The sequence below is a fragment of the Rhododendron vialii genome, chromosome 2a (genome assembly GCF_030253575.1).
Source record: "Rhododendron vialii isolate Sample 1 chromosome 2a, ASM3025357v1".
Taxonomy (NCBI): domain Eukaryota; kingdom Viridiplantae; phylum Streptophyta; class Magnoliopsida; order Ericales; family Ericaceae; genus Rhododendron; species Rhododendron vialii.
Genome location: NC_080558.1, coordinates 22,294,435 through 22,438,613, shown reverse-complemented (window position 1 = coordinate 22,438,613; position 144,179 = coordinate 22,294,435). Strand labels below are relative to the sequence as shown.

The 144,179-nt window shown below is 39.6% G+C and overlaps 8 protein-coding genes and 1 long non-coding RNA gene across 16 annotated transcripts; 4 read left to right on the top strand and 5 right to left on the bottom strand.

The window, feature by feature from the left end:
• Positions 1-3,390: 3,390 nt before the first annotated feature.
• Positions 3,391-3,859, bottom strand: LOC131317313 (uncharacterized). Its single transcript, XM_058346871.1, has 2 exons — positions 3,590-3,859; positions 3,391-3,492 (listed from the first exon to the last, which is right to left on the bottom strand). The coding sequence occupies exons 1-2, from the start codon at positions 3,857-3,859 to the stop codon at positions 3,391-3,393; spliced, it is 372 nt and encodes a 123-aa protein (XP_058202854.1).
• A 21,082-nt stretch (positions 3,860-24,941) lies between these two features.
• LOC131315875 (transcription factor TCP4-like) lies at positions 24,942-27,482 on the top strand. 2 transcript variants are annotated; one of them, XM_058345095.1, is made up of 2 exons: positions 24,942-26,180; positions 27,330-27,482. In XM_058345095.1, exon 1 carries the CDS (start codon positions 25,284-25,286, stop codon positions 26,145-26,147), a length of 864 nt encoding a protein of 287 aa, XP_058201078.1. In that variant the 5' UTR covers positions 24,942-25,283; the 3' UTR covers positions 26,148-26,180; positions 27,330-27,482. The 2 variants fall into 2 exon arrangements, with proteins under 2 accessions (XP_058201078.1, XP_058201077.1); XM_058345094.1 differs by lacking the exon at positions 27,330-27,482 and adding an exon at positions 27,081-27,307 and having other exon boundaries at positions 24,944-26,180.
• Positions 27,483-36,734: 9,252 nt separating this feature from the next.
• On the bottom strand, positions 36,735-58,542 carry LOC131316584 (sodium/calcium exchanger NCL2-like). Its single transcript, XM_058346003.1, has 7 exons — positions 57,964-58,542; positions 53,828-54,013; positions 41,202-41,383; positions 40,558-40,676; positions 39,204-39,486; positions 37,549-37,866; positions 36,735-37,080 (listed from the first exon to the last, which is right to left on the bottom strand). Exons 1-7 carry the CDS (start codon positions 58,343-58,345, stop codon positions 36,832-36,834), a joined length of 1,719 nt encoding a protein of 572 aa, XP_058201986.1. The 5' UTR covers positions 58,346-58,542; the 3' UTR covers positions 36,735-36,831.
• A 5,422-nt stretch (positions 58,543-63,964) lies between these two features.
• Positions 63,965-84,026, bottom strand: LOC131316076 (probable pre-mRNA-splicing factor ATP-dependent RNA helicase DEAH9). The gene is made up of 23 exons (XM_058345352.1): positions 83,730-84,026; positions 83,439-83,583; positions 82,269-82,343; positions 81,803-81,892; positions 81,520-81,599; positions 79,913-79,982; positions 79,655-79,740; positions 78,404-78,473; positions 78,164-78,259; positions 76,747-76,852; positions 76,175-76,221; positions 76,003-76,086; positions 75,826-75,879; positions 75,016-75,116; positions 73,498-73,588; positions 71,194-71,358; positions 68,700-68,789; positions 68,387-68,458; positions 66,118-66,216; positions 65,396-65,482; positions 65,062-65,115; positions 64,878-64,957; positions 63,965-64,409 (listed from the first exon to the last, which is right to left on the bottom strand). Exons 1-23 carry the CDS (start codon positions 83,825-83,827, stop codon positions 64,262-64,264), a joined length of 2,088 nt encoding a protein of 695 aa, XP_058201335.1. The 5' UTR covers positions 83,828-84,026; the 3' UTR covers positions 63,965-64,261.
• Positions 84,027-88,725: 4,699 nt separating this feature from the next.
• LOC131316949 (glutamate receptor 2.7-like) lies at positions 88,726-94,984 on the top strand. The gene is made up of 5 exons (XM_058346521.1): positions 88,726-89,226; positions 90,215-91,509; positions 92,671-92,980; positions 93,773-94,164; positions 94,348-94,984. The coding sequence occupies exons 1-5, from the start codon at positions 88,908-88,910 to the stop codon at positions 94,852-94,854; spliced, it is 2,823 nt and encodes a 940-aa protein (XP_058202504.1). The 5' UTR covers positions 88,726-88,907; the 3' UTR covers positions 94,855-94,984.
• Positions 94,985-95,660: 676 nt separating this feature from the next.
• Positions 95,661-110,033, bottom strand: LOC131316950 (apoptosis inhibitor 5-like protein API5). 4 transcript variants are annotated; one of them, XM_058346523.1, is made up of 17 exons: positions 109,799-109,992; positions 109,173-109,337; positions 107,353-107,452; positions 107,202-107,267; positions 105,154-105,263; positions 104,999-105,073; positions 104,701-104,850; positions 102,852-102,917; positions 102,703-102,768; positions 101,340-101,450; positions 100,598-100,687; positions 100,401-100,507; positions 96,637-96,751; positions 96,483-96,548; positions 96,296-96,399; positions 95,860-96,078; positions 95,661-95,804 (listed from the first exon to the last, which is right to left on the bottom strand). In XM_058346523.1, the coding sequence occupies exons 1-16, from the start codon at positions 109,874-109,876 to the stop codon at positions 95,889-95,891; spliced, it is 1,659 nt and encodes a 552-aa protein (XP_058202506.1). In that variant the 5' UTR covers positions 109,877-109,992; the 3' UTR covers positions 95,661-95,804; positions 95,860-95,888. The 4 variants fall into 4 exon arrangements, with proteins under 4 accessions (XP_058202506.1, XP_058202505.1, XP_058202507.1 ...); XM_058346522.1 differs by having other exon boundaries at positions 95,661-96,078; positions 109,799-110,033; XM_058346524.1 differs by lacking the exon at positions 96,296-96,399 and having other exon boundaries at positions 95,661-96,078; positions 109,799-109,994.
• Positions 110,034-128,794: 18,761 nt separating this feature from the next.
• On the top strand, positions 128,795-131,845 carry LOC131316957 (uncharacterized). 2 transcript variants are annotated; one of them, XR_009197334.1, is made up of 2 exons: positions 128,795-129,200; positions 131,765-131,845. It is a non-coding gene; the product is annotated as an uncharacterized LOC131316957 (long non-coding RNA). The 2 variants fall into 2 exon arrangements; XR_009197333.1 differs by lacking the exon at positions 128,795-129,200 and adding an exon at positions 129,223-129,440.
• Positions 129,449-130,683, top strand: LOC131316953 (uncharacterized). Its single transcript, XM_058346532.1, has 2 exons — positions 129,449-129,968; positions 130,084-130,683. Exons 1-2 carry the CDS (start codon positions 129,707-129,709, stop codon positions 130,194-130,196), a joined length of 375 nt encoding a protein of 124 aa, XP_058202515.1. The 5' UTR covers positions 129,449-129,706; the 3' UTR covers positions 130,197-130,683.
• Positions 131,846-133,704: 1,859 nt separating the features above from the next.
• On the bottom strand, positions 133,705-139,795 carry LOC131316952 (uncharacterized). 3 transcript variants are annotated; one of them, XM_058346529.1, is made up of 5 exons: positions 139,703-139,795; positions 137,290-137,608; positions 134,742-134,821; positions 134,603-134,661; positions 133,705-134,258 (listed from the first exon to the last, which is right to left on the bottom strand). In XM_058346529.1, exons 2-5 carry the CDS (start codon positions 137,596-137,598, stop codon positions 133,957-133,959), a joined length of 750 nt encoding a protein of 249 aa, XP_058202512.1. In that variant the 5' UTR covers positions 137,599-137,608; positions 139,703-139,795; the 3' UTR covers positions 133,705-133,956. The 3 variants fall into 3 exon arrangements, with proteins under 3 accessions (XP_058202512.1, XP_058202513.1, XP_058202514.1); XM_058346530.1 differs by having other exon boundaries at positions 137,290-137,599; positions 139,703-139,738; XM_058346531.1 differs by having other exon boundaries at positions 134,114-134,253.
• Positions 139,796-144,179: the final 4,384 nt, after the last annotated feature.

Below are 144,179 nucleotides of genomic sequence, written 5' to 3'. Positions count from 1 at the left end.
GTCCATAAAAAAATTCTCATCAAAAAGTGATAAATCTGATTAATAATTCAATATTAATCCACCACATAAAATCATAATTTTACATAATTTTTCTAACGAACTCCTACTAAGACTCAAAACCATGTTGCCATGCATCTCACTCTCATTCCCTCTATGTGACTATCAAAAGTCTTAGTCGGTAAGTTCTTCGTAAAAGGATCTGCCAAGTTGTTTGCCGATGCAATCTTGGTTACAGCAACATCACCTCTCTGTATGATCTCTCGAATCATATGATACTTACGCTCGATGTGTTTGCCCTTCTTATGAGTCCTTGGCTCCTTCAAATTAGCAACTTCACCGCTATTGTCACAATATAGTGTAATGGCTGATTGCACTGAAAGGACCACTTCCAGATCCAACAAGAAGTTTTTGAGCCAAACGGTCTCCTTGGCTGCTTCAGAAACCACCACATACTTGGCCTCCATGGTAGAATTAGCAATGCAAGATTGCTTAATACTTCTCCAACTAATGGGTCCACCTCCTAGGGTAAATACATATCTTGAGGTAGACTTTATGTAATCCTTGTCTGACATAAGCCTAAGTATGTGTACCCACAAGGTACCAAAATATCTTACTGGAACACCAACATATGATCTCTAGTTCTTTTCAAATATTTGAGTATATGTTTCACTACAGTTCAATGCCCTTACCCTGGATTAGACTGAAATCTGCAAACCATGCCAACGTCAAAGCAAATATCACGTCTAGTACACAACATAGCATACATGAGGCTTCCTACTGCCGAGGCATAAGGAACTGCCTTCATTTTATTTAACTTCTTAGGTGTCTTAGGACACTGATCCTTGGATAGGTTGATTCCATGTCTAAAGGGGAGGAACTCTTTCGTGGAATCTTGCATGCCAAAACGGGCGAGAATGTCATCGATATAAGTAACTTGTGATAAGCCCAACATCCTATTCTTGCGATCCCGCATAAGCTTAATCCCTAGGATGTGACCAACTTCTCCCAAGTCCTCCATTTCAAATTGGCTGGATAACCACACTTTCATTGAAGACAACACTCCCACATCATTTTCGATGAGCAGGATATCATCAACATATAGCACTAGAAACACCACCACTTTTTCGTTGCATTTTCTATACACACATGACTCATTCGGACATTGATCAAAACCAAAAGACTTGATTGCTTGATCAAAACGGATGTTCCAAGATCTTGATGCCTGCTTAAGCCCATAAATAGACTTCTTAAGCTTGCACAACTTGTGCTCTTAACCTTTTGCTATGAATCCATCTAGTTGCACAATATAGATACACTCATCCGTATTTTCATTAAGGAATGCGGTCTTGACATCCATTTGCCATAATCGAGATGAGCCACAATGGATAAGAGAATTCGGATGGACTTAAGCATGGCTACTGACAAAAAAGTTTCCTCATAGTCGATCCCTTCTTTCTGAGTATACCCTTTTGCAACAAGCCTAGCTTCTAAGGTTTGCACCTTCCCATCCGCCCCTCTCTTCTTCTTGTAGATCCACTTGCATCCAATGAGTTTAATCCATTCTGGTGGTTCTACAAGATCCCAGACCTGATTAGAGTACATAGACTCCATCTCTGATTTCATAGCCTTTTGCCAAAGCTCCACATCTTCTTGAAGTGCCTCATTATAGTTACAGGGTTCGGCATGTTGATCATTAGGGATCATTTCAAAAGACTCTCCCAACAACGTATACCGATTGGGTGGAACAATAACCCTCCCATTACGACGAGGTACTGGTGTGTCAATAGGTGTCTCTACAGATGTCTCTTGTGCTGTTTCCTCTTACACTACTGGTGGTAAAAAAAAATTTGCCTGTCTCTCTCCTTTCAATTCCTCTAGAACAAACTTCTGGGCTTGTGGTTTATCACATAGTCATCTTCTAAGAACTGAGCATTAGTGCTAACAATGACCTTCTTATCCGTAGGACTATAAAATAGACCACCTTTCGTTCCTCTAGGGTACCCTAAAAACAAGCAAACTTTTGTTCTTGATTTCAATTTATCTGTGTTCCCATTCAACACAGGTGTTGGACTACCCCAAACCTGAACATGCCGGAGACTAGGTTTGCGCCCAGTCCACAGTTCTGAGGGTGTAGATGGTACTGACTTAGATGGTACCAAGTTAAGAATGTACACTGCTATTTCTAGTGCATGTCCCCAAAACAAAATTTGTAAATCTGAATAACTCATCATTGATCTTACCATATCCATAAGAGTCATATTCCTTCTCTCCGCTACACTATTTTGTTGTGACATACCTAGAGCTGACAACTGGGGTGTAATCCCTTTAGCTGATAAGTAGTCCCTAAACTCTCCCAAGAGGTATTCACCATCACGATCAGATCGCAGTGTCCTGAGACATTTACCTAGACGTTTTTGCGTTTCCGCCCTATACTCCCTAAATTTCTCAAAGCTTTCAGACTTACGGCGCATCAAATAAATGTATCCATGCCTCGAGTAATCGTTAATAAAAGTGACGAAGTACTCAAAACCACCTCTAGCTTGGACATTCATAGGCCCACACAAATCAGAGTGAACCAATTCCAACAGCTCTTTGGCTCTACATCTTTTTGCTATAAAAGGCCTCTTGGTCATCTTACCTTCCAAACAAGATTCACAGACTGGAAGTTCCTTTAACTTCTAATGAACCTAAAGGTCCATCTCTAACCAGTCTAGAAATCCTATTCAGATTAATATGACCAAGTCGTAAGTGCCAAAGATACGTTTGATTCAATTTAGAAGATTCTTTTCTCTTACATAGCAAATTATTAGCGTTATTCAATTCATGCAGTTGCACTGTAGAAAATATAGGATTAATAATATAGAGATCATTCCCCAATGAACCAAAATAGATAAAATGTTTATTTAACTTAATAACCTCAGAGTCACTACAATAAACTAAATATCCATCCTTAATCAACTTAGAAACTAAAACCAAGTTTATTCTAATAGAAGGAACATAAAGACAATCTCTCAAAATTAAACTCCTATTACTACTAAAATTTAAAATGACATTTCCTACTGCAACTGCTACCATTCTCGTAGCATTTTTCATATGTATATAAATCTCCCCATCACTGAGTGTTTTGGTTTCCTGGAACCCCTGCAACGAATTGCAAACATGATCAGTGGCTCTCGTATCTACACACAAGGTATTGGTAGATAACACCGCTAAACATGATTCAACAACTAGTGAAAAAGATTTACCTTGTATGTTCATTTTATTGAGAAAAATTGGACAATCCTTCTTCTAGTGTCCTTTCTACTTACAGTGAAAACACTTGCCCGTAGGCTTTTTCACTCCACCTTGAGGTGCATGAACTGCCTCCACAACCTTTTTTTGAGACTTGTTCTACTTCTTCTTGCCTTTCGACTTAGAAGTAGAAGCCTTCTCAGGCACTAACACTGATGGTGATTTCTTCACAACCACAAGACCCTCAGCTGCTTGGAGTTCCTTAAGAAGTCCCGCCAAAGATAAATGCATTTTGTTCATAGTATAGTTCAGGCGAGAATTCTTAAAACTCTCAGACTGCGCGCAGTTAGTTAAGGACGAAATCGATCTGGGTTTCTGTATCGATTTTAGCCCCAAAGATCTCTAGTTCATTCAGAAGAGCAATCATCTTCAGAATATGATCCCTAATTGGGGTCCCTTCAACATGGGTTATGCTCACCAATTCTTTCATAGTAACTAGCCCGGCTGCACGATTTTGATCCCCAAACATGTCTTTGAGGTTCAACATCATATCGTAAGTAGTTTCCATAGACTGATGTTGATGTTGCAATATATTCGACATAGAAGCCAGAATATAACACCGCGCCATCTGATCAGCGTTAATCTAATCCTTATAAGGCTTTACTTTCTGTTCTGTGGCATTCTCATCAAGTTTTAGAGGGCAGTCCTTAGATAGCACATATTTGTGCCCCTCAGCAGTTAACACAATATCCAAATTTCTTTTCCAATCAACATAGTTTGGTCCAATAAGTTATTTTTCTTTGAAAATAATGGCAAGTGGATTGAAAAAGCCCATTTTTTTAATTTGAGAATCACATAACATAACAACAAGGGAAAATTTCAAAATGACACCTGAATTTTGCGCCAAATGTCACAGAGACATCTGAACTTAAATTTATTTCAATTAAACACCTGTACTTACAAAATCTCCAAATTTAGACACCTGAACTTAAGTTTATTTCAATTAAACACATGTACTAACAAAATTCCCAAATTTAGATCCCCGCCGTTATACTCCATCCAAAAAATTGCTAACATGGCATCTCCAACCCGTTTAAGTCGCTCATTGTACATGTTTCTAACAAGGGACAATGCACCCAAGCGAAACCCAGAGGCAGACTTCAGGTCTAGGGTTGAAGTGAAGGAGATGGTGGAATAATAGGCAGACTTCTAGAGAGAGAAATGAAGGGAAATCAATTAGGTTAAGGTCATTATCCCACCAAACCATGTTTTTTTGCCCAAACCCAGTTCTTCTTTCTGCTCGACATACTTCTAATGATGGGTTTCGTTTGGGTGCATCGTCCCCTGTTGGAAACACGTGCAATGGGGCAACTTAAACAGGTTGGAGATGCCATATCAGCAATTTTTGGGTCGGAGTATAACAGCGGGGGTCTAAATTTAAGGATTTTGTTAGTACAGGTGTTTAATTGAAATAAATTTTAAGTTTAGGTGTCAAAATTTGAGGATTTTGTTAGTATAGGTGTTTAATTGAAATAAATTTAAGTTCAGGTGTCTCTGTGACATTTGGTACACAGTTCAGGTGCCATTTTGAAATTTTCCCTAACAACAATTATGAAGGGCAATAAAAAATTTGAATTTCATTTTAATATTGGTTCCCTCAACCACATGTTAAAAGAAAAAACATTGGCAACCCAACACACCGTGAAGAGCATGCCTCGATGGGAAGTCCTCTACTTTTCATCATTCGTGTAGATAGGCACAACCTTTTAATTTTATTATCTAGACACTAGATCATGCCAAGCAAAATTAAATAGCCAATATAGCTTCGGTTCTATAAATAATAGTGGTGACTCAGATGGAGGGGATACTATTATTTACAGCTAAGTGTAAATAATAGTTTACGGGAAACGAGATGCACAAATGGCGTCTAGGGTGACGTTTCGCATACGCCACCCCACAAACTGGGGGATTTGGGGGATTTTGTCCTCATTTAAAACCCCCAATCTTCTCTCTCTAAGTGTCTCTCTGCAGAAAGGAGAAAGAGCTTCTCGCCATTGGAGCATTGTTCTTCCCTTCCAAGGCCCATCTTTTCTACACCAGGCTTTCCCCATCTCTACTCCTTAAGTTTTCGCTCCCAATTATGCCCTTGTTCCTGTCGTTTCTCGTCGACTTAGGGCTTCTCTTTGTTTCTAGGGTTTCTGTCTTTGAACTTTACTGTAGAAAAATAGGGAGGTTCGTAGGCATTGTGATACTCCTCAAAATATGGCAAACTTTAGAACTCGTTACAATGTCCTTGATAATATCGCCACCACTCTCACCCCGAGGACGTTGTCTATGAGATTTTTGACAATGATTCTCTCCACATTCTTGTCGTCGCCGTTGTGGAGGGTGGTGTTAGATTTCCTTTGTGCCCCTTGTTGCGTCAGGTCCTAGCCCATTATAGGCTCTCCCCGATGCAAGTTTCTACAAATTTCTTTCGAGTTATTATGGGGATACACAATCTGAAAGAGATGCTGGGCACATATTCAGATTTGTACAATATCCATCATCTTTATAGCATCTCCAGAACCAAAGATTGCTTAACCTATTATCTCAAGAGTAGGGATTCTTGGAAAAAGTTGGTCACCGAGCTTCCAGACTCTGCTCGGGGGGATGACAATGATTTCTTAGTCGTCACAGGGAATTTTGAGCCCAGGGATGATGACGGTCAGGTGATAGGTTTCCATGCCCCTCACATATTTGGCACACCACGTTAGTTCCTTTTTCCCATTTCATTTCCTACTACTGGCATTCTGAGCTTCTGCATGCTTTGGCTAATTCTTCTGCTATGTGCTGCACACTTGCATTTAACGGAGAGGGGACCAACCAGCCTAGCAGGCCGAGCAAGTGCAACGCAGGTTTTGCTAGGCTACAGGGCTTCTTATGGTGGATTCATTGACCGTCGTACCTGTGCAGCAAATGACCAGGGACCTTCTGCACCTTCTACTTCTGACCCCGTTCAAGAGAGAGATAGCCGATCTCGGACCCCTCCAATTCCTGACGAGCCTATTCTTCTGGCCGAGGAAGCATCCACCTCATCTTCGAGAGGTTACTCTCCATCGCCCTCATTGCTTAATCAAGAAATGAGTCAACCAATTGACCTCAATAGCCTTCTCAACCTTCTCGGTTGTGGCCAAGGCACCTCTCAAGGCCACGGACCACTCAGAGCCGTGGTACCTCCCACGGTCGTCGGGCGGTTGTCCAATTTAATGTTCCCCTGGGTTTTTCTCCTGAAGAAGTCACTGCCGGTCATCATGATAAACGCCAACTGCCAGACCCCTCTGCTCCGAACACAGGAAACATCCCTTCTCAAGATTCCCCTATTTTTGCCCTCACCTGGGCTCCTCAACTCATTTGAGTTGACTGCCCTATGCGCGTTGGAGACAGCGTTGGCTCCGAAGAAACTGCATTGGCCCTATCTCAGACCCTGTTATTGCCCATCGACATGAAGAAGGAAATTGGGAGCTCCTTTTCCAAACTCCTTGTGTCCTTTATGGTCAACAATATCAAGGTAACCTTTGTTGTTCTTTTATTGTACCATACTCTTCCTTCCACCACTATTGCCATTTACTGATACTTCATAATTTTAGGCCATGCAAAAGATGGTAGTTATTTCCCAGAAGATGGTTATGAGCATGCTTACATGAGTTGCTTGTATTACTTATGGATGATCATAGAATTGGATGATCTTGCTAGTTTAGTTTCAAGATTTCAATGAATGATTTGTGAGTACATATGTGAACGTCCTACCGCGGAGTCTATGCATGAGAACGAGACACAAAAATCAAGGAAGTAGAAACATGGCACCTAGGGCGTGGATAATGATGAGTTGTGTTTTGAAACCGTAATGTGGCCGGACTTGGTAGCCCATTGTGTGTATGGAAACCCACGATGCGGCCGGACGTGGTAGCCCATCGTGTAGATTGTGAAAACCGCAACGTGGCCGGACTTGGTAGCCCGTTGTGTGTATGAAAACTCGTAATGTGGCCGGACTTGGTAGCCCATTGCGTGGATTGTGAAAACCACAATGTGGCCGGACTTGGTAGCCCATTGTGAAGATTGCCAATGCGGCCGGACGTGGTAGCCTCATTGGTAATATGGCTTGGTTATCCGCGGTACGGAGCCAATGCAATTGTGTGCCAATGGGAACCCGGCGCGGCGGAACCATTGTGAGGATACTCGGGAACCCGGCGCGGCGGAACCAAGGTTGGGTGTGTTAAACAAATGGATTTTGGGAAATGTTGATTTGCATATGAAAATGGAGACACGGTCTACGATGAGTTGCGTAGGAGAAACTCGGAGAATCTTGGACACCAACGATAGTTATATAGCGATTACGGATGTGTTATTGATATTGTCTTTTGTAGCTATGTATACACGTATCATGTGGAAATCGATGTTTTATTATAGCCTATTGTTTGTAAGTTAAGATAGGTGGGTAAGGATTTTTCTATTGAGCTTTCGTAGCTCATGGTGTTACCTTTGGTGACCCTGACATATTATATCGGTGGCGACGCTGGTATAATGTGTCAGACTTTGTAGATGATCAAGGTAAGCAGTACACCTTGGAGGCCTTTGGAGCTGAAGAACTGGCTCAGATGGAGGAGCAGGCGGAGCTGTAGTTAGGAACCTTAGTTCCCTTCCCTTGTGTAATAAAAGTACTCTTGTGAGTATTATGATGTAATAAGAGCCAGAATCTACTTGGTTTTCAATGAAAATTGTCTATTTAACGTACCCAAAATTGGGGGCGTTACAATAATCTTGGCCAATGACTCTGCCTTAATCCATTTCGTGAAATAGTCCGTCACAACCAATAAGAATTTTTTTTGTTTCCAATTTCCTTGTAGAGTGGACTCATAATGACCAATCCCCATTGTGCAAATGGTCAAGGACTTGTTAATGGCACCAGATCTTCGGCTGGTGTTCGGATCATGGGTGAGAACTTTTGACATTTCTCACAAATCTTCACATACACCTTTGTATTTCCTTGCATGTGAGGCCACCAATACCCTTGGGTTATTGCTCGGTGGGCAATGGATCTACCCCCAACATGATTTCCACATGTCCATTCATGAATCTCATGGAGGAACTTTTGTACCATTTCAAGGTGCACGAAAAGCAAATATGGTTCTGTTAAGGATTTCCTATACAGTTTTCCTTTCGGGGATTGCTAGAATCGCGCTAACTTTGTTTTCACCTTGTGAGCTTCTTTTTTATTAGTAGGGAGTGTCCCATCTCATAGGAACTCCACTATCGGATCCATCCAACTAGGCCCTTGGTTCACGTCCAAGACCAACTCCACGCTCCTCCCAATACTTGGCTCACTAAGATAGCCCACTGCCACCTTTTTCTTTTGAACTCTGTTGGAACGACCGCTGCCAACCAAGCCCAGGAGTCTGCATGGGAATTCTATCCATAGCTTATTTGTTCAACATATACCCTCTCGAAGGTGTCGAGCAAATCCTTGGCTGCCTCCACGTAGTCTACCATCCTCTCGTTTCCGGCTTCGTACTCACCAGACAATTGATTTACCACGAGTTGTGAATCACAATACACTCGTATCCTTTTTACCTTCAATGTCTTAGCACTTCTTAGGCTTGCTAATAATGCTTCATATTCTGCCACGTTATTCGACACACTAAAACCCAGCCGAACAGATAGTTCCACCATTATTCCTTCAGGGGGAAAGAGTAGGAATCCTCGACAATCTTTAGTCGACAAATTTTTTTTCGTTGCCTATACTATTTGTGACGAAAAACATGCAATTTATGACGATTTTCATTCGTCACCCAATGTAATTTTATTGTAGTGCGAATTTGCTCGCTATGACAGTCTGTTGAAGTTATTTAATAAGGCCACCGACATTGCCATGTATTCCATTGCCAAGACTGATAGGATGGCGGCTAGGTTGCGAGAAATTAAAGTGGAGAATGACTTATACGACGAGGAGTGTCGAAGCAATATGCCTACGGTTGGAGATGTACAAAATGGTTTGAAAAGTTTCCAAGATAAATCAAATACCGTGGGTTATCCAAGTGTAGGGCCTCGGAGAGGGCGACCACCAATGAAGAGGAAACAATCAATGACAAAGCAAATTGTTAGGAAGAATACGAAATCAAACAAAAGGGTCCAATGTAGTCGCGCCAATGCAAAGAGTACACCGGTATACCAATCATTATGCATTCCTTTCGATGTTTCACATAATTATGCTCATTGGTTTGTATGGTTTAGAATTTGACTTTATTCCGCTTTAGAATGTGGAAGTCCATACTCATGCTATTGGATTTCACGAGATTGTCATGTAAGAGAGTGGAAACGTTATTGTAATGACTCGAAATTTTATTGAATAAAAATTTCGTTATATATGGGAATTTCTTTTTAAATTACTTAGTATTGCTTTTAAAATTCCTTTTTAATTTCTATAATCCGTCATAATTAGATTTAAGCCCTTTAAAATTTTATTTCTTGCCTAGAAATTCTACATGGCAAGTAGAATTAGTTTTCAACCGATTAGTTGGAGGAACCGAACTACCAATTCACCTAGTTACAATCTCCTAACCATAGATGGACATTTTTCACCATCTTTGAGCCTTGTGAACCCCTCCAAATCCTAATTGAACCATTGGACCTTAAGAAATAATCATATTGTACTTCATGTCTAGTCATTTCAAACCTTATTCAACGTTATTATCCTTCTACCTATTGGATAATAAATGTTGGGGAAATTTTTATCACTTGGTTAATAGAACAAGACTTGCCAATGTGTATATATAGATTTGACTAGACAAGTCAAAACCAAATCCCATCACTTTACTTTCAAATGAAGCTAACTTAAATGCCACCCATTGACTAATAGGCCTAAATCTAAGTTACCCACCAAAGTCACTTTCCTAGATTTCCTATGTACTTATATATATATATATATATATATATATATATATATATATGGGTACATATGTACCTTTTAGGCTATTTTAAGCATGCCTATATATGTCTATATATACATATATGCACTTTCTAGGAAAATATTACCTAAGGGACAATGTTCTTGTCCATGGAAGCATTACCACTCATCATTTCCCTTTCCACAAACCTAATAGATTATTTAGTACCTTAATGTACTCACATACATAGATATATATATATATATATATATATATACATAGATATATATATATATATATATGTATATATGTATGTATGTATGTATGTACTTAGTACTAGAGAGAGAGAGTCCAAGAGAGAGAGAAGCCGAGAGAGGGAGAGAGGGAGAGAGAGGGAGAGGGAGAGAAAGAGGGAGAGATATGGGAGAGATTTGGAGAGAGATGGAGAGATATGGGAGAGATTTGGAGAGTATCTTGACATGATCTTCTTACATCCTTACAACCCATTCCTATACACTTCTCCAAGTCAAATCTACCCACCATTGTCCTTGTATATACACTTACTAACCCAATCTTTGAATCATCCCTTCTTTCTTCCATCAAATCTTCCTAAAACCTAACCCAAAGTACAAAATCTAGTCTTACATGCCTAGACATTGACAGTTACTTGCACATTACCCTTCTACTTACCCACCAAGCCATGCCTTGATGTGACAAAGCAAGAAAAATCAAAGATAGGCGAGAGAGAGAGAGAGAGAGAGAGATTTTGAGTGAGGGAGGGAGAGAGAGAACCCTTGGCCTATAAATAGCAAGCTCGTCTAAAGCCATTCTCACACCTTCACTCTTTGCTCTCACTTCTCTCCAGGATTTCTAAGCTTTCTTAGTTCCAAAGTTCAAGTTTCTTTTAGTTTATTGAAGTTCTTGAGAGCTACCACCAAACCACCTCCAAAAACCACCCCTAGATCTTTAAAGTAGCCTAGTTTAGTTTGCAAAATTGTTTCTAGGAAGAGAAAATCCATTTCTCTTCCTTTTGAAGCAATTCGGAGCTGTTACGCCGCCGATTCGCAAAACCGATGACCAATTCTCAAAGCCAACCTACCACCAAGAAGAAAGGTAGAGTCTCTTGTCCACTAACTCAACGTATAACATAGAACCGTATATTGGAAAGTATAACGTAGAATTTTCTTAAACCCTATCTCTAAGTATATAAGGTTATCTATCACTTATAATGTTTGGAACGCATGATAGTTAACAAACTTATTTTGCTAATTGGAAGTATGAGCATGTTAGAATAATCGACTTTTACTCTAATAAACATATGTTGTTTTGAACTTCCCACAAATGGAGGAAAGAACGATTTTCGAAAGATAAGACTTATCGTTTGATAAAAGTATTCGTATTTTGATCTTTAGGAAGGATATGAGCATGTATACATGAATTGCTTGTATTACTTGTCTTGTTGTAAAGCATAAGTGATCTTCACTCCAAAGGCGTCCGTACATGTGGCGTTATGCTTTAAGTGGTGATTGAGCATGATTAGTGATATAGAGTTGATTGATCTTACTAGTTTAGTTTCAAGATTACAATGAATGATTTATGACTATGTTTGTAAAAAGTCCTACCGCGGAGTCATTGTATGAAAATGAGACACAGAAATCGAGAAAGTAGAAACAAGGCACCTAAGGTGTGGTTAATGAAATAGCGTGTTATGAAAATGAAAAATGTTTTGGGAAACCGCAATGTGGCCGGACGTGGTAGCCCATTGTGTGGTGTGTGTGATGTGTGCCAATGGGAACCCGGTGCGGCGAAACCATTGTGAGGATACTCAAAAGACCGGAACGGTGGAACCGAGGTTGGGTGTGTGGCTTGGTTATCCGCGGAGAGGAGCCAATGCAAAGTTTTGTGTGCCAATGGGAACCCAGTGCGGCAGAACCATTGTGAGGATACTCGGGAGACCGAAACGGCGGAACCGAGGTTGGGTGTGTAAAATGACAATTTTGAAAATGTTGATTTGGTTAATGAAAGGTGAAACCAGTGACACGGTCTACGAAATGACGCGTAGGAGAGACTCGGAAATCATGGACCTCAACGATAATGAATAGTGAATGCAGATGTGTCATTGTTATTTGGTTGTTAGATATGTCTGTACTAAGTAGAATTTGTTAATAATATGCCCTAATGTTTGTAAGTTGAGGGTTAGTGGGTATGGGTTATTCTATTGACATTTTGTAGCTCACGGTGTTACCTTTGGTGACCCTGACATATTATATTGGTGGCGACGCTGGTATAATGTGTCAAATCTTATCGATGAACAGGGTGAACTCTACACCTTGGAAGCTTTCGGAGCCGAGGAGCCGGCCAGGATGGAGGAACAGGCGGAGTAGTGGATAGGAACCCTAGTTCACCCTCTTTTTGTTGAATAAAAGTACTTTTGTTAGGATAATGATGTAATATCGAACCAGACTCTATTTAGTTTTTCAATGAAATTATCTATTTAACGTTCCAAAAATTCGGGGCATTACAACTTGGTATCAGAGCTTTAGATTTAAAACCTCGGCCATGGGTAGAATGGGTAGAACCATAAGATAGTTTTACCGATGCATAAACGTGAATTGAGTTTAAGTTTACCGTCCCAAATTGGGTGGAATTCTGACCAAACAATCTTCGGATTGAAGCAAGGTGTGGAAATTGGCAGTACTACTGAGATGGGAATTCCCAAACAATTGGATGATGACTTAAATCAAAATTGAATCTGGAATTTAGAAACTTGAAGTTTTCTTAGAGTTGATAAGACCCAGTTTTAAAACGTTACTAATTGGGGTTAAAAAATTTCCATGTAGATGAATCACATGAGTCCCTACGAAGTCAACCTACTAGCTGAAGCTCACCAACTTGCAAGCACCCTAAGGTCAATGACGAACCAACTAGTGGGAGATCCTTATTTTCCCTACGCTTTCCCTTACACTCACAACTTCTAACAAGAGCATGGTACCCTTATACTTCCCGTAAATGAGGAGGAAGAAGATGAGGCCGAAGCAGTACCCATCCTAGTCCAAATAGCACCCCCCGATAACGTGGAATTTCTAATTGAGGAGAACAATGCCGAAGCAGCCCCCGCCCTAGTTCCAATAGCACCCCCCGATAACGTGGTTGAGGAAATTGAGGAAGATCCCAAGGAAGAAGATCCTAAAGAGTTTCCCGAGGAGGAACCAATGGGCTGGGAAGCTGACGATGAGGGAATATTGATTTACGGAGCAGAACCAGTAGAGTGGGTTATGCCCGACTTCATGGACATACCCGCTGACTCTGGAGATGTACCCCCACCACCTTTCGAGACTGACATAGGCGCATATAGGGTCAAATTCCTGAATATCTTTTAGACTAGTTAGGAAGGTTTAGCAAACGGTTGGATCTTTTGTTGTAATCAGAATGTAGTAGAAAGTTTAGGCTAATGTAAGCCATCTATGTTGTATTCATTTTATTAAGTAATGAAAGACTTGTGTTTTCTATTGGTATATGATCACTGTTTATGTGTGTACTTGTATTTATTTGTGTGCAATCTACTCATTACACCATTAAGTCTAATATATAACTTTTCTGATTGATATAGATGTCGAACGTACCACAAGGAGGATGCCCACCCTTCGCCCCGCGAGCATTGGCCGACTACCGGTCATTGCTAGCACACAAGTACGCAGGACCAACACCCCACCAGAGGATGACATGGAGCTTTATGAAGTTCCAATCACTTGGGAGATACCCCCACCAGTCACAACGCCCGAGAACATCCCACCTACCCAAGTCCCTGCACCACCTGTGTAGGACTTTGAGCAACCATTTGACTACATTATGTCTGACCAGGAATTGGAGGCTGTAATGCTGAATCTCTCCCAGTACTACCTAGAACCACTGGAAGAACCACCCGTCCTAACAATGGAAGAACAGCTCGCACAGGAACGTGAGAACTTTCTTAGAGCCAAGACCGCTGCCGAGAGGAGCTACAAGATGTGGCTAAGAGAGATTCACGGAATCAACATACCCTAGGGAGGAGTAGCCACGATGTAGAATAACTAAAATAGTTAGACAATAATTAATCAACTAAATAATATATGTTGATTTTAACAAGGTCTTGTTCTAGGATTACTGAGAGTTAAAAAAAATTCGGAAATAATAATATGAGTTATGAGGTCGTAAGGTTATTTTTAATCAAAACTTCATGAAATAAATAATTAAATTTATAATAAAAAATTATTGATATTAACAAGATATCATTTTCGAGATGCACGGAGTCAAGGAAAAATAACCTAGGTGTCAAAATCGGTGTTCGAAAGGTCGCAAAGTTGATTCGAATGAATTTAAGCAAAACCATACGAAGTTCGCAGCTAGGAGTGTGGCCGCAAGGTCTGACCGAGTCAACCTTGCGGTGGAACAGTTGCCCGCAAGCCAATAGATTGCGGCGCAAGATGCAACGCAAATTTTGATTTTTTGGTTTTCTTGCATGTTTTCGATGCATGGGACCTTATGAGACTATGTGTTAGGCCAAAAAATGTATAAATATACTTAAGGGAAAGGATTATAATACTTTGATTTTGCCGAATTGAATTGAAATTGAATTTTGGCTAATTGAAGAAGATGACTTCGGTTATGGTGAGGGAGGGACTTTGGGATTGAATTGGTGGTTGATTAGTGATACTAGGGGTTGTAAAAGATGATTGGGTCGGTCAATTTGGGTTTCGGTCTAGTGGAAGTACGGAACCCACTTTTTATGTTCTTACTTTCTCTCTCTAGAATTCCATAGTATTGGAGCTTTATTTTTTTGATTCCTTCGAGTTTCAGCAGTATTAGGGGGTGGAGAGGAGGTGTGTGTGTGGATTTGGTAGTAAAATTGGGTATTTATAGAGAATTCGAAGGTGGAGGTGTTAAGGTGGCATTAATGGTGGTGAGGTTCCAGGCCTTCCAAGGGTCGGTTTAGGGTTGTAGGGTTCGTGCCAGGTGTAGCAGGGGCAAGCAGGAGGTGGCGTGGTGGTGTTAATGCTCAGAGGTTGTAGTAGGAAGAGAATTTCGGATTCCAAAGAGATGGTTGAATTTGGCCCTTGGGTGAGAGCAAAGGTTGATGATTGAGCAGGTTAGGGGAAGCTGGTGGTGGCAGCATGGTGGAAGGGGGGAGAGGGAGAGAGAGAGGGAGAGGGCAGTCCGGGAGGGAGAGAGAGAGAAGCATGCATGCATGCATGAATTTTTTTTTTGTATATATATATATATATTGGGGCGGTTCCATAGACAACTAATTAGACAACTAATTAGACACCTAAAAAAACACCTCATAGTTTCCGATAAAATTTTAATGATCCCGAGCCACTCAATGTGATCAAAACGTGATTTTAAGGGTACCCGCGAGAAATCAGTAAAAAAAATGACCCGGAAGAGTTTGATCCGAACAGTTTTTTATTGAACGGTTCAAATAAAATATGCTCAAATCAAGCCTTTTCCGGTTATTTTTTTTGCTAATTTCTCGCGGGTACCCTTAAAATCACATTCTGCACACATTGAACGGTTCGGATCATAAAAATTTGAACGGGAACTATGAGATTGAGATTTAGGGTGTTTTTTTAGGTATTTAATTGATTATCCGCAGAACCGCCCCGTGTGTGTATATATATATATATATATGTTTCCTATTACTAATTATTATTATTATTATTATTATTGTTGTTGTTGTTGTTGTTGTTGTTTCTTTTTCTCCCCCTTCTTTTTTTTTTTTTAAATAAATAGGAATTTACAAATAGATAAAAAAAAATTCAGGTTATTACACCAGAGATTCTCAATTTTCATGTTTTGGTTGTTGACGATAGCATCATAGACAAAAAACTCAATGAGAGGCTCCTCAAGACCTCATCATACACTACAAGAAAAAACTGTATTGCCCTTGCATGAAAAGAATTAATTGCAGCGAAAAACTGAAAATTGTACATTGTTTATTGCCAATATATCAATACTTGTATCGTAACTCTTTCACACAACACAGAATAGTTCCAACCAAATCAATTACAAAAGAAAAAAAATACAACCCACGCTGACTGTTATTCCTAACTACCTAAAGAAGCAATTTTACAAATGCATGTGACTATCCAAAGAGACTAATTTCCCAACTCTATCCAAATATTTAAACAAAGACAAGCAATTTTGTTGCATTGCCTTGCTCATCCATCATCAATCCCTCACCAAAAAAAAAAACCTATCACAAATATATTTACAGCTAAGAGACGAGAACAATAAACATTTCTTCCGTATCAACCAATCATTGCACGTACGTCTTGTGCCTCTATCAACCGGTCATTGCGCGTAAAAAAAAAAAAACTATCAATGACAATGTTCAAAAAAAAAAAAAAAACTATCAATGACATTTTATAAAATCAGACAGACGCATCATGTCCTATTTGCAACAAACGGAAGGGCAATGGACAAGTGGGCCTAGGCCCCAAAACAACAGAGCTAGCAAATAACATAAAGCTTACATGTAAGAGTAAGATGTAACGCCCCTGAATTTTGATCAGTAAAAATTTCGTTAAAAATTTGAATTTTATTTGAATTACTTAATTTCTCTTACGTGGCTATATGATTTCTTGTTAATCTTCGTCACAGTTAGATTTTGGTCATTGGTTAAACTCTCGACTAGAAACCCTACTTGGCCAATCGAATTAGATTCCAACCGACTACTTGGAGGAACCGAGCAACTAACTCACCTAGTTACTAGTTGGACCTTTTGAACCTTTTGGACCTTTTGAACCTTTGCCTTTACCCATTGGTCCATAATGGTTAGGGTAATCTTTGTCCATTGGACAATAAGCTTTTCATTATTATATTTGACTAAAGTACATGTAGTTTTTTCAAAATCTTATTGTAAGTATAAAAGTACTTGTACTTCTTTTGTCCATTGGTCCTTACCCGTAAGGGAAATTATTATCCAATAGGTAATAGCCATAATCTTCCAACAAAGTACAAAGTTTGTTTAAAATAATCAAGTATGGATTTCCCATGTACTTTTATGCATTAAACTATTGGGGTATATCTAAACCCTAGATTTTCAAGTACTTTATTTATTAAACTAGTACTTGTACTATATTATTATCTTAATGGGGAGAATCCTAGTCTTTTTATTTAATTGGGGTACTTGGTACCACACCTATAATTAAATATAGGGCTTTTGTCACATGCTTTAAAGGACAACCTTTGATTATTTTAATATAAAAGTTTCCTAGTTACTATTATCCATTGGACAATAAATGTTAGGGGATTTATTATTCATTGGGTAATAGAGTTATTCTTTCAACAAGTACACGGGTTCATTAAATTAGTCTTTTATTTTTACCCCATGTGATAAAGTACATAATATTTTATTATGTAAAGTACTTAGTAGCCTTTAAGGCCTAAGATTCTCCTAAGTACCCTTTTATTATTTTATATTGGGGTTTGTACCCAATTGGATTAATTTATTGGGAAGTTGATCTTCCTAGAGTACATTAGTACACTAGTTTATTTATTTAATGAGACATGTGCCTAATTGGATTTTTTTAATGGGATTTTGGATTTAGAGAATCTTGTACTTTGTACCTTTCTTATTCTTTTTTGCATTTATATATATATATATATATATATATATATATATATGTGTAGTGTACTAGGAGAGAGAGAGATAGATAGAGAGAGAGGAGAGAGAGGCCGAGAGAGAGGGAGAGGAGAGAGAGAGAGAGAGCCGAGAGAGGAAAGAGAGGGAGAGAGAGAGAGAGAGAGGAGATTTGATGTGTACCTTTGATCTCCCATTGTACTACCAAATCCTTGGTTGTTTACACTTACTAGCCAAGTATAACCACCATTGTCCTCTTTGTACATATTTCAATTGTTTAAAGCCAAATCTTGTACCATTGTCTCCTTCTTCCCAAACAAATCTCCCATAGTCCAATCCAAGGACTAGCCTAGCCTTGCAAGCTACCATAATAGGCCTAAGTCTATTTTGCCTAATGACAACCTATGATGGGCCATTATGACACAATCCTAGCCTTTATTAGCCTAAGATTTTGACAACAAAGCTAGACCTAGGTTATAATTACCTAGATTCACCTAAAAAGCCTAATGATTTTATTTGATTTCATAGCCTTACACCTAAGATTTGGCCTAAGATTGGAGAGAAGGCTAGGACTTGATTGAAAGGCTTGATTTGTAATCTTAATGGAGCAAATCCATGGAGGATTTGGAGAGAGAGAGGGCCGGCCATGAGAGGGAGGGAGAGCCCAAGATTTTGCCTATAAATAGCAAGCCATTCCAAGCTTTGAACTCACCCCTTTCCAATCTTCAACTTCTCTCTCTAGAATTTCTTTGTTCTTTCTTTTGTTCTTCCTTGTTCTTGAGTTGTTCTTGAGTTCTTCAAGAAACTCAACCTAAGCCGCCACTAAAACCGCCACTCGACCACCCTTCGATCTATAAAGTAGAATAGTGTTAGTCAAGAAGAAGTTTCGAGAGAAACCATTCTCTTTCGAAGCTCCCGAAGGCATACCGTAGGAAGTTACTCCGTCTGACCACCGACGTACTTTCCGTAGCCGTTACTACCACCTAGAAGAACTGTAAGGAAATTCTTACTTACTTCCTACTTACTTACTTACTCAAGTATAACGTTGTTGTTTTGAATTGATAGAACTTATCGTTTATTTATAAGTATTTGTATTTTGATCTTTAAGATGATTAATGCATATATGAATTGCTTGTATTACTTGTGGTGTGATTAAGCATAAGTGATTTCACTCCAAAGGCATCCGTACATGTGGCGTTGTGCTTTGAATAAAGCATAAGTGATACACTCCAAGGGCGTCCGTACATGTGGCGTTATGCTATAAGTAGTGATTGAGCGTGATAAGTAATATAGAATTGGATGATCTTGTTAGAATGATTCCTGCTTACTTTTGTGCTACCGCGGAGTCTACGCATGATAACGTGACATGAGAACCGAGGAAGTAGAAACATGACACCTAGGGTGTGGTTAATGAAAGGAAATGTTTTTCGAGGAAGAAAATATTTTTGAAACTACATAATGACTAGTTTTGTGTGGCATTATGTGTGTGTGTTGTGTGCCAATGGGAACCCGGGACGGCGGAACCATTGTGAGGATACTCGAGAGACCGGAACGGCGGAACCGAGGTTGGGTGTGTGCTTGGTTATCCGCGGTACGAAGCCAATGCAATGTGTGCCAATGGGAACCCGGGACGGCCGAACCATTGTGAGGATACTCGGGAGACCGGAACGGCGGAACCGAGGTTGGGTGTGTGCTTGGTTATCCGCGGTACGGAGCCAATGCAATGTGTGCCAATGGGAACCCGGGACGGCGGAACCATTGTGAGGATACTCGGGAGACCGGAACGGCGGAACCGAGGTTGGGTGAGTTAAACGAACAATTTTTGAAATATTTTGGAAACCGCAATGTGGCCGGACTTGCCCATTGTGTGGTGTGTGTGCCAATGAGAACCCGGGACGGCGGAACTATTGTGAGGATACTCGAGAGACCGGAACGGCAGAACCGAGGTTGGGTGTGTGCTTGGTTATCCGCGTTACGGAGCCAATGCAATTTGTGCAAATGAGAGCCCGGGACGGCGGAATCATTGTGAGGATACTTGGGAGACCGGAACGGCGGAACCGAGATTGGGTGTGTTAAAAACAAGTTTTTGAAAAGGTGATACGTTTATGGAATGTGAAAATGTTGACACAGTCTACGATGAGTCGCGTAGGAGAAACAAAGAGAATCATGGACACCTACGATAGTTCGAATAATGATTGCGGATGTGTTTTTGACATTGTCTTTTGTAGCTGTGTATATACGTATCATGTGGAAATCGATGTTTGTATAACCTGTTGTTTGTAAGTTATGGGTTAGCGGGTATGGGATTACTCTGCTGAGTTTTGTAGCTCACGGTGTTGCCTTTTTGGTGACCCTGACATATTATATCGGTGATGACGCTGGTATAATGTGTCAGATTTTGTAGATAATCAGGGTAAGCAGATCACCGTGGAGGCTTTTGAAGCTGAGGAGCTGGCAAGAATGGAGGAGCAGGAGGAGCTGTAGTTAGGAACCCTAGAACCCCCTCCATTTGTGTAAATATTAAACTCTTGTGGGAGTTTTATTGTAATAACGAACCAGACTCCATTTGATTTTATGAATAAAATGTCTTTTTAACGTACCCAAAATTCGGGGCGTTACATAAGATGCCACGAAAATCATACCGGCTATTGCACATAAAGCCTTAAAATTCCCATTCAATTGTTCATCCATTTCATAACCAATTTTGCATGAAGGGGAAAAATTGAAAATGAAAGAGAGGAAAGCATGACCAATTTTTTATAGTTAAAAGAAACGATAACATCTACAATCAATACCATTAGAATCGAAAGCCCTAATTGAAAACCCTAATTTTAAGAAATCTAGAAAAAAAAAAGAAAAAAAGAAGGGGGTTGCAAATTTTCGTAGTCGTCCTTCTAGTTTTACGGTTGTCTCAATTTTGTCCTTCTAGTTTCAATTGCTACCAAATAAATCCTGTAGTTTGTTTTACGTTCCAAATTGGTAAAATTGTTAACACCGTTAATGAAACTAACGGAAAAATATGATAAAAAAATTAATTGCTCCAATTTTCAATCCGGTTGAACTAGTGCGAAGATCTTTTTTTTATATCATTTTATCCTTGATGGTCGTAATGAATTTTTGGCTCTGAAGCTTTTCAACGAGCACTCGAAGACTTCTTATTGAGTTTCAGGGCTCTCTTAGGGTGCTTATTAAAAGGCCTTAGAGCCAAAAATCCATTATGATCATTTAAGATAAAATGATCAGAAAAATAAGATTTTTGCACCGGTTCAAACAGATTAAAAATTGAAACACTTAATTTTTTAACTATATTTTTTAATATATAAATGGTGTAAAAAAATAAGTGTTCCAATTTTCAATCCGTTTGAACCAGTGCGAAGATCTTATTTTTCTAATCATTTTATCTTAAATGGTCATAATGGATTTTTGACTCTAAGGCTTTTCAATGAGCACCATAAGAGAGCTCTGAAACTAAATAAAGAGTCTTCGGGTGCTCATTAAAAGGCTTTAGAGCCAAAAATTTACTACGACCATCTAGGATAAAATGATTAAAAAAATAAGATCTTCGCACCAATTCAACCGGATTAAAAATTGGAGTACTTAATTTTTTAATCATATTTTTTTGTTAGTTTCATTAACGCTATTAACAATTTTACCAATTTGGAACGTAAAACAAACTACAAGGTTTATTTGGTAGCAATTGAAACTAAAGTGACGAAATTGAGACAACCGTAAAACTAGAGAGACGACTACGAAAATGTGCCCCAAAAAAAATCTATTTTTTTTCGTGTGGCGGGTTTGGTGGGGAGGGAAGTGAGAGAGAGATGCCTGTGAGAGAGAAGAGAATTAAGGTGGTGGTAATGGCAGGTTTGGGGTTTCCCGTTGGTGGTGGTGCAATGAGAGGAGAGTGGGTGTGATGGAGGAGAGAGAAGAGCGGAGATCATGGTGGTGTGGTGAGTTGGTGGAAGTCGGGAGAATCTTGATGCGAGGCGTGCGATGAATCGTGGTGCGGCGTCAATTGTGGTGGGCTGGTCAATTGATGGGGGCTCCGGTGGTGGTGGCCCAACGTATTTGGGAGCTCCAGTGGTGGGTCGGCATATGTGAGAAGCTTGGGTGGTGGATCGTTTTTTGGAGAGAGAGAAACAGAGATTTACATTCCCAAAAATGTTTTGAAATCAAAAGGGTTTGCGCATTTGAATGAAAGAAGCAGTGGGACCCTTACCTTCCACATCGGATTGGAATGAAGGTCGGGATTTAGGTCCCTACTGATAGCAAAATTGCCCAACCTATATGTTGTTATGAGAAAGCTACTGGGGTATTACATGTGAGAGAGAGGGAACAACAAAGCTTCATGAGGTGATCAGCAATAATAGAGCCTTCACTCATATGGAAATAGTACAATAGAAAAAGCAAATGCATTGAGAGAGCTTTGAAGAGTATTATACTCTCTTAGTGCTGCAACTTGCATGACTTAACCCATCTCTCAACCTCTCGATTTTTCAAATACAACAGATAATAGCGTATGGACCCAAATGATGTACCCATAGAAAAAATGGTAATAATTAAAAAAGGTAGGATATATGATTCTCGATTTATAAAATGAAATAAATGTGAATCTGGATCAGTCATTTCTTTTCATAAACAGTTTCATGGACCGAGAATCATATATTGCACCGCTCCACGAAAATACTCATTCTGTCCCAATTTGTTTGCTCACCTTTCTTTTTGTGGGTAATCCCAAATTATTTGCAACTTTCCCAAATTAGACACCACCAAAAGCTCAAAGTTTCATTTTTACCCATTTGTATCACAACCCAAGGTCTAGGCTTTTGTGATGTAAAGGGTACTTTTAAAAATATAAATTTCAACCCAAAGTCTTCAAGTCAATAAATTGCAAGATCACTTTATAATCAGACATTTCTGTGAGTTTCAAGGGAAAGTCTACAATACACACCCCTTAAAAGGATGTACTATATGCACCTACTTTATAGTTCATTCATAACATTTTAGTGTGTTTCGTAACTTTTGTTCTAGAATTCATAACCTTTCAGTAGTACGATTCGTAACATTTTTATTATGATTCATAATATTTTGGTGTATTTCGTAACCTTTATACGATTCGTAACTTTTTAGCAATATGGTTCGTAATATTTTCTTTACAATTCATAACGTTTTGGGGGTGCATATGATACACATATTCAAATAAGTAATGTGTATTATAATCTTTCCCGAGCTTCAAACACTTAAACAATAGATCTCATATGAACATGTAATTGTAAAATGATACAAACCTACCTATTGTATAATTTCACTCCAAATATGTGATTATAAAATAATACAAACCTGACTATTGTATAATTTCACTCTAAATAGGGGGAAATTGATACGACAGAACCGAGAGTGAGCCAATATTATATTGGCAATGCGTTACAAAGGACGTACAGAAGTTAAAGCAGAAAGCAGCGCCTGGATACTGATGAATAGGTGAGAGATTGTACAATCTTCTCTCCTACTCCTACGTACTATCAAATCAGGCATCAGCCTTGCATGCATCACAAGGACGATTCCTACTATTCATATGCACAGCTCTTTATCTCTCTCTCGAAGATAAGACCACCCAATATTTTCGGAGATTCATCCCCACTTCTTTTTTTTTGTCATGAGTGAAACTTTTGTGTGCATTGTACAAAAAAAAAAAGAGTGCCATAATAAAAAAAATGTGTGCGAAAATTATTTTCCAAAGAAAAAAGAGAGTGCCATAATAAAAATAAAAATAAAGCGTAAAAATTATTATTTTTCCCCTACTCGGTTTCCCTATGCATTAATTTGCCACTGCCAGCTTCCTTCATGGGAGCATCTCCAACTTTAGCTTCAAAAGTGGGGATATCAAATCTGTTTTAGAGACTTATGTGGCAATTTGACATATTAGAATTTGATATCTCTAATGTCCAATCCAACCAATATGCCTAATTATTTATTTAAGGATAGTTATTAAGTTGCGAGAAGTAAAATAACTTAGGGAAAAAATTTGACATACATGTCAAAGTTGACATGAGATAGGAGATGTCAAATGACACCTAAACATTTGACAATTTGGTTGGACTTACTTTATATGTCAATTCTTTCACTTGATGTGTCATGTCAGATAATTTGACAACCTAGCACTAACAGGTTTTTTTTCCTTCAAAACAATAGAATGATTTTATTGATAACAATATTCAACCCAAAATATAAATAAAGAGGGTAATCTTTTCCGAAAGAAAATAGAAGTATTAACCAAACAAGAGGTCTAGTTTCTCAACAGTGACGGAGCCAAGAAATAAAATAGTAGGGGGCCAAACTATGAAATGAATTTTTGTTCAGTGATATTTCAAGACTAAATCGAGTCATTCAAGTTTTTAATGAACGATTTTGATAAATTGAAGAATTAATCTCGAATATTGTAGCTATCATATCATTCGAAAACATACAATGTCATTACCGCACGATCTCATTTACATAATTTAGAGTGCATTTGTAATTCTTAAAACTATGGACTAGTAGTTTGTTAATTCTATGGATTAGCATTCGTTAATTCATAAAACTATCATACTCCCTCCATCCCTTTTAGAGTCCAGTATTTCATTTTGGGCTATCCCTTAATAAGTATCCATTTTGTAAAATTAGGGGGGTAAAAGTTTGTGCATTGTATATTTTGTCTCTAAAAGTATATTTCATTTTGAAAAGTTAGTGAGTAAAAATGTAATGATGATGGGTAAGTTAGAGTTACGAAGCAGGACACTTAAAAAGAGACGGAAGGAGTATTATTATGAAAGAATAAAATTTAAACTTTAGCCAAAATTTATAATTCGTAAATGCAAAATGTTGGTATTTAAAACTTTATGTAGTCGACTAACTTTACTTTAGCCAAAACTTCATTTACTTTGTTTTTTTATTGCTGTGTATTTCTATTTTTCCCATGTGAGAAAAAAGAGTAAATTTCAAGAACCATATACTGACCACAAAACTTCATTTACTTTGTTTTTTTTTTTTTTTATTGTTGTGGATTTCTATTTTTCTCTTGCCAGAAAAGAGAGTAAATTTCAAGAACCATGTACTCTAATGCGCAAGACAACAGAGAAAAAGTTCTTATTGATTTTTTTCTGTCACCATACATCGATCGATCGGGCAATACGCTAATTTTTGTAGAGACAAAAGTGTTTAAAAAACAGGTTACCAGAAAGGGTAAAGCAAAAAACCCACGCAGACTCACAATAAAGAGTTGAAGGGTTCAGAAAGCAACTGTTTTTTAAGCTAAAAAGTGAAGTTCAAAGCTGGATTTTCCAAGGTGTCAACACCCACGTTCAGATGATGAAGAAGAAGATCAAAATCAACATCAGGATCAATCATTAGTGGAAAAGCAAGTAAACAGGAGGTTTCCCACCCAATCCAAAGAAACCCATTTCCCCATACCACCTTCTTCTCAAAATTTGGCACCCAAACAACTCTGCCATGCCAAAACTACAGAGAGAATGAGGCTAAAGAGCACAAGAGGAGAGCGAGCAGACCTGCAAGGAGGCCGGATTCTCCGGTCCACCGGAAGAAAAGACCGGCACAGCAAAATCTGGACGGCCAAGGGTCCCAAGGACCGGCGGCTCCGTCTATCAGCTCACACAGCAATTCAGTTCTACGACGTCCAGGACCGGCTCGGCTGCGACCGGCCGAGCGAAGCCATCGACTGGCTCATGAAGGAGGCCAAATCGGCCATCGATGCTCTCGAATCAGCTGGCCAAAACCCAGAGCAAGAACAGGGGAAAACAGAGCGTTTTCGCTACTGGGGGTATGGCATTGGGAATCAGAGTCAGCCCCATTTGAATGAAGAACAACAACTAAAACCACCCATTAACAGTTTCAGCTTCTTTCTACCATCATCTTCATCTGGGTTTCGAAACGAGGGAAATTCCAATGAATTTCATCACCATTTGAGGGCCATTTCCCCAAGTGAGCCACCGCCACAGCCGCCACCCATGAGTTGGTCCCAAGCAGTGGAAAGTGGAAATTCCCAGAGAATGATCAGTTGGAATTCCAATTCCCACTCCAACTTGCTGCATAATACTACTAACATTGCAGGCCAAGACCAGTTGTTTTCTCGAGGGGGAACCCTTCAGTCCAGTTTTTCTCCATCATTTCTTGATTTGATGAACTCTCCGATTTCCAACCTGGGAAATTATGATCAGATTCCTCAAGTGGGTCCGTCTTCGAATCCTTTCAGTACTGGAGATGGGTTTCCTGGGTATTTCGTTTCCCATGGGATTCAAGGAGGGGAGGAAAAGCGTAAGCCAGTTCCAAACAAGACTTCTCCTGCTGCCTCCTCACTACTACATTATCAAAATTAGTGAAACCAAATGTTGTTATTCCTTTTCCACATGGTAACCCCTCAACTCAGATTTTTCTCTTGCCTCTCTGTTTCAATTCATCTTCCCTTTTTTCTTTTTTAATTTTTACCTCACCCAGTGCATATTTTAACTAAGGCTGTGTTTGGAACTTGTGGAAAGAATCTCTTTGTGAAGAGAAAATCCAAAAAATAATAATAAATCGTTATAATTTCTCTCGAATTTTCCATATTAATTTCTTCTTAATTGCTTCTCTTCTTTTCAATTTATTTCCTTACGTTCCAAACATAACCTAAAGGTTTATAAGTAGTACTCCCTCCGTCCCTTTATTACAGTCCAGTATTCTATTTTGGGCTGTCCCTTAATAAGTGTCCATTTTGTAAAGTTAGTGGGTAAAAGTTGGTGAATTGTCTATTTTGTCCCTAAAAGTAAATTCCATTTTGAAAAGTTAGTGAATAAAAGTGTAATGATGATAGGTAAGTAGGGAAAGTGAAGGAAAAAGTTGATGTGAAAGGTATAATGATGATGTCTTTTTAATAAGTTGGAGTTACGAAGCAGGACATTTAAAAAGGACGGAGGGAGTAATATTTGTTACCGAATATTTGTTAGATTTGGGTTAATGTTTTTGGATAAATATTTATTCTCAATGAGAATAATCTAAAACTTGTAAAATTATGTCCAAAAACACACACACACAAATAAAGATGAAAAAAGTTTGAAAATTTCAATTGTATATTGTCTCTTTATTTGGACTTTTTTCAACTTCGGCGGATATTTTTTTTATAAATTTTTAATTCTTCTTGTCGAGATGAATTATTAATCCAAAAAATATTAACGAAACACTCACAAAAGAATTTGTAAACATAAAAAATTCCAACTGTCGGCGAATAATTGTTTAGCCCGAACACCCTTTGATCACATTGTGAAAATTTCCAGGAAATTGGAGCTGTCGTATGCATTCATAACCAGTGGAAGGATCAGAAGATCTTGGTTAAATCATGTTATTTGATTTTTCATTCTTTTCAAAATTTTCAGTAGATTTGGCTAGTTTGCTGAATCTTTGTTGGATTTTCTCCCCCTAGTACTCTTAATTCAAGTGTAAAGTGGTTGGCACTTTGGTCTCTTTGTTTAATTTTTAAGACAAGATTTATGCTTTCTTTTTATTTATTTTTTTTGTTTTTGCAGGAATGGAATAATTTTAAGGCACGTCGATCAATTAAATTTGACCTAAATCTGTATTTTAATTATGAATTTGTAGAGGAATTTGAGGAGGAAAAATTAAATTTGATACTGAGACATATCAGTTGGTATATGAACATCATGTCCCCCATTCATTCTAAGGGAATTTCTAGAAAAAATGTTTTTCCATATTTTCGTAGAGAAAGAGTCATTTCATTTGAGAGAGTACAAAACATTGGGAGATTCGACATAGCTATCGATTATAGTGCTACTTCTACGAAGCGTTCAATCAAGTAGTGATGGGAGATAAACGTATCATATGAACCATAAGCATCATAGCGGGAACAACTCTGTCTTAATTAAATAGTACAAAGTGTACTCGTCATTTTGTTTTTCAATGATTTTCAGGTTTTCATCACAAAAAGTAATATTTTCTGACCATTTACTTTCTCAAAGGACATCTTTGCTTTCACATTTCCAAAATCTGGGTCCAAACACTCCACATACGACAATGGATGGAGCTTTTCAAATTGATGATTAAAGTGGCAACTGAAGTGAAATCACAACCCAAGGTCTAGGCTTATTGATATATCTTTGTCATTTTCAATGTCCGAACTTCCTTTGACCGAGAAAGTCTCTTTCGAATCGTCGTTTTACCAAAAGAAGAAAGTCTTTTTTTCTAGGAAATTAAAAAGGGGTATTGGCTGATGCAAACGTGCTTGTCGTGCCGTGCCATGTCATTCTACTTCCTTGTCAACCATGCTTCAAACCGTGCCATGCTTGTTTCCTTTATCGTGCCATGGCGTGTCGTGACATGCTTTAAGCATTTTGTGCTAGGCCATTTTACTTTATCGTACTCTGTCAGGCCGTGCCTTTTTTAAATCGTGTCGTGTCGTGCCTTTTTTTGTTGTGTCGTGCTGTGCTGTGCCTTTTTTCTTGTGTCATGTCGTGCCGTGCTTTTTTGAATCATGCCGTGCCAGGATTAGATCGTGCCTGTGACATGCCGTGCCGCCTTCAAACGTGTCGTGCCCGTGCCGATTAACAAATCTAAGGCTTGTCTTAAAAATCAGTTCCGTAGAACATTTTTTAGATATGAAAACGAAAACAATCATAGTTTTCAAGGCCAAATCATTTTTCCATGGAAATAATTTCAAACTTGGAAAACGTTGTCTTCATATTTTCTAAATCTCAGTTATTTTCAAATTATTCCCAAAACGCAAGTTTCGAAAACCGTAAACAAAACAACGGTACATAACTGTACTGCAAGCTGATCTGAATAATCTGAAATTTCACTTCTTTAGTTGAAAATTGCAAGACTGTGGCTCCAAACCCCAAATATGTTTTGGTTAAACTATGAACCTATGACAATACCAGTATGCTCATTTGGTAGCACTTTTTTGCATAAGAAATTTGTAATTATCAAGTTTATAGGATGTAACGATCCTGATTTTTTTTTTTTGTAAATAAAAATTTCGTTAAATATTTAAATTTTAATTACTTGAATTTCCTTTAAAATTTCTTTTTAACTTTAATAATCTGTCATAACTAGATTTGAGACTTATAAAATTATATTTCTTTGCACCGGACAATCTAGTCATTTTCAAAAGATAAGTGTACTTGTAAAAACACTTGTATATTTTCCTAGTGTATAAAACAAAATCTTAAATTATATTTCTTGTCTAGAAATCCTACGCGGCAAGTAGAATTAGTTTTCAACCGATTAGTTGGAAAAACCGAACTACCAATTCATCTAGTTACAATCTCCTAACCATAGATGAACCTTTACCCATTGGACAATAAAAGTTAGGAAAACTTTTATCCATTGGACAATAGAAAACCTAGATTTTCTATCAAAGATATTTTGTGCTAAATTTGATAAAGTACTCATATATAGTTGTATATAGGCTTATATACACATGCCTAAAGGACATTTGGTTATTTTAAATATTATTCAAGTATATATTACCTTATTCCTTTTATCCATTGGTCAAAAAATGCAAGGAAAAATATTATCCATTAGATAATAAATTAGTCTTACTAACTAGTACTACTAGAATTTATTAAATAAATCACTTCCTAGATTTTCCCATGTGTTTATATGCATTAAAGATATGTGAATATTTAATTTCTTAGATTTCTAAGTACACTAATAAATATATAAGTACTAATACTTCTTGAATTATTTTAATAAGAAAATCTTGGCCATATATTTTATTTGATCTTTGAAAATCTTGATGGATTATATGGTACCTAATAGTACCTACATTTATATTTGAAAACTTGGACATTTGTGTATATATATAATAATATAATAGGAACATGTGCTTATTAGATTAGTTTATTAGGAAATTTTGATCTTATATTTTTTTTATTGGATACTTGAAAATCTTAAAAGATTATATAGTACCTTGTAAAGTATTTTACAAGATTTTCTAAGTACACAAATATATTTATATATGGGTACATGTACCTTTTGGCCTATTATTTTTCTAGGAAAATCTTAATCATTGGACAATAATTGTTAGGAAAAATTTTATTCCTTAGGTAATAGCCAAGACTTTTGTTATAAATAGCACCCCATCCTTACCATTTAACTTACACCTTCCAACCTTCCAACTTCTCTCTCTAGAAATACTTGAGTTCTTACTTTGTTCTTCCTTGTTCTTAGTATTCTTGAAGTTCTTCAAGAAACTCATCCAAAACTGCCACTAAACCGCCACTTGACCACCCTTTCGATCCAAAAAGTTTAGTAGTATAGTCAAGATCTAGTTTCAAGAGAAACATTTCTCTTTCGAAGCTACCGGAAGCTCACCGTAGGAAGTTACTCCGTTCGACGTACTTACTTTTTCCGTAGCCGTACCTACCACCAAGAAGTATGGTAGATTTTCCCTTACTCATTAATTCTAAGTATAAAAGTTGTATGATTATGTAGAATATCCCTAACTACTCTCTCTAAGTATATATATATATAAGTTTGTCTAGTTGCCTATAATGTTTGAAATGCATGAAAGATAGCTAGTAAATTATTTTGCTAAAAGATGTATAAACATGTTGAATAATCGACCTTTACTTCAATAAACATATATTGTTTAGAACTTTCCACAAAAGAAGAAAGAATGGATGTAGAAAGATAAACATTTAATGTTGATTAAGAAGTATTCGTATTTTGATCTTTAGAATGGTTATGAGCATACATACATGAATTGCTTGTATTACTTGTGGTGTGATAAAGCATAAGTGATTTTCACTCCAAAGGCATCCGTACATGTGACGTTATGCTTTAAGTTGTGGTTTGAGCATGATGATTAACATAGAGTTGGATGATCTTACTAGTTTAGTTTCAAAATTACAATGAATGATTTATGATTACGTATGTGAAAAGTCCTACCGCGGAGTCGTTGCATGAAAACGAGACATAGAAATCGAGAAAGTAGAAATATGGCACCTATGGTGTGGTTAATGATGAGATGTGTTTTGAAAAAAAGAAATATTTTGAAACCACAAATGAGGCAGGACGTGGTAGCCCATTGTGTCGTGTGTGTGTGTGTGTGTGCCAATGGAAACCCGGAGCGGTGGAACCATTGTCCGGATACCCGGGAACCCGAAGCGGTGGAACCGAGGTAGGGTGTGTGGCTTGGTCACCGCGGAGAGGTGCCGATGCCAATTGTGTGCCAATGGGAACCCGGAGCGGCAGAACCGAGGTAGGGTGTGTGGCTTGGTTACCGCGGAGAGGTGCCAATGGGAACCTAGAGCGGCGGAACCATTGTGCGGATACTTGAGAACCCGGAGCGGCGGAACCGAGGATGACTGTGTAAAAACGACTTTAGAAATGTTGATTTGGAAAATGAAAAGTGAAAAATGGAGACACAGTTTACGAGATATCGCATAGGAGAAACTCAGAAATCACGGACACCAACATTAGTTGAATAGTGAATGTGGATGTGTTATTATTAATTATTTTGTTAAATACGCATGTGCTATGTGGATCTCACTGATTCTATACCCTATCATGTGTAATTTATGGGTTAGCGGGTATGGGATTGTTCTGCTGAGCTTTCGTAGCTCATGGTGTTACTTTTGGTGACCCTGGCATATTATACTGGTGGCGACGCTGGTATAATGTGTCAGACTTTGTAGATGAACAGGGAGAACTCTACACCTTGGAGACTTTCGGAGCCGAGGAGCTGGCTAGGATGGAGGAGTAGGCAGGGCAGTAGATAGGAACCCTAGTTTCCCCTCCTTTTGTTGAATAAAAGTACTCTTGTGAGAATTATGATGTAATCTTGAGCCATACTCTATTTAGATTTTTCAATGAAAATGTTTATTTAACATTTCCAAAATTCAGGGCGTTACATAGAAATAGATGGTAGTTCAACCAAAATCCCCAAGAGGGTTTACATTCACAAGCCCCTTGAATCACTTAAAAACACAATAAAACATTAGAATCCAAAAGGCAAAAAAGGATACAATTCACAATTTCTTACACAGAAGTTGACCACAAAAAAGACGGTGAAAACCAAATATACCATGTATACGTACAACTCGAATTTAAAGAAAATCATGAAAAGTCCTCTGCTGGCCTGCTACCACAGAGGAAAGTATATGACCGTTCGAATTCATGGCTCATCATCCTCCATAAGCTGCACATTGTATCCATGCTTCACGCCTGTATTCACTCAGAATTTTAAACACAGCATTTAGAAAGAGGCCAAAAAGAAAGGCCTCAATAAACTATTAAGCTCATTTAAAACTACCAAAGATCGAAATGGATATTAAGGACGAATGATAGTGAAATAAAAGGTAGAATAAGTGAACGAGACTTTAATCAGTCAACCAAGTAGATGTGCACATGAAGAAAAGCACAATGAATTTCATTCACTCTAATTGTTTCGAGTTCAAACTTAAAAATACTTGGGGATTTTGGTTGAACTACCATCTATTCTTATGTGCCTGAGCTCCCTAAACTTTTTTCTGTTCTTGTCTGTTTCAAAACCTGACAGAAAAACGGAGAAAGCTCATAAATCAGCAACCGTCAGAACTGAGACGGTCTTTCCAACAAATCAGTAAAAGAATGACACAAATCTTCAAACAAATAACTGTAGATTTGAAAGGTAGCTGCAGACTCATTTTTTCGAATGTTCGTTCTAAACCGTTACGATTTAAGATCTTATCAAGTTTATCATTCTCCCATAATAGGTGATAATCGGATGTCGGAAACCACGTGATCGGAACACATTCGGTGCTTCCAAAGGCATTAAAGTGCTATAATGCACAGGCCGCCTCAGCTGTTTTTTGAAAATTGAAACCGTCTACCTTATATGTGGGAGTGATTATATCATTCGTGCAAAAAATAAAGTAAATTGCTTATCGTTATATATTTGATCGCACATAACAAAAAAATTTCTATTAATGAATTTACATCCCCATGAAAGGGCTTCCAAAATCCGATAGACCCAAAAATTTGCAAAAGTGATTAAAATGCCAAGAACAACAAAATGAACAGTATAGATCGTCATAATTGTGTTGCAATTGTGTGGCTCCATACAAGAGGCTCGTTTTTATATAATAGAGAAGAATTATATAATATATATTACTTGTTCCAATTAATTATAAGCACAAAAGATTGTTGGCCTTGGTGGTTTGAGATGTGTGTCAAGTCCTCCAGAACTTGGGTTCAATCTCGATAGAGATTATTTTTTTAAAACAAAATTTTTTTCTTATTTATTATTAGTTGTTCCAAGTAAAAACATAACATGATTAATGACCTTTGTGGTTTGTGATTTGTGACAAGTTCCATAGGACTTGGGTTCGAATCACATGGAGGTTTTTTTTTTAAAATTAGTTTTTTTCTATGTATTTTTTTTAAAATCTTTATTAGATAAAACGCAATGTATATCAGTATATGTGTGTGATAATTGGTATATTATCATGTTTGAATTTTGATTCAAATTTTCTTAATCATATAAAATATTTTAAAAGCTTATTTTAGTTAAATAAAAGGAAAAGATTAATAAATTATTGGATTATCAAAAAATACATAGAAATAAAGTAAAGTATAATCTGAAATACCTTGTTTATTTAATAACATTTTTTTTCCATGCCTCGTGCCGTGCCGTGCCGTGCCTTGTCGTGTCCGATGAGAACCGTGTTGTGTCATGCATGTACCGTGTTGTGCCTGACTAGCCGTGTTGTGTCGTGCCATGCTCGTCCTACTTCTGTGCTTGTGCTCATTCCTGTGCTCATGCATGCCCGTGTCGTGCCGTGCCTAGCTAGAACCGTGTCGTGACTTGTGGCCCATCCCACTTCTGTGTCATGCCCGTGCGGTGCCCATCTAAGATCGTGTTGTGCCATGCCGTGCTAGGCCAACTAAATTGGTCTCATTTATCGACGAAAATATATATTTTTGTCACCAAATGATTATCTTTGGCGACAAAAAATAATTTCGTCACCTTTTTTAAACTTTTGGTGACGAAAAATGTATTTCATCGCCAAATAGATACCTTTGGTGACGAAATTGTTTTTGTCGTCGCTAAACAAGTATAATTGGTGACAAAATTATTTCGTCACGGAAGTTGTCAAAACGGTGACGAATTTATTTTTTCGTCGCCAAATATACTCATTTAGTGACAAAATTAAATTTCGTCGCCACTTTTTCGTCACCAATTTTCATTTTTCTTGTAGTGACAGGCAAATAGGATATTTAAGCAAATATGCATGTGTAAACTTGTGTATACCACATTCACATAGAAAGTAAAAAGATTTACACGTTGGTGACCTGGCAGTGGTCATTTGTCAGCGCCAGCCGCACCATAAGAGAAGCAACAATTGGATCTCAAGCCAACCACAAAATTGAAACATAAGTCTAAAATAGTCTTTTGATGGGAGGGGAGTCGGCTAATGAGGAGCAACAATTGGATCTCGAAAGTTGGGGATCATCCCATGGAAAGCCAGTCGGCAGGTGCATTCATCACAACAACGGCATGCATGAAGCCCTTCTTGTAGGCATCAATCCTGATTATTTCTTTGAATTTCGCCTCGAGCTTGTAAGATGTCAAGAATGACCCTAACTACTTTTTAATAGTCAATTAACTTTTGTTAACGTATCTTGTTGTACGCTATACGTATGACAATATGATCTATAAAATAAAAAGGCAATGATGTGCAAAATGTATCACCAGTTCACCACACATTATTGGAGGTGGACATTCCTTTGAAAATCTGGTTATGAAAGTGACTTTACAAAGCGAACAAGATTTAATTTGGGCCTTTTGGCACATGAAGTTGTGGGTCAGTTGCCAATTGAGTATTTGCAGGTGACTGGCTTCCCTTCGCTCCCACCAAGATTGGCACCCATGTGGGGAATTGGGAATGGAGAAACATTGTTAATTAACCACAAAAAAGGTCCAATTATTGACTCCACCTAGCCCACATTCTGTCAGAAGAACAACTGGACGTAATAATAACTATAGTTGCTTCCTCCGTCCGGATTTGTTGATCCATTTTCGACATTCGTGTCATATTTTAAATTGTCTATAATTTTCAATCTATAATAGATTTTATGATTTTAAAATTTTTTATAATAGAACTAATTGAGATCTATCAAATAAGATCCATATTATATATTTTTAAAGATTTGTATTAAAACAATATGTATAATATTTTAAGGTGGATGAAATAGTGAAAGTGGACTAACAAACATGGACATAGAGAGTATTTCATTAGCAAATGCAAACCCCAACCAAGACCGTAGATGGTGAATAACGTGTAAAAAGTTACTACCTTCGTTCCTTTAATTTAGTTCAATATTTTATTTTGGATTGTCCCCTAATAAGTGTTCATTTTGTAAAGTTAGTGGGTAAAAGTTGCTACATTTTTTATTTTTCCCCTAACAGTATATTCCATATTGAAAAGTTAGTAATTAAAAATATAACAATAATGTCTCCATAGAAGGTAAGTAGGAAAAGTTATAACTTTTAAGTGTAATGACCATGACCAGCCCAAGAGTTTTTAGTATCCAAGGCCTAATAAAAAAAATGTGTCATTAAAGAGTTAATCCTTTAACAATTTTAACAGTAACAATCACAATACAAGAAAGTCAAACTAATATAAAGTTCTCCTAATCATTACATAGGAATACAAAATAAAAAAGGGTTGAGCCAACTCATTACCTCCAATTGGGCATTTTTCTTTGTATTGGGCTTAAAAAGAGTCCTACTCAAACCCAAGTAGTAAAAATATTGGAATACTAAAATTTGAAATTTTTGGAATGCCTAAGGCCCAGGCCTCTTGAACTTTGTACCTAAGCCGGTCCTGATAATGACGAAGTCTCCATAGAAGAGTTGAATTTACAAAGTGAGACTCTTAAAAAGAGTCCGATGGAGTATATTTCGATAGTTGGGAAAAGTCTGTCAATACATGTGAAAGTATAATATCGATATACATAAAGTATTTGCTTAAATCTTAGTAACTTATTTACCATTATATACATATTACTCATCATCTGACGGGCTGTGATTAGCAAAATCCCTTTCATTCAACCAGCTCTATATATTTTTATCGGTCTTTCTATTGTTAGCCCAGTAGCACACAAAAAGATAAGAAAAATATGTATTTATGTGTAACTTTTACACCTTTTAATACACATTTACACATTTGTTATTGTCTGCCCATTGAACCGATTTTTAGAATTTTCCTACTTTTCTAATTCTCTGGAAAGGATACTGAGAGACTGCTCAAGGTTTTGTTCCCCTTTTCCTTTTCATTTGTTTCTTTATTGATTGTTGGGAGGTAGGGAAACTTTGTGGTCCAAAAGGGCTGAATGGCCAGGTAAACATATATAATCAAATGCCCCAATCACTAGCTTTATGCTTTGGTTAGTTATTGTCGAGCGGCCAGGTAAACAAAATCAAATGCCCCAATCACTAGCTTTGATTGTCTGAGTGGTCGGAGGCCAACCTTGTTGCGATACTTTATCCTTGTTATGATGCCGTTTTTCTCTTTATCAGTTTAATCTTTGTATTGCTTCAAAGACTAATAAAATTCTCTTTTTGTTGTACACAAAATTGCTTTGGTATTATGTTTAAATAAAGAGAGGAGAGTAGAGAGAAAATATAAGGGAGATAAGCTCAATACCTTAGCTTGTGATTTTCTTCTTTTTCCACATCATTTTTTTCCTTATTTTTCCTTTCTTTCGAAAAGTTTCAAGCAATCTATTAGTCTTCTTTCATCTCTACTGCACATATAGAAAATCAAATTATGTCCAGTTTTCTTTTTTTTTTTTCTTTTTCTTTTTTTGAAATAGGTTTTCAACCGATGGTAAGAAATTTGGAAAAAAAAAAAAAAAAAACATGGACTATTCTCTACATTTCTCGTTACTCGTTGCTTTCTATGAGAAAAGCTATTCACAGCCCCAAGTAAAGTTATAGATAGATGGAAATGTTTTTTTGAAAGTATCATATATATAATCCTTATGCTCTGTTTGGTAAAAATTAAAATCTCCATTGTCATCCTAAGACCATCCAAACACGGTGGTAAGAACATAAAGCAACAACAGAGAAATCGGGTACAGAAGAAATGCCACAAAACTTGTCCAGATTGGAAATTTTGTGCACACACTGGTAAAAATGCCCATGGCCGTGCAAATAACCAGAACCACCAAAACCTCGGCCGAGACGTCCCATGAGAGGTTCCTTATGTACACGAGTGCTAAAAACATTGCCAATCCCATCATGTTGTTCATGAACACTGCACCGTAGATCTGTAAAAGTTATTCAAGTCATAAACAAAAATTAATCGGTTTTTGAACACAGATTTAACATGAGAAATGGAAAGAAAATATTTGAATACTGGTAGTAAGACAAAGATAGAGACTCGAACGAAATTGTAGGAAAGTGTATAGAATGTTGTATAGGCAAAACTGCATTCATTCTGAATGGAGGTCATCAGGATGAAGGAGAATTATTCGTTTTTAGGATTGCTACATGAAGTGGTGATAGATAGTTCGGCCAAAAACTTGTATCTTTTTAGTGTATTCTTTTCAAATTTGTTTGTTGGACTTGTGTCATCTTTCTAAAATTAATCATTCGTACATCTTGACGGGCTGAATCTAAAAAGTACACAACTATGACCAAAAGAAAAAAGAAATCGCATTGCTTTGTGTTATATTTCTGTGCGTATCATTTTGCAATGAAAATAAAAGGCTGTTAGAAAAAGAGAGAAATGAAACCTCAGACAACGTCAAAGAAATGGCCTTCCGAGTCTTCTTTCTTGCACTAGTGATTGTCGACAGCACCTGTCTGTAGTTCAAGGCCAAGGGAATCACCACGTACGATACAGCGAACGAGGAGATGTTTGCAGCAGTAGCGAAATCCGCAACCGCCTCCATCAGGGGCAATCCCAGTAGGGCTGTAATTGCAGTCCCAAGAATCAAGTAAAATGAGGCTTTCAAGTAATTCAACCATGATTTACCACTGCCACTCTGCGGGCTGTTGCTGCTGTCCTTCTTTTGGCTCACCAAGCTCTTCTCTTCTTCCTTACTACCACTCTGCATGCAGGATGTGTGCAATTCAAAAATCAGCAGACCGGCAATGTTAGTTAAGGGTTAATTAGTTGTTTAGTGGTTACAACGGGAGTCGAGCACCTCGTCCATGAGAACTCGAATTCGAGATCTCTCCCTTGGAAGGGAGTGTAATGAACCAACTGTAGTAAGTGTGGTGTTCAAAATTGAGATTTTTACCTCTAAGTACAGAAAAGTGATACTTAATTCCCATGTGTTTGAGGTGTGACTCGTGAGTATCTTACAAACTTATATGGAGTAATAGATACGTTACGACTTTGTGTTTGTAGGTAAACCAAAGGGTCCGTCGTTTGTGTTGTGCAAATTTTTTTTTGATGAAGTAAGATGTTTGTGCAAATTATGTGCACCTCAATTAATCCTTAGAGTGTCCACCGTTAATTCACACTTAGGCATGCGGTGCATGTGTGCGTGAGCCCCTAATTGAGCCGACTCCTGGTCATGGTATTCGATGTGAATAGTTTATTCTCTATGTTTCCTTGTAATGACTTATGCAAAATTTGGATCGATTCGATATTTAAGCATTTATATGATCGGAACACATTTGTTTTAAAAAAAGAAGCTAAGAATGACAATGAAAACAAACTGTAAGCTAGGTAGATATGCTCCGGTCATATAGCTATTAATATTCAATCAATCTAAATTTTGGCACATAACACTTAACTAGAAAAAAAAATATTTTAACTGTTCAAATCAAATAAATGGACCTAAGGTGGGCCTAATAAAGGTCTCATGCAACAAGTGCACTGTCTAAAGTGCACAACAGTGACAACATACGCACAATGGACGCTAAATATCCAACAGGATACATGACACGCAATAAGATATATATAGTCTATATGAGCACTTAATTTTCACCCTCGATTTGGGAAATATACGATGATAACTCCAACTAAGGCTGCAAATGAATCGAGCAAGTCGCAAGCATCTGGAGGCTTGACTTGTTAAGGCTAGACTTGGCTCGTTTAGTAATCGAGCCAAGCTTAAGCTCGAGCTCTAGTTTTAGGCTCGTATAGTAAACGAGCCAAGCTCAACCCTCCAAATCTTGGCTGGGCCCGGCTCGAAGAAGCTTGACACATTTGTATAGGCTCGGCTCATTTACAGAGGCTCGTTAGTAAGTTAACCGGGCTCTACTCGTTTACAAGTGACTGGAGCTCAAGCTCGAGTTTTATGCTCGTTTAGAAAGCGAACCAAGCTCGAACACTTCAAAGCTCGGCTCGGCATGGCTCGGTTTTTGCACCCCTCACTCCCATGATCTAATGGTTGAATCAATTGCCCGTATTCTGACTATGAATAACTTAACTTACCTTAGCATGGCGACCAAAAAATTTAAAACCATTAGGGTCTTGGTCAGTTTTGGAAGATTGCACGGCATCTGAAATATATTTCACCATGCCATTGACGAACTCTGCCTCATCTATACGAGCATCCCCAGAGGTATCAAATGCTTCCATGACCTTGTCCGCAAAATCTTTCGTATTCGATACCGATGCTTCTCCTTCTTCTTTTAATTGTATCCCAAGAAATAGCACTCTCAATTCTGCTGGCGATATGTTTGCATTCTTATTCTTGTCCACTTCTTGAAATAGCCTTTTTTTTTTTTTGTAAAATTGTAAAGAGAATAGAATTAGTTCGATATATATGCAAAGTCAAACGACATATTTGATAGAGGAATGGGGTGTGTGAATGCCTTTGGCCCAACGACATCAAGAGTGCACTTAGGTGGCAACAGTGGCATAGACAAAAATCTTGTTTGGTGGGAACACCGTCAAACATGGTCTTAGAGTTTTTCATCTTTTTCTTATATGAAACTACAAATAATAAAAAAGAAATGAACTTAAAACAGAACATTTGCTAGAATGTATGTACAGATGATGGGTCTTTATGTAAAACTATTGAGTTAAGAGACCCTTCTTAGAAACTTGACAAAGATACTAGGGGATGTAAGTGATATAAAAGGAAAATGTATATAATTTTGGAATACAATTTGTCATAACTTCTATAATTCAGGGGTAACATTGAAATTACTGAAAGTGCAGTGGGGCCCATGCCCCCATTGGTCATGCATTGTCTCCGCCACTGGGTGCCAGGAGAGAGATCATAAATTCAATTGATTTTTAAAGAGAAATAATAATGCCAAAACTATTTTTTTGGTGTCAAAACTTTAGTACACAAAAAGTTTGTATCATAAACAGTGTACAAGACTTTTATGCACTGGCATTTTGGCACCATCAAAAACAGTTTTAGCATTATCACTGTCCGTTTTAAAAGTGCTAATCTAATTATTCTACTAATATTGACTTGCGCCAATATATATAAAAAAAAAACAAAGAATTCCAAACTTTTGATTGACCTCATTTTTTACACATATTCCAGTATTTATAATAAATTGATTCCGTATTTTGCCCCCTCCAAAAACTTGTAAATTTTACTCTAGTCCCTTCAAAATTAAACCTTTTCTTTAAGGGAATTGATATTCACACTCTCTTTTTTGTTATCCACACTCCCTTTTTTTTGTTTTTTAGTGTTAAAAGTGTGCATTTTTTTGCTAAAAGACAAAAAAAGAGTGTAAATATCAATTCCCTTTCTTAATCTTAAAAGTATTTTACAATTTAGCCAGTGACAGAGTATGTAAAATTACGTATAAATAAGGAATCTTACTCTTTCATGAATGTTATGTTAGGGTTGCCGTTGGTGACGAAAAGTCTAAGCAACTTGTCATCGATGTATTTGTGCAACAAGTATTCGAATCTCCTGTTCTGAATCCATGGCTGGAAAACCTGCATAAAACCTCTATTGTGAAGAAGAAACAAGCTAATAATTCTTGTTCCCAATTTTGTTTTGGGCTTGTGCGATTTCATACACCTCTTGTATAAGTTTAATTTTTAAGACGAGATATAGTCGAAGGTTCATGAATTGAAGTACGTATATGTATACATTTGAGAAGTCGATTTCTCTCTAGTCTACTTGATATTGGAATGGTTGGATCGTCCCGCGTCATGCAATGTGGGTCCGTGGCCAAGATTGACGATCAGTTCTGTTTGGTTTGCAAAACTCCAATGAGTTCAAATTATTTCACCAGGCCCCAGCGGTAAGAATGTGGATAGAAAACTGGTCAGTATTTCAGTGCAACAATATAGATTCATGACGCCCTTATTTATCATTTTTACCATTAAACAAAGCGAAAGGCAATTTCACAAACCACATGAACTGACAGAACTAGTGTGGTAGACTTTTTAGTTGTTTTTTCATGAATCATATGGCAAGATAGGCTATGTTATGCGATCTGGTGTCTCCAAAATTACCTGATAGAAGCAGTAAGCAAAAAGGAGCACAATTGTAACAAGGAGAGAAACTAGGACCGTCACACGTGTCCCCGCGGATGAATTGAGAACTTTGGGGAGTTGAAGGATGAGAAATGGGACCATGGATAGAATCATGATTCTTGCTGTGTAGCTAGTTTCAGCATCAGTGCTAACACCAAAACCTGCACAACATAGTGACTTAAGTAACTTTGGATTTCATGGAGTGAAAGGAAAGATTTAATTGCCTTGGCCTAGCAACTCCCTTTGATTGGGAGACTTGGTGAGAAAAGATAAGAAAACAAATGTGAAATCATCACTTGTGTCTCACAATCTCTCTAATAATGGTAAGACTAGGGGAGAACCAATAATTCTTTCTTCTCTTTTTTCTAATTTGATAACTCATATTATTCGAGCCAGCTTACGCGCACCTTGTCTTATATTTGGGGGATCAATTCCACATACCACCAACAAGGGGCACAATTAAAGACGGAGCAAAGTCCTGTATGTACGGGTATCGATCATAGAGACGGTAATACGTAGGAGATTTCGAACTTAAAATAATCTAGGAGGGAGGACGCCTCTAATTAAATCTCCGGCTTGAGACAACCAAGCCAACCTCTTGCCTTGTATCCCGTTCATGAAAACTATGTAAACTTAGTAACTTACAACGACATCGTCGTTGATTGGGAAGAAATTTTGTGGTAGGCCGAACGTAACGTAGGCCGAACTTGACTCTCGGCGAGCGGCCACCAAACCATACTTGAACTTGGGCACTGTGGCTGGCCGAGGGTCACCTATCAACGAAATATTTTATTCCGAACTCGAGCGACGTGGATTGCCCATGTTCGGCCTACGACAGAGGGGAGGGCCCGTTGGCATGTCTCTCAAAGTGGATCGCCAGTCGGGTTCGGCCATGTACCGGGCTCGGTCATATATGTGGTTCGGCCACCCGCTGAGTCGTGCTTTCTCATGTGGTGAAGCGGTTACGCCAAGAGATAACGACGGGAGCACATGGGGGGTGCTGCCAGCTCACACCCAAAAGCGGTTTCCAGATCTATTTAGTGACATCAGGACGACGTCACCTAATTCGTGCAAGGCACATGCCCGTACTTGCAGAGCAAGTTAAGAAGTCCCTATAAATGTTGAAGGAGGAACCCTAGAGTGGAGGTACATACACTACGCTATCAAAAACCCTAAATTCTCACTTGATTCTCTGCATATTCTGATCCTCTCACCGGAGGGCCTTGCCGAGCAACCCCGGCCAGGTCTTAGTCGTGCGTTCACTGTGCAGGACCGGGCGAGAAGACCAAAAAACCCACGAGCCAACGGAGGAGGGTTGCAGGTCGATGAATCACAGGCCACATAATTGGTGAACCCGACGTGAAATACAAAACTTCTGATCCAAACGGCTCGAACCTCCTTCAGCCCATCCTCTCCTCCTTTAAACAACCACTACGAGTTCGATTACCATGGGCGGAGATCTGGCAGACGTCACCGTCTCAGGGGCCAAAGACGCCAATGGAAACACAATCCTTACACCGTTTTCAGAGAGGCACATGTCCATTTCACTTCCACCCAGTTCGGGCCTCTCCCCAGTGGCGGACGACGTAACAACGACTTACATCCGCTTGTTACAACGTCGCGACGAAGATAGGGACAACGAGCTGGCAGCTTTGAGAGCAAAAGTTGCCCAAATGAAACAACAAATTCAGCGAGACGCCGCTCCCGCTACATCTAGATCAGCGGGAGGCAACGAAAGCAAACACCACCCCCACCACCGCCAAAAGAACGTCCTCACGAAACCGGCAACCGTGGCTCCGTCAAGGACCGCCTTGGCATCCCACTAGATCCAGGTGATGCGAGGGAGATCATACTTTACAAGTGGAACACGACATCTGGAACACACCGCTCAAAGGGCCACCACGATCGAACCAACACTAGGGATACCGAGTCGTTTACAAGCACATACTCGACTGGTCGCGCAGAATTCTCTCGCACAACGGTTTCCCACCGTAGCCGAGATTCCGTGGAGACCAGACGCCATGTATCTGAACGACTCGGGGAAATCCCTGCAGAAAAGTTCGACAACAGCAACCAGGCTCGACGAAATGGAAAAGGCGTGCGTATTGACGAGCCGAACAATGAAACCAAATCACGTAAGGACAGGGGAGAAACGGTTGACGGACATCGCCGGGTGACAGCGGACTTACGAGACAAACTTCGGCATCGAAACCGTGAAAAGTCTCCCGACAGAGACTCCAAGAGAACAAAGACGGATAAGCACGGCAAGCCACCGCGCCCTAGTTTTGAGCGGCAGTTGAAGGATCTCGGCGTTTCGCCTTTCACACCCCACATAATCAACACGACGGCCAAACCCAACTTCCACCTAACAAAGTTTACAAAGTTCGATCCTATCACATGCGAAGCCTACACCCACCTAATCCACTTCCGTCAAACCATTGAGCTATGCACCACAAAGGATGAGATCAATGCAAAGCATTCCCGTCCAACCTCGATTCCCTTGGACTCCAGTGGTTCAACAAATTGCCCTCCGGATCCATACGGAACCTAGCCGACCTTGAACGCGCTTTCAACACCCGTTTCATCACAAGCAACAGAACGGCCAAGGAGCCTGAGTCATTGTCCCAAATGCGAAAACTCCCATCCGAAACTCTCCGTCAATACGCCGAACGATACTGGCAACTGTTCAACGAAATTCCTGGAATCGATGAGTACTGGGCCGCAAGAACCTTTAAAAATGGCTTGGAAATCAACAGTAAAATTCTAGATGAACTTGCTATTCGACCACCTCATGGGATGGGTGAGTTGATGCGCTTCGTCGAACGTTTCTGCGCTCTTGAAGAATTTTACGCGGACCGTGCTGCTCAAGGGCTGACGAACTCAACTACAAGCTTTCCAACGGTCACATCTCAGCTGCCAGCACCAGTCACAACGCAGCAACCTCAGCCAAAGAAACTTGTCCACAACATCAAGGAAGGAAAAAAGCGCCAGCCAAAAGCACATGACTATGTGGCCGAAACCACACACTTCAAAGAACCTATCTGGTCCTTTTTGAAGGAGATCATGAGGCAACCTTGGTTCGAATGGCCAACGGGAAAGCTGGGCATAGACACTGGTCAAGCAGATCAGAACCCACGAAAAAAGTGCTCGTACCACAACGAGCTCGGTCATTACACAACCGCATGCACACCTTACAAAGCCCTATTGGAGCGTCTAGCAGCACAAGGCCATCTCGATCAGTACATCGACTAAACCAAGACACCCACCTGTCCACCTACTGGCAATCCCAACCCAAATGAACCACGGCCGACGATACACGTTATCCATGGCCCCGTAACAAAGGAATTTGAATCAAATCTTCAGGCCGACCTCAGTTGCGCATTAACTTCCAAGCAGGTACTCGCGGTAGGACCTGGACCCAAACGTCCACGACCAGAAAAGTTACCCAAATGGACAATCACCTTTACCGAGCGCGATCTTGAACGTGTGCAAACACCACACTCCGATGCCCTCGTCGTAACAGTCCAAATTGGAGTACATGACGTCAAGCGCGTTCTGATTGATCAGGGAAGCTCGGCGGAGGTCATGTACTATGACTTATTCAAAAAGCTTGATCTCCCAGAAACAGCTTTGCAACCCGCCGAAGTACCCCTCATTGGATTCAACGGAGCACCCGTTTGGCCACTTGGTCGAATCTTCCTACCAGTCGTCGTTGGCTCGAAAACATTGAGTGTCAAGTTCATTGTCGTCAACGTACCAAGCCCATACAACTCAATTCTCGGCCGAACCTGGCTACACGGCATGCAAGCAATCGCCTCAACCTACCACCAGGTCGTTCGCTTCATCGGGATCAATGGAAGATAGGAAGATCTACGAGGTGACCAAATAGCCTCCAAAAAGTGCTACGTCTCAGTCGTCCACAATTCCACCAAAGCCAAGCAAGTGCAATGGGTCGAAATTCCAGACATCACCATGATCGATGACGTCGGCCAGCTAGCCGAAGACAAAGTAGAAGAGGACCTCGTCCAAATGCCAATCAACGAGGATGGCTCCCGATTCTTCTTAATCAGCTCTTCCATCAGCGAGGCTGACCGCGAAGAAATGTTCCAATACCTCAAGAAAAATATAGAAGTCTTTGCCTGGACCCCCAACGAAATGCCGGGGGTCAATCCCAATTTCATCAGTCACTCTCTCAACATCAAGAAAGACGCTAAACCTGTCATCCAGAAGGCACGGTGTTCTGCAGCCGAACACGCCGACGCCGTCATCAAAGAGGTCAAGCGTCTGCTGGAAGTCAATGCCATCCAAGAAGTACAATACCCAACATGGTTGTCCAACACGGTGGTCGTCAAAAAGAAAAATGGCAAATGGCGAGTTTGCGTGGATTATACCAATCTCAACGACGCTTGTCCAAAGGATTGGTTCCCACTCCCGAAGATTGATCAACTTGTGGACGCAACAGCAGGCCACGCTCAGTTAAGCTTCCTCGACGCCTACCGTGACTACCACCAAATTGCCATGAACCCCGACGACATGGAGAAAACGGCTTTCATCATACCATATGGCATCTTTTGCTACCGCGTCATGCCCTTTGGACTCAAGAATTCAGGCGCAACATTCAACAGAGCAATATTCAAGATGTTGCAAGAACAAATCGGCCACACCGTGGAAGCTTACATTGATGGCCTAGTCATCAAAAGCAAGAAGGGATCCAACCACCTGCGAGACTTGGCCGAAGTTTTTGAAATCCTCAAACTACACAAGCTACGGTGGAATCCCGAAAAATGAGCATTCGGGGTAAGCGCGGGAAAATTCCTCGGATACCTAGTCACCCAAAGAGGTATTGAAGCCGACCCTAACCAAATAAAAGCCGTTAAAGATTTGCGCCCACCAAGGACAATCAAGGAAATACAGAGGCTCACTGGGATGGCAGCGGCTCTAAACCGATTCATCAGCAAATCCTCAGACAAGTGCCACGCAGTCTTCCATGCTTTGAAGGGAAAAAGCCGACGCAGCTTCGAGTGGACTTCGGATTGTGACGCCGCTTTAGCCAAACTCAAAGAATACTTAAACTTGGCCCCTCTGATGGTAAAACCCAAGGAGTTCGAAACTTTATATCTCTACCTCGCCGTGTCCGCCCATGCAACCAGTTCTGCACTCGTGCGGCGGGATGGCGCCATTGACATGCCAATATACTTCAAAAGCAAGACGCTTCTCCGAGCTCAAACTCGTTACCTGCCACTTGAAAAGTTAGCCCTTGCTCTTGTTTTAGCGGCTAGGTAACTCCTGCCCTACTTCCAATCACACCCCATCGTCGTCTTAACAGAACATCCCCTCAAGAGCCTCTTTCGAAAGGCTGATCTATCTAACAGGGTCTCCAAGTGGGCAGTAGAGCTAGCAAACTTTGATATCCGTTTCGAACCACGAACGGCAATCAAAGGACAAGTTCTTGCTGACTTCATTGCTGAACTAACTCCAGAAGATACTGAACTTCTCAACATACCCATCCCAACACACACTATTGCCGAGCATCAATTGTTGCCGAAACCTTGGCACCTTTTCCAAGGTGACATCTGGCGTCTGCATGTTGACGGAGCATCCAACAGCAACGGAGCAGGGGCCGGGGTCGTCCTACTCTCCCCTTGTGGAACACTACACGAAAGTGCTATCAGCATCGACTTCCCCGCCACCAATAACGAAGCTGAATATGAAGCGCTCCTAGTTGGCTTACGCTCTGCGGTTGCGATAGAAATTTCCAACCTTGTCATTTACTGTGACTCCCAACTCATAGTTAACCAAGTACTGCGGGACTATGAGGCTCGGGATCCGCGGATGTCAAAATACCAGGCAACCGTAGCTGAACTGATCACCCACTTCCACAATTTCAAAATTGAACAGATCAACCGTGAACACAACGCGCATGTCGACACACTCGCTGGCCTTGCCTCAGCTTCTAAAGCCTCCGAATTTCGGACAATCAGCTTCGGCAACATCGACCACCCAAGCTTTGATGCCACTCCAAAGGTTCTCAACATTGAACTCGGCCCAAACTGAATGGACGAGATCATTGCGTTTCTCAAACATGATACTCTACCAGCAGACAAGAAGGAAGCTTATCGCATCAGGAACAAAGCCGCTTACTACTGGCTCTCTGAAAGCGGCCAACTCTACAGGAAATCTATCTCCGGTCCATATCTCCTCATGGTCCACCCAACCCAAGTTCAAGAGATTCTCACCGAACTTCACTCAGGGAGTTGTAACTGCCACTCCGGCGGCCGATCACTTTGCCAACGAGCATTGAGTCAGGGATACTTCTGGAAGAACATGAAGAAAGACTGTGAAGACACAGTTCGCAAATGTCGACCATGCCAAATTTTTTCTCCCATACCAAAGCAACCCGCCCAGAACCTCTCCCCTATTACCAGTCCTTGACCCTTTGCACAATGGGGGCTCGATATTGTCAAAAAACTGCCAACAGCTCCAGGAGGATTCAAGTTCCTGATCACTACAACAGACTACTTCTCAAAATGGGTAGAGGCCGAGCCTCTTGTGACAATCACAGAGGCTGACGTTCGCAGATTTGTCTGGCGAAACATTGTTACAAGGTTTGGAGTCCCTTACGCCATCATATCAGACAACGGAAGCCAATTCGTTGGTAAAGACCTCACCACCCTCTGTGCCGAATTTGGGATACGCTTCTTCAACTCCACCCCAGCATACCCCCAAAGGAATGGATAAGCCGAGGCAACAAACAAGACCGTCTGCGCCGGGATCAAGCGTCGGTTAAACTCCAAGAGAGGAAGATGGGCTGAGGAACTACCACGTGTCCTTTGGGCTTACCGTTCTACACCCCGGCACTCAACAGGCCAAACGCCATTTTCAATGGCATTCGGCATGGAGGCGGTAATCCCACTAGAATCTAAGTTCCCCACTCTGAGAACAGAAAATTTCAATCCAAAGACTAATGAAGAGGCCGTAGAACAGGAATTGATCTTGGCAGAAGAAAAGCGTGACGATGCTCAGCTAAAGCTCGCCAAGTACCAACAACAAGTGGTAAGAGGGTACAACCGAAGTGTTCGAACCAAGACCTTCAAACCAGACGACTTGGTTTGGCGAAAGGTTGTGCAAGCAAGCAAGAAGTATAAATTCAAACCCAACTTGGAGGGCCCCTTTCGTATTGTCAAAATCGTTGGCAAAGGTGCTTACATACTGGAGGACATGACTGGGAAAGTCCTTACCAACCCCTGGAATGCACAGAACTTAAAGAAGGCATACATGTAATGAAAAAATCCCAACAGTGCGCCTCATGTTCGGCCACTAACTATCCCGCTTTTTATCTTCTTAAGCTTTTTTCATGACAGAATTGGCTTCGGCCAAAACAATGTCAATTTCTTTATTATTGGCTTCGGCCAACATCTTTACATTCAACTTGTATTTCACGTTCCCCAAGTAAAAGAAGTATCTTGTTTGGCAATTGATGTCTTCTACAAATTTTTACCTGTCTTCCTTCTTATAAAAATACACTCGGCATACTCCGACAAACACAAACGTTGACTTCGGTCACACCTCCAAACGGCATTATGCCCCTGCTTCGACCACTATATCCGCCCGAAAAAGCAAAAACCGGACATATGGTCCACCAAGCCTAGAACACACAACTGAAATTTAGGCTTCGGTTCGGCTTGGCAAGACAACAAGATCGGCCAATACGCGGTTATACTAACGGTTCAGTGAGAACCTCCCACAAACATTTAACAGCATCAAATTTCTAACACCTTGGCGAGGGGCTGACACCATCCCACCAAGCCCCAACCACGGTTAGCAGGCACCTATTTCAACTTTCATGTTCCCTAAAAACTAAGTCTCACATACAAGCCAACGACAACAAAGGCTCGACACCAACATATTATCAAAGCTAATCCTACTTTGGCCAACATCCGCTTCCTCAACCGAATCCAGACCAAAGTGGGGGCTGTGAGCAAACCACCCACAAAATAACCAAGGCTCGGCGACCTATCACATCAATGACTCTACTATGGCCCAAGCTCGGCAGTCATATCACTATGCTTTAAGGCTCGGCAAACACCCAACAACAAGATGAAGCAGTTTTTACTTTGCTCCATGTCAACCTAACTCGGCCGACCCCAAACCAAAGAAGGGGCTACAGGATAACTACTATTCAAACAAGCAAGCCTATCAGAATTTTCCAAAAGAACAAAAGACATTCAATCAAGTTTGAAAAAACAGAAACACTGCAGACAAGAAATCATAACTACCATTTCAAAGAAAAGTTCTGATCAAATCATTACGATGGAAAGTACGGCATGGAAAGCCATTCGTGCCGACCCCACCTACAAGACATTACAAATAGAACGGAAAAATCCAAGCTCGGATCCGTCTAGTCCAACCAAAGTCTCAAAAAATTCGGAACAACACAAGTACCCAAAAGAAAGGAAATAAAGATGATCCCTAGCTCAAGCTTGAACATTATCCTCGGCAGCAACATCATCAGCAACGGTATCAGCCCCAGCCTCGGCATTCTTTTCGTTGATAATTTGTTCATGATCAACGTCCTCGGCAACTTTCCCATCAACCTCAACCGACTTCACCCCACCTGAACCATCACCAACCTCAGCATCGGCGTCAGTAAGTTCTTCAACATCCTCGTCACTCTCGGGAAATTCCTCCGGAGGAAGAGGTGCGCACTCCTCCTCGGTATACGGCAATACAAGCTCGGGGGTGATAGGCGCAGGAATCGACTTGGTCAAGTTCAAATCAGGCTCCAGCTGCAGGACCGCACACGCAGCTTTCACGCCGTCCTTGTATCTCGTTCGGTAAGAGACAGGGATTCTCATCTTAACTTCATCATTCACCATTGACCGAGCCTACCTCACGTACTCGACACCCGCTCGGTCGAACCCATCCTGATAGGCTTTCCCGTCAACCTCTTTCATCTTTCTTTTCTCCATCCTTAACACCTTCCCAAGCTCACGTTCGGCCTTCTTTGCTTTTTCCTCAACCTCACCTTTTTTCGCCTCCAGTTCTGCCAGCCGAGCCTTCGCTGCCTTCAGGCTTGCCTTCAATGACTTAACCTTTTCACGCTCGGTCTTAAGGTCCTCACGATAACAAGACCTTTCAGCGGTAACAAGCTCGGCTTTGTTCGAAGCTCGAAGCAAAGCTTGCCCAGCCTGTAAAACAAAGCAGGATAAAATACAAAGAAAAAATAAAACAAGCTCGGAAAACTGACGCAAAAAGGTCTAACAAGGGATCAAGCTCAAACACACCTGGACGAGGTACGCACTCGCATGCACCAGGCTCGATTGAAGATCCTCAGGAACCTTCAACATATCCTGCAGCAGAGCCAGACCTTGGAGCATGGCAACAGCCAGCCCCGACTCCATCTTAACGGAGTCCTCCACCGTCACAACCCTTCCTTCGGCTAAGGCAAAAGATGGAGCAAACTCCTGAACATTCACCGGGCCGGCCGAACTTGTCGACTTCTGGGCCGCCATTGATCCGCCCGCAGCCGCCGATGATTCAGTCCTATCCTTCTCACTTCGAAGAGCAGCCTGCGGCTTGGTTGGAAAAAAATCATGAGTTACTTTCTGCCTCTTTTCTGCAGGCTCGGCCGAATCCTGCTCTTTCTGACGAACAGCTGCACCATCCCTGATATTCACGCGAACCACGTTCTTTCTTCCCATCTCTTCGGTGAATTCAGGTACGAGAGTCTGTAGAGGGATATCTATGCTAGGAAACTCGGGTTGTCGGCTCTCCTTAAACTAGAATTCGGCAGGCTTTCTGAATGTAGGGAACTTTACCCTCGGCTCCTTCTCTTTGTTGCTCGGCTTCAGCTGCTTGTCTCTCCCCACCTGTCGCTCGGCAGTCTTCTTGCTCCCGGCTTTCACGTTCGGCGGCACTTCCTTCTCCTTCCTCTTCAACTTCCCTTTGTACGAAGGGGTATAACCCAGCAGGGTCGGCGCGTCACGACAAATCTGGGCCTTCAGGATTTCAACATTTTGCTCAACGGCAAGCGATTGCTCTCTCTTAGTTATGGCTCGGTGGTCTGCAAAGAGGCATCAGTCGAATCTTAAAAATAAAAAATAAAAGAGAAGAAGAAGTTAAGTCGGGGTTCGGCGAAGTAAAGAAAGAGAGACAACCTCAAAAATCTTTTATCTTCGGCACGCTGTGTAACAGCATCATTCGATCGCCGAACTCATAGTTACCACTAACTTCGATGTAAAAATTGGCCCATTTATCAGTATCGGGCAGCCCCTCTATCAATGGCTCCTTGTTGCTGCGCATCGACAAATACCTATGCTCGGTCTTGTCTGCCTAGACATTATGTATGTGTGAAAAAGGTCGGCCACTGTAAACTCAAGGTCGTGGAGTTCCTTCAGCTTAATCACGGCCATCACTATTCTATAACTATTGATGGCAAAGTAATGGGGCACCAGGTCGAACCGAGCAAGCAACTCCCTTAAAAAGGGGTGAAGAGGGAACCAGAGCCCGGCCTCGCATATAGCCATCAAGGGGACCGTTATGTGCTCGGGACGGTGCTCTCTCTTATCCCTAATACGGTTGCTAGCCACCTGACTAACTACAACATCATCAGGGATGTTGTACTCTCGGCAGAAACTCTCGTACTCGCGAGGATCCCCGCTAAAATAATGGGCATAGGGACAAACCTTGCCCCTTTCATAGAGGTCGGCAACCTCCCTATCCTCAGATGGAGTATCGCTAGGCCTAAATCGGGATGAGGTAGTCGCTCCGGCGTGGGAACGAAATCTGGACTCGGCCTCGGGACCCGGCTCGGGTTCGGCGTCGGAACGGGTGGACATTGTGAAGGATATCTCCAGCTCGGTGTTAAAATCGCCGTCATATTCATAATCGCGTTCGGCGTTGGAATCGCTGGAGCCTGACATGTTTGAAGCAATTGAAGAAGTTTGGCATCGGCTCCTGAGCCTATCCAAGTACTCTCGGATGAACAACCTTCCGGAGTCGTCCCCCGAACTTTCAGAGTCCGATGAAATGACAATGATCGAGTGAGCCAGACCTAACAAAACAGAGGAAGTTATAATGAGGAACCTCATCATCGGCCAAAAGGCAAGGATCTCACTACGCTCGGTTACCCTACTGGCCCACCCTACAAGGACTCAAGCTCGGGAGATATATAATAAAACAAGACGTTGGGTTCGGCCAACACCGTTGTCGGCCAAAACCACCAGCATCCAAACTGGAGCTCGGAAGAACAGGTTGAAGCTGAAGATGAACAGACGGTTCATCCCCAGCATCATACTGTTCATACAGAACAAAAGGCATCCAAGAAAGCCAAAGAACAAAGAGGAAAAATGCACGAAATCACGAAAAGATAAAGAGAAGCAAGGATCGAATGCATACCTGGAGATTTTTTGCAGAATCAACAATAGGATCAACAAAAGACCAAGGCTGGAAGTCGAAGGGAAGGGAGCAAGAGCTCTGGTTATGGAGTTCTAGAGAGAGAGAGAGAGAGTTCGTAGCCCTTCTCTCTCCTCTCCTCGACCTTTATATAGAAATAATAGGGTTTGGGAATTCGAAGTTCTCGCCCATCTCTGCACCGCCAAACCAATGGCCGGTCAGTGCTTGACACGTGGCAATGATGGGACAGCCTAAGCAGAACTTCACGCGTGCCAACCGTCCTTCCATCGACCGTACCCAACCATCGGAGGACACCTGGCGTCCCTCCATTGAGGCTCATCTGTGACGGTTGATGAGAACGGACGAAGCTCGGCTAAAATTTCAATCGACCCATAGACTACGCTCGGCAAAAGCAGGTTCGGCCAAAACTCAAATATCAATCTCCGCCACGTGCTCGGCGATGGCGAAGATTGAGGGGCTATTGTGGCAAGCCGAACGTAACGTAGGCCGAACTTGACTCTCGGCGAGCGGCCACCGAACCATACTTGAACTTGGGCACTGTGGCTGGCCGAGGGTCACCTATCAACGAAATATTTTATTCCGAACTCGAGCGACGTGGATTGCCCATGTTCGGCCTACGACAGAGGGGAGGGCCCGTTGGCATGTCTCTCAAAGTGGATCGCTAGTCGGGTTCGGCCATGTACCGGGCTCGGTCATATATGCGGTTCGGCCACCCGCTGAGTCGTGCTTTCTCACGTGGTGAAGCGGTTACGCCAAGAGATAACGACGGGAGCACATGGGGGCTGCTGCCAGCTCACACCCAAAAGCAGTTTCCAGATCTATTCAGTGACGTCAGGACGACGTCACCTAATCCGTGCAAGGCACATGCCCGTACTTGCAGAGCAAGTTAAGAAGTCCCTATAAATGTTGAAGGAGGAACCCTAGAGTGGAGGTACATACACTACGCTATCAAAAACCCTAAATTCTCACTTGATTCTCTGCATATTCTGATCCTCTCGCCGGAGGGCCTTGCCGGGCAACCCCGGCCAGCTCTTAGTCGTGCGTTCACTGTGCAGGACCGGGCGAGAAGACCAGAAAACCCATGAGCCAACGGAGGAGGGTTGCAGGTCGACGAATCACGGGCCACACAAATTTCAAAACTATATCTGCAAAATTCCGTGTGAAATTTTTCAAAATTGTATCTGGAAAACCTGTAAAGCTGAATGGCTTCTGATTTTGATTGTCTGATGAAAAAGTCCTTGAGAAATCAGTGCTGCCGAAAGCAATACAAGAGCCCCATACTAGAGTGAGAAGCATGACTGCTGATCCGGCTAGGAACCCCATTCCCATTTCTGCCTGTTCTTCAACACTTGTTGTGCTTGCATTAAGTCCTGACACTGAAAATAAAAATAAAAAGAAACTTAAACCTGTATTATATCTTTCATTAAATTATTAAACTTACTCCCTTCGTCTCTTTTTAAGGGAGTGTTTCCACTAATAAAAAATACTAAAAATTTAATGCATTTTACTATATCGTTTCTATTAACAAAAAAGTTTCAGCATTTTACCATTCGTTTTTATTAACAAAAAAGTTGTCACAAAAACTTTTTTTGTTACAGTAACTTTACTCATAAACTCATCAACAACTTATTCACTACCGGAAACACCTAACAACTTCTCAACCACAAATAAAAATCTACAAATTTTTCACTACTGGAAACACCCCCCTAAGTATCCAACCTCATAACTCTAACTTATTAAGAAGACTTTCATTACACTTTTCACATCAATTTTTACCTCCACTTTCTCTCCTTACTCTCTATGAAAATATCATCATTACACTTTTGCTCAATAACTTTTCGAAATGGAATCTACTTTTAAGGGCAATATGAAAAATGCACTAATTTTTATCCACTAACTTTACAAAATGAACACTTATTAAGGGATATCCCAAAATGAAATACTGGATTCTAAAAGATGGATGGAGGAAGTATTTAATTTTGATGCTGAAATTATCAGAAATTAGTGTCTTGTATTAAGTATCAATAGACGAAAACACAGCCCAACATTTTTGCATGGCAGGTTTGTTGGGGGAAAAATTTTCTGCCATTCAAAAAAAAAGGTGTATTGGAAAAAAAAAAGAAATGATAATGCCAAAATTGATTTTGTTAGTGTCAAAACTTCAGTACGTAAAAGGTTTGTACTATGTCCAGTGTACAAGTCTTTTATGTACTGAAGTATTGGCACTAACAAAAACAATTTTAGCATTATCACTACCCAAAAAAAAAAAGAAAATGATAATACCAAAACTAATTTTGTTAGATTTTATGTTGATGCTGCTCAACCGCTAGATTTTATGGTCCTTGGCAAATCAACGCGACTATTTGCATAATGATTGTGCATAGATCACGGCTCTGGATTCCACACAAACGATTTGAGCCCTTCATTAAATGAAAAACATTTTTTCGAAGGTCCCGCGAAAAATCAACTCAATCCGATACCTGTAGGTGCTCGATCTACTAAAAAGTTAAATGATTGGATTGAGCACCTACAGGTATTGAATTAACCTGATTTTTCGCAAAACCCTTAAAAAAATGTTTTGCATTTAACGAACGGCTCAAATTGTTTGTGTGGGACCCCTAGTGGGCTCCAGTTTGTGATCTTTGCACAATTACTGAGACTTTCTGTTGGCGAATTAATACTATTAATGTTCATCACTCTTCCAACGGGCCTGAACCCCCAAGCCCGCCAGCCCCTCAAACTTTAACCCGGCTCAATCTTGTACGGCGGACGGGTTAGCCCAGCCCGAGTAGCGTATGGGCTTGTGCATGGACTTAGGAATTATATATATCAGTCCATATCCAGTGAGGGATTCCGCACGATTTTACCGTACGGACCTCGCTTTCCCGATCAAATTTCGATGATCCGAGCCGCTCAAAGTGATTAGAACGTGATTTTAAGGGTACTCGCGAGAAATCAGTAAAAAAAATGACCGGAAAGGGCTTGATCGGAGCAGTTTTCATTGAACGATTCAGTAAAAACCTGCTCAAATCAAGCCCTTCCCGGTCATTTTTTTTTCCGATTTCTCGCGTGTATCCTCAAAAAAATCACGTTCTGCACACTTTGAGCGGCTCAGATCATCGAAATTTGCTCGGAAAATAGGAGGTCCGCACGGTAGACTGGTAAGGGATCCCTCATTGGATCCGTGGTGATATATATATATATGCTGAAAACACCTCATTAAGCTGTTGTTAAGATTGAAAAGGCATAATGAAATGTGTGAAAAGTGTAAGGAAGGCTCCGTTTGTTTGATGTAAAATGTTTTACAATATAAAATGTTTTCTATGTAAAATAATTTTTTAGAAAATAAATTTCAAATTTTTATTTTTCGGTGTTTGGTTAGCACTTGAAAAATATTTTCAGGAATCGACAAAATAGTGTAGAAAGAGAGGGGGGCTTAAAGGGTAGAGAGATCTGAGAATATTAGAATTGAACGTGGATCAGGACTAACGATTGAGAAAACTGAGCAGTGAGAATTGTAGTAAAATGCATCAGGTTCATTTCGAAAAATAACTCACAGAAGATTTTAAGGGTAAGTTATTTTCATCCAATTAATGGAAAATGTTTTACATGTAAAATGTTTTCTCCATTTTTTACACAACTAAGCACCGAAAAATAGGGAAAATATTTTACGCCCAAACAAACGGAGCCAAAGTGTAAGAGTGTAAAAAGTACATTGAACTTTGTTTTATTTTATTTTTTGTCATGTTTTAAAGCATATTGATAATTTACTAAGCTGTCAATAAAAGGACCCAAAAAACAAATCTTAAATAAAAGGTTGGCAAGTGTTTTGAAAACAAAAACACAATAATATGTAGAAATATATTTTTTTAGAATTTAAAATTGCATGAATTGCCATATGAGACATTTAAAGTGGGACAAGAAGTAGTATTGTATGTAGTAAAAACATAGTTTAAGCAAATGGATCCAGCCGATATACTTATATATACACTTTTAACCAACACTTCTAGGGAGCAGAAAAAAATTTAATTAAAATTAACAGTACTTTTGGGGGCATTTTGGGCCCAAGTTAATAATCAGCATTATTTATCTGGTGCAGCTTGTCAAGAAGTTCAATTAGAATAAAAGTTTTTATCAGATACCGATCTGACATGATTTTTATAATATATTTATATTTATCTATTAAAAAACAGATTGATACACTGAATTGAAACATAATTTTTGAAGTTAATGAGTTTCGATTATTTGTCGAGTGGTTTCTAATTTACGTAATTACTAGTAATAAATAAAGTTACTTGACGAACTCTACCAAATGAATTTGATTTCAATCAAAATTAAATATTTGTATCCAAATTCATATAGATCCAGATTGACAGTAAATAAGCCTACAACATCGTGATCCGAAATAGAAGTATGAACTACCCCATTAATCTATCCTTTCCCCGAAAAGTACAAGTCATCCGATGGAGAAATTGGCATTATTTTTAAACTTTACATAGAGATTTGAACATTTCAAAGAGTTTTTCTTTAGTAAAATTCGAAACAAATAGTCAATGATCGTTTCATTTAACCACCGGTCTTGATCACTGCATCTTCCTAACTAATTAAGCACAAAAATTTGTTTAAGTACTAACCCAAAAAAATCGTTTTTTAAGTAAATTTAAGTATTTAGGTTATGTTTGGATGCAAGAATGCAGATCTCAACTTACACTTGCCCTGGCTAAAGTCAAATGTATACACTTTCTATCAAAAGTACTTGTATTAGTTCTTTTGCTTTATTAAACTTCCAAACTAATCTTACTTGTATTCTGATAATGTCAATCAGGTGCCGGCCCTGCACCTTTTGAGAACATAGGCGAACTTGGAATATGGACCCCCATGTACTTGATAATCTGATTAAATTTATTTTTTCGAAAAAATAGAAATTATAAAATACTCTACACACTTCATATTTTGAGACGGGCTCCTATTTTACTTCTAACAAGTTTTTCGCTGAGATAACTCATCCAACAATTTTTTTGGAAACAACTCGCCTATGTGTTTTCTGAAAATGAGCTAGAACATACAACAGAAAACAAAAGCGAAAGCGGAACCAATTTACTTTCTCTAATTAAAAGATGGAATTGTCCAAATTGAAAAACATCTTCGGTGTTTTGCTAAGATAAGTCATGCATCCAAACAAATTGTGTGTGCTTTCTGAAAATGGAAATGGAAAACGAAAACAAAACCAAAACCGAAACCGATTTCTTTCTAAAAAGATGGAAGTGCCCAAAAAATGCATATAGCGTAGTTAAAGAAGGCCAATTATAGGTAGAAAGGAGCATACCAAGCATTAAAACCACCATCGGGATAGTCCCAAGAATGTGGAACAAGCTAGCACCAAAAATCCCAGGTCCAATCATATTGAAAAACAGCTCAGACCCCTCTGAAACATAGTTATTTCCAAGTGAGATCAAGTACTCATATACCACTATCAGAAAGAGTTGCCCCCATAGCTCTGTCGTGCAAGGCAAGAATCCATAAACGGGCTCACAAGTCACTGTTGTTGTGGTGAGCTTCAGTTTAAGAATGGCAGTACTGGATCTGCTTGTAGAGTTGCTTTCTGCAGCACCATCAGATGTCAAACTAATGATTCTGCTAGAACCCAAGTGGGTGATTGAGAGGAGGAGGAGAAGAAGAATAAGAGTGATAAATCTGGGTCTTGTCATGTTCTATCGGAGAGCTTATTGGTTTGTGGAGATGGGTTAGCTAGCTAGTTTATAAAGAAATTAAGATGAAGAGAATAGTCTCATAAGTAATACTATAGATTATTATTATTATGCACATGTTGCATTGAGTGTTGTGTTGACCAACTTGGATTTTGTTTGGTTCGGGGAAGGGATTTGAAAAATGGAGAGAGCTATGGGACACAAAGTTGTGTTAAGAGGGCTTTCAAATATTTACGTAACCTAATTATAAAAATGGTTGGTAACTAACACCAAATGTTTTCGTAACTATAAATAATATTTTTCAATGCGTACACTAATTCGTAACTGAGAAGAATAATACACAACAAACATCATAAAAAGTCAGATGAACGAAAAGTGCGTGACAAATCGAACCAAAAAAAAAAGAAAAAGAAAGTATAATACATGAACCACAAAATTCTACTATGCTACACACTTCTTCGCAATTACAAAAAAAAAAAAAAAAAAAAAAAGTAACATAAATGAAAATAACATGTGCAACGTAAAGAATTCAAAGTAAATTTATAGTAGAATAGTCTGCACATGGTGATTGCGTACGTTTGCAAATTTGGGGTGGGTGAGGTGTTCTACATATATTTCTAACCTTATCTCATGATTTTGGAGATTTTTTTCCCCGCCAGAAGAAATATTGAGTGGAATGGATAAAAAAAGTCACAAATGGCTAGATTGAATGTTTGTACCAAGATGATCTTTGGAGTAATTCAGGTGTCCTGATCAACGTTTAACATACGGACACCTAGACAACTTCTTGGGGATCAAAATCTCAATTACTTCTTGGGGATCAAATCCACATCTACTAGTACGTAGGGGACAATTAAAGCTAGGGCCGCTACAAAAAAAAAAACGGTTTATAGCAGTAGCCAAAAGCATTGGTAAATGTTCTGCGAAACGCTGCTATAGACCTTTGCGACCTATATCAGTGCATAAACGTCTAGCGGTGATACCCGTAATTGTATCACTACACCAGCGCTGGTATAACATTATTCTTACCAGCACTTCATTATCTTTTTTGCCTCGCCCCACACTTCTCCAGCGATAAAATCTTCTACAAATGTAACTATTGACTAACCTTTAGTGACACCTTATGTAGGGGTTCGATTTGACGGGACCTTGACCTGAGTTAGTATTCCTCCTCTGCTGGTCCGTCTTCCTGTTCTTGGACCTGCAACAAGCCACTAGGGCTGGAATAGCACAGTGACCCTCCGACGATCAAGTCAGATCTCAGGGGTGGATATAGATCTAGGGTTAGGGAAAAATAGCATACCTCTTTAGGTTAGAGTCCCTTTATATTTATAGACCTAGGTTTGCTTGGCCTCCAAGCTAGCGCGTGAAGAATACGCTCAGGTAACCGCCTCAGATGACATCACAGATGACGCACCGGATAAGGCGGTTATGAAGCACATGGCCAGACCTGGCCTAGATGATCCTATCGGCCACGTATCGCTCTTGGTCCCCTCTTGTTATGCTACGCTCTTTCAAGAGACCTTTACGGAATGCATGCTTCGGTAATTAACGGAAGCATTAACAGGAGATTCGATACCGAGCAAGTAAATAGAAGGATATACGCTGCGGCCCGCCTGTACAATCCTATAGACCGTACCAATATGAGACCTCGGTCAACGATGGTCTGGCCAGGTTACCGAGGCCATAACCGAAGCCTCCACACCTTACACACTTTTAGCAACTGCTAAAAGCATTGACTCCAGTACAGGTTCAATTTCTTTTCTTCTTCTCTTTTTACAAGTACTGCAAATTCAATTCAGAACTACGCTCACCATTATCAAGTATAGTAGCCACTTTCCCATGCAAGTCTCATACGAACTGACCTCATAAGACTGTAAGAGTTTGATCCAGTCAGTCATCACTATATTCTATCATTGTATTTGATAATTGCCTAATAACATCGTATCCAACCCTCTATTGTCTGAACCCAAACACGCCGTACTAGGATAGATTCATTTTTAATGCCTATTGTGAAGTTTGCGTGGTTTAAAAGTTCCTACAACATGCAAGTAGAGATTTTTAAGTAGTAGTAGGTATGTATATTGTAGGGCACTCAAACGGTAAAATTAATAAGACCAAATAGCAAGCAACCAGCTCTTTAAAGTCATCACTGGATCCCATGAATCAATTAAGATCTAATAATGTCGCCCGAGAATTGTGCATGCAAGTTGAACTTAATTAATTTCTTCCCTATGGTCATATAGGGATTGCGGCAGATCGATGACTAGTAGCTAGTAATAATTTCAACTTCACGATCAACGTATTGTTCTAGGAATAAATCTACTGGAGTATCTTTTAACGGCCCGTTTGCTGATGGAATATAGATGGCGGATATATAATATCACCTTGGATAGAATATCTAAACTATTTATATTTGATGTTTGTGATATCCCCGAATCGTATATCTGCCCGGGGCCGGAGATGATAACATTACCTCCCCCTTATCATATCCGTCTTTGTATTTACGAAAATGCCACATTACCTTCTAATTCTATATCAACTCATATATATTTACCACAAAACAAACCAAGCATGCATATATATATATATATATACGGGACGGTTCAAGGGACACCCAAAAAAACACCTAAAAAAACACCCCAAATCTCAATCTCATAGTTTTCGATCAAATTTTTATGATCCGAACCGTTCAATGTATGCAGAATGTGATTTTAAGGGTGCCCGCGAGAAATTAGCAAAAAAACTGACTGGGAAAGGCTTGATTTGAGCAGTTTTTATTTAAACCGTTCAATAAAAAATTGTTTGAAACTGTTCGGATCAAGCCCTTTCCGGTCATTTTTTTTGCTGATTTCTCGCGGGTACCCTTAAAATCACGTTCTGATCACATTGAACGGCTCGGATCATCAAAATTTGATCGGAAACTATGAGTTGTTTTTTTAGGTGTTTTTTTGGGTGTCTCCGGAACTGCCCTTATATATATATATATATATATATATATATATATATATATATATATATATATATATATATATATATATATATATATCCCATTTTCTATAAATTACTCAAACAAACCATCTTGCCAACATGTCTCCCCGCGGTACTATATCCATAAAACTAATCCGGTCATAAGGGACTAGACCATTCTCACTGCCAGCTTTGGGCTAAGGCCCAAGAGGCGTGGGCCTTAAGCCCCCCAAAAATGTCAAAAAAATAGAGCCCCACTTATTTTTAGGACCTAGTATATATGTATTGTTTAAGGGACCAATTTTAAACCCAATAAGACATTTTATACTTAAGCCCCAATGCCCCAAAAAAATGGAACACAGAATGCAAGAAAAAACAAACAAAAAGGAGGAGTAAAAGGTCACGGGATCTCCAAAAATCTCTGGGGCCCTTCAAAATTATTCAGTGTGGTGGGTGTATCGATGCATCTTTTTGCCCCCTTAAACGCTACTACTCCGGTACTTCTCATTACAAACAAATACTATATCCGAATCAAAATTATTCAGTGTGATTGACTTTTTATTTGATTTTCGTTTACAATTATTAAAGGCCTCACTTTCGAAGATCGTCTTAGGCCTCCAAAATCTCAGAGCCGGCCCTGACCATTCTATTCGATTCAGTTGTGGGTTCTTCCTATGCTCTCTTCAAGAATTCATTTTCTAGACCTCATCGAAAGTACATCAATCATGAAAAGAGTTATGCATATCAAATATCATTTTATATGGTTTCGAAAAACATTTATATTGTAAAAAAAGAAATAATAATAAATTAAGTTTGAAGTATTGGATCGAACCCAGAAATGCGCAACATATATAGATGTGTTCCAAAAATATGTTATAATGATAATTGATCAGCATGATTTTTGGTATGCTAATGTACTCGACAAGGTTTGAAAAATAAGTAGGCTGGATCATCAAAATGGGTCTAGAAAAGGCCACAAATGAACCAGAACTTCCTTTAGGGAACTAGCTAGAGTGGAGTGTACGTAATCTTGTATTGCAGGTCAAATAAAGACGGCCAGACTCACTTAATAATTTTTTTTTTGGGTAAGTTCACTTAATAAATTTTTGATGAACAAAAGGATTTGCTCCTTTCCAATTTGATCTTCGGGCTGAAATGCATTTCAAGTCCGCTTCGATGATCGAAGTTGTTTACTTTGTAGGGCTTGTTGAGAAAGTTAATCATGCCGACAGTTATATTCCTCGGGCTTTGACAAACAAATCATCAATGCATACTCGTCTCGAGAAAAAATAGTTCCCTTTACTGTGTCAAACTTTCTTCTTTTTAAGGTAAGATTGCATTCCAAAATCATATTAAGCGGATACCGACCAACTTTATTTTGAGATGACTGAATTTCTCGACGAGCTATACAAGGCGAACGATTTTGATCAGTAACATGAGTCCTGAATGAGGGCCAGAAATTAAAACTGAAATGTCAAGTTTGATTGTAAGACTAGGAGGATCCCCCGTCGTAAATAAATAGGAATACTTGAAGACTTAAGACTGTTAGACAGTAACTACTACGGGACCTAACATTCAACAATAAAACAATATTTATGACAACCACCCACCGCTCAACATTTACTGCTCCCCCACCGCTTTCAATCTGATCGTTCATAAGTGTTTCAGACAGTCCGGATTTTAAAAAAGCTCTTCCCTATAAGGGTTTTTTTTTAATCCGAACCATTAATTGCTTAGACGGACGGTGAGAAATTGAGCATTGAGGGCTGTTGTTTTCGGGCCTGAAGTTTGTACAAAATTGACTTTATATATGCGACGATAATTGTATTGGCAATATTGGTAGAGCCTCGGTCACATAACTCATGTGTGTGCATGGGCGAAAGCGCAAGCATGAACGTAAAAGCATTTTTAACATACATCATAAACTACTGAAATTTGCAATAATGAAAATTGAGAACGCAAACACAGAGCAAAGATTATGAACAAAAACGAACGGCATTTCAAAGATTATGTGACTTAGGAAGAGCTCACTTTTCCACACGCCACACTAGTCCATGAAATACCTCAGCAACGTTCAGCTCAACATCAAGACACGTGTTCAAAACCTTTAGGTAAACATGCCACATGACACACAGAGACTCACATAATTCGAATGGCTGCGAAAACATCTCTATCCCAGAGTTCAGTTTTATTCACCCTCCATTTAAGAGGGTGAACATTACCCTTCTTTTTATTAGTTGAAATAATGTGGATCCCACCACAAAGTGATGTCATGCTTACCAAAAAGTATATTGCATAATAAGCTTGACATCACTTTGCGATGGAATTCACATCATTTCAACTAATAAGAAGGAGAATAATGTTCACCCTCTTTCAAGGAAGGGGAACAAAATTACACTCCTATCTGCATCTATACCCAGATATCTGTGTCCAAGTTATTTCCGTTTTTCTAAAGCCCGGTTGATTGGAAAATATTGAGTGGAAAATAAGGAGAAGGGGTCATCAATAGGTTAGTGGCAGTACCCTTGTAAAAACTTAAGTAAAGTTGTACTTTAGAGAAAGCTCGGTATGGGATGCTTTTAGGACTAGATTTTAAAATCGAAGTAATTTGGAAGTTAATTTCCAACTCTTTGCAGTAGAGACAGCCAATTTTTGCTGCAAATCAATCATAGTTTTAATAAATTTATCCGCTTCGACTGTAATTCAGAATCAATAATCTGAAACATAATCTATCTAAACCCATCCGTTAAAATCTATTTGTACAGCCATCCCAATCCCAAGCGGTACCAGTTTATATAACATCATACATGAGTTTATCAAGACAATAATCTGAAACACAATGTAAACATATCCTTCCTTCATTGCACTTTGAAAAACAAAATACTTCTTAGCTCGCTGTTTCTCTGAAAATGTCGGGCAGCCTCCATCGATCTATACAAGAATCTGTCAATGAGGAATAGAATTGGGGTGGTGGTGCTGGTAAAAATGCGGAGCAGCCTCTATCAGCCAAGAGGGGTCGATAGAGATGACATTTCGCATGTATTGACGATCAGTCGAGACAAGAGAATTGTATATAACCCACTTTGGATTAACCCTGCAAGTAAAAACTCGACGAAATTAGATTCTAAAGTTAACTTCTTCACAATGAGTTCCGTGATTTTAGTTCTTCTGTCTATAAGTATCAGACAAAATTTCACTGGAAAATTTCAGTTGCTGGTTTCATAACATTTTAGTTTCTACAAACAGTTTCTTTTTGGAAATGGCGTGCCTGTTCTATTCATCGATTTGTAGTTCTTTGTGGGGAAGAAATATTTATTTTTGGGGGGTGGGGGGTGGAAAAGAGAAGAAAATAATCAAAATCCTAAGTTAGGCTTACAAAAGACGTAAAAGAATCAGTGCTGTAACCTGAAGTGGTAAAATATGACCAGATATTTATACAAACAATGCATCCTTAAATTGCTTAAAAGATCCCAATTTTGAACAAATCTTGCACAGGAAATTTATTGCTCGGTGGCTACTAACAAACAAAACCGTCGTATTCTTAGGATAGTAGAATACCAACCTGAATAAGACAGATGAGGGGTGAATATAAACTTCTTGGGAACTTCTTATAGTCTTGTACATGCCATTGTGACTGAATGCCTATTATCGTCCAAAGAATCATGAATGTACCCATTTAGAGCAAGATTTCATCAAGAAACTTCATGGTTCAAAAAATTAAACTTAATCAAGAAACAAAAACTTACTTCCAAATTACAAGCATTAGCAAAAAAGCCAGCAGTAACTGCCTTTCTTACCACCTGCAAGACGGGGAAAATATATATATGAACACTTCAAACATCTATACTAATTTCAACATCATGTGTGAAAAAGTGTTAAAGCTTTGGCCTAAATCGGTAAAAGAACTCCCAAACTAGTCTATAAACACTCTGAACATCCCTACAGTACTAATTCCCAATTGGTTTTTAGTTGAGCGCATTAACAATGCACTTGCATTACAATAGCCAATAATCGGAGCTAAAAAATGCACAAAATTTACTGATGCACAAATACGTATTATTCCAGCAGGCACCGCATTACCTGCATATCACTTTCACAGGATTTCAAGACTATGCCTATCCGTTGCGCTATTCTTTTGAGTTGCTCTCTAATTTCAACAACCTTACGCTGCGCATGAAACAAATCAAGGTCAACATATGACATTAATGAAACATATCCAATACCATGGGGAACGCATATCCTACTTTTTGTTGGAACTTTTAACCCTCTCCTTGTCCAGCTCTTAACATTTAACCCTCTCCTTGTCCGGGAATAAAGAGGACACAGTAAGGTGGTCGATGCAGAAGAGATGCAAATGTTGGAAAGGACATTCTCAAAGGTTCTACAGTCAGGTTTGAGTTCCCTTGTCGTGTTAGGTCCTTCCAATTCTCCCATTTCCCATGGTCTGCTGCTTAGTAAGCATATTTGCAAAATCTACTACTCGTGGAAGAGCTGTCAAAGTGCTACCTGCATGTCTGATGGCAAAAGGGATTTGGCTTTTCTCTTACGTGGTGTGATTGGAGGGCGAGGGATCCGCATGGCTGCGTGAAGGGAACTTCCGATTACAAAATTTACACTATTCTGTCCCTAGATTTTGGTGATTTGATAGTTTTGGAGTCTGAAGGCTTAGCTTCTGTACAGTTGACATGTACATAGATCATGTCCCCATTTTGACGGGCTTAGTAGATCATTATCTATTGGATACAAAAGATATTCCATAAAATTGTGTAAAAATACAATTGCAAAGCAGCCCAGAAAGATACCATTGCCTGGTAGTTTACAAAGTTCTTATTACACCACTTCGGGGATTTGCCAGACCGAAGAAATCCTTTGTAAACATTTAGGAAGGTCACATGATCACCCTGCAAAGTATGGGAAAGTAAATCGTTCACACATGTATTTGCACATACATCAGATTCAGATGGAAAATTTAAATATATTCAAACTCAAACCGTGTAGTTCCCTTGTGTACATTTAGGTATGTCAAAGAACAAATCATCTAAAAGACACTAAAAAAAACTGTTTTATAACACAATATATTAGGTTCCTACTTCATTTGAGCGCTGATGACAAGTTTAGAAACAACAAGAATCAAGCATGGCATCATCAAAATTCACTAAGTTGTCAGCATAAATATGCTGATTTGCCGAGCAAAAAAAATAAATACGCTGATAAGGCTCGCTTTGTAAGCAAAATTAACATTACCAGGGACTAATAGGAAAGGGGAAGGGGGAGGAAAAGCTAGCTCCATGTCATATGAAAGGCATTGCCGCCGCCAACACTACTTTCCATTTAGTAGAAATTCACACTAGAGCATGGTTTTCTCCTCAATATCTGATAGGAAAATATGCATGTATGTAGCACATACCAACTATGCCAAAGAAAATGTTGGTTGGAACTTCTTATTGAAACACGATGTATATTATCCAACACTTGTTGATTAGAACATATCATTCCAACTTCTCCATCTCTTCTTCACCTAATGTTGTACTAAGAAGCAACCATACACAGTCAGGGCACGGACATGACACGGACACTTGGATACATTATTTCTCTAAAAAGTAGGACACATACACATTTCGGGTACGTTGACCTATTTATATTCAACTATATAGTGTGGAATAAATATAACAATATTTTGGTGTCCCCAATTTATATAGATACAACAAATAATGAAGAATCTAGACAGACACAAAAGTCAAAAAATTCTTAAATGTATACTTTGCATTTAGGTGTACATTCTAATAGCATTTCATTATATTAGCCGCAACCATAATATTTGAAATTTCTTAAACGTATTTGTATCATTATTATTAATGATATGGAAACCTTTCTTTGCTGATCAAAAAATAAATAAATAAATAAAACTTCTCCATCTCTTCTTCACCTGATTTTGTACTAAGAAGCAACAATACAGAGTCAGAGCACGGACATGACACGGACACTTGGATACATTATTTCTCTAAAAAGTAGGACACATACACATTTCAGGTACGTTAACCTATTTATATTCAACTATATAGTGTGGTATAAATATAACAATATTTTTGTGTCCCCAATTTATATAGGTACAACAAATAATGAAGAATCTAGACGGACACAAAAGTCAAGAAATTCTTAAACGTATACTTTGCATTTAGGTTTGCATTCTAACAGCATTTAATTATATTAGTCACAACCATTATATTTTCCAAACTTGTTTAAGATAGCCCACTTCAGAATTTGGTAATCACATGTTAGCATGCGTCAAACAAGTGTTGATTACGTATTAATTTCGTAGTCATAGAGACCTAAGAAATGTTGGACAAGTTGCAAAAAGAGTGGAGGCAGGTGTCCAAACTTAAGACTTTTTATCTAATTATGGACACGAAGAAAAGAGTCTAGGTCCTAGGACATGTCCGAGAAATGTTGGATATGGACACGTCGCCTTCTTTGACGTGTTGATGCTCTATAGCATTGAAATGATAATTGAGGCATTGAACAGTACTCACTTGTATCTGATTTGATGTTACCATAAATATGAATTATTCTCGATTAATTTACTCTTTGTTTTGGAGTCAAAGTCGAGTAATAAATTTTATAAATGGGCAGAAAGATTAAAGGTGTAAAGGCCAACTATAAAGGTGTAAAGACTAAATAGAGACTATGCGAATACTAACCATGGATTCTTTTCTCTTGGGTGTCTTCCTAGATATGATTTTGTTCAAGTACAACCAAAATACCAACGTCCTAGCAAGGACCTTTGCCATACCCTTTTGGCAGAAGCGGGAGACAAAAAAAGTTAACCATCGGAGTTGCTTTCTATCTATTACTAGTAAAACATACTACCACAATCTGTGACCCACTCAGACATGGATGCAAGTACGTATATATACAAGACACCAAAACGAAAATGCGCATGTATAGATTCTTCTCAATAAAATGCAGAATGTAACTTCGGTGTAAGCCGCAAAATATTTCTAGCTGAAAGTATGATTTGTTGAATCAAGCTGAATTGAGTTCAGGCAAACTAATACGAAACTAAAATCAAACCTCAGCAGCAGCAAACCTCAACTTGGCTTCATCCAGATCCTTTTGTTGCCCCCTAACAGAAATCCAGATAGACTGGAAAAAGCAATTAAGACATTAACTTTTGCTCAACAGAATATTTGGTATACTATTTTCAGCGTGTACAGTACTCGTTGATTTTTTCAATAGGTAAGTCTTAACCATATAATTCATACATGCAACTATACGAGTTTTATGGCTATCTTGCTCGAAATATTTATTCCATTGATCAGGAGGGTTCTAAAGATATGGGAGAATTATACCAGCAAACAGACATTGAACAGAAAAACCAATGAACCTGAATGGAAAGAATAGCAGCAATAGTGATGATTTCCTCGGAGCAGCCAAGCTGGTTTGAAGCTAGGATCATTTTTGAGACCATTGGGTCCTACAAAAATAAACATAGGTATTAATAAGAACAATGGAATTCAGCTTTTCACGTTCCTAATACTTCCTATACTACACAAAGGCAGAACGAAATAATGTTAGCATAAGGACAACAAGATAATCTATCTGCTATCTTACAGGATTTCCGTTTTCAGTCTGAGTTAAAATATATAGGTCTCTTCGAAATCTAGTTGAGGACAAGGTGTGCGTGTAAACTACACTGTCCTCTTCTTATATAATGGTGGGGAACAAAATAGGAAACCTGGAAGAAAGAGAGAATAAAGGGCAGGAGACGAAGGTCACAGCACATTATCCAACTCAAACATTAGTACAGAAGAGGAGGGAGGAAAGGAGAGGAGAAGAAGCAATGATTGAGAGTGATGCAAAAGCAGTTCCATATCTCTTTAAAAAAAAAGTAAGAAGCGTAAAAATATGTACTATGTAGAATAGAAGAGGAATTAAGAGGAAAACTGACTCAAAGCTCAATATTAGTACAGCCTATCAAAAGAAGATAAAAAAAAAAAAAGACAACAGAACAAACAACAAATACCACTCTTCCATCATGAAAAAGTGCAGCTCACTTTCCCCGAAGTCACCGTTCACAAGAATCAACATATCATGCCTGGGTTTGAGAAATCTAGGAATGTCATGGAATCAAATACTCGTACTACAAGGTTTAGACAAATCAGAGATGTATACGGAAAGCAATTCATTTAGTACTAGTGGGAGCCCACTTAAGGGGAGCCCAATGCATTGGCATCTCTTTTTCTGTTATTTACACAGTACCCACAAGTAACATTTAAAAACTCCTAAAATAGAATGGAATACTCATTATAATAGTACAGGTGCAAGAGGGAGCTGGGTTCAAATTACCGACTCCACCTAGATGAATTCGATGTAGAATAGGAGATTTGTGGAGCGGGGGATGGGTTTCCTAAACAGGAGCAATAATTGCCTCTGGAAAGTAAAGAAACCACTCCCAATATGATCTTTGCGTGCGCAGCGAAAAGAAATAGGGAAAAAGAAAAATAAATTATGTACACCTTCTGACCCTATTGGAGCGAAAAGTTTATAGAATGAAAATCCCCCAGGCCCAGTGTTCTTAGGGAATCATACTCTCATTATCATGGGGGTCCAAGCACCCCATGTGAGAGAATTTGCATAATTTTTTGTGACAGTGTGTATGGTTATATCCTTTGTCTTAATGCACATACAAACAATACATTATTGTGAGAGATATATTGGCAGCGATTTGGTTTGAATGTGTTGAAGTTTATCCCACATCGGTTAATTATCTCCTCCAATACTAGTATATGAGCTTGGGCTGTCTCTCCTCTCATTGCCAATTGGTTTTGAGTTGTATCAGAGCTAGGGTTTCGGAGAACTTGTTCCCCCTTGTTTGTGCCATAAGTGCACCGTTGTTTGTTGTGATCCAAGTGTTATGGATCGTTTGTTTACCTTTCCACGTGTGATCCAAGTGTTATGGATCATCTGTTTACCTTTACACGTGCAAGTCGGGGGTTGCACGTGCGGGGGAGTGTTGAAGTTTATCCCACATCAGTTTATCATCTCCTCCAAAGCTAGTATATGAGCCCGGGCGGCCTCTCCTCTCATTGCCAATTGGTTTTGAGTTGGATGCTTTAACAGAATGTGCAATACTTTATCCAGATAAATGCTTGCAAAGGAAGACTCAAGGCCTTCGTTGCTACCTGTTTGGTTTGAAATCCCTCCATATTGATGTTGCAAAATCGAGATGGGGAGGAGGTGTGGGGTGATGCGAGGGAGAACTGTAGTTAGAGCCAGTGAAGAGAGTCTGGAGAGAGAAAAGGGAAGTGCACATTGGAGGTTTGGGGGAGGGAGAGAAAGAGAGTCGAAATGACCAATGGAAAAGAAAAAAAAATCACATACTCCTTCAAGAGAGAGCAGTAGTTACGGCTGGTGAGGAGAGAGAAAAGGGAAGGGCACTTTGGTGAAGAGAGAGATAATCCACTGATCAGAGGAGAAGAGTTAAATTGACTTCCGTGTTAAAAGAGCAAATATCTATAAGAATAAGGGAAATTTTAAAGCATAAAAGGGCACCTTCAAGATCTGTTAGCCAATTGTTAGAAACTTCAAGAGGTTGGTGTACTCTACCCATATTCATCTTACAGGTTACTTCCTTTAGAAAGAAAATCAGATAAAATCGACCAGATGGGAAAGTAATTAGCTAACGAATTCAGTGCAAGAATATTCATGACAAGAGATGCGGAGAGATCACAATGATATCACATTAACCCAGGCCAAACCCAAAGTAGCAATAAACCAAACAGCTATTGCTAGAAGACTAGAAAGGGAATTGTACAAGTGAAAAACGGATAAACATGCATAGAGAATGAGAAAATAGCATAAAGCTGAAAGCAACGTACTAATGGTATCTCTGCAACTTGGAATCCAGCAGGTGAAGTAAGTTTGGCATCATCATCAAGGACTCCAAGTGAATATAGTACTTCAAGAGCTCTGATCATTGCTTCAGGCGATGGAGATGCAGGCCAATCAAAGCCTAGAATGTTGTCTATGCCTAAGGCCTTTAACTGGGAGATGAAAACAAATAGTCAGATCAGCAGTTATTGAGAAGGTTAGTTCTCAAGCTGGAAGTTCATAGGGCATTACCTAAAAAAACCAAAGAAAAACTACATACATATTGCTCCCACTTACACACAAATAAACTGCTACACAACAATGGTTTATAGAGGAAAGTAAATAGATCAGAAGGAAAGTATGCAACCCTAGCGATTGATGGGCATGCTAATATTTTGATTAATTTATTACTACGTTGCCGGGGGGTGGGGGACCAGAACTGTTGATAACCCTCCCTAACACCCAAGAAGAAAAAATGGTGAGAGAAAAAAATAACGTCTTAGCCCATTAGGGGTTTCTCTATACTATGAAAGGTCAATGTGAGCTAGCAGCCACGCCTTCTGCCTCTGCTTCGGTACCCAACCTCCCACCATTTGGCGCAAAATACATCCATCCCATCTCTAGAGAATAAACCAATGCATGCCAAACAACGTAAAAACCAAACACGAATCCCTTGCCACCATCAGCCACCTTAAGGTAATAATGAGATGGGACACATCCTCGCGACTCCTCGTCACTCTTAGAGCATCCACAATGGTACAATCAAAACCAAAAAGTTGCGAAGGTTAGCAACATTTGCTCAAAAAAGAGCTCACATTGGAATAACCAAACTTAGCAATCTCTTAGCAACTCATCAAATTTTTGCTCTTGGATAATCAAAACTAGCAACCTTTGGCCAATAACCAAATTTAGTTGTCCCCATATTTCCTCAATCAAGTTTACCATCATTACACAAAAACATTCTCTCTTCCATTTTAAACATGTTTCTACGAAAAATATAAACTTTTAAAAACAGTTTTTAGTTTTTTGCAAAAACTGTTTTTTTATTAAAACTGTTTTTCCCAAAACAATTTATTTCAAAACAGTTTATGTATTAAAACTTTTTTTCCAAAAATTCTTCTTTTAAAAAAAAAAAAAATTTTTTATTCAAAAAATGCTTTTTAAAAACTTTTTCCAGAAAACTGTTTTTTTTAAATCAAAGTTTTCAAAAAACTATTTTCCCTTTTTCTAATAACCTGTTTTTATTATTTTGAAAACTATTTTTAAAAAATTGTTTTCTGGGCCACAATTTTTAGATTTTTATAAGTTAAGGTGATGTGACAAGTTTTGATTACTCAATTTTGATTGTACCATTGTGGACCTCTACATTACTAACCTTAGCAACCTCTTGAATGGATAACCAAAAAATGATGTGGCAACTTTTGATTATTGACTTTTGGTTATTCCACTATGGATGCTCTTAGTCACTTGTAAAGGCAACACCAATTGACAATGATCACCAACAGTATCAAGTATTTCCGAGGCAGGATTCCAACAAAAGAAGCAATGTTAGCTGGGGCTCCAACAGAACCAAATTTCTTCCCATGGAAAGACCAACCCTCGAATCCCCGTCCATAACAAGCATGAAAGGGGGGAAATGTGCACAATCGCTCATCACAACACCACTTGTAATGCCAACACATCGCCTTATCCCTTCTCCCCACTCTAATATCAAGAATTCCTTCCATATTTAACAGATACCACTCCAAAGCCCCCGAGCAACCCTGATGAAATTTAACATACTTCATCCCCAATAATTTATGATTGGCACCTGATGATAACAGAAAATAGAGGATGGGTTAAATGAAGTCTATACCCAGTGGATATCACACCAAGAAAAGGCCTAACCACAAGGGGAAGCGGAAGTGGGGATAGACATAGAGAACAAATATGATAGCATACTCACGGAGGACTAAATAATCCTGTTGCGCTGGTAAAATCTTTAACTTAGAGTGCCTTAAGCAACGGTGCAACCAATCTGTACAATATATACAAAAACTGTATGGCTCCTACATCCCTACTATACATCTACAGATGTGGCCAACTCTTTCATCATGTCAAGAAAAGAGCCATGGAACTGGAAAGGCAGACATCATCGCAGAACAGATGAAAGACTATGTACAGAGATGCAATATCCAGCACAAATAGTTTTATCACCCTGGGAATCCAGGCCCACTAGTCAAACAGTTTGGTAAATGACAACCGCTTGAACTACTCAAATCCAGTAAGATTGATAGAGATATGCATAAGAATTACTTCAACAAAATGCAGACCTGAATCACGCAAGAAACAAGATTTGATCTCTGCATCTCTGGTATCCCCTCAGCAGACATTTCTTTGACAAAATACTCTTCTGAATACAGCCTGGTAATGACCACCAACAGTTAACTTTGTCACTCAATAGCAAGAAAACAATAACTAAGGAACACAGCTAAACTGCCTGAACTTCCCCATAAATTCCTTGCACAAGAAAGCAACATACTTGTCCCTAGAATATGAAGAATTCTGACAGTATACATTAATGCTGTGTTTGGTTTGGTTTTTGAAATTTTTTTTGAAAAATCGTAGGGGTAATAAGTGGAGAAAGATAGAGAGAGAAATGTTGGAAGTAGGCGGAATCTAGGGGGAATTTTTTTGTAAAATTCTTTTTGAAAAGTGAAGACAACAAGGCCCTGAAATGCAGAAAAAAGAATGGTTGGAAAATAAAAATGGTTTTTGGCAAAAGATCAATCTCTTTGAGAAAAAATTTACATCTAAGGAGAACTCAAAATAAATACGATCGAAAAAATGCCATAACAACTACTCGACATAGGTATCTAAGAAAGCCAGCAGCTAAGAACTCGAGAAGGAAGCACGAGCATCGTCAATAGAAGCAACTTATTCTCAATGAAACTACACAGACCTCCCCCGAGGTTACTGAAATCCAGCTTTCTGAAATGGCACTAGCCTCCCTTATCATGCTAAACTTATCCCCCCAATATGACCAAAAACTGCTACACATTCATCCTAATATTGCAAACATTTAGCTAACTGAGCAATATTTTTTTTTTTTGTTGGCAAAAGATGCTTAAACTTCTCTTCCACTTGCTGTGGCTCATACCTCATTTTCTTACAAACCACCAAAGTTGTAGCTATAGGCCCACAGCTCAATTCACCTTTAAAATTTGGTCCCAATAGGAAAATCAACATGGTACAGGCAAAATTAAAATTGAACCAGCATACCCAGTATAAACTCCATCTTATCGCCAATACATATCAAAACTAATCGCCCCTACTGTTTCACCAAAAGTGAACACATTTGACCTCGAGTGTTAATCATCAACCAGCAGTAGTTCTTTCTAATGCTTTTCTGCCCCTGATTTAACTGTAAGTCTGTGACCCTACTGACAGCCTACCGAACACGGACTAAGAAAGTGAGCACCAGATAAATGACAGTGATCTATAACAATAGCACAGGATAATGCTCTCTCATGAGCTCACACACACCCCCACAAAGAAAGAGATTAGAATCGAGATAACGGTTGAGCATTACCGTACTAAAAGGCCGACTTGAGGATAAAATGCTTTTCTGGTTACACAACCAAGTGTAACAGAATATGAATCAATCAAATACTCAAATGTAACTAAAATAGCCTCATGCCCCTGGACCGGAAAAAACATACAAAGATTGTCCTAAACAAGACTTTGTCAACTAAATAATTGCTTTTGTTTGAGATCTAGAAAAAGTTTTAGCATATGGCTGCGCCTTCTGAAGCGAAAAATGGTAAGATCAAAGGTTGTAAGTTAGGCACCTGTAGCACTTTCCAGGTCTTACTCTTCCAGCTCTACCAGCCCTTTGTCTAGCAGATGCTTTGGATATCGGTGCAACCACCAAGTTTTCAATATCGGATATCTGACACAGGATGTAATATTAATGTTAAAAATGGTAACACAATCACTAAAATGTAGCACCCCTTGAAGATATATCCAAGAACAAGAAATAAGTGAGGGAAATTGTGAAAGAGGTTGAATGTAAATCCTGGAAAGGACGTAGCATGTGCATAAAACGTAACCATGTGAAGTCATCAGAGTCAACACATTTCTGATAGGTTCTAGATCATCCTCAGTATGACTTGCTACACACAAATTGATGCACAATTCTAACAACTCATAAGAGGCAGAAAATGCCACGTAGTAATGCATCAGTAATTAAATTCATGAGAGATCCATAACTTAACAAGAAAAGAATGACGAACTGAGACCCTGATACTGCTGTAGCCCTTAATGCTCTAAATAGGCTAAAATCTTAGGCCTTGTTCAGTTGAGGATTTGGATTTTGGACTCTAAATTATTACCCTACTCCAAAATCCACTCATTACCCCTATCTCAAATCATTACTTTCATTTTTATCTCTATCTCTCTCCAATCATTACCCCTCTCTCCCTACCCTAATCATTACAAATTCAAATCCAAAATCCAAAATCCCCAAAACGAACAAGCCCTTAGAAGTCACGCAAATTGCATAAAATTCCATACGACATAGAAACCACTCATCGTTCGCATAAATCATTTGATTACCAAAATACACAAGTAAAAGCCAACGTGTAGAAAAGTAAAGTTACCGGGTTGTAGAACCGCTGTTTGGAGAACCCACTGTCTACGACATAGGAAACACCCTGTACAGAGAGGAAAAACACAAAAGAATCAAACCTTTTACAGTACTTCCTGCTGAATGCCGATAGAAGGTCAAACAAATTCTCACGTGGGAAGGAAGCAAAACATCTTTGTGATTATGTTACCTCCAAAGTCAACGAGGTCTCTGCAATATTTGTTGATATCACCACTTTCCTTTTACCTCTGGGAATAGGGGAAAATACAAGGTCCTATAAGCGAAAAGAAAGGAAATGCAAGTCAGAAAATTAAGAGAAAGATCAGCACGATATAATTTGACTAAACCTGGGAAATATTAACCTGGTCTGCACGTGAAAGTCCTGAATACAAAGGCAAAACAACCAATCCTGTAGACAAAGATTGGGCAGAAAGATAGTCAAATCAGCCAACTAAATTAGGGAAGAGTACACAGTAGGACAAGCTTTGTCATCCAACCACATAAAGAAACCAAAGTAAAAGAGGACACAGAGAAAAGAAGCACAAGTCTACATGAACAGCTACAAATACAGGGAATTTTTTTTTTTTTTTTGATAAATAAATAGTTATATTAAGAAGAAGGCATAAAGGGAATGCCACCCGAAAATAAGAGAAGGCCACAAGATAAATACAGGGAAATTTAAGGTGGTCCGTGCAATAAATTTCAAAAACCTGCAACAACCAAAATCAGAAATGCATTATTCTTACTCAAGTAGTCCTGATTCAGATGTTGAAACCACATCTAATTCAAGGTAAGAAAAATATATGTCAAAAACATGGAGATCAATGAACCACCCTATTTTCACCCTTAAAAACCTGAAATAGTATCTTCAAGTAGACTCCTAACATTACGCATTATGCAGATAAGCCTGGATAGTCCTCTATAAAGAATGTACCTGAGGAAGACTTTCTGTTATTTTGAGCTTCTTCTGTAAGCAACCGAACTGCGGCATCAATATCATCTTGACCAGTAAGGAATACAAGGATATCGCCCATTGGTTCCTACAACACAAACAGAATGTAAACCGATTAGTTTGTCTTTCTTAAGAACGCTACATCAAATTATTATGAACAAGAAGACACCCATCTATGGTAAGTGGTAACCGCCTGAAGAAACTAATAGCAAAAGGGTCAATACTTTCTAAAGGGAACCTCCACCATGGGAACAAGAAAATTTCAAATAACTAAATGCATGTTCACTGGTTAGATGCAAAAGGATTCTCTCCCGCTTTGTAACTTGACGCTTTGACCACAGTGCCAAGCAATGGCCCTTTTTATCCCACCCAAAAAGCTGAAGTTAAAAAGAATGGAATAACTGGAATTGGTTCATGGTTCAGAAATTGGGTAGTTGAAGAATAGTTCAATAACATAAACATAGGCTTGGGCAATAGGTTCCAATTCCAAGTACATGAAAAGACTGGAAATTTTGGATTGGACCTATTGCAAACAAATAGTTGGAGATATTTTAATCATGTCTAATAGACTACAGTATAATTTGCTAAACAACTTGAAGTGGTACAAGTAAGATGTTACAAAGAGAACTCTAGAGGAAGCAAAAATCATTGATAGCATATTGATTTACCATTTGAAGAGGTTGTGATGCTTCCTAAGTCCTTTTCTGGCCTAAAAGAAACTTCCCTAAAACTACCTACAGGTGTTGGGGGTCGAGTTATTGATATGAGATGGATCGAGAGTTCTATTGATAATCCAGAAACGATTCGTGTATATATTTTACAGAAACGTGAAATCAAAGTAGGCGATACAGTACAACCAATCACTTGTCCTGAACATTATGTTTCACTAGACTTGGAATCTCATAGTAGCCCACAAAACATAGAAGGTTTGTGTTAGCCATGAACGTGCATCAATAAATAAGGCCCTTGACCATAAACAAGGAGTTTCATTGAATATTTTTTCTTTGTTAAAGAGTGAGCATGGGCATCCAATTACCCTGAGTGCAGACCTCAGACAATCCCTGCAAAGTAGTACACTTATCTCTCTCTTAGTATTCTTATTATCTAAACTTCTTCTGCTATGTAACGGCTCCTTTCAGTTGGCTAAATTTCAGGATAACTCGTGAAATCCATCATTTTACAAGCATCCCCTTTTCCTCTCCTTCTCTTGGTTTACTACTATTCCATCACAGTCAGCAATAAAATACAGAAATTGTAAAGTATGTTGATTCACCAAGACTGATATAGAATTTCAATAGCACTGCTACATCAGAAATATGAGAAAAAATAGTAACTATAGCTCCCATATTTTCGACATCAAAGAGAGAATTCCAACCACTAATCATAGATTTCAACATACCTGATCATGAATTGACATTACTGTTGAAACGGCTGCTTGGATATAGTCAGAAACAGGCTCCTCTACGTAAAATATCTGGACGTTAAATCCTCTACCCTGGAAATTGTATTGGTAATAGCTCAACATTATCACCACCAACCATGACAAAGTCCTACTATGCCGCCAAGATCAACACTACTGCGCATATGTTAGTTGTCATGAAAGCACTAACATAATTATCATATCACAAGCTTAGCATACCTCAACTGACAATATGGCAGGCTCTGTCTTTGGTACACAATCTTCACCTTCCAACCCTCGGCGCTTTTTGCTAGTTTCAATTAAAAAATAATAATCAGGATGTTAAAATTCAAGATGGACATCGCATATTTACAAGCAAAGGCACAAATTGTTGATTTTTAAAGCATACATTTTACTAATATGTAGAAGTAGAACAAATAAAATAGTGTGCAAAATAAGTGGGAGTTGGGAAGGATTCCAAAACCATGTCCAGAAATTTGAGAGCAAGTATCAGAATGGCAATTGCCCAAACTTAGTAATTGTTATGAAGCCAAAGTTTAGAACAATACACTAAAGATGAACCTGTCGTTTTTCCATAAAGATATAGCTGAATTATGTTTTGTGGCAAAAGGATTTTACATATAAATGCAAACAAAAAAAATTAAAATAAAGAGCAACAGATAGTGGCAGCATTATCCTGGGTCCTGATGGGAACTTCCACATTTTTTTGAACTTTCCTGGGAGGTGGTTAGATTGGAGATCATGGGGATGATGCTCTATCCTCGAGGGAGATTATAGGTTGTCAGCAAAAGATTGGCTACTTAATTGAAGCGTGTGGTGGGAAAGCTAGTGTCCAAAACTCAAAATGCCTTTGTTGCAAGCAGACAAATTCTAGATGCATTAGTGGCAAATGAGTGAGGATTATAGACTAGTGACTGGGGTGCCCGGGGTCATGTTCAAGCTGGTTAGGGCAGCAAATTGGAATTTCTTGATATTGGGTAGAAAGAAGAGAGTCTCGGGCTCCTTGGGAGAAAATTGATTGAATTTTGCATCAGACCTGCCAATAAAAAGAAGGCGGGTCAAAGAGAACTTCGAAATCTTCTTCAAATCGGCTGTCAAACGGAGCCAACCCCAAATAACCATCTCGTCGGTGAGGATGTCGGTGCATGGGAACCCAATAGGTTCTTCCAAACCACCAAAGGCTTGCGGTATGGGGATCCACCATATAGGTTATAGACCCTGATAGCAGCGAACAAAAATAAAACTTAAACCATTGACAACCACAGGAAGTAATGCTATGTCAAACCGCATCCCAGAACCGTTCTTCTTATCTTCTTCACCTGTAGCCTAAGTCACAACTCACAAGTTTGCTATGCAAGGGCGGGAGCGAATGCGAGCACAGGAGCTAAAAATAGAGAGGCTAGATATTATCCAAATAGAGAAGCTAAAAATAGAGAAGCTAGATATTATCCAAACAGAGAGAAGAAAAACCTGGTATGAAAAAAAGCAGCCATCGATTTTGCTTCGATAGTAGCAGACGAGATAATCAGACGCAGTTCAGGTCGACGCCGTTGGATCTAGAATGTCATTACTCATTAGCAGGTTCAAAAAGAACACAAAGGATTGATAAATAAAATAGCTACAGTTTTTTGTTTTGACTGAAACCATAATAGACACCGTTTCAAAAAACAAAACAAAAACCGAAACCATGATAGATTGACAATGTTTTGATAGGGAAAAAAAGGACACCTTTTTCAGGAGACCTAATAACACGTCAGTCGAAATAGACCGCTCATGTGCTTCATCAACCATTATGACACTGGATGAATATGGAACAAGTTATGAGAATGATACCGGAACAAGTTATCGTTACATTAAGTTAGCTGAGATATGCTCAAGAGAAATGCTCAATATTCATAAAAGAAAAGGAAATATCAAATGTTTGATGCAGTGGTCAAAGGTTCAAACAAATACAATCAAACGAAGACCCAAATAAGACTTGCTCAAAGATGAGATTTTAGGACTGGTTTATGTGAAGTCCAGCAAACAAGCTCGAAATCCAGCAACCAATATCTAAGAAGTAGTGATGGTTCAAGTAAATTTCCAAAATCTGAAATTTCAACTTCAAGAATACCTTCTTCAAAGGAGTGAAATAAGCACTATAGTACTATATTTATGTAGCTAAGGAGATACAAATATGTCGTAAGGATTAACTACAAGTTTAGTTCCAAAACTTGATATTGGTAAAAAAAAAAAACGCAAATGCAACTTAATTTTCCATGATACACTCTCTGCTTGTTCTAAGATGAAGGGTAGTACGCAATGTAAATATTGAATGGATGGTAACTTTATTTCTAGTTGGGTATATAAAGCACTTAAGTTTTGAGATTATTTGATGGCCAACAATATTCCAGAAGTAAAAATCATTGAAACCTGGGAGATGGCACTCTTTCCTCTTTTGCAAGGACTTTGCTTTGCTATCCACTCTTCTTACACCAATCCACCCTAACTATCAATTTGCACCTTTACAATAGGGACCCTTAAAAGTTCAAGTCGGAATGTAACACTAAGATATTACAACAAACTTTTTTTATTAAGGACACAAAGAGATTAGTTAAGGATGGGAATAAATACATTATTAGTAGATGAATCGATTGGTCCTGCTTGACTCGATGCACAAACACTCTATTCACTTCTTTCCAAGATAGCACATAATCCTTGGTTTATTATGTTTGAACTTCTTTTGCGAACCTTGCACCGAAAGAATATGCAGTTGATGCATGACTTGCTTTACATATGATTTCCCTTCAAACTTACCCAGAATATGCCATGCGCATTGAAAGCACTTTCATTCATTATGAATTAACTATGTCAGCAACATTTGGAAAGAAAACAAGCCAAAAGCACTTTCCACTTAAGCCACTGTGCTTTTAACTCTTTAGGCTAAACTCTCAACCATATCACACCTCTTGGTCCTCTTCTAATGAATGATCCCCTTCGAGATAACTGGAATTCGGTAGAACAACCTTGAAACTATGCCCGGTCATCAATTTCCAATCTAAGAAGCCCAAACACAGATACGGGTTACGGACGCGTCGGGGACACATCGAATGTAAAATGTATTGTTGTTACAAAAGGTATGTTATGAATTCATTTTAAAGTCGAAAACATTACTTCTGCACAATTAAGAACAATATTGTGACGATGCAAATCAACGGTCCGCAAACGAATACATTTTAGTATGTCCTTAGCATATTCCAAGAGTGTCACCAAACGTGTCCGTGCCTCTCAGATTACAATAAGGGGAGAAAATAAGTTGCAGTGATGTATACATGTGTAAAGAGTGACTTACTTACCTATACTTGGTCAGGAGAGGATCTTCCATCATCTCTCTTAGTAGCACCCCATCGGTGAGAAATTTGATCTTAGTCGAGTCCTGTGCTGCCAAAAAGAAAAGAGCTCCCACCATTGAAGGTATTGAAATATGAACACGATAATAATGCAGAAAAATCTCATTTTAATATCTAACCTTCCAAATTATCCAAAGGCAGATTTCGTGGGAGATACTAGTAGAGATACCTTTGTCAAAGACAATAAATTACAACTCTAAAAGCTTAAAATTAAAGTGGGAACACTCACTCTATTCGTTAGATCTTCAAATCGAATTGTATAGCCAACTTCTTCCCCAAGCTTGACACCCATTTCTTCAGCCACCCTTGAAGCCACTGCCTGTGCATCATCAAAACCTTGAGTTTGTAAGAAGTACATGATCATAAAAGTTGGTTATAGTTTGCAAAGTACAATGACTCGATATAAAAGAGAGCCAGAAAATAAGGGAAGGGGAATATACAAAACCAACGAGGCACAAATATCGATAAAAACAACCATTCAATAAAATTGTGGATATCCTTTCCCCATCTCAGGTGATTAATTTGAAGGAATGATCCTTGGTTCTTTAGCAATTGAGAATCTAGTAAAGCACTCATCACAAAGCCATTCAACCAGTCTAAAGTGATTACAAATTACAAAAATGATAAGAATTTTCAATCATAATATGGAAAAGAAGAAATGATGCTGGTAGCACAGCTTAAGCTGTGAAAACAACCTGAACAGCTAAGCGTCTCGGTTGAGTGCAAGCAATCACACGCCCACCATCAGCCCAACCTGCTTCTCTGAGGAACTGAAATTCATCAAAACAAACGTATTTTATCAGAATCTACCAGCTAAACTACTTTCCATGAGCCCCAATTGGCATCAGACAAAAGATATTCATTCAAACAATTACATACATAAACAAAAACACGCCTGCATAAATCATCCGCTTTCTTCTGGTTGGTTCACACAGTTGTGGTTCTTCATGATAAACCCATTACAAAAAATGAAGGCACACTCACAAAGAAAATATAAATTTCCCATTCATGAGACAACAAAAATGAACATGCTTATTTACTAAGAAGCAGGAGTACAGGCACTAGTACGACACAGCGAAACCTAAAAAATGTAGGGTACAGCTACAACAGATGTATTTTTACAATGTATTACACGTAATAATTACACGTCAAATAGAGGAAATAGCTAAATGACTTGGGACAAATAAGAATCCAACATCATATAACTATTTAACACCAACCTTATGGTGGTGCAAATCAAAGTTTAATGTCATTGTGCTAAAGAACCTATTGACCAAAACCTTAAATCCAAAATCGTGCTAAGCATAAAAACATGAACTTTTATCACTTAGCTTCATCTCTTTATTAACTATGCGTTTATATACACACACAATAACCATCTCCAATCCTTACCCTTTTTTGTACCTAAACTCAAAATTTAAGTAAAAACACCAAAAACCCGTTTCCAATGGCATACCCTTTTTGCCTACTCATTTTGGGTTTTACCCTTTCTCTTGCCCAAATGAGGGGAGATCCACCTCTTTTCACTTTCTTAGTATCTGAAATTGTGCCATTTTAACTCAAATTTTGCAAGGGAAAACTTAAAAAACACTAGATTTGGGTAAATATTTGGTTTATCATTGGAGAAGGCATACCCAAATAGAGCTTTTGACCAAATTTGCATAAAAAAAAAAAGAAAAAAAAAGCAGGTCAGGGCTGGAGATGCTTAGCCCCCATTCCTCCTAGCTTTTTGGGCTTTTTTTTCTAGTTTTGTCCTTTCTTATTCAAATTTTGTTAACGTTTGTTAGTTTTGCACCAAACATTTATCAGTTGTTGATTCATCTCAACGAGAGTAATAGGAAAAGTAAAAAAGGGGAAGAGTGAACCTGAGGGATTTGGGTAGTCTTGCCGCTTCCAGTTTCGCCAACGACAATGGTGGTGGCGCGTGTCTCAACCAGGTACAGAATGGCCGTCCGGTACTTGAACACAGGGAGTCTCTGCCTTTGTTTCTCTATGCTAACATACCCATATCTGTAATAATAATAGTACACCCCATCATTATACAAACAGAATACACTTTCTCCCAAACCCCTACATACATATATCTATCTATCTATCAATTTACGCATAAAGAAAAGAAGCACAGAATATGATCAAAAGGGAATAAAGAAAAGTACCCAGATGAGGAGGAAGACGCAGAATAGAGAAGAATGCCTCCTTCGTCGTCGTCGAGGAGAGGTGGCCTCTCAGTACCTGGTTTCCAGAACTGAGCCATGTGTATCTATATGTGTATGTACGTAATTACTGATAGTATGATTGTTGTTAGGTCTCTGCTCTACTCGATTGTAATAAAAGGGGCTCAGAACTCAGAAGAACTGAGACGCTGCACTGGAATCAGATTTTTTTTTCTCTTGTTTTTATTGTTTTTTTTTTGGGGGGGGGGGGGGGGGGGGGGGGGGGCAAGACACATGAATCGGTTGAATGCAAGAAACAGGGAACTGGGGAATTTTGAAGCTAACGAACCTTTTTGGGTAGGGCTTCAGCACTGGGTCATTGACTCATTGGTGGCAGGTTGACCCGGTTCTTAACCGCCTTTTTTCTTGGGTTTTTTTAAAATTTAGAACCCTGCTAAATACAACTGCGAATTTACTAAATGGATCCCTCTTAAGAATTCTTTCTAAATGAAAGTTCCTTTTAAAAATTTCAACTTTTTTAGTAGACATATAATTATTATACCTACTTTCCATCATTATTCTTATATTCTATCTATTTTGTACTATTTGTATTCACATATAAGAGACACTTTACCGACTGGTTTTCTCAGCCGGTAATGTGAGGTGAGGTGTTTTGGAGTTAGGGTTTTGCTTTTCCTTTTCCGACGAGTTTTTCGTCTCCTCTACCAGCTAGTTTTCCAAGTCCGGTTGTGTACCGATTCGGGTCTCCCCCAGATCTGGTGAGGTTGTGGTGGTGGGCAAATTTATTTTTATTCTTATTCTGGTATGGGTTTTGGATGGGTTTTAATGGATAGTCTTTCTGACGGTTACCAGTCGTCGTGACCACGCTCAGCCAGCCGGACCTAGTTTGGTTTGCTTCGGTTAGCGTGGTTGGAGCTCATCGTGGCAACGGGGCTTGCTGCGGAGTTTCTCTGACCGGCCGGCATGCTAAAAGGACAGCAGTCCATGGGACCGGAAGGCTACTTATTTGGTTGATTTCTGTCATGGGCCGGCCTTGCGCCGACGGAGACGGCCGCAAGTCAGGGGCAAAGTAGGGTTCGGTCTCCGGCCGCCAAGCTTCGCGTGACAACTTAGATCAGCTGGATTGGTTCTCTTTTTAGTCAGCGAACCTCGAGATTAGATTCGTTTTCGATTGTGATCTGTTTGTTGTTCTGATTACATCTGTTATTTTTGTGTAATGGTTTGTACTGAAATTTTGTTTCGATTTCTCTCTACCTAGTCCCAGATGGGATTCTCATATCGACACCTAGTGTTGATTTGCTTTTGTATGGTGTCCATTAATTCCGGAATAGATAGTTTGGTGCACTCCTGTATTTTGCAATATAATCTTTGGTTTCGGGCTTGTTATGAAATGAAATTGACTTTTTCAAAAATATATATATAAGAGACTTTTGAAATTTCATCAAATTTTACTTTTATTTTTGGAAAAGGACAATCATTTTGGAATAAGGGACTCTCAAATTAGGAACGGATGGAGTAATTTTCATACATTATAAATTGAACGGGCCAAGTAATAGCTTGCTCGAACTTGGTTAAAAAACTTGACGACTTTCAAAAAAGTGTTCAAACTTGATTTGTTTATTTAACCAATTGATTTCAAACGAACTTTTAACGAACAAATACAAGCTTGAACTCAAGTAGCTTGGTTTGTTTATCGGCCCTACAAAATAAATGTGTTTTTTCTTGGGTGCACTGGGTCAGCTTATGCACATGTTAGACTAAACCTTGCAACTCCTTCCACATCTTTTTCACGCAGATAAGGAAGCCTCAAAAATTGCTGACAAAAAAAATCAAATTTGAGACCTTATGAGGATTCGAATCTCTAAATCTGAGATCAAAACCATCAGGCCAACCCATGAGATGATTACACTACTCTTTTTTCCTCACAAGATTCCTATTTGGATATTGGGGATATTGGGGGTGAATCATGATATAATCGTTATCATCTAACAAAGACTGACCATGTTCTTTTCTTGTTGACAGCTCCTCCCACAGCTTTTCACATGCTTCCGCTTGAGAGAAATGTCATAAGGTGGCCCCAATAATTATTGATAAGAATAGTCAAATAATCAAATCTGAGACCTTAGGAAGATTCAAAATCCTAAAATTTGAGACAAAAACCATCAAGCCAACCCTTGGGGTGATTAGCGGAGTAACTTTTTTTTTTCCTCACAAGATTCTTAGTATTTGGATATTGATAGTGAATCTTGATATAAACCGTTATCATCTAACAAGGACTAGCCATGTTCTTTTCTTGTTGATGTCTAGACTAGATGTTCGGCCGCGAGTTCTATTGTATCATTCTCAAGTATGGATTGGAGGGCGAATGAGCTCGGAACACCCATATCAAATTTTTAAGATATATTCAGAATTAAAAAATAAAAATAAGAAAAGTACTAAAATTACATATGTTCGTCCATCTAATATCATTTCATTCAAGATTTTTTTTTAAAAGAATTCAATGGTTGTCCTAAAATTGTATTTATCTGGAAAAAAATTAACACTTCATTTAATATTTTATATTTGGACTAGAAGAAATGAATGCACAAGCCTGTATGAATCTGTAGTTGCATATGACAACATTTTTTATAAGTTAGCGTAAATATTTGCGCTAACTTTTTGGTACGCGTTATTGTATGTATTGACAAAAATGTTACGGAGTACTTGAGACCAAAAAAAAAATGATATTCATCATAAAAAATGTTTATATGATGAAATCTTCATGAGTCGTTCATTGTTCTAATTATTGTGTACAAATTATTTATTACAAAAATCATCTTCCTCTAATAGTTGTAGTTGTACATTTTCGTCATATTTCATTTAGAAGACGAGCAAGAAGGAATCCTCAATCGCAAAGTCACTTTGTTTAATATTTTCTACTGTAGAAATTTTAGCTATGATCATGTGATGCTCCCGTACGTTGGAGCTCTATAAGGAGGGGGCAGCACCACCCTTGGCACTAGGTGGTGTGGTCTTTGTGGACTACAATTGACTAATTGCAGTTGGGAAGTCCCGAATTTTAGCTATCTTACTCAATTGATTTTAATTTTCTGCTGTGAAGTCCCGAATTTTCTACTGCGGGGCGGGGTTCTCTACAGCAGAATTGAGAGATTTGGTCTTTAAAATCAAAGATTGGTCTGAGAATTTACTGTCATGAGTGAGGAGGTGTTAAGCAACCCGCCCTTTAGGTACTTATTTTCCAAAATTAGTACCCTATTTAAAATTTGTTCTCTGGCCGGGGAAAGAAAATTAAAACTGAATGGAGAATATATTTACAATTATGGTGAATTCGAGGGTATAAACGGCAAGGTGGCAGAGCCTACTTTTGTCACAAATACCTTCGTTTCAATCTGCAAGTTGTAATAATTTTGGTGTACGTAAACGTAATCGCATGCTAATAACAAGTCGGCATTCGTGCTATGTTTTCCATTCTCATTGCCATCTATTGAACAACATCGAGAATCTCCGAAATGTTAGAATTCAAAACCGATTTGCATTGACTTGGATAAATGAGAGATGTATGTGGGCACAAATCTCATTTTTGTTTCTGACAACAGTTTACTAACTTCAACTGCGTTAGGATTCTCTTTTATTTCTCTGCACAGGGATAAATTTTAAAAAGGGTTAATTCTGAAATATAAGCACCGAAAGGGCGATGTAGGGTGCCTAATACCTTCCTCACTCATAATAGTAAAAATTTAGAAAATTCCCAGACCCATCTATGATTTCATATACCACAACTCAAAAGGAGTCATATTCAAATAAAAACATATTTTCAAGCTAATAATTTCATGAAGCTATTTCTATAGGAGATCAATGTCTTCAGGGGTGACTTTACACGTCCGAACTTTTTGTTAAGTGGCAAATCAAATTTTTAAACAAATCACAGCTATCAAATTCATTTTTACATCGTCGCACAAAGTCGTGTCTTTTCTCCTACATAAATTTCCCAAGGGGACCGTCGCAGCAGAAAATTCGGTGCTCGACATCGGCCGTCGTTAAATATAAATTAACGAAAGTACGTATAAAAATAGACAAGAGAAGAACAAAAACTAACCTACCAAAAAAACAGAACCTATAGATGCAGCCACTTGGACAGTTGGACTTTTGGCAATAAGTTGGGTTGCTGTATTTAACCTCAATTATTTCCCTGAAAATTCAAAGTTTGACTTTTCAATTTAGGTCATTTTCAAGCTGAGATTGCAGCAGAAGTTAAACAATGTAAAATGGAAGTTCATGGGGGAATCTCAAGGCAGGAATTCATTCTGCTAATCATTCTGCCATGATATTTGTTGGATACCATGAAGGGAAAAATAGCAAAGAGAAAATTATCTTGCACCTGGTAACAAAACGCAATGGTCAAAAATACTAGCTTAAATATCCGGCTTGGTCACAGTTCAATCTGGTGGGTCAACCACTGGTCTCATGTCAAATAAAAATATATTCATCACGAACGGCTATAGCCCATGATCGAAGTATACCACCCGTTGTACGAGTGGAATAGATTAGTATAGATGGTGTGTAATTTTTTCGCGGAGTTCCAAAAACCTAAGGACAATGTTCTTTTAGAATCATACTTGTAGTCTATTCTTTAAAACAACATGATTAAATGATGTGGTTAGGTAGGTATTGGAACAGTGAGAGAAAAATAGATTGTGTTCTTATCATGGATTTGCATGTAGAAATCTTTAGAGGGGAAAAGAAGCTGTAGGCATGAGAGAGTTAAAGTTCGAAATTTCCAAAGTGCGATAAGTTTTTGTAAGGTCAGTACATAAGCGGCTTTTTTCAATTCATATTTGGGCCTCCCTCTTGTGAACGGTAAAATTGATCCCGCAAAAGCTAACCTTATGAGATAGTGTAGAAAGAATCAATTAGTCCCCTATTTCTGTTAGTAGAAATTTCGATGTAAATTCATATGTGAAAAGTTGGGAAACTAGATATTGGTCCCCCTATAGCAACTGTGACCGCTGACTTTTCCTCGTGAGAATCCCAATTCCCAGCCAAACAGGTCAAAATTCACCAAAATCATGGTGGAATTTCCGTCACCCAAAGCGTGGGATTTGAATTTCCTGATCCAGTTTACATATAAAACTCCCATAAGCTTCTCCATAAACGGCATGAATGAGACACCTTGTTACCATGTCTAAGCCAAGAATTCCTTCCCAATTCTCCCCCACTAACAGGACATCAAAATCCACCACCTTTTTACTCCCTCTGCTCTTCTCCTTCCTGCTTGTTCTGTCTCATGGATCCTTCACAACAGCTGAAACCGTAACCGTAAATATCGGTGCGGTTATCAATGCAGATTCTCGGATTGGCAAAGAACAGAAAGTGGCCATGGAAATAGCAGTTGAGAATTTCAACAACACTTCAACACAGCACAAGCTATCCCTCCACTTCCAGGCCCCTGGCAGAGACCCCCTCCAAGCAGCTTATGCTGGTTAGTTTTTTTTGTGTGGTGCAATACTCTCTAGTTATTTTTATGTTATTGAATTGGATGAAATTTCTTCTTAATTGCCTTTTTTTCCGGTGGTATAATATGATTCGGTGGCAGACTGACAACAACAGTTTCTAGATAGTAGTATATGTCCGTCCCAAATTAAGTGTCCCTTTTCACTATTTGGAAGGTATCAAAATATTGTCTATATCTGTTTATCTATAATTTTTGTTTCCATGCAATATGGATGATGTTTAATAAATCACAATTAGTTTTATTATATAAAATTTTTAAAAATCATTATAAGTTGAAAATATATATAATAAATTTTGTAAATGGCACGACTGCTAAAAAGGGACAATTATTTTTGGACAGAGGGAGTCATACATCGTTAATATATGCCAAACGAACCTAACTCAAGCACCTCAATATTATATGAGAGCTCGATTATTTGGGCTCAACTTGAGCTCTAGCTAGGATAAAGCTGAACGAGTCAAGCTTGAACTTCAAAACTCAGCTTGTATGCTGTCTTACTTTTAATGGACCAATGTTCCTAAAGGTAATGTAATCCAAACATACCATTAAAGGTCAACCTCGAACACTTCAAAGCTCAGCTTATATGCTGCCTTACTTCCATTGGACCAATGTTACTAACGTAATGTATTCCAAACATACCATCAAAGGTGGCTTTGGGCTAACTTTGTGGAAACTTTATGTCCATCTCAAAACCAATTGGCAATGAATGGAGAGGTCCCAGATGTTATTAAGTGATCACCCATTCCACTCTCAAGCAATGTGGGATTCTATTTCCTTAACAAACTTTGTAGTGTCTTTTTGGCAGTCTTTTTTCTTTGTATTTTTTTTTTTTTTTTGTAATTTTTACTAAATTCGGATCAAGTTTCCACATCACGTTCTTCATCTAGACGAGAAGAATGGAAATGTATAAGAGATTATAAAAGTTCAATACTTTTGTCTCTAATTGTGTTTGCAGCAGAAGAGCTGATCAAAGAGAAGCAAGTCCAAGCACTCCTCGCCGCAACGACATGGCACCAATCAGCTCTACTCGCCGACGTCGGCACCCGAGCCCAAGTCCCCGTCCTCTCTCTCTCCGCTGCCGCCGTCACCCCGCCGCTAGCCCAGCTCCGGTGGCCATTCTTGGTCCAACTCGCCTCCAACGCCTCCCACCAAGTAAACTGCATTGCATCCATTCTAAAATCCTACAAGTGGAAAAGGGTCATCGCCATCTACGAAGACGACGCCTATGGCGGCGACTCCGGCATGCTCTCTCTCTTATCCGAAGCACTCCAGAGCTCTGGTTCTGTTATCGAGCACAGTTTGGTTTTTCCACCACTTTCTTCTGTTTCTAACCCGGATGGGTTTGTCCGTGACGAGGTTGCAAAGTTGTTGGTGAAAAAATCAAGAGTCTTTATTGTTCTTCAATCTTCTTTGTCGTTAGCAACTCATTTGTTCAGAGAAGCTAATGGGTTAGGTTTAGTGGGGAGGGACTCTGTGTGGGTAGTCACAGAATCAGTTTCTAGTGTCTTGGATTCAGTTGACACTTCTGTTATTTCCACTATGCAAGGTGCTCTAGGAATTGACGGGGTTTATTCCGAGAGTGGAGAGTCTTTTGACAAGTTTAGAGGCAAATTCAAGGGAGTTTTCCGGGCGGAGTATCCGGAGGAGTTCAGTTACGAGCCGGGAATTCATGCTTTACGCGCGTATGATAGCGTTTACGCAATCGCACATGCTATAGAGAAAACGAGTAGTAGTAATAGGACTCAGAAAATGCTTCTCGAGAGCATTTTATCTAGCAATTTCGCGGGTTTGAGCGGTGAGATACGGTTTGATGGCGGGGAGTTATTGCAACGAATTCCCGTTTTCAGAATCGTAAATGTGATCGGGAAGAGGTATAACGAGCTTGGTTTTTGGTCATCTGATCTTGGTTTCAGAGAGGAAAACACAAGTAGTTATGGTAGTGAGAGCATGGAAGCGTGGAGTGACTCGGTGCATTGGCCTGGAAAACTAAGAGGGGTACCAAAGGGATGGGTAATGCCTACGGTAGCAACGCCGTTGAGGATTGTGATCCCTGGAAATTCTTCTTTTGAGAAATTTGTGAAGGTGGTATGGAGCGACGCTTTCGGGAAGGGGTATTCTGCACCTTCCGGTTTCTGCATCGATGTTTTCCACGCGGCGTTGAGTGTTTTGCAGCTGAGTTATTCTCTTCCGTATGAGTTTTATCCGAAGAACGATACATATGAAGCGCTGGTCGAGAGTGTCATCAACAAGGTATTGACCAATTCCATCCTTGGTTTTCTTTGCTCTTAAGTCTTATCTTCCAAATCTTCTTCTTGTGTTTGGATCTTGTATTTCTGCAGGAATTTACTGAAGAAAATGAAGAGGATAAGGAACCGAAAATCGTTGTGTTGGATTTTTTATCTTTTCTTTTCCCTCCATAAATTCTTCCGAGTATCCAACTGCTGCTCCTATTGGGGCCACTCATGCTTGAAATTGGTGATAAATATGCATACAAACATTTAGATTGTACATTGCAACATCCAATGAACGAATTGTTGAAAATTGTCCCACATCGGTTAATTACCATCTCGAAAACTAGTATATGAGCCTAGGCGGCCTCTCCTCTGATTGCCAATTGATTTTGAGTTGGATGCTTTAACACAAATCATGTATGGACCTTTGTTAGATTATTATTTTAGGGTCATGAATATTTGAAAACTCATCTACATGTTTCTCAGGATGATATAGGCAAGGAAACATTTTTCATTTTTGCATTACAATTTTCACCTACCAAAGAACTCCCTTTGATGTTAAGATAAAAGAAAGCTTTTTAAGTCAATATTATCCACGAGAAACGTTTGAACACATTACAAGACAGTATAATTTTCCCTCGGAACTGTTCTTTCTTGAGATATTCTGACTTCTCTCCAATGACTTTTCTTCAGCTGACTTTTCTGAGATGTTTTGGTATAAATTTGAATTGTTCCACATGAGAAACAGTAGGCAATTAGAAGATGTCTTTGTTGCGAGTGTGCACCAATAAAACATGCCAAAAAAAATTGATGATGAGCAATGCTATGTACCCCGTAAGGAGAATTCAAATGGTCCAGATTCATTTGATTTCTCATTTCGGGGTACATAGAATTATTGAAAAAAGATTCACAAGGTATGGATCTAATAGTTTCGGGGCTATACCCTAATGAGTATGTTGTGCACGAATTCTATGCATGTACATGTGTTCTGATATGATTGTTTCTTCCTTTCATTTGTGCTAAATGCACATAATTCGTGCACAAAAAATGCGTAGACTACTCACAATGGTATGAACATTGTTTTGGGCTCAACCTGGAGAGTGTTCTGTGCACCTAGGTTTATTGCTTATAATTTCTAGTATTGATACGCTTGCTTCTTTCTTTCTTGCACGCCCTGAAGACCTACGATGCAGTCGTTGGTGATATAACAATACTGGTGAACCGATCGAGATACGTGGAATTCACGCAGCCTTTTGCCGAGTCTGGGTTGTCGATGGTAGTTCCGGCAAAACCCGATGAGTCTAAGGCATGGATGTTCATGAAGCCATTCACTAAGGAAATGTGGACGGTGACTTTTCTAGTGATGGTCTACACCATGGTCATTGTTTGGTTCTTGGAACATCAATCCAATCCAGAATTCAGAGGACCCTGGAAGGATCAACTCAGCACTGCCCTTTGGTTCACCTTCTCTTCCCTTTTCTTTGCTCACAGTAAGCATGATGGACAAATAAAGCAAACAACATTAATAAGTTTCAATAAACAGGAATTACATTTAGGGCTGTAAAACAAACCAAGCTTCTCTAATATCTTTCGTCCGTGTTTGTCTGGCTAAAAACTTTTTTCAAATCAACTCAATAATATCACTAACATAGGAATTAGGAACATGTAAATTGTAAAGGGAAACTGACAGAATGTCATCTTTTGGCTCTGTTTGGAAAAGTTTTTATTTTTGTTTCCGATGTTTTTTGAAACAAGCACCATAATTTGTTTACAAAATATATAATCAATTCCACTAGTTTCCAGAAATTCTAGAAACACAAAAATTGCATTTTCATTTGTTTTGAAAATATTTTCAGCAGCCCAAAAAACAAATAAACAAAAATTATTATGGTCACCACACATTTTCTCTTTTGTGTTCCTCTTTTCAAAGCTGCACCTGTAACGCTGGTTTCAAATGTCACAACTGAACCAACCAACGAAATTGTTCCGGAAAGTGAAATTTTAAATCGCGAGGATCAGTCAGATTTTTACTTCTTAACATCTCTCTACCACTTAAAATACTTTTTGTTTATGATAAAAAGTACTTGAAATCGACTAAAGCTTATTTGAAATCGCCTCAAACGAGAGAAGCAAAACTTTTATACATTTTTAAAGCTCGTGTCATGCTTTCAATCCTTGTCGACCCACTACTGGGCTCGACCCAGGTCTTTTACAGCCCTTAATTTCCACTTCGTTTGGAAAATTTTCTCTATGGTGTCACTTTAGCTCGTGGAATTACGCAGGAGAGAAGATTCAGAGCAACTACACAAAAGTGGTGGTGGTGGTGTGGCTCTTTGTTGTGTTTGTGGTGACTTCAAGCTACACAGCCAGTCTCACTTCCATGCTCACTGTCCCGCTTCTGCAGCCAACGGTGACGGACATCGAGTGGCTGAGGAGGAGCAATGCCACAGTCGGCTGCGATGGTGATTCGTTTGTGAAGGATTACCTGAGGAATGTACTTCATTTCGAAAACGTAATTGAAGTTGGGAACCAAGAAAATTACCCCAAGAAGTTCAAGAGTGGCAATATCACAGCAGCATTTCTTGAACTACCATATGAAAAAGTTTTCCTCAAGGAGTACTGTGACGAGTACACTGCCACTGGACCAGTCTACAGATTTGGGGGATTTGGCTTTGTGAGTACTCACTTGAACTCTTCCCTCTCTTTTGGTTGCCTTGAAAATGAAATTCAAGGCAAAAAATACATTGTGATGGGGCAATCTTCCTTAATGAACAACACTAATTTCCAATGGTCATACAGTGTGTTCTTGGATTTGAGATAGAGCAATTGTTAACAAGTCTTACTGCTATTCATGCAGGCATTCCAGAAAGGTTCTCCGATAGCCACCGATTTCTCTGAAGCCATTCTGACCATATCAGAAAATGGAGACCTAAAAAGGTTGGAGGAAAGGTGGTTCAACCAGTTAACAAGTTGTTCGAACTACAACTCCACCACCACAGAAGTTGATAGCCTAGGCCTCCAAAGCTTCTGGGGCCTATACCTCATCTCAGGCGCCACTTCCACCCTCTGTTTTCTGTTTTTCCTTGTTCGTGTAATCAAGAAATATTGCGATAGCTTTCGAGGAAATCCAGGGACAATGACTCCAAGTAGAAAGGGAGCTTGGAACAGAATGGCAAGATTTGTGCGGTTTTTGCGTAACGGAGGAATTAGGTCTCCGGCAAGAGCTCCAAGCATTGGTCGGACACAGAATCTAGGTGTAAGGGACTCTATGAAGTGGGAATTGGTTAGCCCTTCGGAAATTTCAGATGATCATTTACAGGGCCCAAGACCACCTGAAATTAAAATTCCCATAAGGAGTGAATAATTTCTAGTGCCTGGATGAAGACCGGAAGGACTATGGAAACCGTAGAAAGACAAATTATTTCTGATGTTTATAGGTATTGTTGATCGCATACGGAATTTTGTACTAAGTATATAACTGTATATACCTTGCTTATATTGTTGGTGTGATATATAGATTGTACCTTACGTAATGATATACAAGGATTTTTTGTACAGAATTTCCATACAAGATAATGTACCCTTTCATGGTCCATTCATTCAAAAGAACATCCTTAACTAGTCTAGGTAATGGATCGATCTACGAGGAAAATCGAAAGTTGGGAAACCAAACCAAACAATACAGAAATTTATGACCCCAACGCCTAGCCTCAAGCCTTCCACTTTTCCAGCAGGCATATTGCATGCTTCAGTCGCAATTGTCTAAATTAATAAATCACAGCTTCTCGGCAGTTGCTGATTTGGAATGCACATTGCACTTGGGTCCCAACCAGATCTTACTTTAACATCCGGTAGTTCATTTAATTGGACACAATGGGCATCTCATCAACATAAAAAAAAAAATCATAATTGTTAAATACTTGATCCGCACATCTTGAAAATAGTTGGGAATCAGAATGTGTTTGAATCAAGTTTTTGATGGATTTTCAGTGGATGAGGCAAACATTGTGTCCTATAAAATGAATAGCTCGAATCATTCAAGTAATATCTGGGTGAGACCCACGCACCCAGACTACACAGTGCAGTTGGTTTGGCAACTGCCTAGAAGCCGTGTCTATTAACTTTAGTTTTTCAAGGAAGCCCATTCAATTACGCAAGCCACCCGAGAAGGAAGAAATTCTTGCTCCATAATCCAAAAAAAATCTGCCAACTGTATCAAAATTTGTTAAAAGTACACAAGACATACTAATAATCAATTTATCCCACTATTCTTTGCTCGTATCCTTCTGGTTAAAAACTCATACAAATCCTCACCTTTTGTCAATCTGGATTTGAACGAAAGCTTACCGGTAGCCTCTTGCTCTACCACCTTTTGTCAATCTGGATTTGAACCAAAGCTTACCGGTAGCCTCTTCCTCTACCACGCCCACCCCAACCCCGGCCTCTGCCTCTCATACCACTTCTTCCTCCATATGATGCACCTTCAAATGCCCTGTTAACAAGCTGATTCTGTGAACCACCTGCTCCACGACCCTTTTTTGATGCATTGTCGTTTGAACCATTAGCAGGATTTGCAGGACGTTTCCCTCTGCATAGAAATAAAAGAATATTTTGAGAAAATAAGAATGCTGACAATACAATATAATTCAAATAAAAATGTGCAGTCCCTTTGCTAACAAGCTTCATTATTTTGTTCTTTTACTCTTATTCATCTTCAGGAAGAGGGGCTGTTCGGGATGAGGATAAGTGGTTTTCAGCATACCGACTGCTTATCTATTTTTTTCCCAGAAAAAGACATGACATACCCAGCTGCAGTAGTGGCTGAAGGTGGCAAGACTTTCGGTATTTCTTTCCAAGAAAGGTTGATTCTCTTATCACCAATGAATGAAGGTGATTTTGAATGCAAAGGCTGAGTTTCAGACATCATAAGAAAAATCAGTTCCAAGTACATGAACATTTCACAAGAAAAAATAAATAAATTGCTTTTCAGACCTGGGTCATTGCCAAAATGTTATTGCAGGTTCGCAGTCCAGTGGTGGTATTCTGTTTTTGAGCTTTCTGCAAATAGATTATACAGAACATCTATGTCAGTTACTTGTTAATAAGCTTAAAACTTTACAACAGACTAAGCAACCTATGCACTCACAATGCTAGCTTTTGCTTCATCAGATTTAGCAGAAGCCATTGCTTTGTTGTGCTCAGCCATACCCTGAGTTAATTTCTTGATAGTAGCCCTAGCTAGCTCTTCAACGCTACTTAACCTGTCTCACCAGCACATTTACAAATGTTAACTAATATCTCCAAATGCAAATAAAAACTATTGGAAATCCATGGTAGCAACGAGGAGTTATATAGAAAATAACCTAGAAGTGGTGCCTTGTTAGAAATGAAAAAAAGTTCTCAACTGCATTTAATCTTTGTTGCCATTCACTGCATGAGTTGGTTACAAACATGTGCATGTTCTTAAGAATAACAAAAAAATGTTGAACGTACTGTTAGTTAGGTCTCATAACCCCATTCACCCGTCACTCCATGTACTGGCTAGTAGACGTTGTGACACTGAATGGATCGAGACAGGCCCATCCTTGTACTGACTGATTATAGACAACCCAAAAGGTAGAGATGATTCCACTTGGACAGAAGGAATACTAACTTCTGCTTCCCTTTTGCCTCAACCATCCGATATAAACACCGTAGCCTTACCGTTAATTTGCAAAATTAAAATCACACGATGATGTCCAACAACTGACGTTGCACATTAGAAAGACCACTGATAACTTCAAACACGTTGCGCACTAGAAAGACCACTGATAACTTCAAATACAATCATCGACGAGTCTTCAATCATGCAAGATGAAGAGACCAATGGCGACGATATTTCGGAGTCGACCATAACCACCACAGATTCCTTCTCGGTTCACAATGATAACTCCTTCCCAATAAAACCACCATGAAAGTTTGGGAAGGTGAGAAACACTGCCAACTAGCAAGGATAGAGCGGAGGAATTGGAACCAAACCTACCTGTAGTCCTTTACTATCCAAATTCAGGCAGCCAAGAGTTTTAAGTTGATTGCACTGGGGCAGGAATTTTGCTGCATACTGGAGCTGTACCAAATCAACCCCAAGTTGTGCTTTATGTTTTTTTCTCAAACCCACCCATAGTTTAAAAATCACCTGAACTTTGCTAAGTTATGTCATTATCCTTCACAGAAGAAATCCATTGACATCCAAACTGGGGTCATTGAAGTCCTAAAGAACTTGTGAACGCGGTATCGGTAGTTCTCCCAAGTCTCAGTGCCTCCCCGTGCAAGCAGACGCACAAGTCATTATTGTTGCCCAAAGAACTATGAGATATCTGAACGCAATATTACTAAACATTGCAGCAGAAACACATCAATGGTAGGTAGAATAATGAAAGTTTTATTGGTGATAGATCCCAAGGTGGAGTGAGGAATAAGGGAAGAGAGACCCAGCATATGATAGAAAATGTGAATACCAAAAAGTTTGTATCATCCAAGTTTTAAGGTATCACAAAGACAAAGGGCTGCGGAGTAACATGGGTCAAGAGGAGAAGATCATACTTTGAATCACACAATGGACCTGAAATGCCAGATAGCATTCAGCCAACAACCAAACCACCCCAAGTAGCCCAAATAGAAGGCTTCACTTTGTTACCTGTGTGTGTTAGCACCAGTCGCACCGTTTGGCCTAGTCAAAGCAAGAGCACCGAGAACACACTAGTAATATGTGCAAGATTACCATGCTGCATTACATATCAGTAGATCACTATGAATAACCTTTAAAAGCCGACCATGATAGCTTGATCACGAATTAAACTTGGGATTCCACATTTTCGGTTCACCCTGCCCATTTATTTTCCATCTGGAGCATCTTTGCATAGCTTGCTCTCATTGGGAGTTTGATACAGAAACCTCCAAATTGCACTACCTTCCTAGCATGATAGACTTAACATGTATTCCAGGTACATGTATGTATCTTAGCTGACTGGTGGATTCAGTTCCAGGTCACAAGAAACTTAATGGACTGAAACCAAGGAAGCAGATTGTGAAAGTGCCATGGTACAGGTCTTCTATTTAAGCGCATTGACGGCGACGGTAACATGAGCATGAAAGACACCACTCGCCTGTTTCCAGTTGTACCTGAAATTCTGAATCTAGTACACCAGCCGAAGAAAGTTCTTTGCAAATTATTAATATTAGAAACACGAATTTTCAAAATTTTCATTTGAATAGGAAAGGAGATCCAGATATGGAAAGCAACACACATTTAAATGTGCACCTGTGCCCATCCCCTTATCACAAATGACCGGCTCATTATCCATCACAGGTCTGCAACTTTATGTTTGGTTTTTCAGTAACATATTACGACTAACTTGTGATGAGGATGAAGTGGATGATCTCATCCATCCAAAATTTGTAAAATTTTCAGTTAATACACCTCAAAAACATGTGCTGAATTGGGACCTTCTATGGAAAACTAGAAGGCTAAACATCATATTTTCTAGCTCTTGATTTTGCCTAATCCCACGTAATTATTATATCTCACTCAATGGGATGAAATTGGTGAATTGAGCAGGAAGATATTGTAATAGCAATCATTTCAGCAGGTGAAAATGATAAGTGCAATTTTCAAGTTTCGAAGAGTGCAGTGCTGACCTAGATTTTAAGTATCAAGAAATTGTACAGTGTGAATTAGATCACCGCTGTGTACCCCAGAGGTTTTAATTTGAAGTCCTTTAATTGAGTGCGCAAGATAACAACAGTGATGAAGGATGGTAAATTAATAAGAGACATAGGGTCAAACACTCCGACTACAATAGGCATTCAAAGGAATACTGAATCCAATCCTCTTCCACTATGGAAAACATTGGCCGTGCTCAAATTGATTTACATAGAGTCACCACATGTTTAGTCATCTCAGCCAAGAGCGAGAGCATGAACTGAAGTGAGGGACCTTAGTTGCAGGAATCGCCCAAACAAAAGGGGTTTCTCACTCAGAAACGCGATTCCGCGTTTCTCAATCGGGAGCGTGTTCCCCTTAAGATGCGATCGCGCTCCGACAGGAGATGGGAGCTTACGGGGGAGAGAGAGAGAGAGTTAGAGACATACCAGGGAGAGGGAGACCTCTGGTGTCGATTTAGGGTTTGAAACGAGATGACTCTAGGAGTAATCGACTGATGTGTACTAGATTTTTAAGTTTTAAAGGGTTAATTACATTATAACCCAAATATTTTGAGTCCTACCATGTTAAACCCCCCAAAAATAAAATATAAAAGATATTTTGGTATTATTAGCTTCTGGGTACCTCCACTCCCCTGCTCCCGCCCCCGCTTCGTGCAACCAACTGAGGGACACTGAGAAGTACAAATGCGCGTTGGCCAAGAAGGCAAGAATGGTGTTTATAAAGGAGAAGAGAGAAAGATGCATATGAAATCAGAGGACAGTGAAACAAAAAATGCGTATTCTTATGCTCGTAACTCCCAAGTAGTGCTTCATCATGGGACACAACCCAAGACATCATTTCATTGTTACTATGGATTGCTCCTACCCCATCTAGTGATCTCACCTTTGTGTGGGTCCACACTACTACAGTAGATCTCACACATGAGGATGGACAGATGGGATGGGGCATGCCTGGATGGAAAACCTACTTTCCCTCCCGCAGCGAGCAACAACACGTGGAGGAAGACGAACAGGATCTCATGCATGGCAACTGTTTGAAGTGCATGTTTTCTTTTCCTTTCATGATTATAATTTTCTTATAGTAAGTTGAGGCGACACAAACTTGAGTCTTCAGTTATAGGTATGTGACCTAAACCGATGGGGTGTCCTCACAGATGGTACATCTAAAAGCATAAAGACATTGAGGAGGTAAAATGTAACCATCACCTTTCAGTGAAATCTTTGTTAAACTCTGAGAAGTCTTCCCCAAGCCTATCTGATGGTTGGCCAGTCACTATCTTGTACCCACATAAACTATTAGTGGCATTTGGAGCCTGCACAATCAATAAGAAAAATTAGACATTCAACAGTAAAGACATGCATGAGATACAGATGGAGAGGACTGTGAAGTAATAACAACTTACCTTGCTTGCTAAATGGTGAAAAGTGTACAGCAAGCACTCCACATAAGTAAAGTTAGTTTCTTCTCCAGATTTTCTCCGAGGCATGTATTTCTGAGGAGCAAAAGTCAACAAGGCAAAGTGTTCAATAAAATGTACAAATCTGTTGGCAAAAAGGTAACATATTTCCCAAAACTAGCATCAGACCAACAAGAAAAACGAAAAAGCACTGAAACATGAAGACAGTAAATTCTGATGAGAAGAGATCAATGACATAATGACCCATTTGTTTCAGACGAAGTAATGACTCAGACGAGATCAATGACATAATGAAGAAGAAACAACAACACAAGAAGAAGAAGAGATCAATGACATAATGAAGAAGAAGAAGAAGAAGAAGAAGAAGAAGAAGACACACAACTTCTAATAGGGCCTACCTTATAGACGACATAGTTACAGAGGTATTACTATACATAATCATTTTAAGAGCTAAACGAACGAAAGTGCACTATGCACTTCATACTTGAGCTTTCTACAATCCATACAGTACATCTAAGAAAAGGGAGCACCTTTAAGAGCTGAACAACAGAGAAGAAGAAGAAGAAACAACACCACAACTTCTAACGGGGCCTACCTTATAGACGACATAGTTACATAGGTATTACTATACATAATCATTTTAAGAGCTAAACGACCGAAAGAGCACTATGCACATCATTCTTGAGCTTTCTACAATCCATACAGCACATCTAAGAAAAGGGAGCACCTTTAAGAGCTGAACAACAGAGGGAAGAATCTGACGTGAATCCTGTGGAGTCGTGTAAGGTGAGCTTTCTGCAAGGTTTTTGAGCAAGTCAACTTTGCGTTCTTCTGGAAGCTGAGAGGTAGACAAAATGGATAGCACGAGTTGGATCAGTAACCCATATTTAGTTATCTGATACCACCCAATTTAAGATGGATTAAGGCATTGTTAGCACAAATTTATGACCAACAAAATCTTTATATTAAGAACTCCTACAAGTTCTACAAATTTCCAAGAAACATAATTCTTGATAGTCAGCAAGGCTAACTTGCACAAGTAAACAAAACAGGCTTGGAGCATAAGCAGAAGTGTACACAAAATGGAAGTGAGTGTTTTCATCCCTATAAGCATCTCGGGACCAAACTGACTAGTGTGTGCCATGTGTTAATTTTTGGTGATTGATACCAGGTATACAATCTTCAAACAGAGACTCAAGGTGATAACAGGAAAGAAAATATTACTAGAAACTAAATGATCTGCACATGAGCCCTGAGCCAAGTTGTTTTACATGCAGGAAATCAAATTGATTTCCTTTCTCCCAGTTCAGGAGAAACAGGTCAGCAAGGCAACTTAATATTTCTCGCAGATTATATTTAAAGGTGAGGGAAAAGACAAACACTTAAACCACAATTTCTACTCGAAACCAAAGATGTTAAATTGTTAATATATGCCTGTAACTATTTGGGATTTGACATTTATATTGTGCCATATCAGTGACCCAAAAATATAGATCAGAAGTACAAACGCATACGAAAATAATCTGCTGGGTTCGACTCCATCCACAAAATTGTTCTGAATAAGAAGTATGCTACTACTGTACATTCGTCCATGCATGAGCATAGGTTTTCTAACCTCATAACACATGAGCTGAATCAGTGACTCAGAAGAATTCAACACTCATATAAGATTACATGCACTTAGGTTAGTGCGCACACTACCAGCAATAAGATTTTAAAAAATGCCAATGGATTGCCTTCCGTTTTAAGTTTCCCTCGGCACAGAAGGATTGGAGGAAAAAAATTTTGCAAAAATGGAGAGATTTTCCAAAATGAGCAAATATCAACAGCTATTGGAGCACATGATCACGTAAAGCATGCAATAAAGAAGAAAGAAGAATTGAAGTGGAGAAAGTAAGAAAGAAGCAAGATGTCAGAAGCATTGTAGATATCTAAGTTTTGACCTTCGTCATTTCGCTAAAAAACGAGGGAGATGCCCCGACTGTCACCTCCAAACATGGGCACTAAATACAAGATACTCAAAACACACATTAAACAAAGGCAAATAACTTAATCACAAACTAATAAGAACATGGAGGGTTGGATGTTACCTCATCAAAAACAGGCAAAATGTGCTTGTTCAAATAATTGAGAAACTTGCTAGGCGATGCGCCCCGCTGTGTGCAAAACAAGGTTCAGTATAGTATAAAGACACAACATTTAGATATAAAAGGGAATACCATATCAACGGAGATCATACCACAAAAAAAGGAAGAGCCATGAATAGGCAGGATATCAATCGATCGATGTGGTCACCATCTGAAACCTGCATATTGAAATCCATTTCAGTAAACACTGGATACCATATCAACCACAACATGACAAGGAACTCATGCACTGGAAGTCTATGAGATCACACTCAAACTACAGATCCTCTGGACAGCAAGAATGGGTTCTCTATATACTCATCGCTAAAAAATGACATCACTAAAGAGAATTAAAGAAAGAAGCCATGTATAAGCTATTACCCAGGAGGTCAACAAACGACCACCTAAACTCAAAAAGGGCTACACAACAATATCGTTTCTTTCCTTGGTAAGAAACTAAAAGTACATGCATCTGTAGTGAACCCACATTGTCTACCATAGTAAAACGGGAAGCATCCATAGTACAAGCTATCACCCAGAGTTCGACATAACCACCACCCAAGCTCTGAAAGCGGTTTATTCGCTACTAATAAACTTTAAGTACGTACATCTGACGCTTGAAGTGAACCTAAATAGTCTACAAGAGGAGAAACCCTGTCAAAACCAAAAGGACAATATTTCAAGAAAATCAACTAGCCTCTAGGTACAACCGATTGAATGAAGCCACCCTGTTACACGTACATCTCTTCTTACACTTGATCTCAGCATCATCCCAAAAACTATTAATAGAAGTAGATAGATAAATTATAAGGCAGCATATCTAAATATCCATCATAAAGCCAAACAGTTATATCATCTCATCTGCCCTCTTGCATAAACAAAAGACGTTCAAAAGCATTTTCCCACCAGTCACCAGTTGTTAATGGCTCTTCCAAAGACTCAATCTCCACAAAAGTTACATTTGGATGGAATCTTAGCACTCCAACCCCCTTAACATCCACTGGAAACGGCAAAAAACAGTTTACAGCAGAATCCACATATATATACACACAGTCCATCTCCCGTAAGGACCACCTCATTTTAATAAAATGCGGACCTCCCATTTTCCGATCGAATTTCGATGATCCGAGCCGCTCAATGTGTTCAGAACGTGATTTTAAGGGTACCCGCGAGAAATCAGCAAAAAAAAAGACCGGGAAGGACTTCATCCGAGCAGTTTTTAATTGAATCGTTCGATAAAAAACAAACAAAAACTACTCGGATGAAGCCCTTCCCGGTCTTTTTTTTTTTGCTGATTTCTCGTGGGTACCCTTAAAATCACATTCTGAACACATTGAGCAGCTCGAATCATCGAAATTCGATCGGGAAATGGGCGAAATGAGGAGGTTCGCATTTTAACTAAAATGAGGACCCCCTCATGGGAGACTGACTGTATATATATATTCTGCAACCATGGTGTTTGCCCCAGTACCCAATATTTTGCAGGATGTGTCCCCTATAGAATCCATTGATAAATGCCCAAAGAGGTCAGAGAGTAATGAGAGAGACTGTCCAGCACAAGCTTTCTCACAATTCCCACCAAATAGCAGAATACTGCTTTTCTCTTTTTTTGATACAACTGAAATTATGGTATCCAAAGCTTCTGGTGGTTCAAATAAATCTGGCACAGTTGCGTCTTATCTGATTGAACAAATTATTTATGGGTTAACATATATACAAAAAGCAGAGCAAATAAATCCAGTTGTAACTTGCCCGCAAATGTTCAATCAGACTGTAAATGAACTTGGAGTTAACATTTATACTAAAGGAACCCTTGGGTGATCCTTAACTGTTTTCCGTAAGATCCATCTTAGATCTTAGTTACATCAAAGTTAGATTACCAGCTAGTTAGCAGAGTGCCATTTTGTACTCGACGATGAAAAAACCAAATTCCCGAACTTAAGAAAACGAAACAACACTCACATTGAACTGTGCATCTAGATCAGCTTGCCCTTCAATAATTTCAACGAGTTCTTGCACACGCTCTGGAGGAGCTTTCTCTCCAAATAAGCTCAAACTTTTTAAGAAATCTATGAACATTTTAAATTCGGCTCCCGTCACGTCTTGCAAACTCTGCAATAGCAGTCAATCAAATATCATGTCTCTATTATGGAAGTACAATCACTTGATATGCAACACATCATAGTCAGCGACCTAGAAGAACTAATGAGAAACACAATAGCAATCCACTAAATTAAGGAAAACAAAATCATAAGCTCACCTTCTTTATCAAATCAGTAATATGCCTCTCCATTTGCTCCTGAGGTTTCAATAGCTCAGCTTTTAGAGGAAAAACCTGCAGTAAAATTGTTCAATCATCCTTTACAACTGAACGGCAAATGATGTAATATGAAGATAACCGAGTTGATTTCTCACCTTATCTCTGACAAAACATAGAGTCCGCTCACGAAGATTTTCACGCAAATTTTCATCTGTGTTTGGCTCATCAACACTCTCAATGTGCTTAAATAAGGCAGTCAAAGACGCTGCAAAACAAGGCCATTATTGTACTTTCTGACAGAATAAGAAGCAAAACAATGATTCGTGAATCTTAACCGAATAAAAAGGCACTTTCAAACCAAAGCAAAATACATTTCGTCTTCCAATCGACCTTATTTCAAGTAATGAAAATGTACAACTCAAAAAGTGCCAGGAGGGGTGCAACCTTTGTATAAAAACTACAGCGAATTGAAAGGCTCAACACCAAAGTTGAGCTCACCAATGAAATCTACAAGGAGGATTAACAGATAAATTCTCTGACAAAATAAAAGCTAAGCAAAAAGCTCAAAATATAGCTTCTAGACATCTGAATGATACCCCTAAAACATTTGCCTATTTCTGCCATCCACAAGTATCACATAATGCACAAATGTGCTTTAATCCAAGCATGTTTCTTCCTTTTCCATTTGCAGTTGTGCGGCTTGTGCCCCAAATGCAATGATGGTTGGCTAGAAGAATCTCGAAAGACAGTCGAGACGACGACACCAAATCCCGAAGGCCGAAACACTCACCACACAATGACGAAGCAAATGCTTCACAGACTCTAGCCCTTTAGTCTTTACTACACATACAACATCTGCTGGCCATCTGTAAACCTCAACTTCTCAGATTTTATAATCAAATATTCAAATCCACACAAAAACACACAACCTTCCAAGGAGCACTTGTTTCCCAATGCTCTTCCAAGGAAAAGAACATCCCCGCCCATCCAATGATGGTATGAAAAGATCTGACAGAGAAAACTCCATTCCATGCTTCCACCTCAAACATGCACCAATGCCCTAGAGAAGATCATAAGAACTCAATTACTACCTCCCACTTGCAAACATGCGATGCTCTAGAATCTAAAGGCTCTGAATGATCCTTGCCCATTCATCCTGCGATAGTCCACCACCAAAGCCTTCACAAATTGCTAAACATTGAAAGAGGAACATCAGTCTGAATTTTACTGCCATCTCCAAGCTCAAGTATGCCGTGGCTACTAAAATCAGACCGCCTATTTCTAATAGTAATAGACAACCAACCCATGTGGACATCAGAACTCTCCTTAGAAGTCTGCCCTTTTGTCTCCACTCAAGACTTGCAGTCAATCACTCCCCTCCACAAACGGCCACCATCCTCAACCCAACCCAAAAGCCACTTACCCATCAATCCTTGGTAGAACTGGCGAAATGGCTTGATACGCAAGCCCTCAACCACTATCAACGTACACACTACAGACATTCCAATTGACAAGATGATTTTTAAATTCACATGCCAAGCCTCTCCACAAAAAGTTCCGTGGTAACTGATCCAATGGCTCCACCAGTGCCATAGGGAAACGGAACATAGTTGGGAGAGGGACTAGACAAAAGAGCTTTTGAAAAATGTGACTTTGCCACCCCATCAAGAATTATTTTTGCTTCCACCAAATAAGTCGCTTCAGCCGCTCGATTGCCTGCCCCACACCACCTTAGCCTTAAAAGAAGAGCCAAGGTGTGGAGGCTGGAGCCAAATACATAGTGGGCAGAGAACCTACTAGAAAGCCTAAGAATCAGCCAGCTCCTGCACATTTGGAACCTCTCCCAAAACAAAATATCTTGGCCTTCCACAAATCTTCCAAGCCCATGAAGCATATTGAGGAGGCCTGAGATTCTCAACTCTGCTTTTTTCTTTTTGAGATGTACTTGTGCTTTGCTGCATATTGCATGTGCATGTTATGCATTATAGAACCAGAGCAAGCATGACACAATCCAAATATATAGCACTACAAATGCACTGTAGATTACTAGAAGAACGACAATCATGCTCTACAGGAATTGGCATTATAAATACCTTCATGCAATCAATGGCACCCTTTCAGAAAATAACCAGGATTGTTTGAAATGGATACAAACCATCGAACATGATACAAACCAACTAACTTGAAGGGGCAAAACGATTACCTTTCACATCCTGCCTCAATAACGACAACAGGGCTTTGTGCACTGCATCACGCTCCACATTTTCTTCTGCAAGTGTCAACAAAACTAGAATTAGATGTGTACAAAGAACAGTACATGTCATCAACAGCATAGCCTGAAACACTAAATTTACCAGCTGTAAGGAGTTGTGCGAGAATGTCTATGATTTTAGAAAGGTGCTCTGGTGTATCCTTGCAAAAAAGAGGAAGACCACGAATTGCCTGCACCCTAACCTGTAAATTTTTATGAGCCACAAAACTTCAAGGCTGAAATATGTAAAAATACACAATTTACGTACAATAACAGAACAACATAACTAGTGTCAATTTCTATAACATTGTTCAGCAAAGAGTTACGTGATTTAGCCATCCTCCATTGATTAATCAGGTACAATCCTCATAACTGCATGTATCACTACATTGAAAAGCTCAAACCAAGGGGTACCTTAAGCTTGTAACAAATTAACTATACCACTAATCTCCTTGAAACTGATCTCCTAACGAATGGATGGTAAGCTCAAATATTTGAATAATGAAAAGCATCAAAAGGTAAATACTGATCCTTTTCCCTTCAAAATTTGGATAACACTGAACAAAAGGAGTACGTAACAACTTTTTAATAAAATGAATTTTCAGAAGACCAGTGTAATGAGATGCAAAACCGCCATAGACACGTGCTTCCATGCATGCACATGTATGGATGTCAATCATATGTTGTTGCTTCAACAATAATTACCAAAATTGCGTTCAAAACCTTAAATTCAGAGTTGGCACTATGGCTCCAAACCGGATGATATGCCCCAAGACATGGAGCATGCAGAACTTAAAAAAACAATAAGCAGGTAAATACTACTAAATAGAAAAACTAAAAACTATAAGCGAAATAAATGGCCACATGATTCTCTTTCTCAAAATTGCATTGCTTAACGCATCTGCCAAAATTGAATAGAGTCAATCATGTCCATGGCACCACCCTGATGGCATTAAATAAGTATTTTGTTTCTTCCCTTTCGAGTTATCAGCTACACAAGCACTTTCAAGTCATATCAACGAACACATCAATAGGAGAATCGGCATTGATGTGGATAAACCATCTTCAATAGCCTCCACTCATCAGGTTTTTCAAACAGCGTCAGTATTAACTTGCACAAAAACAGTTCACTTTCTCCTACTTTTTTACAGTATCATCCATCTACTATTTCAACACCCACTTTAGCTACAATCTGATTCAACCATTGCCGGCTTTGGGCTAAGGCCCAAGAGGCGTGGGCCTTAAGCCCCCAAAAATGTCAAAAAAATAGGGCCCCCACTTATTTTTAGGACCTAGTATATATGTGTTGTTTTAGGGACCAATTTTAAACCCAATAAGACATTTTATACTTAAGCCCCAATGGCCCAGAAAAATGGAACACGGAATGCAGGAAAAACAAAAGAAAAAAAACAAAAAGGAGGAGTAAAAGGTTACGGGATCGCCAAAAATCTCCGGGGCCTTTCAAAATTATTCAGTGTGGTGGGTTATGGATGCATCTTTTTGCCCCCTTAAACGCTACTACTCCGGTACATCTCATTACAAACAAATACTATATCCGAATCAAAATTATTCAGTGTGATTGACTTTTTATTTTATTTTCATTTACAATTATTAACAGCCTCACTTTCGAAGATCGTCTTAGGCCTCCAAAATCTCAGAGCCGGCCTTAGATTCAATGTATCATGTTTAACACCCTAAGTTATAACATGTAACCAACAGTCCTAAAGGCCATGATAAGTAGGCATAGAATTCAATGAGAACATATCAAACTACATTCATGCCCAATAAAAATGATGAGATCAATTTATAATGCCTCAATTTTCTGACTCAGAAGATAAATGCCGTTTTGGCAGTCTCTAGAATGAAACTCAAGCATCCACAATAACAAAGCCAAGTTATGCAATCGTAAAGAGAGACACTGACCCCAAGCTCTTCTGCCTCGCACAAATCGATATGCGAATCGACAGCCGAGTCCGAGAGTTCAGGGAAGAACTTAAAGAATCTGGGAATGAGCTGGGCAGCTAATTGCATCGCCTTGATGCTGTCGCTGCCGGCCGCCTTAATGATACTCCGGTAGTCCTCCACATGCTGCAATCAAAAGCATTCCAATTTCCACAAAATTACAAACAACAAAAACACCAAATTCTTCTTAAACTTTCGTTTTGGTTTTGTTGTTCATCTTTTCTAAATTTGCATTAGATTTACGTCATACTTCTATACATTAATCATTTGTCTTCGACGAGAGGAGAGGAGTCTAAAGTGTAAAAATCATGACCAAAAGAAAAGAAATTCACCAAAAACGTATTCTTGTTTTAGTGTATGAACAAATTTCAACTCCGGTTTACATCTCTATACTTTTTTCTGATTGCTCTCGTCAAGACACGCGGTTAATTCTAGAAAATATAAACGAAAGGCTGAACACAAGGAAGGAAAAGTAATAAAAAGGGGCCAAAAGATTAGGGAGAGAGGGGCCTGAATATGAGTAACGAAACCCTAGAAATTGGACAGAGTCGTAAATAGGAGTGGGAAAATTGGGGAATTCAGGGGACCTGAGACTTGTCTTTGGCCTCGCTGAGACGCTCGCCGTACTCATAGAGCTTCTCGATGCCAGCGGCGTCGTCGGTCATGGCGATTTGGAGATGACGGTCGGCAACTTCTCACTAGAGCCAGCACTGTGTGAATATACGAAGTAAAGAGAGATTAGAGACGATTTGGTCGTGGAAGATGGTGTTCTGTTCAATGCGGCTCGACTGGTGAGGGTTGTGTACGTACTTGTGGTAATTTGAGAGACAGAACCGATTTCAGAGAATTTAAAATTGAAAAATTGTAGGGTCTTTTGGCCAATTGACTTATTTTTTTGTCTTTATTTAAATTTTTTGGTTTTGGTTAGTTTTCAATCAATCTTTTTGAATTATTGGTTCGAGAGAAATTGATAAAAATAAAAAATTATGATCCAAACCTAAATAAGAAAAGAAAATAATCATCCAAATTTGTTTTTGCTTTTTTTTCCGAAACTACACTTTTACATATTGTAACTTGCAAACGGTTCAAAAATATGCACTGCATTTTGAGCAAAAAAAAAGTTGACATTAATGAACACCCACCCCAAAAATAGTCCACAAATTAATCCACTTAAAATTGAAAGCTCAAATTTCAACCCACCGACCCAATTTCAGCAATAACAAAATGAAAAAAGAAAATAAGAAAAGGAATGAACAAATAGAAAAAAAAAAACACACGCAGAAGACCTCTAATGTGGAACTCTGCGCGTATGACTTTTCTATGGTAGACCTAATGGCATTGGACATTCAACTTCAAAATTACATTGTTGATGTTAAATTCGACGAAAAATTTTCAGAGCTAGGGATTGGTGATCTTGCTGCAAAATTGGTGGAGACAGATAAACATGTCATATATAGATTGGTCTATTTACTTGTGACATTGGTGTTGACTCTTCCTGTCATTACTGCAACAGTTGAAAGAAGTTTTTCAATAATGGAGTACATAAAGAGCAATCTGCGCAATTGAATGGGAGATCAGTGGATGAATAATTGCTTAATTACTTATATAGAGAGTGATGTATTTGATACCGTTGATAACGAGGATATCATGCAACGGTTTCAAAATATGAAAACTCGTCGAGGACAATTGTAGCTTATATACTTTGCTATTTTTTGGGTCACATTTTAAATGTTATGTATGACTTTTTGTTTATACATATAGTTGTGGTTTCTTGAAATAGTATAGTACAATTTCTGAACACTCTTGGAAAAATTACTGGAGCTACCACTGTTAATGGATTGAATTTCATGAAAGAATAATTTGTTTTCCATTTGTAAACAAAAGCAACACCATAATAGGGCTATAAATGAACTGAGCCGCTTATGAACTGTTCGAGGCTTGACTCGGTAAAGGCTTATTCGAGTGCGATTCGATTACTAAATGAACCGAACCTGAACCTCAATTTTAGGCTCATTTCATAAATGAGCCGAACATGAACGCAACAGTATTCGGCTCGATTAGGCTTGCGAACCTGGAGTATATGTGTATCATCGGAATTTTATATAGTCATATAGTGAAAATTTTAAAACTTGTACAAGTCTAAACGTTTACAATTACTAAAAATTTACTTATGTATATATTTTTATCATTTTATATGTATATGAACATATTTATGTACATAATGAAAAATTTATTCACAGTTTTAGACCTTTATAAGAGTATAAAAATAGGGAGCCTTGTTGATAAGGACACAATACATGGTTCAACGTGTAATTAGTCCACCTAAACTTTTCATAGTGGTTCCGGTCCTTATATGGACATGCGTTTCAAAAATACCCAGCATACACGTGTTTCTGTCACCGTCGTTGTCGTCATCATTGTAATGGAGTCTCTGCATGTGTTTACATTGTGATATTACTATCTCTTGCTTTATCCTTTGTCGTAAAATACAACCAGAAAATATTTTCAATGAGAACATTATCTCTTTATTCAGTTTGTGAGATACCAACACTATTTATCTAAGATATTGTTATCTCACCAATACTATTTATCTACGATACTGTTATCTCTTGCTTTATTTTTGCCGATACACTATATTTTTGGTAAATAGAGTTATCTCTTACTTTATTTGTGAATTGAATTGGCTGAGATACTATTATCTCATCTGTTTTAACAGAAAAAATGACAGATAACATGTTAAATATTGTGTAATGGAGTATTTGCATATGTTTACATTGTGATATTACTATCTCTTGCTTTATCCCTTATTGTAAAATACAATCAGAAAATGTTTTCGATGAGAGAACATTATCTCTTTATTAAATTTGTGAGATACCAACACTATTTATTTGAGATATTGTTATCTGTTGCTTCATTTTTGCCGATACACTATATTTTTGGCAGATAGAGTTATCTCTTAGTTTATTTGTGAATTGAATTGGCTGAGATACTATTATCTCATCTGTTTTAATAGGAAAAATGACAGAAAACATATTAAATATTGTGTAATGGAGTTTTCGCATGTGTTTACATTGTGATATTACTATCTCTTGCTTTATCCCTTAGTTTATCTGTGAATTGAATTGGCTGAGATACTGTTATTCTTATCCGTTTAACAGTATCTCAGCCAATACATTTCAGCCAGTAAATTTCACAAAAATTAAAGAGATAACGCTATCTCAAGAGGAATAACAACTGGAAGAAGAAGAAGAAGAAGAAAATGAGGAAGAAGATGACGTAAAAGAGGTGAAGGAAGAGGATGTTAGACCAAAACATTTGCCATTATATCCTAACTAACCTGAAGGTAATTCTATTTGTCTGAGATATTGTTATCTCTTGCTTTACATAGACTGCTTTTTCTAGTTGTGTTAAATAAATGTTACCATCTCATGCTAATGTTATCTCAACCAATAAAACCAAGAGATAATGATATCTCAACCAATAAAATCTATCAGAATAAAGCCAGAGATAATACTATCTCAACTAATAAAATCTGTATCAATACAAAAATTAAAAGAGATAACAGTATCTCAGTCAATACATTTTACAAAATAGAGTGACAAATAAAGCTATCTCAGTAAAAACATTCATTGTGAACCCTAAACCCGTAAGAGTTTCACCACAGAGATCACGAGCGAGAAACAAAAGCTGCTAAGAATAGTTCTGGAGCAGATCGTCAGAAATCATCAAACATCGCGTGCGAGATACATCACCACAGAGATCGCAATCGGAAAAACACCGAAGACAGAGATCGTGATTGTGTTCGGGAGAGATTGTCAGAGAGAGAATCGAGATCGCGAAGGAGAGAGAGAGAGAGAGAGAGAGAGAGAGAGAGAGAGAGAGAGAAGCACCAGCTCAAAAGAAAAATAACACATTATATAGATAGTAAGGGACAGTCGGGGCATTTTTGTCCAAAAAAAGACTGTAGACTTTATAAATGTTACAGTAATGGACCTCCACCACTATTACAATTTGGGTTGGACTAAGCGTCCAAAACCACCTTCAAATGGGCCTTTGCCCAATTTATTGATAAAAATATGATATTATTGAATCGTTAAGGCTCATAAACAAGCTCGAGTTTGACCCAAACCTGGGCAAGCTCGATTCAAGTTTGGCTCGTCATAATTTTCATTGAGTTCGGCTAGAGCTCGAGTTCGCTAAAAGACTTAATGAATGAATTTGAACATTCTAATATTCGGCTCGTTTATAGCCCTAACCACAAACAAGTTTATTGCACTTATTTTGAACAAAAATAGTTGTAAACAAAAAGAAAACTGTAAACAGAACCTTATTAAAACAGATGCCTCGTCGAGTTCTCTTTAGAACTTTTTTTTACCGAAAAGCATACAACAATTTTTCCCAACAAAACTCAGAATGTATATGTTGAACCTTTATATCCATGCTTTTCTGGAGGTCACGTGTGTAGTAGAACTTGCCTTTAATTTGCCTGATATATGCAGCGTTATCTTGATACATATTATCAAGTTATCTTTGATTGAAGACAAGTCACATTTTTCCCAAATGTGCTTAATTATACTTCGATCTCAACCAGATTGAAGATAATCAGCATATTTCCTCAATTGCCCCATTGAAACTTTGCCAAGTAAAAACCCGGTGAAATAAAATCTTAGACAAAAAAAAAAGAGTACGATCTATTTACCATCTTCAAGTCACTGACCTCCCCTCAACACTGTATGACGAATTTTTAAGTTGACGCATCCCAATACTATGAATCAACCTTCTTGAAGGTTGCATTTGGTAATACCTTGGTAAATAACTTTTTCTTCTTTGAAAAAAGACCTATTTGTTTTCTTAAAATTTTCTTCAACTCAGGGAAACTTATAAAAGGTCAACTCCACTTCTATTAGCTAAAATATGGCTTGATTTTGTCAAAGATACTGTTGGGAGTTTGAACGATACATTGATCCGCCCTTGCGTGCTCAAGGTTAAATCCGTTAGGGAGTAACTGTTAAAGCCCAAATCACATCACTTAGACCTAATACAAATTAAATGAACAACCACTTTAAAAGTTAAAACTTAATCCTGTAAGTAGTAAGACATTCAATAAAATACTCAGAGCTAATGTTTAAACAATATGAGACTTAACATTCACACGTGCTCTAATAAAGATAGTCGGAGTGTTAACAACACACTAGAGCTCTCAAACTACTTGCTTCAAAAAGGAAAAGAATCATAGAAACTTTAGTTCATTAACATTCTCAAGAAGTTTACGGAGAGAAATGCTCTAACCTCTCTCTAGAAAACCCAGGCCCTTCTCCCCCAACCCAGGCCTCCGACTAGAGTTTCGTCCGGCTCTCTCTCCATGCTCCCTTTTCTTTCCTGTTCTGAATAATATCCAATCATTTATCCTGTAGAGACCCGTAATTTTTAGAAAATGATTTAAAGGTTTTATAAATGTTATAGTATTTGATAAATGAGGAAAATTGTGAGTTTATTTGATTTGGGACCCAAATGATAAGATTGTTATTTGAGGAAGTGTGAGTGTAATTGGCTTGGATGCTAGTATATAAGGGGTGTGTATATATTGTAGGAGAACAAAATCCCACACCCATCTCTCTCTCTCACCTTCGGCTCTCTCTCTCTCACCTTCGGCTCTCTCTCTTTCTACTCCTCCACTCTCAAACTCACTCCCAAACTTGAAACCCACCAAGATCCTCCACCAAATCGTCTTCCTCAAGTGTTCTAGGCCTCGGGTTGTGTTCGTTCAAGCTCGGATGAGGTATATTTTGCTTGGTTTTGAAGTCCTTCAAGCTAGGGCTTGCTCGAATCTCGTGAACTTCGATCTTTGATCATTGAGGTAGGGATTTCTTACTCTCTCTATGTGTTTATGAGTTGATTGTGTGCTAGATCGTGCCTTGATTTGTTGTTGTTGTTGAGGTTTTCCCTTTCGAAGTCTGAAAATTCGCTGAAAAACTTCGGGGTATTGATACCCCAGCCTTTTTTGGACAGCAGCTATCCAGGTATCGATACCTCATTTTGGAGTATTGATACTCCCCTGTTTTCTGGATAGTTTTAACATGTCTTGCTCTTCTCATACTCGTTTGAAACCCGATCATTTTTAGCACTCTCTAAACACCTTTGAATCGCTTCTAAACTTGATTATTCGTACCTCGAAAGATTTGTTGACTAATCGATCTCCTTGGGCTCTCGTCATAACTTAGAAAAGAGTATAATTGAATGATTAGGATACTCGTACATTATCTATGCACTTTGTCGATTGAAGTAGATTTTGTGGCATTTATTAATGATCGATATAGACTTGTTAAGCATTATAACATGACGTGATGAATGGTGAATTGAGAAATGTACTCTGGAGTCGTTATTGAGTATCATAGGCCATAAAGTATATCGTAGGATGTATAGTTGGTCGATGGGGGTTTTCCTTGTGGTCCGGATGAGAATAGGGTAACTCGTATCCTCGTGCCTTGTCTCGTTGATCTTCCTAGATTCCCTTGGCGCCCGATCGATAAGATTTTTGTTTAGAACCTAGTGGATGGTGTGTCGTTGAGTCATTTTGGGTTCGGTACGTGACATGGGGCATCGTGATAAACTTTAAAGGATAACGTGAATCTAAGGTATTTAATTATGTACAAAAGGACATGTTTGTGAGTTTATAATAAATTGAATGATGTTGAATGAAAGACTGTGACCTTGAAATGTGTTGTGGGTATATGGGGCCCTAAGACCCGAAATTGTGAAATGGATGTACGGGTCACGAGTGCCCGGAATGTGTTGTGGGTATATGGGACCCTAAGACCCGGAATGTGAAAAGGATGTACGGGGTCACGAGTACCCGAAATGTTTTGTGGGTATATGGGGCCCTAAGACCCGGAAAGGTCTTCTTAAATTCACTATTTGATGTGTTAATGGAGATTGAGCTACTTGGTTTTGGAAAAAGGATTTTTATGAAAAATCTTCCGGTATTCAAGTGAATCAACGGAGCTCGACCCGTAGAGATTGAGAGTATTTTTCAAAATTATTTTGGAAATCAAAAAGGAATGTTTTCATTTATGAAAATAGGCTTGAGATAAAATGAGGAGATACATTGTGACATTCATTTTGAGGAGTCTTAAAATAGTTTGAGAAACTGTCGTGGGTCATTTAGATTGATATATGTTTAATGCTGCTCTTAGTTGACGTACGAATGATTAGGGATTTCTATAAGACGTATTGCATTCCGTAGTTGTTGTTCGTCGATTCATTGTGCCTTTGTATCTTCGATCGTTCATTGGAATTCATTCATTCTTATAGCATGTTTCATCTCATTTACATATAGCTTGAGTATAGAATTCTTTATTGTGCTAGTGTAACTCAACCTATCATTTTCAGGTACATCCTAAGGATCTGTCATGGAGTGCATGGTGTGCGTGCCCGATTTCATGTCGTTGAAAGTTGTCATTGGGAAGTGGTTCAGTCATCTTTTGCTTGAAAACTTCTTAAAGGTTGAAATTTTAAATTTGTTTGAACTCTTTTAACTCCAGATATTATGTAATCTCTAAGCTCATTATCTTTAACTAGCTATGGAGTTTAGGCTGTAGTGCCAATATTGTAATTGTTTTAAACTTGGGAGCTTGGTTTGTAAATGATCATTTGGGACTCTCTCTCTCTTTTTTGGGTACTATCTATACTATGCGAGGATCATTTAATAAAATGTATTATTTATTTATGTTGAAAATCGATGGCGTGATGTATTCGCCGCCGCTCTCTTCCTCCAGTAAGCTCTGTTCCCTGCTCCAGCAGTCGATTCTCAAGCGCTCAAGGTTTCTTTTCTCCGGCATTGTGCTCCAGTGCCCTGTATTTCACCCAAATCACACATGCATTTTGTTTTCTATTTTTTTCCCCACTTTTCTCAGTCGCACGGCCTCCCGCTCTGTTTTTTTCCCTTTCCCGTCTGAGTGACTGCTTCTCTCTCTCTCTCTCTCTCTCTCTCTCTCTCTCTCTCTCTCCCCTCCGATTGGATTGGGTTCCCGCCCCTTTCTGCCTTTCCCCATCCAATCCAATCGTGAGGCGTGTTTGCATGTGTGTTTTCTTTGGGTTTCTACAGGTGATGAAAAGGGAGCTTGGTTCTGTCAGAGACCTTGTGGTGCTGATGAAAGGATCTTGGCTGCAATGCTGTTGATGCAGGGGTGCTACTACTGGGGTTGATGATGGGTGTTTGGCTCACTGATCTGTGTCGGCCGCCGTAATGAATGGGCATGATTCGGCCAGCTATTTGTCCATTCGGGGTGAGGAGTGTTCCTATGCCTTGCTCGTGGTGGTGGCGCTTAGATGCAGTTCTGTTATTATTTATTTATTGTTTTGTTTCCGTGTTTTTTCTGCTTGTTTTCACACTGTGTTATGTTCCTTAGGCTTCATAGCCTTCGCATGTCGTCGGCGCTCTTTTATCTTAGGCGATAGCACAGTTGTGATTTGTATTATGTTTGTTAAACTTTTGTAATATTTCTTTCATATATATATATATATATATATATATATATATATGATGTTCTTCTTTGATGTCATAAAAAAAAAAAAGGAAAAAAATCTCACCAGCAGGCAAACTCAATGGGACAAGACAAAATTAGAAAGGAACACAATTTACAAAGCTAGATTTTCTTGGCTGGTATGAGCAGGTCATTCTGAACTTAGGAAGTAGCCCACATGAAGTAGCCCCCACACACACACATAGCTTACGCCCATCTCCAGTTGCTAGACATCCAGTCCAATGATTTCTCCACGGGAGATTGGTCTTCGTGATAGAAACTACAAAATTGGACCGACCAGTGACTCAAGAAACTGAATCCAACAAGAAATTAGAACCCTATAATCCCCTCAAAGCATATCACTTGAACATACAAGCTGTAGTAGGCCGAACATGACGATCCGAACGCACATTCGAGAAGCCGGGACCAAGGTTAGGGTTAAGAGGGTTAGCCGAACTTAATCCTAGGCTCGGCTCTAACCAAAGCTTAGCGGTAAGCAATGACTCACTCATCGGGCGGCCAGCTCTAAGGAGAGCCTTTAGGCTCGGCCACCTTCAAAACGGACGATTTAGTCAGCTGCCCCTCCTAACGAGTCATTTATCCCTGAGCTCGGCTGAGAGAGAGGCTCGGCTAATCGTATTGCCACGTGTCTCTCCATGCGTTGAAGTGGTTACGCCAAAGGATAATGATGAGCGCACATGGGGGGCGCCAGCTCACACCAAAACGGTTACCAAATCTTATTGGTGACATCACCATGACGTTAGCCGGCCCGTGCAAGGCACACACTTGTACTTGGAAAGCAAGTCAAGGAGGCTCTATAAATATCAAAGGATAACAGCCCTAAGAGGTACACACATACATACACCTTAAACCCTAGTCACTTGCTTGGCTTTCTGCACATTCTCATCCTCTCGCCGGAGGGCCTTTCCGGGCAACCTCAGCCAGGTCTTAGTTGTTCGTTCACTGTGCAGATTAAAGTGAGAAGGCTAGAAAACCCACGAACCAACGGAGGAGGAACTCAGATCAAGGATCACAGGGCACACAATTGGTGAACCCGACGTGAACCGCTTATGATTCAAATGGCTCGAATTCCCCTCAAACCACCCTCATTTTCTCAAAAACAACCACAAATTCATCCACCATGGGCGGAGATCTGACGGACGTTACCATCTCAGGGGCGAAGGACGCCAGTGGAAACGTAGTCCTTCCACCCCTAGAGAGGCACATGTCCATTTCACTCCCCGCCTGCTCCGGGCTGTCTCCTTCTCCGGACGACGGCCTACATCCACCTGCTGCAACAACGCGACGATGAAAGAGACAACGAACTGGCAGCTCTAAGAGCGAAGATGGCCCAAATGAAGCAACACATGCAAGATGTCGCTCCAACTACCTCCAGATCTGCTGGAGAATGGAGGCGACGAAGACAAACACCACTTCCGCCACCCCCTCCACCACCGCAAGAGCATCCCAACGAAACAGGCCACCGCGGCGCCGTGAAAGACCGCCATGGTTTCGCACCAGAAAAGGGGGATACAAGGGAGTTAATCGTCTAAAGCCAGCCAACGACCTCCGGAACGCATCGTTCAAGAAGCCACCAGGAGCGGACCAAATCCAGAGATACGGAATCATTCACAAGTACATACTCAACTGGTCGCGCGGAGTTCTTTTGCACAACAGTTTCCCACCATAGCCGAGGCTCCGTAGAGACCAGGTGCCATGTCTCTGAGCTTCTCGGGGAAATCCCACAGGAGAACTTGGAAAATGATAATCAGGTTCGGCGTAATGGTAAAGGTGTACGCATTGACGGGCCGAACGATGAACCCAAGACTCATCGCGAGAAGGAGAAATCCATTGATGGTCCTCACCGCACAACAACAAATCTGAGGGATAACCTTCGGCAGCGAAAGCATGAAAAACTCTCGGACAGATATCCCAAACGGACGAAGACAGATGGGCACGGCAAGCCGCCCTGCCCAGGCTTTGAAAGGCAGTTGAAGGACCTTGGCATCTCGCCCTTCACATCCCATATCATCAACACGCCACCCGAATCCACCTTCCACCAGTCAAAATTCACCAAATTCGATCTAGCCACCTGCGAAGCTTACACCCACCTGATTCACTTTCGACAGACTATTGAACTATGCACCCTGAAAGATAAAGTGAAATGCAAGGCATTCCCATCTAGCCTCGGCTCCCTTGGACTCCAGTGGTTCAATAAATTGCCCGCTGGATCCATTCAAACCCTGGCCGACCTTGAACGTGCCTTCAACGCTCATTTCATAATGAGCAACAGGATAGCAAAGGAGCCTGAAACCTTATCCCAGATGAGGAAGCTCCCAAGCGAAACACTCAGGAAGTAAGCCGAACGCTACTGGCAACTTTTCAACAAAATACCTAGAATTGATGAGTACTGGGCCGCACGTTCTTTCAAGAATGGCTTGGAGTCTGGCAGCAAAATCCTGGACGAGCTGGCAATCTATCTCACACGGAATGGAGGAACTGATGCGGATAGTGGAGAGATTCTGAGCTCTTGAAGAGCTTTACGAAGACCGAGCAGCTCAAGGAATCCCCCAACCAATTACTCCACTACCTTCGATAACGCAGCAAATGCCAACATCGATTCTTCCCCAACAATCCTAATCAAAGAAACACGTGAATAATATCAATGAAGGGAAGAAGCGTCCACCGAAGGACCACGATTATGTGGCCGAAACAACTTATTTCAAAGAGCCCATTTAGTCCTTCCTCAAAGAATCATGAGACAACCTTGGTTTGAACGGCCAACGGGTAAACGCGGCACAGATACTGGCCTGCCAGATCTGAACCCAAGGAAAAAGTGCTCCTACCACAACGAACTTGGCCACTGCACAGCCGTTTGCGCACCATACAAGGCACTACTGGAGTGCCTCACCACCATAGGACATCTCGATCAATACATCGATCAAGCCAAAACACCCACCCGTCAACCTGCTGGAAATCCAAACCCCAACGAGCTGCGGCCAATGATTCACGTTATCCACGGCCCAGTAACGAAGGAATCCGAAACCGACCTCCGAGCCGACCTCAGTCGTGCCTCCACCTCCAAGCAGATACTCTCAATTGGTTTTGGATCAAAATGGCCACGTCCGTAAGAAGTACCTAAATGGACGATAACCTTCACCGAGCGTGATCTCGAGCTGGTCCAAACACCTCACTCCGACACCCTAGTGGTCATCGTCCAAAACGGTGTCCACGACGTCAATCGCGTTCTCATCAACCAAAGAAGCTGAAACCAACCTCCGAGCCGACCTCAGTCGTGCCTCCACCTCCAAGCAGATACTCTCAATTGGTTTTGGATCAAAATGGCCACGTCCGCAAGAAGTACCTAAATGGACGATAACCTTCACCGAGCGTGATCTCGAGCTGGTCCAAACACCTCACTCCGACGCCCTAGTGGTCATCATCCAAAACGGTGTCCACGACGTCAAGCGCGTTCTCATTGACCAAAGAAGCTCGGCGGAGGTCATGTACTATGACCTTTTCAAGAAGCTCGACCTACCAGTGTCCGCGTTGCAGCCGACCGAAGTCCCACTCGTCGGCTTCAATGGTGCACCCGTTTGGCCACTCGATCGAATTTTCCTTCCCGTTGTCGTCGGCTCAAAAATGTTAAGCATCGAATTCATTGTCGTCAACGCGCCGAGCCCATACAACGCTATTCTTGGCCGAACCTGGCTTCATGGTATGTGAGCCATCGCTTCTACTTACCACCAGGTCGTCCGCTTTATTGGTGCTAACGAAAGGCAAGAAGATTTATGTGGTGACCAAGTCACTTCCAAAATGTGCTACGTCTCGGCTATCCACAATTCCTCCAAAGCAAAGCAAGTACAATGGGTCGAGGTTCCGGACATGGCCGTCATTGAGGACGTCGGTGAGAAGGCCAAAGATAAAGCAGTCGAAGACCTTATCTCAATGCTGATCAATAAGGATGGCTCTTATTTCTTTTTACTCGGTTCTTCCCTCAGCGACGCCGAGCGTGAAGAAATGGTCCAATTCCTCAAAGATAATATGAAAGTTTTTGCATGGACCCCCCATGAAATGCCAAGGGTTGATCCCAATTTCATTTGTCATTCCCTCAACATCAAGAAGGATTCCAAACCAGTCATCAAGAAGGCCCGATGCGCGGCCCCCGAGCACACCGAAGCCATCGTAGATGAAGTCAACAGCCTGCTAGAGGCCAATGCCATACAAGAAGTACAATACCCAACGTGGTTGTCAAACACAGTTGTCATCAAGAAGAAGAATGGCAAATGATGAGTTTGCGTTGATTACACTAATCTCAACGATGCCTGCCCAAAAGATTGGTTTCCACTTCCCAAAATCAACCAACTGGTGGACGCAACGGTTGGCCACACTCGGTTACGCTTTCTCGATGCTTACCACGGCTGCTGCCAGATAGCAATGGATCCAAAGGACATGGAGAAAACGGCTTTCATTACTCCATATGGCATCTTCTGCTACAGAGTTATGCCATTTGGGCTCAGAACTCAGGTGCCACATTCATTCGAGCCATCTTTAAAATGCTCCATGCTCAGATTGGCCACACAGTGGAAGCTTACATCGATGACCTGGTGGTCAAAAGTCAGAAAGAGTACAACCATCTTCAGGAGCTTGCCGATGTCTTCACAATCCTTAAACAGCACAAGCTCCGCTTGAATGCCGAGAAATGCGCGTTCGGCGTGAGCGCAGGAAAATTTCTTGGACATCTGGTTACCAAACGCGGTGTTGACGCCAACCCCAACCAAATCAAGGCTGTTGCAGACTTACAACCACCAAGAACAATCAAAAAAGTACAAAGGCTTACAGGAATGGCAGCGGCTCTGAACCGCTTCATCAGCAAATCCTCAGACAAATGCCATGCCTTCTTCCACGCATTGAAGGGCAAAAGACAACGCAGTTTCGAATGGACTTCGGAGTGCGACACAGCGTTAGCCGAACTCAAAGGCTACTTGAGCTTGGCTCCCCAGCCTCCCCTAATGGTGAAACCAAAGGAATTCGAAACTCTCTACTTATACCTTGCAGTCTCGACTCATGCCATCAGTTCAGCTCTTGTTCAGCGAGAAGGCGCCAACGACATGCTAATTTACTTTACCAGCAAGATGCTCCTACCCGCATAAACACAATACCTACCTCTCAAGAAATTGGCACTTGCACTCGTCTCGGCTGCGAGGAAACATTTGTTGTACTTCTAGTCTCATACAATCACCGTCTTAATGGAGCACCCTCTCAAGAGCCTTTTTCAGAAAGCGAACCTCTCCAATAGGGTCTCCAAATGGGCAGTTGAATTAGGAAATTTCGACATTCGTTTTGAGCCACGGACGACAACTAAAGGGCAAATCCACGCCGACTTCATCACCGAGCTTACTCCAGAAGACATGGACACTCTCAACATTCCCATCCCACCCCAACCCGTCGCCAAGGACAGAGTTTCATCGAAGCCTTGGCACCTTTTCCAATGAGACATCTGGTGCCTATATGTTGATAGAGCCTCTAACAACAATGGGGCAAAGGCAGGGGTTGTCTTGGTCTCCCCTTGCGGGACACTACATGAAAGTGCTATCAGCATCGACTTCCTTGCTACCAACAATGAAGCCGAATATGAGGCCCTTTTAGCTGGCTTGCGCTCAGTGACCGCACTAAAGGTGGAAGAGCTGGCTGTCCCTGCGACTCCCAACTCATCGTCAATTAGGTTCTAAGGGACTACGAAGCTCAGGACCTCAGGATGCTGAAATACCAAAAACTAGCAGCCGAACTCATCCAACACTTCAAGAATTTCAAGATTGAGCAGATCAATCGCGAGCACAACGCCCACGCCGATGCTCTCGCCGGCCTAGCCTCGGCCTTGAAAACTTCAGAATTCAAGACCATCAACTTCAACAAAATCGACCACCCAACCTTTGAAACAACTCCTAAAGTACTCAACATTGAGCTCGGCTCAAGCTGGATGGACGAGATTGTTGCTTTTCTCCGTGATGACACTCTACAGGCAGACAAAAAGGAAGTTTATGCATCAGGAACAAGGCTGCTTACTATTGGCGCTCCGAAAGCGACCAACTCTACAGGAAATCCATCTCGAGACCGTACCTTTTCGTAATTCACCCCACCGGGTTCCGGATATCCTAGCCGAGCTCCACTCTGGTAGCTGCAACTGTCACTCAGGTGGTCAATTGTTATGTCAACGAGCAATGAGCTAGGGATATTTCTGGAAGAACATGAAGAAAGATTGTGAAGAAGTTGTCAGCAAGTGCCGATCGTGCCAACTGTTTACCCCCATACCGAAGCAATCTTCCCCCATCACAAGCCCTTAGCCTTTTGCACAATGGGGGCTTGACATCGTGGGTAAGTTGCCTACGGCACCAAGTGGCTTCAAATACCTCATTATAGCAACAGATTACTTCTCCAAATGGGTGGAGGCCGAACCTCTTGTCACAAATACTGAAGCTGACGTCCGAAGATTTGTTTGGAGAAACATTGTAACAAGGTTCAGCGTCCCTTATGCCATCGTCTCGGACAATAGGACCCAATTTGTTGGCAAAGACCTCATCAGCCTCTGCGCTGAATTTGGGATACGCTTCTTCAACTCCACCCCTGCATACCCTCAAAGAAATGGGTAGGCCGAAGCGACAAACAAGACCGTTTGCGCCGGAATCAAACATCGGCTAAACTCAAAGAGAGGCAAATGGGCCGAAGAACTGCCACGTGTTCTATGAGCTCACCGTTCTACACCTCGATGATCCATAGGCCAAACACATTTCTCAATGGCATTCGACATGGAGGTCGTCATCCCATTAGAGTCTCGTTTCCCAACCCTGAGAACGGAAAACTTCGATCCTAAAACCAATGATGAAGCTATGGAACAAGAGTTGATTTTGGCAGAAGAAAAGCGTGATGACGCTCAGTTAAAGCTCGCCGAATACCGGCAACAAGTGGCAAAGGATATAACCGTAGTGTGAGGACCAAGACCTTCAAACCCGACGATTTGGTATGGCAAAAAGTTGTACAAGCCAGCAAAAAGACGAAATTCAAGCTCAACTGGGAGGGGCCATTTCGTGTGGTTCGAATTGCTGGACAAGGCGCTTATACCTTGGAAGACATGAATGGGAAAATCCTCACCAACCTATGGAACGCCCAGAATTTGAAAAAAGCATACATGTGATCGACCCCAACAGTACACCTCGTGTTCGGCCACTGCTTATCTTGTTTTGTTCTCGGCCCTAGGCCTTGTTTCACTTTATTTCAAATTGGCTTCGGCCATTTTCCATGTTTTACTTTATATTGTCAAGTTGGCTTCAGCCCCAGTCCTCGTTTATTTCAAATTTATACTCGTTATTTCTAAAAAACAAGTAAAAGTTCTTGCTCGGCAACTGATGTCTCTGGCATTTTAATTTCCATTCCCTTACGTTATACCTTTTAATTTAAACAACCCTCGACACTTGCTGCCAAATGCAAACGATGACTTCGGTCACACCCACAAACGGCATCTCGCCTCTGCTTCGGCCACTATTGACGCCCAAAGAAGCAAAAACAGTACATATGGTCCACCGAGCCTCAGGCACACATTACGGCTGGAACTTAGGCTACGATTAAGCTTGGCAAGACATTAAGGTTGGCCACAGCTCGGTTACACTCACGATTCGATGAGCAAACCACCCACAAACATCAAACATCTAAGTCCTTCGTACTTTGGCTAGGGGCTAGCACTTTGGCCGAGCCCCAATCAAAGTAGGATGACACCTATCAAACTTAAGAACTATGGCTAGAAGCTGGCACTTCTGCCGAACTCCAACCTGATAAAGAACCCCTATTCAACTTCATCACGACAATTCTACTTTGGTCAAGGCTCAGCTACTTTGCCGAACCAAAACCAAAACCAAAGTGGGGGCTACGAACAACCATTACTCGAAACAAGCAGAAACTTAACCAAGGCATTCAACCATTCAGAATAAAAAGAGATGCAAGTTCCCTAAGCAGGGAGGCTCGGCATGGTAAACCGTTTGATATCAACCTCCCACAAACTATTACATCTGGCACAGCAAACCCCAAAATTTGGAGTTGTCCAGTCCATCCAAAGAAATTTAGAGTATTTGAAACAAAAACAAGTTTTGAAGAAATGAAAGGGTTGACAACTATGGAAATCGACCACCCCAAAGTCGGCACCTACAGGTGTTATCTTCAAGCCTCCTAAATATTTTTAGCCTCGGCGTTCACCTCGACATTCAAATTGGCAAATTCACCATTCCCAGCATTCATCTTGTCACCAGCACCATCCTCGGCAACTTCACCGAAAACTTCTTCAATCTCCTCCTCACTCTCAGGATACTCTTCGGGAGGAAGTGGCACGCATTCTTCCTCAGCAAACAGCAAGTTAAGCTCGGGCACAACCGGTACTAAAATTTGTTTTGTCAAATTCAGGTCAGCTTCAAGCTGGAGCACCCCGGCTGCGGCGGCCACACCATCGTTGTACCCCTTTTTATACGCAATGGGCACCCTTATCACAACCTCGTCATTCACCATCTTCTTAGCTTCCCTTTGATACTCGGCTCCGGCTCAGTCATAACCTGCTTGGAAAGCCTTACCATCTACCTCCTTCATTTTCCTCTTCTCTCTTCTCTTCATCCTACTCAACTCACACTCGGCATTCTTCACCCTCACAAAAGCTACATCCCTCTTCTCTTCTACTTCCCCAACTTTAGCCTCGGCCAGCTTCAAACTCTGCTCCAATGCCTTAAACTTGTCACGCTCGGCCTTCAAATCCTTGCGATAGCGAGATCTTTCGGCAGTCCCAAGCGTGGCCTAGTTGGAAGCATGGAGCAAGGCTTGCCCGGCCTGTACAAAGGAAATTCATCAAGCTCGGGAAATAATGATAATAATAAAAAATAAAAATTGGGAAAATGGGACTTGGAAGAACCTGTACTAAATAAGCACTCGCGTGCATTAGACTCTGTGAAAGGTCTTTAGGAACCTTCTCCATATCTTTCGGTAGAGCAAGCCCCTAAAGCATGGTGATAGCAAATCCTGGCTCAGTCTTGACACTACCTTCCACAGTCACTATCCTCCCCTCCGTCGAAGCGAAAGAGGGAGCAAACTCTTGGACGACGGCATACCCACCTGAGCCTGCTGGCTTTTGAATCACTTTCGAACCTCCTACAGCCGAGGCATCAAGCCTTTCTTTCTCTACTGAGCGTGGGGTCGGAGGCTTTGCGGGGAAGAAATCATGTGTAACTTTCTGCATTTTCTCTTGGGACTCGGAAGGATCCGATCCACTCGCCCGAGCCGAAACGTTATCTCTCAAGTTCACTCGCACAACATTTCTCCTCAACATCTTCTCGCCGAACTCGGGGACGATTATTTGAAGCGGTATGTCAATGCCGGGGAGCACAATACTTTGATTCTTGATAAACCAAAAGGAAGCTGGCTTCCTAAAGGTCGGGAATTTTACCCTCGGTTGCCACCCTCTCTTATTCCCACCTCCCTTATCTCCACCTTTCTTCGAAGCACCAGCCTCCTTGCTCGGCCCACCCGCTTCCTTCTCCTTCTTTTTGAGCTTGCCTGTATACGAAGGGATGTAATTCAGCAGTGTCGATGCGTCTCGGCAAGCTTGCGACCTCAAAATCTCGACGTGCTTCTTGACGGATTGAGAGTTCAAGGTCTTTGTGATGGCTCGATGATCTGCAAAAAGAAAAAATTCAACAAAAGCAACACAAACCAACGAAAGGAAAGTAGGAACGGCGAAATAAAAGAAAACAGATTGAGAGACCTTTAAAGTCCTTTGTCTTCGGCACTTGATATCTACGCATAGTTTGATCACCGAACTCGTAGTTACCATGTACCTCCACATAGAAATTGGCCTATTTGTCAGTGTCAGGCAACCCATCGACCAAAGGTTCCTTACCTCGGCGAGTCAAGAGATATCTACGTTCTGTTCGGCCATGCCGAGACATTAAGTAAATGTCAAAAAGATCAGCGATGGTAAACTCCAAATCGTGGATCTTCGTCATCACAATCCTAAAACTATTGATGGCAAAAAAGTGAGGGACAAGGCTAAACCGAGCCAGAAGCTCCCCAAGAAATGGATGAAGGGGAAACAGCAACCCAGCCTCATAGATGGCCATCAAGGGGACAGTGATATGCTCGGGTCTCAGCATACTTCCGTCTTTGATTTGATCGCTAGCCACGCGGCTAACGACCACGTTGTCAGGTATACCGTAGGTTCGGCAGAAGTCTTCATATTCCCTAGGTTCCCCACTGAAGTAATAAGCATGGGGACAAACCTGACCCGTCTCATAGAGGTCGACAACCTCGGTGTCCACGACTGGTGCGGCGTCACGTCTGGATTGTGCAGATGTTGAAGCCTCGGCTCCACAATGGAACCTAAACTCGGCCTCCGGCCCCCTCTGGGGTTCGGCCTCAGAATGCATAGATTAAGAGAACGTGATCTCGGGTTCGGTAAGGAACTCGTCACCACCGTAATCATGATCACGTTCGGCGTTGGAATCTTGAGAATCTTCTGACATGTTGGAAGCAACAAAAGAAATTTGGTGTCGGCTTTTACTCTTACCAGTGATTTCAAAAGCGCATGAAGCGCGCGCTATAGCGCGAAGTGCAGGTTTTGCGCTTCGAAGAATAGCCCTATAGCGGAAAGCATCAAGGCGCACGCTATGGCGCAAGGTGCAGAGGCGCACGCTTTTTGTCTTGGATCCAAAAATTGATCCGACGGTGCAGAAAACACATGCGATGGCGGCGATGCACTGAATAATTTTTGCTTTTAAGTCTGATTTAGCCTAATCGACCATATGATTCATACCCAGCTAGCAGAGCAGCTTCAGTCGTTTGAGATAGCAGCAGCTTTAGTCGATCCAGAGCAACTTTAGTGGATCGATCAGGGTTGCAACTTCAGTCGACAACAGCAGCTTCAAACGACGACGGTAACCTCTTCCTCTTCTCCTCGACTTCTTCTTTCTTCTTCTTCTTCTTTCTTCCTCTTCTTCTGGTGAATCTTCTTCTTCTTTCTTATCCTCCTCTTCTCCGCAACTCCTGGTCAATTTTTTTTCTCCTTTTTTTTCCCTCTTCTTTTTTTTCTTTGAACTCCTAGGCTGTGGATGACTTTATGGTAGTTTTTTCAGTCGGTCAGTTTTTTCATTTTTTTTTTTACGTGGCCAGTGGGCTGTGGATGTTTTTTTTTTTTTCCAGTTATATGTGTTTATGACTTTATCGTATTATTTGTACTTGTTAATTGTAGATGACATCTGAAAATTCTAATAAAAAGGACCCTAGTTGGAAGTATTGCGAAAAGGTTGGTCCACACAATAATACCAAGTTGAAATGTATTTTTTGGAACAAAGTGAAAAATGGGGGTGTGTCAAGAATCAAGCAACACCTTGCAGGAGGAGCTAAAAGGAATACGGCGGCATGTCGCCGATGCCCACCTGAGGTTAGAGAGGAGATGAGGGAGTTTATATGTAAAAGGGATGAAGCAAAGAGTCAAATTAAGTCTATACCAGATTTTGATGATGATTATGACCTGGACCTGGACGATGATATTATTGAATCCAATCCCTGTTCTAAGAAATCTTATACTCACAGAAGCACAACCTCCACATCTATTCATTCTAAGCCTAAGCAATCAAGAACCATAGGGCCTCTCGACACTTACTACACTCCTGAACCAGAGGTGGTGGTGGAAAATAGAAAAGCCAAGGGCAAACAGCCAAAAATTGATGAAAATGAACCATATAAGAAAATATTAAAAGACCGGACTCATCAGGCTATTGCAAGGTGGATATATGATTATGGGATACCTCTAAATGTTGTGAACAATGATAGTTTTGCGCCAATGATAGAGGCTATTGGGCATTACGGTCCGGTTTTGCCCCAACCAACTTATCGTCAAGTGCGAGTTCCTCTTCTAAAAAAAGAATAGAACATGTTAACAAGTTGATGGAGGAGCACAAAAAAGACCAGAAACAATATGGGTGTACGCTAATGAGTGATGGGTGGACTGATAGGAAAAATAGAACATTAATGAATCTTTTGGTGAATTCTCCGAGAGGGACCATGTTTTTGAAATCTGTGGATGCGTCTGGAATTGTAAAGGATGCAGAAATGATATATGAATTGCTTGATGGGTGGGTGGAGCATATTGGAGAAGCAAACGTGGTTCAAGTTATTACGGATAGTGCCGCGGCAAATGTGGCGGCAAGTGAGAATTTCAATTTGCTATTTGGTTGTATTACTTACTTGAAGTTATGAACAATTGAAATCACTTATTATTCTAATTTTAACTTCTAACACCACTTATTTATAACAATTACCAGAGAGGTTGTTGGAGGCAAACCGACCTCATTTGTTTTGGTCTTTGTGTGCTACCCATTGCTTGGACTTGATGTTAGAAGACATTTTCAAGTTACCAAATTTGAAGACAACTTGAGAAAGGGCAATAATGATGCATGGTTATATTTATAATTGACCCTCTTTGTTTAATATGATGAGGCAATTTACCTAAAGGAAGGAGCTTGTTAAGCCGGCAAAAACTCGATTTGCAACCGCTTTTTTGACTTTGCAAAGGGTTTATGAACAAAAGGGAAACTTAAGGAAGATGTTTACTTCAGAGAAGTGGACCAATAGCAAATGGGCAAAAGAGCAAAGAGGAAAACATGTAGAAAAAGTCATGTTGATGGCCTCCTTTTGGAGGAATGTGTTCCTTGCCCTCAAGTTCGCATCCCCACTTGTTAAGGTACTTAGATTGGTTGATGGAGAAGTCAAGCCTCCAATGGGATACATTTATGAGGCTATGGATCGGGCTAAAGAAACTATTGCAAATTGCTTCAATCAAAATAAGGAAATGTATGATAAGATCTATAAGATAATCGACAAGAGGTGGGAATCCCGATTGCATCGGCCTTTGCATGCAGCTGATTTTTACTTAAATTCTGAATTTTTTTACAAAGATCCAAAGGCTTGCAAAGTTCCAGAAGTCATTGGAGGCTTATACAAATGTACCACAAAGTTAATTCCCAATACTGCTACACAAGACCTTATTTGTGTCAACTTGATGAAATATGAGAGAGTTGAAGGACTCTTCGGTAACCCAATTGCAAAGAGGCAAAGAAATACAAGGGCACCAGGTATCACCATGTTCACCTAGTAACTAATTTAAATCCTAAGAGTTGCACTTTAAGAATGTTTTCCAATATCAATATGCTATGGTGTACAACTGACTGGTGGGCCTCATTTGGTCATGACACTCCCGACTTGCAAAAATTTGCCGTCAAAGTTCTTAGCCTTACTTGTAGTTCCTCAGGATGCGAGCGTAATTGGAGTGTCTTTGAGCATGTGAGTATATGACAATCAAGTTCATTCATTGACTTCCTTTAGTTATGTATGATCATGAATTTAAGTCCCTTGTATAATTAATTGTTAATGTAGATTCACAAAAAAAAAGAAGAAAAAGGAATAGACTAGCTCAAAAGAATCTCATTGATTTGGTATTTGTTAAGTACAATAGAGCATTGAGACGCCGATACCTCAAATGTGATCGCATTGATCCCATATCCTTAAAAGATATTGATGAGAGCAATGAATGGTTGGTTGGGAAGATGGAGGAAGAAGTTGTGTTTGAGGGTGATGATTTGAATTGGGATGATGTTGCTTTAGCTTCTGGAGTTGAAGAACCAAGGAAAACAACTAGAGCATCAAGTTCAAAGTCAACAAACTCAACACCTATCGCGAAAATAGCAAAACCAACTCCAAAGGCTAAGGCTTCAAGAGGAAAGACATCTCTTATAGATGAGGAGAATGAAGAGGGAGAATGAGAGACGGATGATGATAAGGAGGAAGATGTGGAAGGATATAAATCAGAATCATCAGATGATGATGATGAAATTGAAGATGAAATTCTTGGTTCTGAGAATGATGATTAATGTCTATGTATGCCTCTAGATTTTATTGCCTTTAATCCTTTTGTTATGTCTCTAAGGCTAAACATTATTATCTTAGCTTTTCATGGATGATATGTTATGTTTAGTGTTTGGTACTTTCGTTTAACCATTGACATGTTATGTTTTATGACATTTGAAAGTTTTACAAGTGTTTGTTTGTGTTGAAAAATTGTTCTAATAAAATTTGCCTCGTTACAAAGAATTTTTTTTTTTTGCGCTTCGCGTCAATAAGGCGCACGCCACGCCTTGCGCTAAAGCCCCAGGGGACCGTTGCGCCTTTTGCCATTTAAAACACTGACTCCTACTCAATAGCTCTCGGATCAGCGAACTACTGGATTCATCTCCCGAGCTTTCAGAGTCAGAAGAAATCACTATCACTGGGTGAGCCAGACCTAACAAAGCGAGAATAGAAAAAATGATAAAAACCTCGTCGTCGGCTAAAAGGCTAAGGAGTTTGTTACGTTCGGCTATCCTACTAGCCCACCCTAGCTTACACTAATGACGTAGGCTCAGGAGACTTCATACGTTCGGGTCTTCAGGTTCGGCATCATTAGTGTCAAAACCAACCAACCGTGAAGTTGGGGCTCGAAAGAACAGTTTGAAGACAAAGATGAACATTACTATTCATCTCCGCCTTCGTACTGTTCACACAGAGCAAAAACCACCACAAAACCCAGGAAAACGATGAAAAACGGTGTAAAAATTGTAGAAAAATGAAGAGCAACAAGGATCGAACACAAACCTGAAGTTTTCTGAGAAATCTGACGGTGGATCGACGAGAAATCAAGGCAGGAAGGCGAAGAGATGGAAGCAAGAGCTCTGGCTATGGAGTTCAAGCGAGAGAGAGTTCGTAACGTTTCTCTCTCCTCTCCTCACCCTTTATATAGAGGAAGGGTTAGGGTTTCAAGTTTCATGCCCATTATTACACCACCGAACACGTGTCTTCGACAGGACAATGGAGCAGAACCCCAGCACGTGCCAAACGTCCTTTCATCTGTCGTGCCCAAGCAGGAGATAACACCTGGCGTTCACTCATTGGGGCTCAATTCTGGCAGATGATCTTTCTTCGAATAGATCCGAGACACAGAAGCTCAGCCAAACCGCGGCCACGTCCATAATCAATTAAGATCAGCAATCTCTTAGGTTCAGCCAAGTATACTTTCAATCTCCGCCAAGCAGTCAACGTCGGCGAAGATTGAGGGGCTATTGTAGTAGGCCGAACATGACGACCCAACCCCACATTCGAGAAGCCGGGACGAAGGTTGGGGTTAAGAAGGTTAGCCGAACTTAATCCCAGGCTCAGCTCTAACCAAAGCTCAGCGGTAAGCAATGACTCACTCATCTGGCGGCTAGCTCTAAGGGGAGCCTTTAGGCTCGGCCACCTTCAAGACAGACGATTCAGTCAGCTGCCCCTCCTTACGAGTCATTTATCCCTGAGCTCAGCTGAGAGAGAGGCTCGGCTAATCGTATTGCCATGTGTCTCTCCATGCGTTGAAGTGGTTACGCCAAGGGATAATGATGAGCGCACATAGGGGGCGCCACCTCACACCAAAACGGTTATCAGATCTTATTGGTGACATCACCATGACGTTAGCCGGCCCGTGCAAGGCACACACCCGTACTTTGAGAGCAAGTCAAAGAGGCTCTATAAATATCAAAGGATAATAGCCCTAAGAGGTACACACATACATACACCCTAAACTCTAGTCACTTACTTGGCTCTCTGCACATTCTCATCCTCTTGCCAAAGGGCCTTGCCGGGCAACCCCGACCAAGTCTTAGTCGTGCGTTCATTGTGCAGGTTAAAGCGATAAGGCTAGGAAACCCACGAACCAATGGAGGAGGAACTCATATCAAGGATCACAGGCCATACACAAGCACAAACGCTCAAGATAAATTTAACTTCACCTGATGAAAATTCCACAATCTTGAATCTTGAATGTATTTCATATAGGCATTGCAAGCTGGTTTCAAAATTGCAACAAAACAAACCAAGTAGCAAAAACTTAAACATTTGAATCCATTTTCAACATGAACAGAGGGAATATAGCACAAAAATCCCAAAGAACTATGAAAATCAATCTTCAGACTTGTATTCCGATTCTAGTGCTTGTGGACCTGTTCTCCTACGAATACAGCACATAAATCCCATAGAATGAAGAAAATCAATCTTCACTCTTGTATGGGAGTATTAGTGCTTATGATTCTATTTAACTGAGATACGACCAAAAGTTTATTCACTTGGAAAATCTACAAGATGGGCATGTTGAGTGCTTTTAAAACGTCCTTGAACTCAAAGTCTCGAGTCTCTCTATTGAACCGTTCAACAAGTTTGTACCTGTTATCATTCAAGTAGAAAGATTGCATTGTCTCCAAAAGCCATTGTGCCTCCGAGTCACTGATCTTGCTTGTGAACACGACATCCCCCCGAATAAGCACCAAGTCCTTTTCTGCAAATTCTGTGTAGTAAGAAACAGTGAAATAGGGAGCAGCTTGGGTCCCTCTTGCTTTGTAATCTTCAAGACCAATGAAAAGCACATGTGGCATCTGCACTACAAAAAAGCATAAATTATATAGGTGACGGAAAACAATACAGTAGTAGTTCAAAACAAACATACGTTCAAATAAATTACAACTGTGAATAAAGATAAAGAAGTCATCTCTTGAATTGACAAATATCCCTGCATATTATGCCATGTAAATCAAGTGTGAATCTAGAAATCAACAAAGAAAGGAAAAGAAAGTGGAACTATGTAATATTGAAGAAAACAAATATTATACTATTGCGTGAAGGGTTTCTCTTTTAGAAAGGCGGGAAGCCTCCATATGAAAATTGATGTAGCAACTTCCAACAATTAAGTGTACGGTTGAAGAAACGAAATCATTAGAGACCAACCTTGAGCAAACATTGTTGTATACCCACTTCCTCTCCACAAAGGAATCACGAAATACCGGCTATAAGAAAAAGAGAAGTTAGAACAAGAAAGTACAAGGAGAAAACACTTATCTAAAAGAAAATTCAGGTAATGGCATACCAATTTGTCGCTCTTTGCTCCAGCAGATGATACAATTTTGCTTTCATGAAAGTGCCAATGTGACCTTTTCCCAAGTGATACTGATGTGACAAATGCCGCCCCAAAAGAATAGACATAAATGAGTTGATTATCCGAGGTAATGATTAAATCTCAGTCATCGAATATATTAAGCAGAACCGCTTCCACAAATCAAGCTAATATGATCCATTGACGGTGACAAGATTAATATGAATGTGCAATTTGTTTTTAATTTTTTGGGAGGTAAATATGTTATTATTTAAAAGTTTTGGGTTAAAACGTATTTAAACCTATTCTAAAACATAACATATATCGACCGATTAAAGTTTCAAAACCCTACATTGGCAGCTCCTCTCCTTCCTCTAACGATCGACAACCCTCTCTCCTTCTCTCTCAGGATCGACAGACCTCTCTCCTCTCTCAGAGATGCGACAACAGCTCCTCTCTCACTCTCGCAAGATTTCTCTCTCTCTCTATCTCTCTCTCTCTCTCTCTCTCTCTCTCTGTATATGTATATGTGTGTGTATTTGATGTCTTCTCTCTCACTCTCTCTCTCTTTTGGTATAGATATGGTCCACTGGTATGTGTATATATATGTAGTATACTTGGGTTTTTTTTTTTTAACGGCACTGCAATGTATGTATCAATTTAATTATATCATTCATATAGGCATGTCTTCCTCAACTGGTGCTAGTAGCACACCCAATGTCGGGGACAAGGCAGCACGAGTAGCACTTTGGAAATTCGTAACTAAATTGAAAAATTACCTGGAAGAGGAGGAAATTTCAAATGGAAGTGCCACTTTTGCAACGTAACAAAAAATGGGTCATACATAAGGGTGAAAGCTCACTTGTTGAAAATTGAAGGTGACGGGGCAGGGCCGTGTTCTATGGTAACAAGTAAAGATACTTTGTCATTTATTGGAAGAGGAGGAAGAGAATATGTGTGCGTGTGTATATATTATAAATAAATATACTCATGGCGTGTTACCGTATTCCCATTTTTTTAAAATAACCGTGTCTGTGTCTTTACCATTTCATCATGGTAAAGGGATAGAAGTTTTCGCAATATAGATTAACAGCGGAGAAAATTTCAGAGGAGTTAAAGGGTAAATTCCGCAGGTGTAATCAAAGTATGAAGAAATGATTTCAAAATATTAGCATCATTTCTTTGTTCCTGTTTAACTTCGTCAACTCCTTTCTCTACGTGGAACGAAACTGGCACCTTATGATCAGAAGTTTGTAATCTCATTTGTCTATGGTAGTAACAACTACTACTTGTAAAACAGTACTTCCATTCAGGATATCCGGTTTTTAGCATGTTCCAATGCATTTGAGAAATCCTAGCATCTCTCAAACGAGTACTAACATGCATCATTTCCAACTAAAGCAGTAATAAAAGCTACAGCTTTTAATCATTCCATTGCAGATTTTTCTTAATTGCCTCTGGGCATGAGGTGAAGTAGTTACAGAAAGCATGGATAATAGCCGTTACTTTGAAAAAGGTAATATTGCCCAAGACATTTGTTATTTATGCTCTCACCCACAAACTCCATTTGAGGAATATATGTTATCAATTGGGAGATCCCTCTAACTTCATTTCTCTCTCTGTGTCTGAGATAACTTTTTTTTCTTCAAGCTCCTTTGGTCCCATGCCAGCACACTAGCTGACTTGCTATCTACTACTAAGAAGCACGGATACGGATACGGGAAACAGACACGATCACGACACAGATAACTGGACACGTGATTTTTTCAAAAACTAGACACGGACACATTGGAGGAGATGTTACATATATACATACACACACACACATAAATTCAATAATATGTAAAGAAAACTTATTTTTTCCCAAATTAAATATGAAAAGTCCAATGAAAAAATGGGAACAGTAGATTGTATTTCCATTGTTAAGTTATTTGATATTGGCTTTAAATTTGGTTCATATCTCAAATAGTACATTGTTACTCCATTTCAACTTTTAAAAATTCCAAAACGTGTTCGATAAGTGTCCAGTACGTGTCGGGTACGTATAGGAGCGTGTCCACAATGTGTCCGACTCAGAAAAAAATAATTACATATTCGGACACATAATTTCACATGTCCGACACGGATACGGATGGCCTGTAAACGTGTATGTGCTTCGTAGATCTACCATCTTCAATTCCTGTAAGTGTTGATAATTGTGAAAACACTTCTTCCAGTCTTTTGATGCACCTATTTATCAAACATAAATCTACACATCACTCGCTCTTGCTGTCAGATCACCTCATCTCGTCCCTTCCATCTCCTTCGGTCCCATGCCAGCTCAATTTCTACCACACTAGCTGACTTTTAATCTATCATCTCCAATTCCAATGACTGTTAACACTTGTGAAAACAACTCTGGTCTTTCCGATGGACCTATTAGGCAAACATAAATCTAAGCAACACATGCACTATGCAAAACCAATCCTATAAACCACAAGTACAACACAATTTAACTGGGTCAGCTGAATAAGAATCACAAGCAAAAGTTAGGAGAAATTACATCATCCCAAATGGCAATGAGGTCCTCAACTGGTCGATCCTTCGTCCTCTCAAGGGCAATAATTGAATTCAGTGGCTTATGTTGCAAAGGCGTGAAACCGGCAGCAAATCTCGATGTTCTACAGAAACCGAGTGAACCCCATGTTACTAAATCACCAGGAATAGAATGCTTTTGTGATTTCTGGAGTTCTTGCTGTGAGTAGGTAGTGAAAGACTGTCTTGGGACATCACAAGGACACGAAGCATTGCCTAACAAAGTTGCCACAGAAGACAATACCCTCCTTGAGGAGACTCTTGTTGTTTGCTGCATTCTGTATGATCTAAAAACAAGGATAAGAAAAATCTGAGTTTTGCAAAGCAAGCCAATTACCCAACTTCACCCAATCAAAACTCCTATTCTCAAAGAAGCAAAGAAAAAGTCATGCTTTCATGAAAGATCTTTAACTAATTTACATGAAAAGACCCATAAATTCAATTTAATCCTATATTCACACATGTCAAAATCCTAGCAAAGATCTAACCTGGCTTTGGTAGGAACTATTTGAATCACTTAGTGAACAAATTCATGTGGTTCTCCCAAAATTAGATAAAGGCATTTCATATATGTCTTTCTAATTAGATGAAGGCTTTTCTATTAAAGACGTCACTGAATTCAATTAGACTTAAATGTAAATGAACCGCACTATGTAGCCTATTCATAGAAGATTGACCCCCAAAAAATAGCATATCCAAGCTATAGAACAGGTTAAAAGGCCGAGTGGGTATTTAATAGAGAGCTTCTTATAAGTTATAAGTAGGGACACAGCCAATCAGAGACGGAATCAGGATTTTACCCTAGCAGTGACGAAATGTAAAATAAAAAAATAAAAAGACGCATTACAATATTAATAGTCATCGGCTCCAGAAAAAATTAAAATAGCATAATAAAAACTATAGTAAATGATGCTTGTCATTTGCCATGGAGTACAAAAAAAAAAAAAAAAAAAGGCTAACTTTTATTTTGGGCATCGATAATGCAACTCCCCAAATTTATAATATCACTCCTCAGATCCCTATGTGGATTCCCAAATTGATAACCGCACTACCTTTTGGGAGTGGCATTATAAATGGGGAGTGGCATTATAATTAAATTCCCTTAGTTTTTTGGGTTAAGTTGTTTTAAGGTTAGGGAAAATGACGGCCCAGGATGTGTTTTGATAATTAATACCCGTCAAGGACATGTTGAGAACATTTGAGAACATTTGTTAATACTGAAAATGTCCTTGGAGGGTATTAATTATCAAACACGTCCTTGGCCGTCATTTTCCCTTAAGGTTAGAGTGTGGAATTTTTTTTCTTAATTATACATCATCATTTATACTATTTCACTTTGGCCCATTGAATTTAGTTTTGGAATACTTTTTTGGGTCTCCTTTTTTTTTTAAAAAATTATAAGATTTATGACTAGTATATAATAAAAAATAAGGAAAAAAACCTAATAGTGGTGAGACTATATAAGTTGGGGTTAAATTTTTTTTTTTACAAATAATAATTGTATTTTCTAAAATTCTTGTCGTGGCGGTTGTCGCCACTAGACTCCCTGTTTCCATCCTTGGAGCCAATGTTTTAATCTAGGGGTGGCAACCAAATTTAGGCTGTTGACAATGAGAGCTGTTGCACGCCACTGGAATCCGACCTCCTATTTGAGCCTAAAGTACTATGTTTTCTCAAATTTGTAAATAAGGTCAATAACAATGTTAAAACCTTCATACAGGGTAATATAAGATTTTGTAACTCTACAAGTTATGTAACACCATCCCTAAATTATCTACTCTGATAGCTGTTTTAAACCAAAAGAATTGTGACCGAACCTCAGTTCACCCAAGGAGCCATTATTAGGGTACCCTGCTTCCCAGTCTGGAATTCGTTAACATTGAAGGGTTACTATTTAATTTTCTACTGTGAAAAGTCTAGAGGAAGCGGACGCATATAGTTTGTCCGCAAACGGTAAAAAGAATATTGGAGTAAGGGAGTATTTGCATCCAGAAATCAGCTTCTCTGCAGGCCCATTTTTTGGGTCGTCGAAAAGGTATGCGGGCACATGCAAACTGCTCCGTGCAGTCCCAAACAGGACTGCGGAGAAGTTGATTCCTTAGCATCCTTGTATACAAGCCTTCTTAACCTATGAATTAAGCTCCTTTAAAAAAAATCTTGGAATTAAGCTCATGGTCAAATGGGTAGAGGGCCGTCACAGGGTAGAAGCCTAGAACACAAAAAATGCCAAGAAGAAGGCCCCCGTAAGAGAATGTACTACCGCATCTGCATTAAATTAGCAAACAGCAAACAGCGAGCTGTCTCCATTCTAGCAAACAGCAAACAGAGAGAGAGAGAGAGAGAGAGAGAGAGAGAGAGAGAGAGAGAGAGAGAGAGGGTACCTGCTCGATTATGGCTTGGTTCTTTTTTGTTTGCGAATTGCGATGAAGTTTGAAGTTTGAACTGAATTTTGGCCTGGTTCTGATCGAGTGGAAATGGGGTGTACTGTATGTGGCAGAGTTTTTTTGTCGATTTATGCGTTTCCAAATAACTATTTGTCAAAATATACGTTTTTTCAAACTATTTTAAAAAATAGTTCAAAACGCACATTCAATGTGCATCACGCATATCGGATGTGCATTATCCGCGCTGGCATATGCGAACCGGAACAGCTGGATATCCAGCGTGTATCACGCATATCCAATGTGCATGATGCATATTCCATATGCGTGATGCATATTCGATAGGCGTCAGGGTTTAAAATCAGATCAGATTGCAAAAGTGTATGCGTCTCACATACACTGTCTCCATTCTTGCGATCTACGATTGTCGTACTATACGTTCACCGCCATTCGTCGTTCGCCTCTCTCCGATCTCCGACGTCGCCGTTCATCATTCTCTCCTCCCTCTCATTGTAAGTCCCTCTCTCTCTCTCTCCGTAGGTATGTATATATGTATGTATCTCTCTCTCTCTCTCTCCTCTCATAGGCACGTAGGTATGTATAGATGTATGTATCTCTCTCTCTCTCCTCATAGGCATGTGTTCAACTGCTTGAATGAAAGCTTCATTTACCTCTCCCATGGCTGTAAAAATACTTTTGGCTAACCCTAGGAAAAGTTTGTTTTCTAGGGCTCCGTTTGTTTCAACTTAAAATCTTTTACGTAGAAAAATATTTTCCTGAAAAATCTTTTACTTGGAAAACAATTACCGCACTTTGATTTTTTGGTGTTTGGCTATATCGATCAAAAATATTTGTCCTCCATTTTTGGATTCGGGCAACAAGCAGGGAGACTTAAGGGGTTATGATGAATTGGTGCTTGAGAAACCCATGCTCTCTGTCTTTTTCTCTGATTAGAGAAAATGAAATTATACACATATGCATAATGGGTAAGAAATGGAGGATCGGATAGGAATTGACTCAAGTGGGGAGAGAGAGCCTCTTGTAATCTGTTGGAAGTTGAGCGAGACAGTGGAAACTTGAGATCGGGAGGGCTGGAGGGGTTTGTAAAATAATTTACCGAGATTCATCTGGTAAGTTGTTTTTGGTGATTTGAGTGAAAATGTTTGACAATAAAAATATTTTACCTAGTTTATAAGCAACCAAACAAAGGAAAATGAGGAAAATATTTTACCGGAAAAACTATTTTACATTGAAACAAATGGAGCCTAGGTGTAAAAATGAGGCTAGTGGTGACACAATTATGTCATGTGAGTGTGAGGAAATAATTATGTTAAACTTGGAAATTTTTTATGACCATGTGTGATGAGGTTGCTAACGTAGGTAGCTTTGCTAGGATTCCTCTTTGGAAGTTTTGCTTGTGTTCGTCATGACTGGGAAATTGTTTGTTTGCTTTCTTTTCAGAATTAATACTCCCTCCATCCCTTATTTATAGTCCGGTATTCTATTTTGGGCTGTCCCTTAATAAATGTCCATTTTGTAAAGTTAGTGGGTAAAAGTTGGTGAATTGTCTATTTTGTCCCTAAAAGTATATTCCATTTTAAAAAGTAAGTGAGTAAAAGTGTAATGGTAATGGGTAAGTAAGGAAAGTGGAGGAAAAAGTTAATGTGAAAGGTATAATGATGATGTCTTTTTAATAAGTTAGAATTACGAAGCATGACACTTAAAAAGGGACGGAGGGAGTATCAAATAGGACAAAACAAGGAAAGTTGAGTCCAAAACTAAAGTTATATATATAATTGGATTTTGGAATACGTAATAGCATATGTCAGCCGGTCCCATATATGGTGGTTTTGTCTTTCTATATTTTCTTGATTACACTCCACATCAATGTGTGATTATGCATAACCACAGCCACTAGGGTGGTGCAGTGAATAATGTGTTAAAAGTCTATCGATATCCGAGAAAAGTGTTTTGATATGTATGCCCCACATAATTAGCACATAGCAGTGAACCACCAAATTAGCATATCTATCACTTATATAGTATTGGTTTTGTCTTAGGAAGTCACATCGGATGCAAAATATTGATATTGGTGTAAGAGTCATGCTAAAAGAAGAACTCTCCCAAATAGCGTAAATCGTTGTGTTTTTTCGACGTACTTTGTGTGAAATAGTACGTGATTTGAAAGAGATAATGCTAAATTGATTTCTTTGTTTTTCCTAGAGGTTTTTTAGTTGATTTCTTCATATGATCAGGTGTATGTATGTCATTACTTGTACCATGTTTGGCTGTGAATTATCGTTAAATAGGGACATCTCAGTGAATCTTCCTTTGATTGACAAATGTGTATAAGTTACAGTATTTCACATATCTTTTCCGGTAGAGATGGCAATGGGACGAGTTGGAATCAAGGGAGTTGCTGGGAAATAATCGAGTCCCCATATCTGTACTAATTTTCACTAATTTTGTTCTTTACAAAAATAGAAACCAAGAAAATAAAGACCAAGTGATATATTATTGGGTACTAGCGAATTGCCCGTGCCTACGGCACTACCCATTCGATTGGAATTACCTTTTGAATTTCCATAGTAGCTCAAACACTAAATCGATTCACGAAAGAAATTACTTGAGAGAGATAATTTGATCAATCATAGCTAGAACTAAGTCAACTTCTCCACTAATTCATAGACCCCCCTTGCATGTGCATCAAAAATAACTGTGCTACTTGCGCAGATGTTTTTGCACATATTATGCATATACATTTTTGTGTAGCCTATATCGGAGTCCCACAAAATGATCCGAACAACTCATCTTTTTTAAAATATTTTTTGGAGGGTTCTTGTATGATTTCTGAGAAAGTCCTTACCGATATCCGTTGGAGCTGATTTTTTACAGAAACCCTCAAAAAAATATTTTAAAATGAGCGGTTCGGATCATTTTGTAGGACCTCGATATGGGCCCCACAAAAATGTATGTGCATGATGCATGCAAAAATATTTGTGTGGGAATCATTGCTGCATCAAAAACTCTTTCATAAAGATTTCTGAAATACCAAAAAAAAAATACACACAAATCAAACAGAAGAAATTACATCACAGAGAGAGAGGGGGAGGGGGGGGGGGGGGGCACTTTTGCCCTACGATTTTTGAGAAAGTTCTTATCGATATCCGTTAGAGCTGATTTTTTACAGGAACCCTCTAAAAAATATTTTCAAAAAGATGAGAGGTTTGGATAATTTTGTGGGACCCCGACAAGGGCCCCACAATAATGTATGTGCAAGATATGTGCAAAAATATATGTGGAAATCATTGCTGTATCAAAAACTCTTTCAAAAAGATTTCCGAAATACCCAAAAAAAATAAAAATACCCGAATCAAATAGAAGAAATGACATCACACACGAACACACATGTGAGAGAGAGAGAGAGAGAGAGAGAGAGAGAGAGGCGCTGTTCCGCTTAGATTTTTGGATTTTTTGAGCCTAACTTTTGTGGAATCAAAAAAGTATGAAATTATGACTTGTACTCAAATTTTTTTTAAATATCCAGTTTAAAGCCGACTTGGAGCTTTATCTTGTAATATTTTTTCGATTCCTCTCGTCGAGATAAATCAATAATCCAAAAAAAAAAAAAATATCCAAAAGCCCAAAAATTCCTTAGCAGAATCTGCCTAAAAAAACGCACGGTAGGGATTTGTAATTGAGATGGATTATGGAGGAACTTCATGTTCTCTAATGGCATTGGTGTAATAAATGCGGGGATGTGGGCACTTTAATTAAATGAGAAGAATGCCTCTCCACCATTAAATCAAATCAATCCCAACCCTTGGATCAACTTGTCTTGTGTGGAGGCCCACACTCTTGTGTTTTATTAGGTAGATTTTGCTCTTAATATATCAAAACAGTGAATGTCTATATGGATATATACAAACAAAAATATTAAAAAAGATAATAGGGGTTGCATCGAATTAAAATAGGGTGGGGAATACCCACTCGGACAGGGAGGTCAGAGGCAAGGGCAGGTCGGAGGTAATTGCCATCCCTACTACACAATCTTTTTTGCAGAGGTCTTCACTGCTCTACTTATATCAGGACCAAATCTAAGACTTCAATAAATCTTTAGCAAAATAACAGGAAAAAGAGAACAATTGGGTCTGCTAGATGGTATCAGAAAGAAACGAACGAAATAAGTAAAAGTACACAAGGTCGTTAAAAATGTTGAGAAAACAACCATGGAAATTAGTTTGGAATGAGTTTTTGAAAACATAAGATAGAAAACAATTTATGCAAAAGCCAGTTAAGTAGAAAATACTTGAAGACACTTTGTACCAATTCTCCAACAAACCACCAAATGAATACTTTTGCTTGGTTTTGACAAAAACAATACACTTAGTCGCAGCGGGGAACAACGCATCAAATTCATACTGTATGATAATAATTTTCGTACTTGCAGGTTATATAAATGAGACCCATATAAGCT

Coding starts and splice junctions, on each gene's coding strand:
- LOC131317313 (XM_058346871.1), bottom strand. CDS start 3,859: ATGGCGCGGTGTTATATTCTGGCTTCTATGTCGAATATATTGCAACAT. Junction 3,493..3,589: donor CAGAAACCCAGATCGATTTC/GTCCTTAACTAA, acceptor GGACTTCTTAAG/GAACTCCAAGCAGCTGAGGG.
- LOC131316952 (XM_058346529.1), bottom strand. CDS start 137,598: ATGCAGCAAACAACAAGAGTCTCCTCAAGGAGGGTATTGTCTTCTGTG. Junction 134,822..137,289: donor TCATTGCCATTTGGGATGAT/GTAATTTCTCCT, acceptor TTGTCACATCAG/TATCACTTGGGAAAAGGTCA. Junction 134,259..134,602: donor TACAACAATGTTTGCTCAAG/GTTGGTCTCTAA, acceptor GCTTTTTTGTAG/TGCAGATGCCACATGTGCTT.
- LOC131315875 (XM_058345095.1), top strand. CDS start 25,284: ATGAGGCTAAAGAGCACAAGAGGAGAGCGAGCAGACCTGCAAGGAGGC.
- LOC131316949 (XM_058346521.1), top strand. CDS start 88,908: ATGAGACACCTTGTTACCATGTCTAAGCCAAGAATTCCTTCCCAATTC. Junction 91,510..92,670: donor TCGAGAGTGTCATCAACAAG/GTATTGACCAAT, acceptor CACGCCCTGAAG/ACCTACGATGCAGTCGTTGG. Junction 92,981..93,772: donor TTCCCTTTTCTTTGCTCACA/GTAAGCATGATG, acceptor GGAATTACGCAG/GAGAGAAGATTCAGAGCAAC.
- LOC131316584 (XM_058346003.1), bottom strand. CDS start 58,345: ATGACAAGACCCAGATTTATCACTCTTATTCTTCTTCTCCTCCTCCTC. Junction 37,867..39,203: donor TTTTTGGTCGCCATGCTAAG/GTAAGTTAAGTT, acceptor TCCTGCATGCAG/AGTGGTAGTAAGGAAGAAGA. Junction 37,081..37,548: donor TTTCTTTGACGTTGTCTGAG/GTTTCATTTCTC, acceptor TAACTTTTACAG/ATCTACGGTGCAGTGTTCAT.
- LOC131316950 (XM_058346522.1), bottom strand. CDS start 109,876: ATGACCGACGACGCCGCTGGCATCGAGAAGCTCTATGAGTACGGCGAG. Junction 107,453..109,172: donor GCGAGGCAGAAGAGCTTGGG/GTCAGTGTCTCT, acceptor AAAAATTTACAG/GTTAGGGTGCAGGCAATTCG. Junction 102,918..104,700: donor ATCTAGATGCACAGTTCAAT/GTGAGTGTTGTT, acceptor TTCAATATGCAG/GTTTCAGATGGTGACCACAT.
- LOC131316076 (XM_058345352.1), bottom strand. CDS start 83,827: ATGGCTCAGTTCTGGAAACCAGGTACTGAGAGGCCACCTCTCCTCGAC. Junction 78,474..79,654: donor GCTGCTTTTTTTCATACCAG/GTTTTTCTTCTC, acceptor AATTGAAACTAG/CAAAAAGCGCCGAGGGTTGG. Junction 76,853..78,163: donor TAATGTCAATTCATGATCAG/GTATGTTGAAAT, acceptor TTTGTGTTGTAG/GAACCAATGGGCGATATCCT.
- LOC131316953 (XM_058346532.1), top strand. CDS start 129,707: ATGGAGGAGCACAAAAAAGACCAGAAACAATATGGGTGTACGCTAATG. Junction 129,969..130,083: donor CGCGGCAAATGTGGCGGCAA/GTGAGAATTTCA, acceptor AACAATTACCAG/AGAGGTTGTTGGAGGCAAAC.